This window comes from Salvia miltiorrhiza, chromosome 5 (genome assembly GCF_028751815.1).
Source record: "Salvia miltiorrhiza cultivar Shanhuang (shh) chromosome 5, IMPLAD_Smil_shh, whole genome shotgun sequence".
In the NCBI taxonomy this organism is placed as follows: domain Eukaryota; kingdom Viridiplantae; phylum Streptophyta; class Magnoliopsida; order Lamiales; family Lamiaceae; genus Salvia; species Salvia miltiorrhiza.
In genome coordinates this window covers 6,669,521-6,810,182 of record NC_080391.1, presented here as the reverse complement: position 1 = coordinate 6,810,182, position 140,662 = coordinate 6,669,521, and the positions used below count along the sequence as shown (strand labels likewise).

The following is a 140,662-nucleotide window of genomic DNA, read 5'->3' as shown; positions in this document are numbered from 1 at the left end:
TCCGGTTTTGACACCTTAGCCTCAGAACTTGTGCTAGGGGTATTTGAATCCCCTGCTACAGGTAATCCGGCCTGTACGGTAATGCCTGCTTCGATCATGGGAGCCATGATCCCGCGCAGGAGCGGCTTGTGGGTTGCATCATTAAGATTTAACATCTTTATGATACATTCTCGTATGCGGTTAGTTACTTTGGATTCATCATCCGTTTGTATCTTTCCCGCTTGTTTGGCATGTAGTAAACACTCTTGCCATTCTTGTTGTAGCATCTCCAGGTTGTCCAGGAGCTGCCTCTGGTTCTCCATGATAGAGTCAACCTCAGTTGGCTCCATCCCTTGTTAAGAAATCTGCAAGAACATTTTGATCAGATTTCAAAATGACAATATCATAATCATAATATTGGCATTCTGCTTGCCATCTAAGCAATCTAGCCTTTTCAGGTTTAGATTCAATCTTTTTTGTTAAGAAAGCTTTAACGTTAGTGTTATCTACTTTCAAAACGAATTTTTTAGCAAGTAGGAAAAGCGGCCATTTTTTAAACGCCTTCCGCACTGCAAAGAATTCTTTCTCGTTAATGTGCCATCGCATAGTTTCGTTGTCGGAGAAAAGACCGCTACAGTATCTGCAAGGTTCTTCTCCATAAGGGGTGATCTTTGTGAGCACAGCTGCCCACCAGAAATCACTCGCGTCAGATGACCAAGTCATCCTCGTCTTGTGGTATTGAAAGCTTCGGGAGATTTTTGCAAATCTCTTTCAACTTCTTCATACCCTCCCGATGCTCCTCTTTCCATATGAATGGAACATCTTTCTTCAGTAGTGGACTGAAGACCCTTCTGTATTCTGCAAGGTTTTTGATAAACATCCCTGCAAAATTGACGACTCCGAGAAAACTTTGGAGCTGTTTTTTCTCCTTGAGATCCTCCGAAAATCCCTGGACTTTTTCCACAATATGATCTTGTAGAATTATCCCAGATTCATCGATCTCAATCCCCAGAAACTCCATCTTCTGGGTGGCTATGACTGCCTTCTTTTCAGACAGTACTAGTCCTTCTTGTTGACAAACATCCGCAAAGATCTCCAGATGCCTGACATGTTCATGAATGTTTTTTGATGCAATGAGAATGTCATCAATATAAACAAACATAAACGAAGAATAATCTTTGAAGAGATTATCCATCTTCCTTTGGAATATCTGAGGCGCGTTGGCTAACCCCATTGGCATGACATTCCAGACATAATGTCCTTGTGGAGTTGAGAAGGCTGTGAACTTCTTACTTCTTTCCTTCATGCGAATCTGGTAAAAACCCGACTTGCAATCGAACTTTGAGAATACCCTTGCACTTCGGATGCAGTTAATGAGGTGTTCTCTACTTGGGATGAAGTATCCGTCAAACTCAAGAATGTCATTAATCCCCTTGTAATTAATGACCAATCTTGGCTTTCCTCGCTTGATCTCCCCATGATTTCTCACCAGAAATCCAGGACTGCTGTAAGGCGATTTCCCTGGTTCGATCAGCTTCAAATCAAGGTGTTCCTTGATTATACTCCTCATATCCTGTTGATCTTGAGTGTTCATCAGGATAGGTCTGAACCTTACAAACTCATGCTCCTTTCCAGTTTTAACTTTCAAGGTTGCTCTGAGCTGGTTCTTGTCCCACCATGCCAAAGGATCCTCGTGGTAACATTTCTGAATCCTCCTTTTGACGTCGGCAATGGACACCTGTTCTTCTTCCTTGATATCTTGGTGTGATATCAGGGAGACTTTGAGGATTTGAATTTCTTCCTCGGAGAGATCTGGGAATCCCTCAGTTCTGCATTTGAGCAAAACTTCTCCGAATCTCCTTTGATCCTTCATCTGGGGTCTCCGGAGTCTGCCATCATCACCACGCTTGCTGCGGAATTTGATTGGCATCGATCGATGAAAAGCTCCATTGAGCCTCTGTACAATGATCTTGTGATCACAGTTGGTTGTGAACACTAGCCTCCTGGCTTCATTGTCTTGTATATACCGCTTGAAGCTTTGCAGAAAATTATTTCCGAATAATATATCTGCTCCGGTATCATGGAAATAAATTGGTGGAGTTTTGACCTTGTACCAAGGTGTCTGTCCTGCTCCGCCGATCAATATTTCCGTTTGTTTTACTCCTTTTGATAGAAGCAAAATCTTTTTGGAGAAATCCCTTCCTGCAATTCGAGGTAGATCTTCTTCCACTTCTGCTGGAAAGACTCCTCGTTTTGCTGTACAGATTCCTGCTCCTGAATCCACATAAGCAGCAAAATATTCTGCTTTGTATTTATCGTATAACATCCCTACAGAGATGTATATCGAGAATGGACTTGTCATTGGATCATCACTCTTTGGCGTCCAATTATGATCTCCATTCCTCCTGATTTCCATGACCATGGTTTATATTTGTCAAGGAAATCTCGTCCTAAGATCAGGACGTCCGCTTCTTGTCCGGCTTGGCCTTCGGTCTGAATTTCAAAACCTCCAACCTCCAGAGTTCCGATGTATCGGTTATCCCCTGGATTTGCCAAATAATACAACGAACTACAAGGAAACTTGTTCTCCCTGTTTGTTGTATCGAATCTCGTGGAAACTTGTCTCCATCCTTCGGGACATTTGAGCTTGATTCTCATGTCCGAAACTGGTGTTTCCTGGATCGCCCTTCTCTCATACGAATGAGAGAAACTTCTTGTTATAGGCCCTGAAGTTAGCCTATTCCCTTGGAATGATAGCCTTGGTGCTCCTAGTCTGAGACTCTGGGTATGGCTAAGCACCGGCTTGTCTCCAATGTCGATGTCGATTTCTCTGATCTGAGGAATCTCCACTCGGTTTGGAGTGACTGCCTTGGCAACCTCCTTGAATATTTCTGGAATTTCAATAAATTCTTTTCCCATAAATAATTCCGTGTGATGAGAATTTGATAAGGCATACGAGACTTGATAAGTCAGTGAGTATGGCCTATTCCCATCCGTCATATATTCCTTCTTCTTGTAGTCCTGATAGAGAGTCAGGGCTCGGCTGAAGGATGAATCCTGCAGATTATAAGCGATTTGTGGATAGAATTCGGTTATAATCTTCTTGGCATAGAGATTGCCCGAAAAAGCTCCAAGAATTGATTCTCTGGCATCTCTGATCCTCTTGTCGCAAAGTGCAACGTCAATTGGTTGGTCTGTCCCTGGGAAGAGGGAGGATTTGATTACCAACTGAATTGCTCCAATATGAATCCATTTCATCGTACTTGCGACTTCTGGCTTCATTTTCTTGAGATCCTGCTTAATATCTTCGGCAGGAACCAGCTGGATTTCCACCTGATTACTTGTAATCTCAATTGGAAGCGCCATTTCTTGGCTTGTAACGCCAAAATAGACATGATGCTTCCTTTTGATTGGAATCAAGCTATGTAAAACTCGATTCAATCTCCCATTGGAAAACCCTTGGTATGCTTGTACCTCTTCGGTTTCCTTTTTGAGCTTTTTCACGAGCTTCTTCACCACTTCTTCCTGTGGAATCAGAAAATGGCTAGTGAATCCATTCTGATCCTCCTTCTGGATATGGTGGACCTCGTGTTCTTCTTTAGTCTGACTCGTCTCCGGTTGATCCATCGGTCATCTCCGAATCCTCAGAACTAAAGACTTCTTCTTGCTCATATATGCTCTCATCAGAGGATATATCTTCAAACTGATACACGGGTATCAGATTCTGGTAAAAGATAGCATCTTCGATATCCTGTGTGGATTCGAATCTTTTTATCCCTTTCTTCTCGTTGTCGGGGCAATTAGTAGAGATATGCCCCTTTGCACCGCACGACCAGCAGTTGCAATCCTTGAAACTTTCATTTGCTTTGGCCTGAGTACGCCTGAAAGTTTTTCTCGTCGGGATTCTCTTTTGATTTGAAAATCGGTTTCTTGATGGTCCGCTCCGTTGGCCTGATTTGTAGGAGCGCGCCTTCTGTCTGGTCCACATAGTTCTTGGCTTCCAAGAACTTCTTTTAGACCTTCTTTCATAGGGTTGGTACCTATGTTTCTTTCGGCTCTTCCTTTGATATAGCAGTTCAGCACCAATCTCTGTTGGAAGATCAATGTTATCGCACATCAATGGAGATTTCTTATTGAGTCTCCTCAATCTCTTGAGATTCCTCTGGTCCGCTGCCTTCTGGCACCATTCGGACAGCTTCTTGTGGACATAAGACATCCTCCTTGAAGCACTATCAAGTGGATATCCTCCTGGTGATACATACTCATTGATGAGCATTTCCCTCCATGGACTTGGAAATTTCGGAAAAAAGAGATCCATGGCCTTCTGATCATCAACAACCCCCATATGTACATATAGGGTGTACAGGCGCAGAAATTCATCGAGAGCTTTTGGCTCTAGCACCATCAATCTTAGATTGTAAAGTGCCTGTTGATATTTCTTGCGCTTCTCCTCTGCGGATCCTTCGAAAAAACCCATTCCCAAGAAATGGATTTTTATCTGTTTAGTAGTCTCCTTTATGATTTCATAAATTGACGTGCTACTAAACATTTCTTCCCTTGCTGAGACTTCGATTTTATCCCAGTATTGTTTTGCCATGCCCGCCAAGCTTGCTTCGAAGATTCTGGCAAATTCTTTTTTGTCGTAATCTATTGTGGCAATCACGACATTCAATGATGAAGCCCATTCGTCGATGAGACCCTCTCATTCTTTGAAACTGGCTTCGTCGAGGTTGAGAATCAATCCATATGGATGGATTGGTTCTAGCGTGACCTTTCCTACAGGAGTATCCTGCATCTGAGGCCTCCGCCTTTTGGTCCGTCGGAACTGGCTTGTATCTTCTTGAGCTGGTCCCTTCTTTGACGGTTCTCCTTCTTGAGGCTCGGTTTTGGGCACCTCATCCCCTTGGTTCATCTTTAGATCAACCATATTAAGGTTAGCAAAAGATTCTGCTAACTCCTGTAGATCTTCTAATCCGATTCTGTCAAGGCTATTCATGATATTTGCCTTTCATGATTCGGATTATGTCCTTCGGCTGCAACTCCTTGGGTGCTGCATCAAATAGTGGTAGATACGTTGGGTCCTTCGACCATTGATTCCGAATTTTTCCGGAACATGGTTTTCTCCTTTCGATCTCCTCCACTCTCTTCTGGATATCACGCAAGAGGGTTAGTATTTCCTCTTGTTTGAGTGATATTTTGCTCATCTCCATCGGTAGCTCATACAGCTTGTTGCCGTAATACTCCACCGTCTTTTGAATCTCCCGTAGGTTGACATTCTCGGAAGAGTCTGGCTCGATCTTGTGGTAGCTTGGATAAGCTACTCCCGCCTTGTTTTTTGGTTCCATCAATCGTGTGACTGATGGGCCTCGTCTCTGTTTCGTTCTATCGTCGTTCTGGTTGCGGCGAATCTCATGAGGTTCTCATGATAGAATTGAATACTCGCGATAATCTCGCGAATAAGCTCGATATCTCTTCCTCGTCGTAGGTTGGTAACGAGGGCTCGATTGTTCCATGTGAGATCGCCTATTAGGCGACTGGTTTCTTCCTCCAGATTTTGGAGAGAATTCCTGTATCGTACACATCTCGGACACTCGTCCGGATCCATAATTTCACAGTGGAGTCTCCTCCCACATAGGTTAATCATAAAATAAATTAAAATTACATAATTCCTCTATAAAAACCCGCTCTGATACCATTTTGAGAAGCGCGGGATCAAACTGTTTTAAACTGTTTTTTGCTTAAAAGTACGTGGCGTTGTCTCACAGTCCAGACCCAGATTACAAAGTAATCTATCGGGCACGAGGAAAGTTTCCAGCCGATATACCATTTAAGCCCAATCAAAAGTCTAAAGAGAGATTAAGTATAAGGGTAGGAATGGTATTTCACTATGAAGTGGGTATTTTTCATAGATGTTTTATATAGGTGGGTAGATTTGATAGATGTATTATAAAAGTGGGTATTAAAAACCATTTGCCCTAATTAAAATGTTATTAAATGAATACAAACTAGCAAAATATAATAAATTGATAATATTCGGCTGTGTGTGCTGTTGGGTGAGTGGGACCCAATAAAGGGTCTTAAATAAATGAGAGTGGGTATGAAGACAGACGTTTGACTCCGTCTTACCAACCAGGTTAAGTTTAATTTCATCAGTTGCCGTCAATTTAAATTCAATTCTACTCAAATATATTTACAAGAGATGCATTCCAGAATAGATTGCAAGGAGATTTCTGCACATTTTTCTTGAAAATATATTGACAGACAAAAGTGGTTCATGTTTCTATAGATTTAGAGATAAAAGTATATAACTATAATAAATTCCATATATATTTCCTCAAAAAATAAATTCCATATATAACTTCAACAGCTTTTATTCCTAAAAAAAACTAGTTAAATGGTGGTATGTAATGCAAATAGTTTAAAATATGAACAACGCATGTTAAATTTAGATTTTTAATATATATATATATATATGTATAAATTGATTATAGTGAAAATTTTAATTTAAAATGAGAACATTGTATTGGCGTATAAATTTATTGTATTCGATGTGCAATTAGCTGCACTTGAAAAAGATTAAGAAAAAAAATATCACTATCTCCAAGATTCGAATTAAGGTGGTGTATTTATCCATTAAAATGAATGTATTCATTATAGATTTTGATGATCCAAAAATTGAAAATGATTCTTCATTCTCATTTAAACACCTCCCTTCCTACATGAGATTTAATTTTTTGAAAGTAGAAAACGAAGCCATTTCAAATTTTAAATTTTTTTATGAAATTTGGTGCAAGTTCAAATTTATTGTTACTTTTATTACATACATTCTCTCGTTTATTTGTTAGGTGTTTTGAAGCCGTTGCACAGCTGTGATTTACTCTTCTTCGCCGCCAAATTGATTTCATATTTAATTTACTCATATACATTAAATATTGTAAAGTACATTATTTGGAAGTAAGCACTACATTAAAATGCTACATATCATGATATCAATATATCATGAATCGTCGAAAATAATTTTTAAATTTTAAATTATCGATTTTGTATTATTGTACCCGTACCTATTTTTCTCTCAAAAAATTAATATAACTCGTCAAATTACCACAATATATTTAAATTTATATTTTTTTTGAATTAATATGAATGTCATATCATTAAAATAATATTGAAAAAACTTATTATTTGCACCTGCGATTATGTTGGGCTAGGAATTAAGAGTACCCAAAACAATACTGGCCATTGTACGTTTGAGGCCCAAGGTGAGAGGAAATTCTATTCTTAAACCAATTTGTAATTAAAAATATATATGTAGAGTTACGGTTAATATATTTTGATTGATATTTATTTTAGGGTTAATAGTACTTTGTATTCTAATTTTCAGCATTTCTATAAAATATCTTAAATTTTATTTTTTCTTAAAAAACTTTCAATTTTTAGTACTTATGCTATATAAAATTCAGTGATTAAAGAATGATTCATCTCAGCGGAGTCTAACGTTGATTTTTTTTTTTTCATTCTTTCTTCCCGTATATGCATCAAAATGATGTCGATTTTATGTTTGAATGGGGAAAAAAATTATATATCTCGTTCATCTATATCTTCACAATCTCATCAATGTCAATAGAGGTGGTAAATGGGTCGATTTGAACCAACTCGACCAAATCCACCGGGCTTTCAAAGTTTGTCGGGTGGGATCGAGTCGGCCCAAAATGTGACCGAGCTGCAAATTAGCAAACTTAGCCCAAACCCTCTCAAGCCTCAAAGCTTATTAGCTCCCAATTGTTTCATTGATCTGAAAAGATGAGCTTTTAAGACAAGTTTTCACTTCGATCGCACGGGCCAAACTCGTCCAATAATTGAAGAACATTGAAAATACAAATAAATTAAGAGTTCGTGTATTTTTTGGCTATTAACCCCTGAAAATTAAGATTCTTGGATCAGCCAGCCTTCAGTCTTGATTGAATTCGAGAGAGAGATGGGGCAATTGAAAAGAGAGTTGAAAGTTATGTGTAATTTTTTATTGGGTAAATATCATCAAAACCCCTTAATTATATCCGCTTTATCAAAAATACTCTGAAAGTTTTGAAATATTATTTAAACCCTCAAACTATCAGGCTTTTTATCAAATATAACCTGCATCTATTTTTCGGTCATCAGAAACGTAATGTGGCTCGTCGGATGAAACAGTGTAATTTATATTATATTCTATTTTTTTTAAATGACATGGCAAAAACGACGTAGTTTCGAAGCATATCATTTTAAAAACAAAAATTCACTCTGGAATTTATATAAAAATCCTTCTATCGTGTTTGAAATTTACGCTAATAACTTAGAATTAAAAATAAACTCTTTCAATTCATTGTTGTATTATTAAATAACACAGTCGAAAAAGGCACCAGGAAGACCGAGGAAAGATGTGTCTATCTCAGGTTCTTCTTTACAACATGTTAATATACCCTGAAACTTTCGAAATGCTCTCTAAACCATCAAACTATCAAGTTTTTGAAAAGATGCCTTTTTGATTGAAATGGCGTCGTTTTGATTATCTCACCATTCTTAATTTTTTTTCATGGATACTCAATTTGGGGGATTATTTGCGTGTGAAAATTGAGAAAATTTAAAAATTTGTGCATTTAAAAGAAAAATTTAAGTCACGTGCAAAATCAGAAATAAGTCTAAATTAGTAAATTTAGATACTCTTGTAACAAATCCTATTATATATTCTAAAAAAAAAATCCTATTTTATATATATATAATATACGCATTCAATATATGGTTCATTAATATAATATATTGTAATTATGTATTAATATTATTAACATGATTAATGCAATCTGAATTATACAAATTATTTTAGCAGGAGTGATTTAAATAATTTTAACAAAATCTAAATTACATGGGATTTGTAATCAAAACTGAAAACTCAATTTCAAAATTATTTTTTGAAAGAAGGGTGGGTTTAAAATCCAAAATATTTTTATGCTATTAATTATATCTTGAAATATTAAAAATAAACAGAACGTGCAATTGATATAAAATCAATAATTCATGATTTCTTTTTTTATAATTCAAAATATAATTTATAATGAGCAAATCATTTAAGATTTAAAGAGATATTTACCCTTAATAAAATAATAACAATTTTATAATTAATCATGATAATCCAACTAATTTTCTATTTTTTAAATATTGGTAATCATGGTAACTTCATATAGCCAAAATCGCCTATATATGGAATTAATTTTATCATAATTAAATGAGACGCCGCCGCCTTGCAACTATAAATTTGGATGCAAACACAAAAACTCACCATTCTTCTTTCTTAGTGCGAGATGGCTTCTTTTAGCACTGTTCATTTCCTTCTCTTTTCTCTGTGCTTTGCTGCCCTCTTTGCGCCTTATCAATGTAAGAGTGCTAATTTTGAGAGTTCCTATTTTTATATTTAAAAAGATTAATTTTAAGAATTATAACTTTAGAAAGATTTTGAACAAAATAAATATTATTAAATGAATTGCATCTCTAATTTAAAACTTTAGAAAACCTTCATCTTTGTCTCTGTTTAGTAGGGTCTTTTGTGCAACATATATTATATTATAACACAAATACTGTTGTGCAACCATTTGCACCGTGCAACTGGTTGCTAGAATGACACTACTTCATTCGGAAAATGACACTTGAACATTTTTTAATAACATAATTTCAAGTGTCATTTATATGTTGAAATAGTGTCATTCAAAAGCTAATTACACGGTGTAACCGGTTGCACGGGAGAGTGCCTCGTATTATAATACTAAAACATTCATTTTGATAACAATCACTGTGTGAAAGCCATTTCATGTAAATAATATGGGGTCACTTGTCACAAATCACAAATGTATGTATTATGCGAGTGTACCTGTATGTTTATAAATAAAAATTAATTATTATTGTACCTACTTGTATGTTTCATTGTTTCTTAAAAGTTGGGTTAGATCAGATAATCTTGAAAATTTGTCGAATCGAAGAAAATAAAATCCCACCAAATTTGAACCACGCTTTATAATGCAAAAGTTTTGGGTAGGGCTGAGCTCATCAAGCTTTTGATCATTTTAAATGGGCTCACTCCATCTAAGCTTTCATATGGTTTAATGGCCCAACTCGACTCGGAATCATGATGGCTTGTGTTTGTGCTTACATCGTTTAAGTGTTTTTCTGTAAATAGATAACAAATTATTTATTTAACCCTCATTTCTATTTTGGTTATTGTAAATTTTGTTGTAGGTATTAGGCATGAAGTGAAAAGCAACAATATAGGAGTGAAGATAGGTGGGGGTGATTGCGGAACCAGCCCGTGTTCTAATGGTGGGCGTTGCACGTGTTGTTTATCTACCGGTACTTGTTATCGCTATGCAGAGGAATGCTTCGAAAATTGTCCCCCATAAATGTCTATCTTATCAATTTGTCATTAATAATGGGATATTTCAACTTGGGATTCTTCTAAACCAATACTAAGGCAGCTCGCTGGCTTATATTATTTTAGACTCATTTTATTTTTCCTTTAAAATTAAAATTATTAGTTATAATTTAATTATATTTTATGATTCGATGTTTGTATTGAGTTGCATAATAATTTTAATTTTCAACTATTAAATTGGTGGACAATTTTTGGTTTTTACTTCTTTATTTGGCTAAGTCGCACCATTAATACTAATTATAGAAATATTTTTATATAAACAATGAGGTAGAACTTAACCATTAGCCAATAACATTGAACTGGACCTTTTCTTTTGCAACGTAAAAAAATATAAAAAGAATCGGAAGTATAAAGTAGTATTATAAATATTACTTAACTTCCTCTTCAATTTTTCAAAAGAATCTGATTTAGAATCTTATAGCTTAGAAAATTTAAGCATATAAATCTAAAATTATACGAATAGCATACATATAAATTAGCATTCTACGTCGAAACTAAATTTTTAATTTTTATTGATACATACGTATGGGTATGAATTTTTCCATTTTAATTTGTTGACTTATCCATACATTCCACTAAATAAGCATATACTCAAATCTATATTTATAAAGTTTAAATATAAAGTTTTATTGTTGGAAAATATATAAGCATAAATAGATAATTTTATTTCATGAAAGCGGAAATTTATCTAATTACATGAAGAACGAGCTTAATATATTTAATTTGTATATTTATTTTATAAGAAGAAAAAAGAGTAATGTATTTATATATCTTTTTTAAGTATAAAAAAAGAGTAATATATTTATAGACACGAGGTATATATATTTTGGGTAGTAATTAAAATATAAACATTCAATCGTATATGAACCAAAAAAATTAATATAAATCTAATATAATGCATATCTACCTTTTTAGGTGAAGCTAAATTAGTTTAATACTTGACATAAGGGAAATACTAATTTTGGTATTAACTCGATTTTGTTCTGGAAAATCTTTAGATATAATATTAATAACATGATATTTTGCAGTTGTATCAGTGGTGGGTATTAGATTTATCGTATGAGCAAATATGTTGAATCCATACAATAATTAGTAAAAAATATAGATATATTGAAAATGAGGGCTCTAATTCCATTAATCGTCAATTAAAATAGTCAAGAATTTTGAATGATATAATAATTACAAATTACAATCTTTTGTAATATGATTTTCTTTGAATTTGCTTCACCTCTACAGACTTGTTATATTTTTCTTTCTATTTTTTGGTTGTCATCACGTCTTCATCTTCCATTTGTATACATGTGTATTATGTAGTACAATATATTTTCATTAATTAGTCTTCTTGCGTTTTGCTTTGTATAACAACCAACATTGGGCTATGCTAACTCAACTCGTGCCTTTCTTGATGTTTAGATTTACTGTGAAAAAAAAATAATGCAAAAATTTAAAATATATAAACAAAGCAATATAAAAATAAAAAATAAAATTTATTGTCATTGATTTTATAAATTATAATTAATTTAGTACGTATGTAGCAAGTAATTCCACATAGGATTGAGTATGTTCTGCTTTAGGTTAATTGTCTATAAATATATGACTTCGACTGTTGATCGGACTCCATACAATCAAGTTATTAACCAACAAATTTTTGGACTCATATTAAATTCCAAATAATTAAAAGTTCATATATTTTTTGACCAAAAGAAAAAATTGATTAAAATCAAAATTTGGGAATATCTCCAGTATTTGTAGACAATTAATCATCATTTGCTTTATATAATGAATAAATTAGTGTACAACTCGTCGAAATTCGACGACAATCACTTTATGTTACAATTTAAATCATTTTATTAATAATAATAATAATAATAATAATAATAATTATTATTATTATTATTATTATTATTATTATTATTATTATTATTATTATTATTATTATTATTATTATTATTATTATTATTGTTGTTGTTGTTGTTGTTGTTCTTGTTATTATGTACAGAAATTATATATATGTATATATATTATTTTTCATTAATTTAATTTGATATAATACAATTTAAATTATATTAATCTCAACCACTTAAGTCAATTAAATGTTAAGTTTTTGATGGGGTAATAATAGAAATGCCCTTTATATTTTCATTTGTTGAAATTTTATAAAAGATCAATGTGAGATTGAAGATTTTAGAAATGAGAAGAAAAAAAAATGCTCCCTCCATCCACGGAAAATTTATCGTAATTTTCTTATCGGTCTGTCCACAAAAATTTTTCTACTTTTATTTATAGTAATAGGTTTACACAATTACACTCACATTTAAAATGAGACATTTATTCCACTAACAACTCAACTCACACATTATTAAAATTCGTGTAGTTGACAATGTGTTAATTTTTTTTTTTGGATGGAGAAAATGTGTAAATTTGATGGAGGATATGATGAAGGGATTGATGTGCCACATTTATTGTTAATTATATATAAATAATATTTATTATTTTTATATAACGTTAACTTTTTTATACTAACGAATAAAAAATAATTTAGAGTTGATTAGAAAAGGCAAATGGTTAGGGGAAAATGATTTTCTACTTTTACAGTCTCATGTTGATTTTATGTTTTATATAGATATAAACAATATAATAGACATATTGCAATCTATCATTCATTTACATGATTTGAAATTATATATTTATATTTATATTTGTAAACACAAATTTTTTGTATTTCAATTTGATAAAATACAAAATGCGTTACAAAGATAATTTGATAGATTTGAAGATAGATTTATGCAGGTTGCAATATCTAGTTAATCCTCTGATTCTTCTCTTCCATTTGATTCTTGAACAAGCTCGAAGGTTATTGAAATACTTGATTTGATGACGCCAATCCAAGGGACTTAAGTCGTGATTTTGGATTGAACGTTGAACTTGATTTGATTTGAGAAGAACGTCCTTAGAAATTTGTAAGAACGCCTTGAAGCTTTGGGACTTGGTTGATTTGATTTGAGGAAGATCGTTCTTGGAATTTGTAAGAACGCCTTGATCACTTGAAGATTTGAAGGTTTGATCACTTGAAGATACTTGAAGAATACTTGAAGATTTGAATGCTCAAATACTTGAAGATTCGAAGAAGACTTGAACGCTTGAAGATTTCGAATGATACTTGAAGATTTGAATGCTCAAATACTTGAAGATTCGAAGAAGACTTGAACGCTAGATAGAATTCTTCAAGATACTTGAATACTTGGAAGAATACTTGAACTCTCCAATTCTTCGCCTCTTTCAACTTGCGATACTAGAGAGAATTCTTATGCTCTTCAATCTTCCGTTCCTTCACGTTCTCATTTATGAGCTCCCAACACCTCTATTTATAGATTTTAGAGATGGGCTTCATGGGCTTTATGGGCTTTGGGCTTCCATGTATGGGCTTTAGGGCCTTAGGTGTCCATAAGCCCATTAATTCATTTATGTTAAATATTAATTATATATCTATTTAATTTAGGAATAAAATCCCATTTAATAAAATAGAAAATATAATTGAATATTTAATTCATGAATTTACACGTGGCATGATTTAATTCGACGACAAATTTAATTGTCTACAAATTGCCCCATCGAGACTTGTTTATGGACGAAATGCCTTTGGTAATAGACGAGTCTCGAAATTTATTTTGATAGTTTAAACTCTTATCGAGGAGTTCTTGATTTGAATTTTGTAAATAGTTTATACTCGTATTTAGGAGTTCTTCATTTTCTTTGAATTTATAAATAGTTTATACTCGTATTTAGGAGTTCTTTATTTTGAATTTTGTAAATAGTTTATACTCGTATTTAGGAGTTCTTCATTTGATTTTGAAATTTTAAATAGTTTATACTCGTATTTAGGAGTTCTTGAATTTCTTTTGAATTTATAAATAGTTTATACTCGTATTTAGGAGTTCTTGAATTTCTTTTGAATTTATAAATAGTTTATACTCGTATTTAGGAGTTCTTGAATTTCTTTGGATTTATAAATAGTTTATACTCGTATTTAGGAGTTCTTCATTTGATTTTGAAATTTTAAATAGTTTATACTCGTATTTAGGAGTTCTTCATTTGATTTTGAAATTTTAAATAGTTTATACTCGTATTTAGGAGTTCTTCATTTGATTTTGAAATTTTAAATAGTTTATACTCGTATTTAGGAGTTTTTCATTTGATTTTGGAATTTTAAATAGTTTATACTCGTATTTAGGAGTTTTTCATTTTGCAAACTTGCTACAAATTTTTTTTTTTGAGTTTTGGGCTTTACCATTTGCTTCTTCAATTAAAGCATTTTTTTTTTTTTTTGAAGGCTAGGCCCAATATTTTATATTTGGCGACCCTTTCCAGCAACACAACTTCAATTCCAGCTAACTCCACTGTCCTTTTATCTTTTTCGCAGCAAGTTTTTTTTTTTTTTTTTTTTTTTGGCCCCATAACTGAAAAAAGGGAGTTTTATGCATAGAGAAGTATTATGGCATTAAATGTAGTCTGCAACAATGTTTTTTTTTTTTTTCTTGCTTGAGAGCTATTGCAGGTTGGAAAACAGCTGGAACTCCACTCTTCGGCGCTGGAAGAACAGCTAAGTTTAGAGATTTGGTGAGAAGTTTGCTTATAAATAGAGGTGCTGCGATCCTGGTATTGACAGCAGTAGCCTCTCCTTTACTTCATCTCTTTCTTTTATTTTTCTTATCTTTAAAATATACAGCTGCTTCACCGATGCAGCTGGGGAAAGTTTTGTTGGCTTGAGTCTTGCTATTTTTCTTCGAGTTGGCCGGGGAAATAGCCAGAAATCGATCTCTGTTTCTTGGTGATTTTAGGCTCCTCGGCATCTCCAGATGGCTGTGACCACTGCTGCAGTGCTGCTTCTCTTCGGCGAGCAACGGAGCCGCCTGTTCTCTCCTTTTATTCGTCCCCGTTTCTATCTACGCCTCTTATCATGCGCCGGCAGTCCTCTAACGTGCACCGCGCGTCGCCGATCGTCTTGAATACGCTGAAGAGCTCCTCCGCCGTGATCCTCCCGTCGCGGTCGGAGTCAAAGAAATCGAACGTGTGCCTCAGCTCCGAGCTGTCGGTCGACGGCGCGAACGCCGATCCGATCGCGTGGAACTCCTCCAGCGTGATGCAGCCGTCTCCGTCGCGGTCGACTTCGCTGAGCATCTGCCGCAGCTCCTCCTTGCTCGGAGGTTCGGCGCCGAGCCGGCTCAGGAGCGACTCGAGCTCCTCCTTGGTGATCTTCCCGTCGCCATCGCGGTCGATCATCTCGAACGCCTGCTTCAGCTCGAAGTAGACGGCGGCGGATATCTCTGTCCACTCCTCCGTTGCCATGCCGGCGGAGGTCGAGGGGAGGACGCTGGTCGGCGAGGTTTTAAGAGAGTGGAAGAGGGCTGGAAATCGACAGAAGGCAGCGGCGGGTTTGGGCAGAGGCGGACTCGTGCGTGGCTTTGAAGGAGAATTCGCAAATCAGCCCTTAATTGAATTGGTGTTGGGCCTTCTTTTTGGTGAAGTTTTGGGCTTCGTTGCTGGGCCTTTTTTTTGTAGAGAGGGGTCCAAACCCTTATTGGTCCCCAACCCTTTTTCATAGTTCAAATCATTTTTTTTTTTTTTTTTTTTTTTGCAAGTAAATTTCAAATATGAATTTTTTCTTGCAGTTGGCAATAGAGAAAGCTTGGTGATAGCGACCTTCAAGATTGGCGTAGTCTTATCAACCAAGTTCATGGTGGATTTTGCCCCAAACGAGATGTTTTGAGTATTTGCAAAGTTCGGAGTATTATGTACAAGATTGGCGAATTAACCAACTTCATGGAAGATTTTGCCCCAAACGAGATGCTTTGAGTATTTGCAAAGTTCGGAGTCTATTGTCATTATTTCTTTCAGTCTTGACATCTCCATCAGCCCGACTAAAGACTATCCTCAGAGAGTTCATCCAAAAAAAAAAATTGGCAGCAGCCCATCTAAGATCTTATTTGAGTGATGTTTACTTTGCACTTCAGGTGGCTCAATTGGCTTTTAATCAGATTTCGGGTGCGCTCGGATCTGGGCCATTGTGAGTCCAACCTTTGAAGATTGCTGGTTACATTTTCTCTTTGCGCGCATTCGAGCAGGCTAGATGACTCAATGGTGTTCTATTATGTTTGGCGAACATGTGTTTCAACTCCACGAACGAATTCAACTTTAGCTTGGAGAGAAGTGAAGTTGTCTATGCATAGCCGACCTCAATGCCACATGACTCAATTCTTTGACAGGTCTTGGGTGCGCTCAGGCCTGGGATTGTTTGAATCTGGTTAGAGTGAGGTTGTTGTTATGTTTGGCATCTCACGAAGTTGGGAGAATTCTGCACAACGGCTCGAGAAGATTGAGTATTTTCTTCTTGATGCTTAAGCCAAGGAGAATGAAGCCATCGTCCGAATTGCTTTGATCAAGGAAGTGCTTGCTATGATAGAGAGGTGGAAGACAGAGATGACGTTGTCCTTCAAGCAAGATAGTGCCTCTTTTCATATTGTCCGAGGTGCAATCCCAGAATTCAAAAGAGAGTTTGACAAACATAAAGTTGCACATGTTGATGAGGAAATGATGCGGAATTTTGAAGACTTCAGAGTCACTTTTGATCTCTGCTCAGAGAACTTTGGAGGATCAAGACCCATTTGCTTAGTATTGGTGCAAACCGCAGTTTCTATCATTTCTCTCTTGATGATTCTTATTTGGCTTGTGATGGATATTTTGACATCTTCTCCAAGTGCTTGTGCTTCTTTTGATGTTCTTTCCAATTTGAGACATATTCGGCTTCACATAATCAACTTAAATCATAACTTTGATGATATAAATTGAAAAGAGCCAAACACAATTCATGACTGAACCTAGAAATTATCTAAGCTGCCTACGTACCCTTTTGAAAGGGATCAAGTCAAAACGTAGTTCATAGGATCAACAAGTGTTTGAGATTGGGTGCCGTGCACAGTTTATACTCATGCGGGCCAGGAGTAACATGCAGTTTAGGCTCGTGCGTCAAGGAGCTGTCTTCATACACTCCATTTTGTTGCTTTTCTTCATCTGACTCATTTTTTGGCTTTTCTGCTTTTCTATTTTTTTTTGGCTTTTTATGCTTTCCATTTTTTTTGGCTTTTCTATTTTTTTTTTTTTTTTTTTGGAACTATATACATATGTACATGCTTCAACTTCTACCACCCTTCAAGGATAGTAGTACTTCAAGAACTTTCCGTTGAGAGTGATAACAATTGGCCTCCTTGCAGCGAGGGCCATGTCTCCAATTTGAAAAGAGGGCGCTCGCACTGCTTTGTTGAAGGATCTTGAAGGAAGAGCTTGATAGTATTCCAATTTTTGCTGGACTTCTAGTCTCTCTTCATCCAGAGTTTCCAGTTCTTCGGGGCTCAAGTGCGAATTCTCTTCTCCAACGACCATTTTCTCGCAGGAGGTGATATGGTTTGCTGTGACAATGTCTTCATCTTTTCGGCGATGATCTTTGCAATCAAAACACTTCTTTATGCTTTCATTTCTCTGGCGTATGAAGGCTATATTCTCTGCGACGCCTGTTGTGATAACGCCACTTCTAACGAGACTTGCAATTTCACGGCGCACTTGACTTTGAGTAGTATGAGGAAGAGGAACTGGATTACTAGCACTATTAGTAGTGTAGTAAGAGGAAGCCACACTTTCTCTATCTTCTTGATCTATGGCATCTCGTGTGAAGATGGTGGTCTTCATTTGAGCTTTCATTTCTTTTCCACATGACATAAGCAAAGTGGTGTATCTTTTCATTCGAGGAGGGATCAAACTTCTCCATTTCTCTGTTATGTGCAGTTCATCACTCCCTTTTGTCTTGCTTCGTTTCCATGATTTGCCTTTGCCAAGTCTTTTAAAGACAGATACTTGTTGAGCTTCTCTTCTACCCATCCTATTGAAAATAGAAACCCTTTGGGTTCTCCGATTGCTTGAAGATTCCAGGAGATGCTTGGTGCAAGCATAGTTAGCAGTGGCTCTCTTGATGGCAATTCGAATGGGGCTTTGCACTGTATATCCCAAACCTGCTTTGGAGTTTTGGCCTGCGTTATCAGTCTTTTCCAAATGAGACCTTGACATAGAGCTTTCTTGAGGATTGTATCCAGCATTCACGAGGAGTTTATATGCCTTCGGACCAAAGTGCTTTGAGAGTTCTTTGTTTGAAAGATCTTCATGCTCTGTGATGCTACTTTGCTTTGGTCGGACAAACCCTTCAAATGGTTGGAGAATTGGCTTCTTGGCATCAATCTTCGTTAAAGGCATGGTGAATCCTTCCATCTTTAGAAAAGATTCTTCCTTCTTTTTCTCCTGGCAAGATCTCAACTCGTCATGTGATGTATCATCTTTCACCATTGAGACTTTGGTTCTTTCCAAATAGAACTTAGCATCAGCAAAATGTGATTCTGCTTCCGTAAACGGCTTTTGATCACCAACCACTTTTCTTACGACGCCATTTTGATAGTACTTGAAGCATTGGTGCAATGTAGAAGGAACGACACCATTTTCATGAAGCCATGGTCGACCCAGAAGTATATTGTAGGACGTCTTGGCATCGATAACATGAAGCAACGCCGTCGAATCCATGTCCTGCATCAGCAATCGCAACCTTATAGTTCCAAGAGCTCTTTGCCCTTCATGATTGAAACCTTGGATCATCAATCGACTTTTTGACAGCTCATCTACTTGGATTCCCAATTGCTTCAAAGTCCTTAGTGGCAAAATATTGACCGCTGAGCCTCCATCGATGAGAATTCGATTGACTTTCTGCTCCTGTGTATAACAACTCACGAACAATGGCTTGTTATGAGGTTCAGATCCAAGCTGCAAGTCTTCATTGGAGAATGTGATTGCCAATGCATCATCATCTTCATCCAAATTTAGCTCAGGTTCTTCATCTACTTGATTGGATGTATCATACAGAGCTCCAATACCTTCTATTATGTCATTCAAGTCGGTGGAGACCATATTTACAGCAGTAGCGTCTTCTTCAAGAGATATTTTCCCTTCTCGAGCTAAACGCATGACCCTGTCTTTAAAGATGAAGCAATCATGTATGGGGTGCCCAACCAGACGATGGTATTTGCAGTAACTTGGATCATCTGTCCTCCCTGCTTCATTTGGTCGCTTCATTTCTGGCAACTCGATAAGCTTTTCTTTGAGCAGGTCATCAAAAATTCCTGAAACATCAGAGTCTAAGAAAGGGTATTGCTTTTGTTGCATTTCTTTCAAGGTAGATCTTCTTTGCCCCAAGTCCCGGGAAGAGTTCTGATTGTCTCGTAGAGTGTTCTGGTTGCCTTCTTGTCCAGCTTCTCTCTTTAAGAATTTCACCGAAGTTGCCTTAATCGCCATGGATTCCTTATTTGGTGCTTCATCAGATGATTTGCTTCCTTTCTTGAATTCTGGCTTGAATTTGCGAGGTTCTCGGATGGGTGGTCCTTCGATCCCGCTTGCCATCATGCTCAACTCCATGTCATGCGCTCTTGTAGCAAGTTCTTCGAATGTTCTAGGCTGGATTCCTCGCAAGATGTATTGCAAACCCCAATGCATCCCTTGAATACACATTTCGATGGCAGATGATTCAGACAATCGGTCCTTGCAGTTGAGACAAAGGTTTCTCCATCGGTTGATGTAATCAATGACTGGCTCTTCTTTGAATTGACGCGAACTTGTGAGCTCCACCATGCTGACAGTTCTTCTAGTACTGTAGAAACGGTTGAGGAATTCATATTCCAATTGCTCCCAACTGTCAATCGAGTTTGGCTCCAAGTCGGTGTACCAATCAAAGGCATTACCTTTCAATGAGCGAACAAACTGCTTAGCTAGGTGATCTCCATAAGTACCAGCGTTGTTGCATGTTTCAACGAAGTGAGCCACATGTTGTCTTGGATTTCCTTTGCCGTCAAATTGTTGAAATTTTGGTGGTTGATAACCAAGAGGCATCCTCATGCTGTCAATTCGCCGAGTATATGGCTTGGAGTAAGTTAACGATGACTTGGAGCTTCCACCGGAGTTATTCTTCATTGTTGCTTCGATGAACTCTTTGAGTTGGTCAATGGGAATGAGGCCACCAGATGAGAAGAGAGTGTCTTTTCCTGAAGGCCTTTTTCCATCACTCTTTGATTTGTCCTTGGAGGCTTCGTCATCGTTATTCTCTCCATCTTCTTCGCTTTCTTCGTCTTCCCTATCGTTGTTGGCGTGGCTTGAATCTCCTTTTTCTCTCTTTTCTCCTTTGAGCTTTGCAATCTGGGCATCTTGCTCTTGGATGTGCTTGGTTAGAGATTCAACCATCTTTGTCAAGTTCAAGAGTTGTTCCTCCATGGTGGAAGTGTTTGTCATCATGACACTTGCATGGAGTTGATAATTTTCAGTGGGGAATGTGAAGCTTCTCTCAAAGTTGTCATCTTCTTCATGGATAGATGGAAGATGAAAGATCGGCTTGGACACTCCTTGCAATGATTTCGATTTGCTTCGCGTGATCATACCAACGTTTGCCGAAGAAGCTTTGGATGAAGCTGGAGCAGCTGCATTTGATTGAGTAGACATAGTTCAAGATTTTTGGTGAAGAGTAGAGATGAGAGGTAGAGAGGTCCCACCGGGCGTGCCAAAATTTGTAAACACAAATTTTTTGTATTTCAATTTGATAAAATACAAAATGCGTTACAAAGATAATTTGATAGATTTGAAGATAGATTTATGCAGGTTGCAATATCTAGTTAATCCTCTGATTCTTCTCTTCCATTTGATTCTTGAACAAGCTCGAAGGTTATTGAAATACTTGATTTGATGACGCCAATCCAAGGGACTTAAGTCGTGATTTTGGATTGAACGTTGAACTTGATTTGATTTGAGAAGAACGTCCTTAGAAATTTGTAAGAACGCCTTGAAGCTTTGGGACTTGGTTGATTTGATTTGAGGAAGATCGTTCTTGGAATTTGTAAGAACGCCTTGATCACTTGAAGATTTGAAGGTTTGATCACTTGAAGATACTTGAAGAATACTTGAAGATTTGAATGCTCAAATACTTGAAGATTCGAAGAAGACTTGAACGCTAGATAGAATTCTTCAAGATACTTGAATACTTGGAAGAATACTTGAACTCTCCAATTCTTCGCCTCTTTCAACTTGCGATACTAGAGAGAATTCTTATGCTCTTCAATCTTCCGTTCCTTCACGTTCTCATTTATGAGCTCCCAACACCTCTATTTATAGATTTTAGAGATGGGCTTCATGGGCTTTATGGGCTTTGGGCTTCCATGTATGGGCTTTAGGGCCTTAGGTGTCCATAAGCCCATTAATTCATTTATGTTAAATATTAATTATATATCTATTTAATTTAGGAATAAAATCCCATTTAATAAAATAGAAAATATAATTGAATATTTAATTCATGAATTTACACGTGGCATGATTTAATTCGACGACAAATTTAATTGTCTACAATATTGTTAACATGATTAACATTGACAGAATTAGTATAATCTGAATACAATTTATGTTAATAAAAGCAATCTAAGTAATTTTATGCCCAACCTAAATCGCATACAATAGAATCTCAATAAATTAGTAATTTATTAATATATATATATATATATATATATATATATAATCAAATCAAATTAAATTATCAAGTTGAGAAGCAATTATGGCAACTTCCCAAAACCAAATTGCAAATATATGCAATTAATTTTATCATAATATTAAATGAGACACCACCGCCTTGCAACTATAAATTTGACTACAAACTCCTCGTTTTTCAAACATTAATTAAAATGCGATTTTATTGAAAAAAGGAAAAGAAAAACCTAAAAAAAACCCTTGAAAGCACAAGCAACGCAGACTAAGGGCCGAGCCTCGTTAAAACCTTTTCAAACATAAAAACTCACCATTCTTCTTTCTTAGTGCGACATGGCTTCTTTTAGCATTGTCCATTTCCTTCTCTTTTCTATGTGCTTTGCTGCCCTTTTCGCGTCCTATCAATGTAAGAGTTTTAATTTTGAAAGTTCATACCTTTATTTTTAGAAATATTAATTTTGAGAATTAAAGTTTTAGAATAAAATCAATATTAATAAATTAATTGCATCTCTAATTTAAAAATTTAGAAAACCCTTCATCTTTGTCTGGTCTTTTGTGTAACATACATTATAGTATTATAATATTAAAACATTCATTTTAATAACAATCATTGGGGAACCCCCAATGAGACATAAAAGCAATACGAACAATTATCTGTTAATAGTAAAGTTCAGGGTTCAAACCTAACCACCATTTCCAATGTATATGTTATGCGAGTGTACTTGTATGTTTATGAACATTAATTATTATTGTAACTAATTATACATTTCACTTAGGCTATGTTTATTAGCAACCACCCAACCATCCAACCATCTTCAATATTTAATTAATTTATCTATTTTTCGTATCACTAATATTCATCCCAACTCAGCCACCTCTATTTTTGTTTATTTATGGGAAAATTGCACCTAAATACACAAACTTTGCCAAAAATCCATATTTGACGCAAAGTTAGGATTTTACATTTTAATACACCAACTTTCGTTGTTGTCCAAATTTGACACGACTTAATTCTTAAAAATTCAAAAAACAACCCCTTTTTGTAAATAATTATACAAAGATCCACTTATGTTATAGTTTGAGACATTTAAACCAAAACAAGATATTTCCTTATGATATTTTATTTTAAACCATTTTAGGCGCGGATCAAAGATTAAAAGAAAACATCATAAGGAAATATCTTGTTTTGGTTTAAATGTCCCAAATAATGACATAAGTGTGTCTTTGTATAATTATTTACAAAAAGGGGTTGTTTTTTGAATTTTTAAGAATTAAGTCGTGTCAAATTTGGACAACAACAAAAGTTAGTGTATTAAAATATAAATTCCTAACTTCGCGTCAAATATGGATTTTTGGCAAAGTTTGTGTATTTTCACGCAATTATCCCTTTATTTATCAATGACCACCCCAACCACTCAACGACAACATTATATATAATTATTTTATTATTATTTTTAATCGTAATAATTTTAGTAATATTAAATATAAATTAAAATATTACAAAAAAAATTAAAAGGAAAAAAACAACTAATAAAAAATTAAATTACGACAAACTAAAAATATAAAATACAACAATCCAAACTCGAAATAGAAAAAAAAAATTATATATATATATATATATATAATAGATATTAAAAACAACTAATAAAAATTATATATATATATATATATATATATATATATATAATATTAAAATTTTATCTTAATATCTAAATTAAAAACATCCCACCAATAAAATAGTGACACATCATCAAAGCATTATTCAAAAAGCAAAGAGACATCAGGTCTCATTTCGGTCCACACATGCAGGGCCGGCCCTGGGCATAGGCGAGGGGTGCGACCGCCTAGGGCCCAGGGCAAAATGGGGCCCCAATTTTTTATTTTTATTTTTATTGCTATATGGAAATAATATTTTTTTAGTCACACATTGGGCCCCAATCAGTAAAAAATACATATAAGTTCAAAGGCTCCAATCCTATTTCATTTATAAAAAAAACGACTCATAAGTACACAATCATTTTTTTCCCATTTCGCCTAGGGCCCCTGAAATTTCCGGAACGGGCCTGCACACATGAGACCACGGTCGGTCACAAAATTTGATTCAAGAAGATTTTTTTTTTTTTTTAATTATACAAAATCCTATGTGTCTGGTCGACCTATAGGCAAAAGGTCACCGTTAATTCCAGTCTTATACATAAAGGTGGCAACAGACTAGTTCGACCCAAGCCATCAGACATTCAGACTTCTCTTAAAAGTTGGGTTAGATCGGATGGACTTTAAAATTTGTTAGACCGAAGAAGATGGAATCCCACTAATTTTGAACAACACTTTGAGGGTGTTTGATGAGCTTATAAACTCTTTAAAACAGATTATAAGTCATTTAAAAGTTTATAAACTCTCAAAAAATTATTTTTCTACTCTAATTTTCATTATCTTATAAGCAACATTTATGTTACAAAAATACTTCGATTATGATTTGTTATTTTCATCATATATCATTTTAATTTCATCTCTTTGCAATTTTTCTCTCTAATTATAATTTTCTTTTTCTACCTCACAGTTCATTCTCTAACTTATAAGATTAGATATTCAAACACTTTGACAACATATAAATTCTTAAGATATTACATATTATAAGTTTTTGAAATATCTTATAAGCACTTGAAATTTATAACTTTTAAAAAATAAGCTTGGTCAAACACCCAGTTTGTAGCCCAAAAATTTGGGTACGACTAGGCTCACCAAACTTTTATAATTTTAGATGGGCCCACTCCATCTAAGCATTCATCTGGCCCAATGGCCCAACTCGACCCGAAATCAGGCTGGGCTTGTGCTTACAAAGGTGTTTTTTTGTGAATAGATAACAAATTGCTTTTTAACCCTTCCTTTTATTTTGATTATTGTAAATTTTGATATAGGTATTAGGCATGAAGTAGAAGCCAACATTATTGGAGTGAAGGCTGAAGGGAGGTGGAGGTGATTGCGGAACCAACCCGTGTTCTGATGGTGGGTGTTGCACGTGTTGCTTATCTACCGGTGCTTGTTATCGCTATGCAGAAGACTGTTTCCAAAATTGTCCCCCATAAATGTTAATTTTATCAAATTGTCACCCATTAATAAATGGGATTGTGTCTTGGGATTCTTCTAAATCAAAATATTTGCAGCTTGTTGGGTTATATAATCTGAAAATAAATTTGTATATATTTTTAACAAAATTATTTATTGAAAGATATATAATTATAATCTATGGTTCGACTTTTAAATCAAGTACAAAAATGGTTTGATATTCAAAGAAAATCAGAACCTTTTCAAAAAGTTGCAAATATGACCTTGACAGACTCAAAATTTTGATGTGAAATATTCCATTTTTTCTATCAAAGCATCAAAACAACACTAAATCCAAGTTTTCCACATCAAAATTTCTGTTATAAACCATATTTACAACTTCTACAAAAATGTCTAAGTTTTTTTTTTTTTTTTTTTTTGCGATTTGTGATCAAACTATAAATTATAATTAATCCTTTAGTTAACAACAGAAATCCTAAAATTATGCTCCTATATTCCTCCCTAAAGCTTCCCTATTTAATTTTAGAATCTCAATTTTATAAATGCATACACCAGATCTCCTATTTTCTACAAAAAAATAATAATTATGTGTGGGCCCTACTAATTATAAGCTTAAAATAAATTTAGGGTGAGTGTAAATTTAAGATTGAATTTAGGTAGGTGTAAAAAATTTTGTGGGCCCCATCCAATTTAGGGGATCTGCTGGATGCATTTTTTTTATCTCATTTTCAATTGTTTTAGCCTAAATTTAGAGTTAGTGATGCATTTAGGTGATCTGTTGGGAGTGCTAGTGCAGAAAAACATTCTTATGCATTGCGTCAAGTTTAATCTGACCATACTTAAATTTAAATCTACAAACACATTTTGATCCAAACTCATATCAATTGGCTTCCACAAAGGCAATTCACAAAACATATCTCAATTTTAGACAATTTAAACATAATAATATTCACTTTCTTCCACGAAATCAATCTTTTACATTTGTTGTGTGATGTTGTTATAAATAACGTTTTTTCTTTTTCTAAATGACAATTTTTTGTACCATTTTTGTATTCTGGCTACAACTTTTGACATATTTAATTCCCCCCCCCCCCAATTTTCATGTTATTTATCTAAAAAAATAAATTAATAATTCTAAAACAACAAAATGATATTGCCATCAATAACATATAGTATTACATATCATTCAAAATATTCATACGTTATAATTTGAATATAATGAAAACGTCACATATGTTCTATTTAGCTATATGTTTTAATGTCTATGTCCGAGTTTAAAGCTTTAGATTAATTCCTTATTCAATTCCTACAAAAAAAAAAAACATATCTCAATTTTAATATGACAATACTTATATTTAAATCTACAAACATACTCATATCAATTGGCTTTCACACAGGCAATTCACAAAACATATCTCAATTTTAGACAATTTTAAGATAATAATATTCACTTTCTTCCACGAAATCAATCTTTTATATTTGTTGTGTGATGTTGTTATGGAAAAAGATCCCCTGCTGTGCACAGCAGGGTGATGTGCATTCAAGTGCATTCAAATTGTAAGTAAATAATTAAAATTTTAATAAAAATAAAAAATCCAAAAATACCAATTCCCCCTGTTTTTGTGCACAGCACCATGCTGTGCACAGTAGAGGATCCTTACCCATGTTGTTATACCGTTCTAAAAAAAATTATAAGAATGAATAGAAGTTGAAATGATAAAATCAAATATCGCCAACCATACCAGAAAAATAGGGTACAAAGCTTTACATTAACCAAACTGTAAGAAGGTAAGTTTAACATCAAATATAACATACTGCATATCATATGCAGCATAAGACACAAAAACATAATTATATCATGGTTCAAATTTAACAGTATTAATTAATGGTGTTATGGGGAAAGTTTTAATATATCTAGTTAAATTATTGTAAAGAATGAAAAATATCAAAACAAAATAATTTTCAAATTTGAATCATTTTAACGGAGAATTCAATATATTAATATAACTTGTTTATGTTCGTTTTTCTCTAAGAATGAGAATAACATAGAAATAAAAAAATCACAAATTAAGAAATATTCAAACTAAAAAATTTATGGAGGTTGGTAAATTTTAAATAAAAATATCCTTAAATTATTTTATCAAAAATCTCAATACACACTCCTCATAATAATTTATATATGAATTGGTTATTCTTAGAACTACGTTTTCTGTGAGGATTTGTGCTGAATTTATAAAGCCAATGTAGTCGAAAAAAAATTATTAGTATTAGATTATAAACTAGTACTTAATAAATTAATAATAAAATTAGTAACGAAAACGAAGTAAGTTCTGACTACAGCAAATAAAAAACTCATTTCTAGCTAATTTTCACAATTTTGAGTGAAATATGTGGAAAAATTGGAAAATTTTACCAATTCGAAAAACTCACTGAAATTCATCGCAGGAGAAAGAGAAAGGCGATGACCGGGAACGAATTCCGATTCTTCTTGTCGTGTGACATTAATCTGCCGGTGACTTTCAAAATCGAGAGATTGGAGGGCAAGTTATCTGCTCGGAAACCTCCCGATTCAGGTATTGGATATTTTTTTAAATGTTTTTTCAACAACTTTTTAGTGAAGGGTTGCTTGGAATTTTGTTGTTGATGTGGAATTTGAAGTGTTTGCAGCTTCTGTTTTTGATTTGAGGTGGAAATATGCTAATTTGATAGGCTTTAGATTGAGTTATTCAGTTTTGGAGTCTTAGTTTGGATTCTTCAGTGCATGGTGTAGGATTGATTTGGTTTAGGGCATCTCTGATTGTAGTGTTCCCAGTTGCAATTTAGTTGAGGTTTTGATTGAGATGACGATTATTGTTTAGCTGATGGTGATTGTACCATAGAGGACAAGAAACCCGAGTTGTACGTTGAAAGCTTGTTGTACATCGATGGCGCGCCTTTTGGGCTCCCTATGAGAACAAGGTTTTGATCTTTGGTATCAATTCTGTAGCCTCTGTATTCCGGTGTTGTTTTTTTGAAGATCTCTTGGTGATTTTGTGTGGTCAACAAGTGTAGGTTGGAATCAGGAGGTCCGTCGTATTGTTGGAATGAACTCATCACACTGAGTACTAAGTATCGTGATTTGACAGCAAATTCACAACTTGCTGTTACTGTAAGTATGAAATTGACTTTCCCTTTAACAGAAAAAAAAGAAGTTTAGAAAATGTTAATTGATAACTGTTGCATAGGTGTATGATGTATCATGCGGGAAAGATGAGGAAGTGGTCGGTGGGGCAACCATTCACCTGTTCAACATGAAAAAGCAGCTCAAGACTGGGAAACATAAGCTTAGACTTTGGGCGGGCAAAGAAGCAGATGGCTCTATTAATACAAGCACACCTGGAAAGGTAATAATGTGTATAGTTATTTGGTGTTCTTCCATCTAGAGTCAAGTTGACTTATGGTTTGGTAGATTGGTGTTTCGGATTATGATAGGTTCCTAAAGAGGAGAGAGGGGAACTAGAACGCCTTGAAAAACTAGTGAATAAGTATGAGAGAGGGCAAATTCAAAGAGTTGATTGGCTTGACCGGCTCGCATTCAAAGCCATGGAGAGGATTAAGGAACGGGAGAGCTTGAAAAATGGGAGTTCTCATTTGTACGTTGTCATTGATTTCTGCAGCTTTGAGCACCGTGTAGTTTTCCAGGTACTATTGATGTGCCTATCTATTGTCTTTCTTCATGTGAACCACTGGATTAGGAACTGCAATTTGACTAGTCATAGTTACGAACTTACAAATAAATAATTTAAAGATTTTTATTCAACAAGTACTATTAGTTTTTGTAACCATAAAATTCAAACTTAATAGCACTTTGGTGTGTAGGAGTCTGGTGCAAATTTCTTGATACCTTCCCCAATAGCCTCAACAAATGAGCTGGTTACAGTTTGGGATCCTGAAGTTGGAAAAATTAACCCCTCTGAGCACAAGCAACTAAAGCTAGCTAGAAGCTTAAATCGTGGCATCATCGATAGAGATCTTAAACCTAGCATTACAGAAAGGAAGTAAGTTTTATTAGTACCTAACCTTTCCCTTCTTTCTCAATGTTCTGCTGCTTTTATTTTATTATTTATCCTCACTGTCATGCCACTTCCTTTGCTGATTATCTTGCTTACTACGCCAGTTATCAGTGAACAATCATTTCAACTCTCCAAGAACAAACCACAGTATATTGTTATTATTTCATTATGCTGTTGAATTATTTCACCTTTTTGCTACTCAGCTAGACTCTGATATTCAACAGATCTATACAAAGAATATTAAGATATCCACCAACTAGAACCTTGACTGGAGAGGAAAAGCAGCTCCTCTGGAAATTTCGTTTTTCATTGATGTCTGAGAAAAGGGCCCTGACAAAATTCTTGCGCTGTGTCGAATGGAGTGATGTTCAGGTAAAGTTTTCATAAATTTAATGCTCTAATCTAATTCTACGGCTCTTATCAAAATAGAAGTATTGGAGAAGGCCACCTAAACTACTGTAATCAACACCTCATTAGTGGGGGAATATATCTGGAACACATTAACTTCATTTATTTATTTTCATTGTTGGGCATTTTTACTGCCCATTAAGTTACTCTTATATACAGGAAGCAAAGCAGGCATTAGAACTGATGGGCAAGTGGGTGACAATTGATGTATGTGATGCACTAGAGCTTCTATCTCCAGTTTTTGAGAGCGAAGAGGTTATCTTCCCATACTTCATCCCATTCCATTTTCTTTTTGAAAGGTCTAGATTTGTCTTTAGATTATAATTAAAATCTGATGCATATCCTGCTTGAATAATTTGCTACCTTATGAAAAACATAGCATCCACAAACTAAATCATTTAAAGCAGGGACTGTGTTCTTTGTTTTTGATAGAGGAAGTTGTAAACCACATATCTTTGAGGAATGAAAATCCCTCTACCTACTCTGTCCTATCTGTATTGTAAATGTCATTATGGTTAGAAATTAACTCATTTATTTTATAAATTTGATTTTCTCTTACAGGTACGTGCATATGCTGTGAGTGTTCTTGAAAGAGCTGATGATGAAGAGCTCCAGTGCTACCTGCTCCAGTTGGTTCAAGCACTTCGTTTCGAACGTTCAGACAAATCTCGCCTTAGTTATTTCCTTGTGGAACGGTGTAAGTTTGATGCAAAAGATTTTTTTTTTTCAAGGGATGGTTTAATGATTTTCTTGTTCTATTACACTCATCCAAATCCTGCACTCATTTTACAGCATTGTGCAATATTGACTTGGCTAGCTTTCTTCGGTGGTATGTCGCTGTGGAACTCCACGATCCTGTATATGCTAGACGTTTTTACAGCACCTATGAGCTGTTAGAAGAAAGTATGTTGAAGGTGTGGGATTTTCTTCCCTCGTATTTTCTGTCTCCCTTCTCTCTCTCTCTCTCTCTCTCTGTGTTTTTATGCTGCATCATTTCAGTACGCTCCTTATCATATGTATATATATATATACATATTACATTACATATATATATATGTTTATACCGATTATTCATAGCTGTAGGTTTCAAGATGATAATTTAAAATCCTGATCTTATCATAAATGGATAAGCTTGTAGACATGTCAACCGTTCTGTCAAAATCGAAGGTGCTTGTTGGTTGAGCTGCTATGATATGCTTAGCATTACTTGTTAAATTATTTTCCAGATATGTGAAGGACCTGACCTGAACAGTACGTTGAAATTAATGTATCCGCTAGTTTGTTTGCTAACTGTGATGCGTCGTTTCAGTTGGGACCAAGTACCAACGGCGATGAAGATGGTTTCAAGCTTTGGCAGAGTTTGGTGCGTCAGACGGAATTGACTGCACAATTGTGCTCTATAATGAGAGATGTGAGAAATGTGAGGGGTGGAACTCAAAAGAAGATCGAAAAGCTTAGGCAGCTCCTATCCGGGCTTCTTAGCGAGCTTACCTACTTTGACGAGGTAATTAGGAAATGGTAATTTATCGTGCATTGATCGTGGTTCTAGCACACCCTTTATGGTTCACCCATGATCTGTCGTGTGCTACTAACCAGTTCAACGTACAATTAGACGTAACTCGTATCTGTATCGCAAGATTCATGGAAATCTCATCTTTTCAGCCAATACGGTCGCCTCTGGCACCAAGGGTCCTTATAACAGGGATCATACCATCAGAATCATCGATCTTTAAAAGCGCGCTGCATCCTTTGCGGCTGGCATTTCGAACAGCAAGCGGAGGGAGCTGCAAGATCATATTTAAGAAGGGTGATGATCTTAGGCAAGACCAATTGGTAGGCGCCCGGTAGCTTATATTCTATTCATTTGAAAGTTTATTGATTTTCGATTTTCCAATTCAACAATTTTGAAACAGGTTATTCAAATGGTATCATTAATGGATCGACTGCTCAAGCTGGAGAACCTGGACTTGCATTTGACTCCTTACCGAGTGCTCGCAACTGGACACGACGAAGGCATGCTGGAATTCATTCCTTCAAAATCTTTAGCACAGGTTTTTTATCCTATAAATTATTGAGCTTATATAAGTGATGCTATCTCCTTATTTTTATTTACAAATTTGTTTGAATTATTGCACTTGCTTACATGTTTGAACATTCTTTTTTCATAATGATGCTAAATTGTTCCGTTGCCCTTTCAGATTCTGTCAGAACATCGTAGCATCACAAGCTACCTGCAGAAATTTTACCCAGACGAAGATGGGCCTTTCGGAATAACTGCAACGTGTCTCGAGACTTTCATAAAAAGCTGTGCTGGCTACTCAGTTATCACATATATACTGGGCATTGGAGACAGGTAATTCCATCACATTTTCTCAAAAATTTATGTTTTCTTGATTTTCAATTTTCACTGAATTAATTGATAATCATCTCAACTATTTATATGATTTTCTGATGGTTGTCATTCAAGCAATCTTGCTCTTGTTTAAATAGAAAAATCTGTCGGTCCACAGGCACCTTGACAATCTGCTGTTGCAAGACGATGGCCGCCTTTTCCACGTGGATTTCGGTTTCATACTCGGCCGAGATCCAAAACCCTTCCCGCCACCTATGAAACTCTGCAAGGAGATGGTGGAAGCCATGGGCGGAGCAGAGAGGTGCGTTCACTGCCCCCCCACCCCCACCCCGACCGACATCTGAGATAAACTGTCGATTGATCATCAAAACCGCATTTCTTACTTTGAATTCTTCCCCTTTCTCCACTTTGCAGCCAATACTACACCAGATTCAAATCCTACTGCTGCGAAGCATACAACATTCTTCGAAAATCGAGCAACCTGATACTAAATCTGTTTCACCTGATGGCCGGCTCCAACATTCCGGACATTGCCTCCGATCCCGAGAAGGGCATTCTCAAGGTAGAATTTCCACCAGCTTGAGAGCATTCGAGTATCTGGTTGGTTTTGATTCGTGTTTTGATTGCTGGTGCAGCTTCAAGAAAAGTTCCGTCTGGACTTGGATGATGAGGAGTCGATCCACTTCTTCCAGGATCTCATCAACGAGAGCGTCAGCGCGCTCTTCCCACAGATGGTCGAAACCATCCACCGTTGGGCTCAGTATTGGCGCTGATCCGATGGTGGGAGGCAAAGAATATCGCAACAGCTACATCAACGTTGGGCACGTGGTCAGGTTGGTGGTAGAGGTGTCAGGAATGGCCCGGCCCGATTTTAGGCCAGGCTTAAACAGGCCCAAAAGAGATACGGGCTGGCCCGATCATATCTTTCCATTCGGTTTATGGGCTTGGGTCCGGGCTTGGCTGATGTTTAGTTATTTAGACATTTATATCTCTCCATATTGTTGGAATTTGTCTTACACTATTCCGTTTTCTTTTTGCTGCAGAAAAACCAGTAATTTGGATGTGCACATGCAGAGAGAGAGAGAGAGAGGGGCATTTAAATTTGTATATTTGTAAGTTTTATTTTCAGTTCTAGAGATGGTACTATTTGATTGTACATAAAACTAAATCTAGATATGTTTACTTCTGAGTGGAGTTGAATTTACAATTCTCCCAAGACAATGTATATAGTGAGGGGCAAATTAGTGTGATTTGGTTTTTTTTTTTTTTTATTTAGGGTTATGGCTTTTAAATGCATGAACTTTGGACTTATTTTAATTTTTTTCACCAACTTTGAAAGTAATTATCAAAAAGTATGATAGTTGACGTGGTATTAATTTAATCAAAGCAACACCGTTTTACACATTAAAATATTAAAAATAAATAAAAAATGTTATTCCCTCGTTTCATTTCACTTGGCCTAGTTCTTTTCGGCACGGTTATTAAGGAAAGTAAGATTATAGTGTAAAGTATGTGAGTTTATATTTTTTATAGTAAAAGTTTATTACTAAAAAAAAATAGGTCAAGTCAAGTGGTACGCTTCGAAAATGAAAGTAGGCGAAGTGAAAGTGAGACAGAGGAAATATTTTTTTAATCCACCTCACCCCCTCCCGACTTTCTCTCAAATGCAAGCAAATAGTTGCCTCCTCGCGAAAAACAAGTGGCGCCGCTGCCACCAATCTGATCAACTCAAGGTATAGCTTTAAGCATTAGGTGAAAAAGGAGAAGAGATAATGGATAATAGTTGAAAAATATACAAAGTTTTTTATTTTCTAGTTTATTTTTATCATCTTTAATTTAATTAATAAATATATTAATTTATAAATTATTCACAATTATCCCCAACGATAAAGCCCTTCCCACTTTGCCTGATTTGAGGATGAATGTTTGGCATGTTTTAACATGTTAGTCATGTTGCTTTGCTCACATAGCCTTTTAGTTTTACGTTTTGTATGAACTTGGCACTTAGGGACGGTTTGAAACACTGAATTTTATTTATGAACCTAAAAAAAAATCACAAAAGATCTAAAAGTAGATACCCCTCCGTCCCACAAATCTTGACACGTTTGGTTTTGTCACATGAATTAAAGAGTTATAGAATAGTATTTTAAGTATGTAATTAATAAAGTATAAAAGTGATAAAGTAAGAGAGAAAGTAATAAAAGTGATGTAGGAGAGAGAATCTAATAAAATTGATAAAGTAGGAGAGAGAGAGGTTAATTATTACTCCGTACTATCTTATTTGGAAATGTGTCAAGATTCGTGGGACGGTTCAAAAAGGAAAACGTGTCAAGATTCGTGGGACGGGTGAAATATTTTTTATTTTTATTTTTTGATATACAAATACTGATCTTTATCTGCACTTTGGACTTTCAAGATGTGTTTACTTTTTAGAATTATCTTAAATAGATGCAAATAATATAAATTAAATCATTACTATTAATTAAGATGAATTGAAATTTTAGAAATTTTTTTTAAAAAAAGAGATAAGTTACTCTCTATTTTTGGTGGAATAGACAAAAATTTAAAGACCGTGTGATAACAAATTCAAATTCAAAAACCTTTGACTTGGGTCATTAACCGCTCCATCACTTACTCAATATACAAACATGTTACATAATCTACTTATTGAGTTGGTCTTCTATTCTCGAGTCTGCACCCTGCATATGGAGGCTATCGAGGCTATAAAAGTTAATGACACGTTTACCAACAAGTGTCTATCATTTTTATCAACAATAAATAATACTCCCTCCGTCCACGAAATGAGTACCCATTTGTGGACGGCACGGGTTTTAAGAAATGTATGGAGTGTAGTGTGAATAGTTTAAGAGTCCCACTTTTTTAGTGTATTAATTAAAGAGATGTGTGGGACACACTTGCCAAAAAGGGAAATGGGTACTCATTTCGTGGACGGACGAAAAAGGAAATATGGGTACTCATTTCGTGGACGGAGGGAGTACTTCTTTATTAATAACAAATGAAATCATACACGTAACATGATATACTCCCTCCGTCCGCCAAAATTATGTTACAATTACTATATCGGGCGTCCGTCAAGATTATGTCACTTTTATTTTATGGCAATGATCCCACCATCCTCTTTAATATTTTATCCTTACTAATACTCTTTATTTACAAAAGAATCACTCAAAATTCAATCTCAACCACTCATCTCATAAAGTGCTGGGACCCTTTCTCCACTACATCAAAATCATCACCAATTTTATTAAATTCTGTGCCCAAGCAAATTGCCATAATCTTGGCCGACGGAGGGAGTAAAATATTAACTATTTTTAATAACAATCGATACTTTTTTTAAATGATAGTCCATATGTTCCATTATTGTTGTCCCATTTATTATTTTGGGTTGTGTCATAATTCATTATTATTGTTTTATTTTCGTAAAAGATATATTTTTTTATAAAAATAAATAATAGTAGTATATATTACAAATAATAATTTTATTACACATAAAGTACACTTTTAATAATAGTAAATGATATTGTTAGAAGGCACGTACCGAATCAGATTAAATTGAATTGGCCGAACGACTCATGAACAAAAACATTCTAATTAGATAATGCGTCAAAATTCGCATGATACAGACTTCCTTACAGAAATTTTTGTGTTACTCGATTTACTTGACTCATATTTGAATTGAAATATTGAAACTGAAAAAAATGCTAGTAATAACAAAAAAGAATTATTTAATTATTTCCGTTAACAAAATGAGTATTTATTTGAAAGTGGTACAAATTTTAAGAAATTGATCAAACGTAGGAGTGAAATAAATGATTTATTTCTATTCTGAGAAAGTACTATTTTATCAATATAAAAGCCCTTTACAAGAAGATCAGTTGAGAATGAGGGGGTTGATCAAATGTCCAAGCAAATTCTTCTCCAAATCCCATTATGCAAACCCTAATTTACCAAAAGCCCATTTCCCGTTTTGCCGCCCGCATCTCACCCGCAAATTTCTTTTTTTCACGAATTCGTAAGAACAATGATTTTCTCAGGATTCGCTCCAAAATTGGTTTCAAGACGCTGACTACATGCTCCGCCACATCTCTTCAACCTCCGAGTTACGGTGGCTGGGACGATTTTCCACTCGCCTCCAACTCATTTGACTCGGGTGAGGTAAATCAGTTCCGTAATCTTCTTAGTTCCTCTGGAATTGGTGATAAGAAGTATGTATTTGTGTATCTGTTTGGATTTATTTGTGCACTGGCAATTTCTAGAGTCAAGGTTTCATGGATTATGGTGTTTCCAGCTTGTGCTATTGTATTTGCCGTTGGATTTTCAACTGGATTGGTTAAAGGGGGTCACTTGAACGGATTGAAATTGAATGGGAATAGGAAAAAGATAAGTGATGAATCTTTAAGACGTTGCATTGACGAGTTAAAGCGGAATGATGCAAGGGTTTTGGAGCTAAAGAATGGAATTAGAAGAAGCATTGAACACAATCAAGTTACTCTAAGTGATTTAGAAGGCTATATTGATGTTATAGAATCTGTCGATATATCGCTCCGAAACACAATAAGTTTTCTAGAAAATTGTGTGCAGAGTATATTGGGTGGTAAACAAGATAAGGAGGGAGGTTTTGATTGTGAGTCCAGTAGGAAAAGAAAGAAATCAGGTGAAAACTGGTTGAATTTCTCTCGGTATTTTAATGGCGTGTTTGGAGCTAAGCTAGATGATCCAAAGTCCAGTAAAATCAGAGGCTTTAATAAGATGGACTTTATGGATGCAGCGATGAACGATGAAAAACTAGAAAACATCTTAGCTTCTCCTGCCAAAGAAAGAAATCCAACTTTTGCATTTGGTGGAAGTTTGGAAAATATGAGTGCTAGTATGTTTGATAACCATTTTGATAGCTCCAGTAGAGCTCAAGAAAGTGTTGGAAATTATGTTGATGAGACTGGGATGGAGTATATGACTTTTGAAAATGAGAAAAAAAAGAATTTCATTCAGACAAATAATACTGCTAAAGCAGTTTTTGACCAGACAATCTACACTTACCAGAATAAGACATCAAGATTCGTGAGCAATCAGCAAATTCACTTGAAAGATTATGAGAATGAGATTGAGACAATGTCATCACACAATAGGTTGTACGATTCTGTGGATGTTAGCATTAACATGAACCATCTAAAAACTTCAGCTACTTCTGGTTGCCATCAGAAAAGCAATACCACAGCTAGAAATTATTTGCACCCTGAACACACAGAAGAGGACCTACTAGATTCCCGGAGATATCCTTTTGAGAATGTGGCTTTTGAGCCTGAGAAGGTACCGCACTTTGCCGATCAAGAGTCTTCATATGAGAACTCCTTTGATCCTTCTCCATCTTCATCACGTGGTGATGATTTGAAATTCAATAGTTATCTTGTGGAAGCTAATGATCTTTTGAAAGAAGCAAAAAGGTGCTTGACACAGCAAGTTGATGAGGATAGAGCCGAGCAAGCACTGCACAAATCTGCAATACTACTCTCAGAAGCAATAGAAATGAGGCCGATGAGTTTATTGGCCGTGGGCCAGTTGGGGAACACATATCTCCTTCATGGAGAACTAAAACTGAGAATGAGCCGGTACTTGAGATCCCTACTTGTGAAACCTGATCCCTTGTCAGATGAGGAGTGGGGGAAAGCGGGTGACAAACGTGATCGACTTGCTAACAAAGACAAGATAAGGTCTTCTCTAGTGGGTGCTTGTGAAGAATGTGAAGAGCTCCTGATTAAGGCAGGAAGGAAATACAGACTGGCCATGTCAATTGATGGGAATGATATGAGAGCCTTGTATAATTGGGGCCTTGCACTTTCCTTTCGTGCCCAGTTGATTGCAGATATTGGACCGGTGAGCATTGTTCTCTAATACAAATATCTCTTCTTTTTCAGATTTAGGTTAATTAGTTACAGCTTAGTACCTGCTTAGCTCTTTAAACGAATGGGCAAAAGATTCAACTTTTTATTGAATGTAGCCTTTTGGTCTTATCACTCATTCAACCATTTTTTGATACTACTACAGAGTGCTGCTCGTGATGCCGACAAGGTTTTCTTGGCCGCCATAGACAAGTTTGATGCCATGATGTCCAAAAGCAATGTTTATGCCCCTGATGGTACTATACACTTGCCTTAAACCAAATTTGCATTAATTTGAAGGGTCTGATATGTCCCTCTTGATTTGAATTGGCTTTATATTATAGTAATTTCTATGGCACATACTATTTCTAGTAAGGTTTGAGAAGCATTCTTCAGATATCCTACACATGTCGCTATTTTAAAATTAGCAACCTACTTCATCAACTAGGAAAAACTTGCACAATTATAACATCTTCCTTTAAAATTTCCTCTGCACATCATCTCAACATTCTAGTTCACTCATTATTATTGTAAAACAGATGCTTATTTTATCAAGAAATTTGTGCATTGCAGCTCTTTTCAGATGGGGTGCTGCATTGCAGCACAGGGCTCAGCTAAGGCCAAGCCGCAGTAGAGAAAAGGTGAAGTTACTGCAGCAAGCGAGACAATTGTACAAAGATGCTCTTCAGATGGATTCAAGAAATCCTCGACTACGACAAGCCCTCTCATCTTGCACGTCTGAGTTGGACTATTGGTATACTTGAACATGAAGGTATGATATATCACGACAATTAATATGTTCTGTTAATCACATTTTCGCGCAAATTCCGTGCTCTTCTTTCTGTTATGGGTTGCTTTCCACCTTTTCATTTTTATCATAGAATAATGAATACCAACAAATTAAAATTTAGTGGACCACAGTATGTAATTCAGATTTCTTTTTCGAATCATATTTTTACCCTAGTCCACATATAGAATAAGAGGACCCTGTTTGGAGTTTTCTGATAAGCCATTATTGTTCACATTTTGGTGAATAGTGTGATTCTGAATAAATGTTGTACCATTTTCTCACAGGACATGTCTGTATATGTTTCCTAAGGAATCTTTTTCTCTTTTGTATTATGCACAGCACAATATTAAAATGATGTTCGTTTTTATTCTGTTTTCACTATATCAAAAAATCATTCGTTCCAAACATATTCGCGGTCTCAAACGTAAGTCGATATAACCTTTAAATGTTTCTGGAAATACCGAAATCTTAAAATATAACCAAACAAGCCCATTGTGTCAATTTTAATTATAACGACACCAATGAAGAGTTGGCTGCCAACAAGTTCAGCTAATTACTGATGAAATGGGCGAAAATATATATTGAATGCCCATCAAGATAAAATGTAAATTTAGAACAGGCTGAAAAGTTAAAAGTTACTCCATATGATTGCTAGCTTAAATGGATGATCCATCTATGATTTACTATGCATATCATCTGCAACGCTGAGGAAAACACTCAGAATTCCGGCAAACGTGACGGTCCCAATCAAGGTATGATCTTCTTCAACAACCCAAATACAACTAACACGACATGCGAGCGCCTGCATCATCACAGCCAACAAGGAACTTCTTGGGCTGCAGACGAGCGGCTCACATCTCCCAGCTGCATAGTGTCGACCAGAGCCTCTACTCCGACCAGACATGGAGTCATCGTCTGAGGAACAGCTTGAAGAGGAGGAAGACGGCAATGTGGAGTGAATCAACTCATCCATCATATCGACCATTCCACCTAAATCTCTCTCCTCCAGCCTTGTCTTCACCAGCTGCACCAGGTCCCCCGGTGGGCTGCCACAGTCAATATAAGTCATGAGATCCATGGCCGTGAGGACCATGATTGCGGATGCGGCTGTTTCATTGCAGTAGGCTAGAGTCAAGGGCGAGATTTCCCCTATCAACCGGTTCTCCTCATCAATGACTGCAACAGATTTCTGCTCAGTGATAGCGCGATGGAGATAGCCCAATGCTGAGGATGCAGGCTTGTTGTAGGTGACGGTCATGGTGTCGCGATCAACGACGTTTAGTGACTCAATGTCGTAAGTGGGGACTGGAAAGAAGGCCCCTACGGAGTTTAGAATGAAGCGTAGCACGTCTTCTTGCGTAAGCCAACAACATTCGTGTTGCTCGTAGCGGCTGCAAGAGGCTTGTTGCCTGTTGACGAACCTCTTTCTAGCATTGTTGTTCCGCTGGTTTTGAATTGGAACCACCAGATTTTGGGTGCCCTCTAGTATGCAATCTATGGCTTCCAGCACGCTGCAAAATAGATAGCAAAGCTCAAACAGTCAAGAAACGAGATTGAGGCAAAACAGAGTGGATTTAGTGCTTCAACTCTGTGTAGTAACAGCAAATAAGGTTCATTGATAGCGTGAAGAATCTTAGTGTTGCTAGCCTAGCATACAAGGTTAGTGAGATTATGCGCGGCGACAAAAGTCATTGCAAAGCTGTCTACATTCTAAACTACAAGAAAAAATATAAAAGGAAGTTTTCAGTCAACAAGAATTGCAAAAGAGAAAACGTGTTTTTCTTCTGGCAAAAATTTGTGTACTTCCTCTCAATAAGGATTCATCGTTTCCGTTTATTAATACTTTATTATAATTTATTAATCTCTAATTAGAACATGTTAAATTGTTAATCACATTTAGAATTTACTTAGAGCGGATCATCTGAACGTTCTTTAACAAGCGTAGCTGTCGCAAAGGATTCCCCACAAAAAGTATTACTATTATTTAACAATATGACTTTTACATAGAGCAATTTTAAAGCCGTTGAGATCTGAAAAATTTCAATCATACACAGATGCTGAATTGAGCCACACAATTCTCCCAATTGAACAAGATAAGAAATACACAATCCTCCCTCCTCCACATACAAACGTTCAAACCTGCAACTCAATTCAATTATAAACCGACCACACCACCCAGAAAAGGTAAATTTGCTCAAAAAATTTAAAACCACGAATACTGCAAAGTAAAACAAGTCATCGGGGGAAAAAAAAACACAGTGAAACGAACCTTGAATTAGGTGTGAGGTGCCTGACGATGGGGGTTCCTTTAGGCAAAATGTCATAAACAGGAGTTTCAAGAGCTTTGACAGGATCCGCCAGATTCTCCTCCCTGCAGAGAAAGAGAATCACATCCGCAGCGCTAAATTTTCCGACGCACACGCACGAAGCTCCGGCGCTGTCCCCACTACATACCCAAACGCTAATGTAAGTCTCTCCGGATGCCTTGAGCGTCGTCAATGCTTCTGCGATAGACGCGGTCGCCGCGATCCACTTGAGCTCCGGCTTCCCTATGCACAAGTCCGACACCTCTCCGCTCAAAGATCTCAATGCCATACAATGATCGGATCTACAGAAGTGAGAGAAGGAGAGACGAGAGAGAATAGAGTTGGCGAAGATTGACTGTACGGGAAGTCTGGTAGTAGAGAGGGGGTAGATGGAAGATCACAATGGAATCTTCTATATATAGACAGCTTACAAAGCTGTTTACGAGAGGAGTAGGAGACTATTTTTTCGGTATCAAAATAATTCAACTTTTCCCGTGGGACCACGCTAGTCAAATTATATTTCAACTTATTTAAAATGTCTAAATTTTATTTAAGGGGTGTTTGACTAATTTATAAGTTTTTAAATAACTTAAAAATTACAAAAATAAGTTTTAGTGGCTTAGAGCATATCGACTTTTTGTGATCTTTTTAATCGAATTTTTTTTATAATCTTATTTTATAACAATATTTTTACTGTAATTTATTATTTCTATCTTATTTTATAAAAATATTTTTACTATAATTTTGTGCATCTTGCTATACTAGGACTTACTCCTAATATAGCGAGATCACGAAATTATAAAATATTTGTGACGTTTATACAGTGTAATATGATACATGAATAAAATAAATAAGGGGATATTTGAAGGATTAGATTTTTTTTAATCGAGGCTTAGATGATTAAATAAGTTTAAATGATGGATTTTTTTAATCTATTAATATGATACTCCCTTCGATTCACGATAAGTGTGATGTGGATGGTGTAGTGGGTAAAATTTGTATAAGTTTAATTAACGATAATTATACGGATCAATGGGTTTACTCAGTGCAACGACCCATACCTCACTCATGGAAAAATGCTCAGAGCTAAACTCACATATGGAAGATACGTAAGTCCGTCAAATAAAACTTTAAACACGACAGTTTACTTGGCAACTGAGTCATGCGAGATCGTTTTCTTATAAAAATTTTGAATTATAAATTTTCAACTCTAACCCTCTCGAATTATCGATTTATTTAAGTCAATCCACATATTTCTAGATAGCTTTGTCGATTTATTTAAGTTAATCCACAAATTTTGAGATATATTGGCATCCTTAGTGATTTGTGTGTGTGTATTGCTTCGGATTGTAGAGAAGGTTATATACAAGGGATAAAAATGATAGAAGTTTTATAGGTGTGTGTTATTTACTTAAAGTCTTAAATTGGAAAAACATCTGTATCTTGACAAGAGCTAATTTTTTTAAAAAAAAAGTAGGAGTTGAGTAGTAAAAGTTACTCCAAATATTTTCAAAATAAGTATATATTCAAAGAAGTCAAATTTAGTAAGATCATTTTATGTAAAATGACTGAGTTAAGTAGTAAAAGTTGCTCCAAATTGTTTCAAAATAAGTATATATTCAAAGAAGTCAAAATTAGTAAGATCGTTTTATGTAAAATGACTCGAAGACCATAATTCAGTACTGGTATTTCTTGAATTTATTTTCGTCTCTAGGACATACCAAAGCTCCATTATCCCGAAAAAATAAAACCAATTAAACTATTACTTTGAATTACAAATAACGTGCTTCTCATGCAATAAACATCAGCATAAATTAATTAAATACCCACGGTGAATAGATGAATGGATCCGATACGAAGCTATATCTCTTTTATCAATGGTGGTGGATAAATAAATTGAACATGATCATGAAATGGTATTTTGTATTGAATTTAACAACTACCAAATAAGAAAGAGAAAAAATCAAAATAGAAATCATCAGTCCAACGAACACAAAAAAGATTCGGTATGTATAATTATAATTACCACCTTGTTTTTCGTAAAGACATTGAGACTCTTATTTTTCAATGAATAATTAAGACATATATATTGATGAACAAGACAGTATATATTGATGAATAACGAAATTTAAAATATTTCGCTCCCTCTAAGATTCGAACCGTGAGAAAATAATTCGCCCACTAGGTACAATATCAGTCATATGGTTGATTAAATAAACGCACGAGATCGTGTCTAAGATCTCACTAAAAATACCGAGTGATCATTGGAGCGCTCGGTATTTTTAGTGAGATCTTAGACACGATCTCGTGCGTTTATTTAATCAATCCTATGACTTATTTTAATTATTTTCTAGAGATAATAAGAAAAACCATGAATCACAAACATGAAACTTTAAGTGTGGGAATGTTGATGAGGATGGAATTAGGGATTTCTTTTTTATAAGAAAAGTTCAAATAAGATATAGTAAGCTCATTTAAAGTTTAAATATATAAGTTCATGCGTGACTGTAAATAATATATTATATTCGTATAATTTTTTATATTGTTGCAAGTCTAAAACCACGCTTATCTAAAGAGACTACAAATCTAGGTTCTGCAAAGTTGATCAGTAATATAATTTGGCAGAGCTGCGACGAGTATGAAGAAAGAAAGAAGTCAAACCCGAAGCCAAAAACACAAGAATACCGAGCAAACTCGAAGATTGATCTGATCTGAACACCATTGTCAGTTCTGAAAGATAAAAAATATAATCTTAAAAAAGTCAAACCTGAAGGCAACAACGAATACTCACATTACTTGAGTATCATTCATCAGTAACTCTAGGAGAAATAAGGATATACATATTTTTCTAAATAATTACTCCTTCCGTCCCATAAGAGTGTATCACATAAAGGATGGTGCGGGTTTTAAGAAAAAAGTTGATAGATAAAGTGTTGAGTGGAAATGATTGGTTGTGGTTGAATTGGTTGTGGGGTTATGTAGAAATGAGTGGTTGTGATTAAAAAGATAAAGTGGGGTCATGTCCCAAAATGAAAGTGATACACTCTTATGGGACAGGCGAAAATGGAAAATGTGATACACTCTTACGGAACGGAGGGAGTATTATTTTTTAATTTTTACATTTAAATATTTTATTTTAAAGGTTAAAATAAATACATAGAGAATGAAATGGTAAGTATAATTAACTTTCGAATATTGAATTAAAAAATATTTTACAAACATCTGAATATAAAATCTTATTTTTACTCACTTTTAAATGTTTAGAAATGAATTTTGAAAATTAAACAATGATTTTTTTTTTCCAATTGAGTTTGTCAATTCACTCATTTTCGGATCAATCCTATTGGGCTCGAATTATTATCAGGCTAACCCTATCAAATTATTTGAATTGTAATTATTTTAAATTAAAAAATTTCAATCCCAATTCTATCAAATTATCTATCTATTCAAACAACACACAAATTTCGAGGTAAATTGGCATCGCTACTAAACATATAAAAGAGAACTTATTTAGATTAGTATATTACTCCCTCCGTCCACGATTTAATGCCCCCTTTGGTGTGGTCACAGAGACTAATAAAGCTGAAAAAGGTGATGTGGATGAAATATAAGGGTACTTGACTAAAGTGATAAAGATAGTTGACTAAAGTGATAAAGGTATTGTGAGTGGGTCCACTAGTGATAAAGTGTAGTACATATAAAATATAAAAATGATAAATGTGTTTTAAGGTGGGTCCATTAGTGGCAAAGGGTAATAAATATAAGAAGAGAAGAAGAGTAAAAGGATACAAAAAGAAGAATATAACATTAAACTATGGACAGATTTTTAAAGGTAAGTAGGGCATTAAATTGTGGACGGAGAGAGTATATAAAATAATATAATATGATGAATCTTCTGTAACAATAATAACTAGAAGCATGTGTTGAAGGGGTGGAGGTGGAGCCCTCGAGAGATCCCGAGATTTTTTATGGGGCCCACGTAACATATTGGTAAAGCTTGTGAATTAAATTAACAAAATACCCAACAACGTGACATATGGTTTTATGGAGCAAGATTTGCAATGCAAAATTTAATTTCGTGGACTAAGGGTCGTGCCATATATTTAATTCTATAAATTTATTGGGAATTCTTTTTCTCTAAACTCGTTTGTCTTATTTAATTAGTAATAAATACATCCTAGAAAGATAGCTATTGCTAGTATTGATTATACTATATTTACCAGTCGTATTAGATATTAGGTAATAGAAGTCAGACTCGATTCGTACTAGATCTAAAAAAGAATGGCGTTTAACCAATTTTATTAAGTCTTGAATGAGATTTGAAACTAATTAATGGATGAATTTGAGTGCAAGTAGCTAACTTTGCTTTAAATGACCAGTTTAATGCATGTATTAACGTTTAGCTATTGTTCCTAGCTCGAAATTTTTGACATCAATGACTTACGTTTTTTCTAGAAATGTAATTGTTCATGAATATAGTATAACAATACCTATTGTATTTATCTCAATCCTCTTGATTTTTTTTTATTACTAAACTAAGTTACACTTCGCTCTTTTCTCATGGATAGTTGACACGTGTTTTAAGACTAAACGAATACTTGACAAATGTCTATTTATTTATGATTCGATCATATTTCTCTTTCAACCAACCCAGATAATCTATAAAGACGATGCTATCAGAGGCAACATGAAGTAGGCACCGATAGTTTTAACTTTGCAGCCTGATTTGTCGAATGTTGTGAACTTGATCGCCATTTTTTTATAAGTTCTTTTAAGATAAGCTCCCTAGAAATAAATTCTTCCCCAATTTATTTTATTAAATTATTAGTATTAGTAGTAATAATCATACATGGTTTGTTATTTCAATTACGTACCATTTCAACTTTCATTTATCTTCATATTTCTCTCTCTAATTAATTAGGATTTTCTCTTTTTATTTCACAATTCACTTTTTAATTTATAAGCTCAATTATTCAAACACTCTTACATCTTATAAACTCTTAAAATTTTATATTTTATAAGCTCTTTAAAATAAGTTTAACCAAATACCCCAAAGTTAAACCATTTTTGCCCAAAATCGTGCTTGAATAATCAAAATGGGACGGACAAGATTAATTGATGGTCGGAAACTCGTAACCAAATTTTTGAAAATTTCCAAAATTCTAATATTGTTAAAAAAAAAATTGAACTTAGCCAAAGTTTGTGTCTTTTAAATCAACTTTTCAATATGATGTGGAATCCACACATTGTCGAAGCTCTGCAATCCAATCACCTCTGATTTTTCGAATTACCAATTAACGTGTTGATTACCTGAAAAGTTCGTGAACAATTGTGGAAACTAACATTTGTTAAAATAATGCAAATTGATTCGAATTTTACGCATCTCTTTTTGCAATCAATCCAAAATAGTATTTCCATAGTAATGATGATAATCTACTGCCGATCCTGCTAATAACTTAAGATTGAAATTTAATTAAGTTTAAAATTAAATGTTTTATTCCAGCAGATAACAAACTTTCTGAAAAGTACTAGAAATTTTTAAAATCAAAAGAAAAAGAAAACATTGACCGACAATTTTGTACGTTAAACTGTTAAAGGTCACTCACCGAAGTTCAAGATCAGCCTATATTCGGTGGGGACACAATTCAAATGAATTTTTATTTGAGTATCATTCAATTAATACTTTCGTTGATTAATGGGTCCAAAAAAAATTACATTCGTTGATTAATGGGTCCAAAAAAAATTACATTCGTTAATTAATCTCAACAGTTGTGAAAAGAATATAAGATGGATTTTTCGAATATGCTAAACCGTACGACAATCCACCCATTTCAGAGCCATTATCCATCGCTGCTGTCACATTTGTGTCTCACTATTTTATTTTATTTTATTTATTTTATTTTTAGTTTTCACTTCAATTTTGTTTTCTTATGATTAGTTAAGGTTTATTATATCTAATCAGAACCGATTATTGCATAGATTCTTTTTGAAACTTCAAATTTTTATAACAAATTTTGATTATTATATTATAGGACCTTGCTATTTGGATCAATTTGATCCGGATCAAATCCAAAAATTAATTAATGTTCAACATAAAAAGACATATTTACCCTTTATGTATTTATCATTTTATAATTTTAATATATTAATTAAATATGTATATATATTATTGGAACATTATTTTCAATAAATACTTTTGTATTTTCAATGAGAAGTTTGACTAATTTATAATATATTTTGTAAACAAACATGAATCTATTTAATTACTCGATCATGCATAAATCTTGACAATTTTTTTTTGTTGTTAACATGCTTTTCTATACTTTTATTTTCCATAAGTGTTTCTTTACTTTTATTTTCGTTATGTATGCTTTTCTTTTATGTAAACACACCCTTTATTTAAATAAAAAAATATTACAAAAAAAAATATATCAAACAAAACATAAAAACATAGATATCAAAGTAAGTATACTAAAGTTGTAAAGTGATTTAAATATAATATGTAAAGTGATTTAAATATACTCATTCGTAAATTAAATTGTATTAAATATAATTAATTTATAAATTTAGGATGGAAAAATGTAAAGACTCAATTCAATGAATACATTTTAAGCTAAAGTTTTTCGTTGGCATTTGATTGATAAAGATAAACAATTTCATAATTGTATTTTTTTTTATTATCTTGATTTGTCGAAAATAAATTATATTGTATTAAATATAATTAATTTCTAAATTTTTATATTTATTAACTAAAAATAAAGAGTCGAAAATTTTATTAAATAAAAATAAATACATGTAAATCAAATTGTCACCTCTTGTCCAATTGCTACAATTGAAGTATATATTTTTCTTGCTCACTAATATATATGAATAACAACTTAGCTTTAGTGATCGCCAACATAATTTAAAAATGTACTGTGTATTTTTGATGCTTTTTTGTGGATATCTTAATGCATTAAAAAGTTATTTCTTAATATATACGAAAAAATGACTTAACTACATTGATTGTATTACTTTGGTAGTTTTCAGTATCGTAACTTCATGAAAATAAACTATACTTTATTAAATATAATTAATTCATAATTTTTAATATTTATTAACCATAAACAAAGAGTTCAATATTTTATCAAGGGTAGAGGGTTTACGATTTCGTACATCGTCCTTGCATATATACATTTTTTTAAATTTCAAAAACATATGCACACATGAGTCAATCCACTGACTTTAAGATTGTTTGAGAAGCGTCTTATCAATTGAACTGCGTTTCATTATCATTTATATACAATTTTTTTAAAGAACAAATATATATAGTGATTGTCTTAGTTTTATATTTTTTTATTAATACAATTTGTCGAAAATATAATATACTTTATTTAATAATTAATTTCTAAATTTTTTAATTTTTTAAAAATCAAATCAAGTGTCAATTGAAGTAAGATAGGAACCTATGATGCACGGATTCTTCAAAAATCAGCATGTACGGCGAATCGGATTCTTTTAGGGTGCGATTCTCTCGGATTCGCACCCGATTCGCCACGTGGCGTATCTTTTAAAACAATTTATAAAAATAAACCGGATTCACAAATTCCATAGGCGAAATTCACGTATCTTGTGCACGAAAGGCCTATACAAGGTTATTTTGATAATTTTATTTTCAGTTATAACTTATATATTCGACTAATAATATTTGAATCGTTATATTGTTGCTCAATTAACTTATACTATAATTGAAAATGCTTAGCTTTTGGGTAAAATAAAATATAAATTACATAGAATTAATTTAAGAAAATTTAAATTGTATATAGTTTATAAGCATTATATATCATAAAATTTTAATAATTAAATGTATCCTTGCCGAATCGCACCCTATAATTTTTAAAAATCCGTATCCCCGTACTCGTATCGTATCGCCCCTGCATCCGCACCCCCGTACCTATGCAACATAGATAGGAACCATATTATTCGATCATGAATTGAAGTAAGATAGGAACCATTTTATCAGTTGAATTGCGTTTTCTTATCATACGAGTTTTGCTCCCGTGCGATGCACGAGAGACAATATTCTTTTAACAATAAATATTATTTTAAAGTATTTTTATATTTAAATTATTTATTAATATTATATAGATGATAAAATTTTATGTTATACAAGAAACGGGTAGGAACAATTATTGCTCGTTCTATCAAAATAAAAATGATCGCAGATGTTGTTAGAATAGGACGGGTAAATGTTTGAAATGATGTCTATTATTGAAACTTTAGATGCATTAAGCAATGCCAATGTGTAGGGGTGAGCAGTCGGTCCGGACCGAACCGACGAAATCGAGGACCGAATTTTCAATATTTTTTGTACCGAACCGGACCAACTGAAATCCTAGGACCGAACCAAAATCGGACCGAAACCGCCATCGGTTCTCGGTCCAGTTCAGTCCAAAATCGACAATTTTTAAAATATTAAAAATTAATAAAAATATTAATAAAAACATTAGAAATTAATAAAAATATTAAAAATTAATAAAAAATATTATATTAATAAAAATATTAGAAATTAATAAAAATATTAATAATATTAATAAAAATATTAAATATATATTAAAAATATATATATTCGGTTCGGTCCGATTTTCGTCAGTTTTAGCCTCCCCAGGACCGGGACCGAACCGAAATATTTTCGGTCCAAGAAAATAGGATCGGACCGGACCAATACATGGACCAAAACTGACCCGGACCGAAAAAACTGATCGATTCGGTCCGGTCCGTCGGTTTTGGTCCGATTTTGCTCACCCCTACCAATGTGCACTAAAGGAGATCAATAGATGCATAACAATCATTATCACCACCATTTGTTAAATCTCTAATACATATACTTACTAAATATTTTATTTACATTTACTGAACATGTGTGATCATTTAATATAAAAATATGTTATTATTTCATTTAAAGTCTATTTTAATCATATATATTACCAATATAAATTTTCATAATATTATAAACTTAGGCAATATGTTACTATTTATGTAAGTGGTTGAGTTTTCATATATATATATATGATATGATTTATTTACAAGAATATATATATATATATATATATATATATATATATATATATATCTGTGTGTGTGTGTGTGTATGTAGGGGATGACTGAAATAAGTACATTTCTTAAGATATAAAATAAGAATAATTTTCAGCCCTTAGATCATCAAGATCTACGGTTGATTCATCATCCTGTTGGATGAATTCATGGTCCTGAGTTCGAATCCCAAAAAAAGTAACAAAAATTTATTTTTCACAATTCATACCTTTATACAGCGAATTCATACGAGTTCTACATAAAATTCATACATTTTTTCTAGTTGTTATTTTTTATTTTAAGAGGTGCTCGTAGTATATATATATATATGGGTGGACTAAAATAAAAATACCTTTTAGAATATAAAATAGAAACTATTTTCACCCGTTAGATCATCAAGATCTACGATAGGCTCAATCTCACACACATTAAAATTAGTAAACTCAAATTCTTCGTAATTATTCATGATTTCATTGGAGATTACAATAGGCTCAACCGCACACAAATTTTTTGTCATATTAAAAAAAAATTACTTGTAGAAAATATTCAAATTTTATTAAGTACGTGATATACATATACATATATGCAATCCTAAATTATAATATAAATTATATTACATTTTATGACTTTTTATATTGTTGGTTGTGTTTCGAATAATTATGATCTCATGGAAAATAATAAAATCAAGATGATGTTGAAAAGTACACAATACTTGATAAATACATAACTCATTAATGATTTATGTAAAGAATTTTAATTTAGATATATTATCCGATATCATCATAATAATAATAATATATAAATATTTAAAATTTTAAATTGAAATACGTTTTATAGTGATTAGGGGTGTTTAAATAAAAAAATGTTACAAAAACAAAAATGTCAAATAAAACATAAAAAGATATTAAAAACAAGTTATTTATACGTACCAAACTAATTATTTTCTTAAATAAAAAATGCTACAAATTATGTATGGCTTCAATGAAATGAAATGTTTAATTTCTTATATAAAAAAAATGAAATGTTCATTTTTTACATAGCAACGCATTATGTATCCTATATATGTTCAATGAATTCATTTAAGTGCATAGATTTAAGGAGATTAAACATTTAATTTTATGTTCATGAATTTAATTTATGGCCTAGAAAAATGAAAAGACATTCACTTTATATTCACAATATATTAAATTTAGTATTCTAAAATAATAAACTTTTATAAGGGACATTTAAGGTAAAACACATTTTCAGTAATTTTTTTTTGACTTTTTTACCCCTATTGATCCGGATCAATTTGATCCGTATAGATTTATCCTATATTATATTATGTTAATTTTGTAATTTTAATATGAATTTTATATCATGACAAAAAATTTAAGGCAAATGATTCGAACACGATCTCGTATACGAACTTCTATGGTGGCTGCGTCTCAATCGTACCAATTTGGAAATAGCAAAGATAAGCACGGCATTGTGATACGACTTTCTACCTTCCAGGTCGGTGCACTCCAATCCTGCCAACATAATAAATCCTCTTTGGATAATTAAATTCTCAGATTTTGTCTTGACTACTAAATACAAAAAATAAGGATAAATCTATTTGGATCAAATTGATCCGAATCAATAACGATAAAGCAGTCACGATATTAAGAAGAAAAATGTGTTCTACTTTAAATACCCCTAGTAAAAGTTTACCAATTTTCATATATTAAAATATACAAAGGCTAAAAATATCTTTTTATGTTGAAAATTATTTATTGTATTTGATACGGATCAACATTGATCCAAATAGCATCACCCCAAACAATAAATGGTTTAGACGTTTCCGCATTTTAATTAACTGTAGCTCGCTGTTCTTACTATTATGAAAGTTTTTAAATTTTCTATTATATGTAAAAGTAATATTATAATATATAAATAATATAATTATAAAAACATTGTTGTATATAAAAAATGTTGTCATAAAAAAAAGTACTATTGTAGCATGGTTGATGTGTAAGAGTTTCAACCGCTCCCAGCAGCCATGTAAATCAGATATGAAATTTACAGTGTAACAAAAAATCTAAAGATATTAATTTAAGTTGCAATACATTTGGGTTCGATTTATTAGTATTATTTATTCTCTATATTCTTTAACCTAAAGAATACACGGTGATTCTGATTCAGTTGTTTTGACTTGTTTCAACTTTCAAGTAGTGGTCGCAAATTAGGTCTTACGAAATTGTATGACTAAACGCGAGAGTACTAGTATTTTGCAAAGAAATATGACTATTACAAAACAATATTTTTTTTATTTGATTTTTTTTTGTAAATAAAATACAATTAGAATAATATTATCGAGCTAGTAATATTCTTATATATGGCTCACGAATATGCCTGAAAATAGACAAGTCAATTATAAATTAGTGCTATTCAATAATGAGTGATCGGTATTTTTTCAGGAAAATAGGAAATGAATTTAAATTTAGCACAGTCATAGAGGGAAAAATAATTGACTGATCATATACCAAGTAGCACTGTATTTATTCGCTAAGTAAAAAAAGTTTTAAACTATATTTGGCATTAAATTATTTACAATACTCAACATCTAGTGCATAAATTGAATTAGACAAGCGAATGATACAAAGCAGTAAAAGAAAATGAGGTAACTGCATATAAATTAATGAATTTTCAATAAATTCTTATTTTGCAGATGAACTTTAAAATATTTATTAAAATTATTTAACTAGTATTATTTTTTTTTGCATAATTATCCATTATTCAACTATTTATTTTTTCTTATTCAAATGACCTAAAACGACGTCGTTTTCATCAAATTATACAATACGACGCCAGTTCTATTTTTTTTCACACGATCATATATATGTTACGCTGCTACGCAAAGATATTCATGCCAAACGATCATATCTATGACATGTCATCATGATGGAAAATGAGTAAATATGTGAAATGAAAAAAAATTAATAGTTGAGTAATACTCCCTCCGTCCACGAAAGAACTTCCTATCTTTCATTTTTGGGACGTCCACAAAAGAACTTCTTACTTATTTTTGGACTATACCCCACCACTAATAATCCTCTTACTTTTCACTTTTCACAACTCCCAATATTAATTATAACACATTTCCACCACTCCCAATTAATACACTCAACTACCTTTTATTCACTCTCAATACACTCAATAATATTTTTTCTTAAAACCCGTGACACTCCCTCCTAGAAAGTTCTTTCATGGACGGATGGAGTATATTTTAATAAAGATTTTTGTTTGCAAAATGATAATTTATTAAAAATTCAGTAATGTACATACAATCAAACTGAAGAAATACTTGCCAATATCAAACATCTGATAAAACTGAAAAAACTCATAATCTAAATATATTTTCAGTCGAATTATTTAACCTGAACGTAATTTTAAGAAAGATTCTAGGAATTTTGGAAAGTGTTCCACATAAAAGAACAATTTTGTCTTTCTATATTTGTGATATCATGTTTTAGATAAAAAAAAAATACTACAATAAATGCCAATTAAGTTAGCTAAGAGCCTAGGACCATCTCTGGAATCATCCCAAGAATTCAATGTTACACCAAATAAATTAATGTTGGCAAGATATTTTGCCGAGTGCCCCACAAGTAAAAATGATTTTTATTTTTGAGAAAGCAGGTAAAATATGCAGTATTTATTTTTAGATCAAGTAAAATAATATGCCGAGTGCCCCACAAGTATTTATTAGTCATGAAATGCGGCAATCCTTTTATATACATAATAGTACATGTATATAAAGTGCATTTTTTTTTAAGTTTTTTGGGTGATGATAAATGGACACCTGGTGTCCTGAACACCTACATAAAATCGGTTTTTTTGCATTTAACCCAAATGGGCCGATTTAGAGGAATTTTTGTATTTACTAATTAACCCCTCATATTATTTAATGTTTTTTGTTGTTTTTTTTTTGTTTCCTTTTTTTCGGTTATTTTTGTTTCCTTTTTTTACGTTCTTTTTTGTTTCCTTTTTTTTCTCTTTTTTTTTTGGTTTTTCTTTTACTTATTTTTCAGTTATTTAGTTATGAAAATTATGTAAATCATATATTTGAGGTTTATATGATTATTTATTCCGAAAATTGTTTAACTTATTATTTAAAATTTTATTATTGATTTGTTACCAATAATTCATGGTTTTTTGTTAAAAAAATCCTAGATTTGTTTGTAGCTATTGTTTTTTTTTAATTAATATTTTTTTAAGATTATTTATTTATTTCTTTAGAAAATTTTGTTATTATGTTTTTTATATTTGAAAATTATGTTAGTTTTTATTTGATTTTTTTTTAATTTGGAAATTATGTTATCTTTATTTGTTTCAAATAATTTGGTGATTCTTCTAAAACTAATCATAGATTTGTTTCCACTAATTTAGATATTCTCATTCTCCACAAAATTATCCTATATTTGAATCCACTATTTTAGAGATTCTCATAAAATATTTAAAGATTTTTTCCGAAATTTTTATTATTTATATTTTTGGAAATTATGTTTTTATTTTTTTGAAAATTATGATTTTTTTTCCCATTAATAAGTAAGTAATATTAATACTTGAATCCACTATTTGAATGTTTGTTAAAAAGTGTGATCGAATTTCGTATAACATTCTGAATGATTTTTATCATCCTTAAAATTTGATATTCACCACTTTTATATTTATGATTTATTTTTCATGAATAAAATCTAAAATCAAAAATCAAAAATCAAATCTTCACAAAAGAATGAAAAATCCATATATATATATATATATATATATATATATATATATATATGTGTGTGTGTGTGTGTGTGTGTGTGTGTGTGTATTTTTATATTATATTCAATAATTTAATTTAAATTAATTAACTAACTGCATTTTAATTTTATAACGAATAATTATATTGACTTCGTTAAGTATACTATAGCAGTTCATCGTATTAAGGGCATATATCGTGTTTAATACTTACTATATAAACTTGTTTCTCATTCAAGTATATGTTAAATAGTGCGCGAGCGAAATCCAATCGTATGAATCATTTAACTTTATTTTATTTATTTATATATTATATTCACTAATTTAACTTAAAATAATTAATAACTCATAATTTTATAACGAATAGTTATATCGACTTCGTTACATACACCATAGCAGTTCATTGTCTTATTGACATATCACGTTTAATTATTTACAATAATACATTGTTTTTCATTCAAGTATATGTTATATAGTTTTTCGAGTGATATCCCTGCATATGATTCATTTTATTTTATTTATTTTTCTCAATTTCACCAATTTACTTCAATTAATTAATTCAACTCTATTTAATGGAGTATACTTTTTATTTCAACTTCACTAATTCATTATGATATTATACTAACGCTTATATTAATCTAAATTTTTCCCAATTTCACAATTTTAATATTGTACCTCCATAATAAGTTGTCACATAATTTCATTTTGTAATATATTTATTCATTTATAATGTATTCTAGGCATTTTTTTTTGTGCTTGTACAACTTCAATGGTTTCCCCAACATAAATATTCATGCATTATATATATCTTATAAAATTCATTTTTTATTACAACTTCACTAATTAATTAAACTTTATTTCATAGTTTTACAATAACTAAGGCCACATCGTTAGTCACACAATAATGGTTCATTTTGTTAACATCATATCAATTATAATACTTTATTATAATATATTCCAATAAAGTATATGTAATATAGTTTTTCGAGCAAAATCTCATCGCATGATTCACTTAAAAAATTTATTTTTCATTACTCACCCTATAGTAGTTCATTTTGTTATTATTATATCGCTTTTAATAAAGTGTATGTTATATAGTTTTCCGAGCAAAATCACTGCGTACGATTGACTATACTTTATTTTTGCTTCCAACTTAACTTATATTTCAATTATATAAAATGAATATCTTTATGATATATAGCAAACATATATTCACATATATATATATATATATATATATATATATATATATATATTTTTGGATCGAGGGTTTTTGGTAGATTGTGAGGAAGACGACGACAATTTGGTGAGGAGTAGAATGGGATTGGGTGAGGCGTGTTTTGGGGTTTGGGTTTATTGAAGAGGCTCAATTAATTTCTGATATGGGAAGTAGGTGAGGTGCGATTTGGACCGAAAATAAGAGACAAATGGGCTGCTATTTTTTCAGTTCAGTCAGCCAAAATATGCATATATATTATATTCAATTTTCTTTGTATTTTAATTTATTGTTATCCACATAATATTACAATATTTTTTTTTACAAATTCAGTAATTAATTTCAAATAATTAATTCTACTTTACTTCATTGACTATAATTATTTTTGACTTCGTTACTCATACAATACTATATTCATTTTGTTATAATTATATTACATTTAATACTTTATTATAATACATTCAAACAAAGTATTCCTTAAATAGTTTTGCGACCGAATCCAATCATATGATTCATGGTTTTTTAGTAATTTTTTTTCAAATTCACAAATTATTTTCAATAAATTGCAAAATATCATCGTATAATACATTGTTTCTCATCCAAATATATGTTAAATAGTTTTGCGAGCGATTTCCAATCGTACGAAAATATTATTTTCAAATTTTAAACATTCATATTGCCCACATATATATTCCTTCATTTATAATATATTTATAATATATATGATTCTCCGAGCAAAATACCATCGTATGATTCATTTTTTAATATTATTTTTCCAACTTCACTAAGTTATTCCAATTCATTAATTCAACTTTATTTCATTGAGTTTAATCATTCTTATTATTATTATTATTGAGTTTATTTCAATTCACTAATACAACTTCAAACTATATTAGTTCATTTTCTTATCATTGTATCGCTTTTAATAAACTATATGTTATAATTTTACAAGCAAAATCTCATGCTTACGATTCATTTTATTTTATTTTTTCTCATTACTCACACTATATTATTTCATTCTCTTAATGGAAACAAATCTAGGATTATTTTTAGAAGAATATCCAAATTAGTGGAAAGAAATAAAATAACATAATTTCCGATAAACCAAAATAATAAATCTTCGGAAAAGAAAAAAACAAAATTTTAGAATATAAAAATACAAAATTAAAGAAAAAAAATATATTTTCGAAACAATAGAAAAATAATATGTAGGAACAAAAATAGGATTACTTTTAGGATCTTCATAAAATTAGAGTAAACAAATAAATAAAACATAATTTTCGAATAAAAATAAATAAGGAGTATTAATTTTGGAAAGAAAAAACTGGAAACAAATATAAGATTATTTTATCAAGAAACAAATAATCAAAAGAATTCCAGAAATAAAATTCAAATTTGATTTATATAATTTTCGAATTATATAATTAAGAAAAGCTTCTGAAATAAAAACATAAAAATAAGAAAACAAAATAAACGAAAAAAAGGAAACAAAATGAAAGAAAAAGAAGGAAACAAACTAAACGGAAAAAGAATCAAACTAAACGAAAACAAACTAAGTTCGGATTTAGATTAACAATAAAATAGTAGTACTTAATAAGGATAAATCAGTAAATAACTAATTCACTAAAAAACAGACCCACTTTGGCTAAGTGCAAAAACTCCGGTTTTGACCGAGTGTCATGAACACTCGGTGTCCATTTAGCTTTTCCGTTTTTTTAATTGCGTCACCTTTTTGTTCTTCTTAATTACGCGTTGAGATGTTTTATTGACCAATAGCAAGCCGTTCCGTTTCTGTGGTCAAAGGCAAGAGGTTATACAAAATTATTAAGGAAAAATTGGCACGCTGGTTGAAATTTTGGATATTTAGTGCGAATCGTATTTGAAGATTTGTGATTACTTGCATGCTATTCTAGAAGAATCTAAAGCGTGCTTTTGAAGATAATAAATTAAGGAGTAATATTTTATTTGACTATTAAGAAAAAAAATTAGCCGCGTCCAAAACAAAGAAATAAATTAGCAGGTTTGGTCATTAACGGGAGAGTTGTCAACTGGCTGGCCCGCCCAAACCGAGGTCTGGGCCTGGGCCGGGCTTTTCACATATATTAAATTGGGCCTAGGGAGGATTTGAGGTAGATTCCTTTGATTATATTGTTTTTTTTTCTTTTCTTTTTTAGAGAAAATGGGAACAATGTGGATTAAACTCTACTTCAGAAAATGAACAATATTATACATTTATATTCTTTTTGTCTCACTTATTGTTGTGACGAAAAAGATTAAAAAGCACAACCAAATAAAAAACGTAAAGAAGACACAGGTTTACGTGATTCACCAATTTGACAAAGAGGAGAACATATTTTATTATTTGACAAAGAGGAGAACATATTTTATTATGCTGTTAGGGTTACAGATTACAGATCCCAAGTATATATAGTACTGAGATAAAACACTCAAATTGGCATAAAGACATAACAACACTTATAATGGCATAATTTTCTTTTTTAATTTGTCCTATATATAATACTAACACTTTTTAAAAATAAAAATAATTAGAGCTACTAACTCTTCTTAATTTTCGTGTTCAATCTACTTTACACTCAGAAACAAGTGATCATCACTTACTTTATATTATAAACTTACTTTACAATTCATCCTTACAAATGGTCCTCGTTAATTTTAAACTCTAAATCCAAAACGTCTTTTGGTTGTAAATTAATACACACATTATTGATTTGTTTAGAATTTCTCATGAAATTAAAATTCTCCCTGGAATCCGATGTGGCAAAATCAAATTTGATGTGATAATGAAAACAACGTTATTTTAATTATATGTAAATTCATAAATGTATAAAATAATATCATAAAACACCTACTCATGTCACTTTTTTTTATTTAATTTCACACATTTAATTAACATCAACGAAAATGTAAAGAAAAATAGAGTATAAAAACTTGCAGAATATAATACTGCAAAGTAAAGCGTTGGTTTGGAGATGGCCAAATTAGTAATTAGCATCTTTAGCACCTCTTCATCCCTGGCAATAAATTAAGCTCCCACTATTTTCCTTGCTTAACAACTCCTAATTCATCATTTCCACCACAGTTTTATTTCATGGATTTAAACACCAAAAGATTTCCCATTTTGTCGTTTTGGATAACATGGCCACCAACTTTTCCGCTTCTACTAACGTCTATAAAAACTCAAATTCCTCATATCCATTCATGCATTTGCCATCGCCCTCTGCATTCATTCATTCATCTGCTTTTATTTATACCCATTTCACATTTTCCGCCTAGATTAAATTAGTAAAAATGTTGAGTATATTCAGGAACGGCGTGATTGATCCACCGCGAGAGCTACACAGCCCAGCCCCATCGACGGCTTCCGTGAGATCCAAGACTCCAGATGATACTCTCAAGGATTTCTTAGATTCGAACCCCAAAAATGGCTTCTCCGTCCAGTTCGTAGACAAGGCCGTCCTGGCCCATGCCTCCCCTCAGCTTACCCCCCATCGAAGGTAAATTTACGCAAAAGCAATTGCAAATGAATGATTGTCCATTTGAATTACAACGTGATGATTGCAGTTTGTTCTCGGGGGTGGATGATGTGTACTGCATTTTCATGGGGGATCTGAAGAACCTGTGCCTGCTGAACAAGCAGTACGGGCTGACAAAGTGTGGAAATGAGGCGCTGTTTGTGATCGAGGCGTACCGGACTCTCCGCGACCGCAGCCCCATGCCGGCGCATCAGGTCCTCAAAGAGCTCGAAGGCAGCTTCGCCTTTGTCATCTACGATCACAAATATGACACTGTCTTCGCCGCCCTCGTAAGCATTCTCGATTGTCGTGTTGTTTAATTGATGATTTTAGGAATTGGTGAATGGTGTGTTGTTTTTTAGGGTGCTGATAAAGCGTTGAATCTGTTCTGGGGCGTGTCGGCTGATGGATCGGTCATGATCTCGGACAATGTTGCCCTCATCAAAGCAAGCTGCAGAAAATCGTACGCTCCATTTCCACCTGGTATGTGTGTTAATCTAGCCTAGCTTTAATTCGGTTGCAGAAATCCAAAATGTGATGGAAACCAAAATATGCAGGATGCATGTATCATAGCGATAGAGGATTGATAAGCTTCGAGCACCCGATGCATAAGATGAAGGCGATGCCGAGAATCGACAGCGAAGGGGCAATGTGCGGATCGTATTTCGCAGTGGATGCCTATTCTAAGGTTAACAGCATGCCCCGTGTTGGGAGTTCTGCTAACTGGTCAACCTGGGGCTGATTCTTTTTACGTTGCACCCATCAAATCATTAATCTTTTTTCTTTTTTTCCTACTTTTTAAATAATTTGGTGTTGATTGTATCCATGTTATGTTGTTTATAAATCGTCTGTCCCCCTTATGTAAATTTGGTTTTGTTTGTGGAGAAATTAACTGTTATTTTTATTGCTTTTAAGAATGAGAAGCAAATTTCGAGGTCTTTTTTTTGGTTGCATGGCGAAACGAATGTTAACTATCATCACCAATTCTAAACTTCAAACTAATGCTGAATTGAGTTTCAAAATTCGATCTGAAAACAGATTGTTTTGTAATTTATACACTCACAAACTATTCTAACAGAGAGTTGATATTGTGGTGAATGCGGTATGTTTCCTATTATACGGTTGTGTTATATACAGAAATGGAGCAGAGGGGTAGGTGTTAATCTACACAACCCGAACCCATGTTCCGCCGCACATTGGGCACCCATACGACCAGCGGCTGATCCACCATGTTTCTTTCTCGTTCTGATTGGAGGGAGTAGCAGAACCAGGTGAAGCAAAAGCACACGTTTGCCGCAAGCATCTTATGCACTGCATCAAAATTGAATATGTACATATTATGGAGCACATAAATAAAATATTTTACAAGTATGATACATGTTTATCTTAAATTAATCATAGGAAATAATGGAACTTTCATCAAGACAGCTTCTTGCATTTCAAAGGGAAAACAAAAGTCGCAGCTTCTTTGTAGTAACTGCAAATGAAGATATTAACACAAGAGGTTGAATTTAATGCTAAATGAGAAGAGCCTACCTTGTACCAAGTTCCTTCAAGCCCTGTTTTCCAGACGGCTGTTACAACATCTCTTCGGGATCCCATGATACCGTAGTAGGCGCCCAGGCCCACGGAGGTATTCAATCCAAAAGCTGCATCTCGTTCGGACATCCTACGCTTTCTTGGCCACAGGGTGTGAGTTCCATTGTAAGCATCAACATTATCAGATGAACTTGGGTCAGCCAAATTCACTGAGCTCTTATATTTAGTACCCTCATCTGATAGACTCGTACCAACTCGGTCTGACCAGGGTCCTCCAAACATATTCCTCTTGTGCCATTCTTCAGCCGGAGGATGGAGTTCCAACTCACGAAGAAGAAGACCTGCAGCATCTGCACCTCTAGGCCGGGGCATATTCTGCAGAAGAACATAAGTGGAAGGAATGAGATCATAATGTGCTCAGACTCCAACACCGCAGACAAAAAAATCCTATGAGAAGTTATCAACTCTACTACCCCAAACCTTTTTAATTTATTTATTTATAATTTTCTTACAATATATTAAAAATGTTATACTTAAATTAATATTAAAGAAATGAAATGAATGAATATTTTTGGTAGCATCTCCTATTCGCAAGGGATGGGGGCGTTACATCAACCAAGTATATAACTTCATCTACCATTATTGTACCTGCATATGAGGGCCAAGTGATGCTTCAACAACCTCTGGTAAAACTGTATAGTTTCCATCAATGTAGTGAAGGCGGACCTGGATGTTGCTGCTCCCAACCTGTGAAAGAGGCAGTTGATGTTGCAACCCTGATGTCCTTCGACAGAGATCCATAAGAATAAGAAAAAGGACTTTTACCTGCACGGAAATCATATAAACCAAAGATATAAGCAAAACAACTGAGGGTATCCAAAATGATGACAACAACATTGTCAATTTCCAAGTGCAATAGTAAATCGGTATTTTATAAAACAATATTACTTGCTTAGTTCTGGTAACGAACGTCCTTTTCCAAATGGTTGTTTTATTTTATCAAATAATGGAAATATTAAATACAAGAAGCAAGTAAAGGTTTAGAATAACAATTTCATGCTACTTGTATATTACATTAAGAAGTATATTCAAAAGATAATTGATCGTGTTAGTTGAAGCACACAAGAGAACCTAAGATTAGATTCGTAGTCTAAACAGGCTCAGGTGCATAAACATGATGAAACATAAGAACCTATATAAGTGTCATGTAAGGTATCAATGTTGAAATTAAGTAATTTTTTCTTTTTCCCTTCTTACAATACAGAAAAACAGCTCAAATAAGCATAAAACGAGTTTCTAATTCGTCTCGCTGTCTTGAATATGACCACTTTACCTCCTCAAATGTATATCCTTGACCAGCATTACCGGAACCTAATCTTGACCGGCTAGTCGGACCTTCTTCAGGTGCCTTCGCACCATTTCCTACCTGTCCAGTTCTTGGCTGTGTTTCTTCCGATCTGATAGCAGCTGATGCAGGTTTTGCAGTTATTGAGTTGGTTTCTTCTGATTTGCTCAACATACCAATCTGAGGCTTTTGGACCGATGAATCGTTATTTCTTTGCGCAGCTCCAATAAAGCGGGGAAGTTGTGTTCGTCGAAAGAAAAAACAAAATAGCAGAAGTTGGCATAATCGGTGAAGGAAATGGCAGTCTCCAATGAGCCTGACAGCTGGAGTTCCTGGAAATGTTCCCGTATTGATACTTATCGGCATAAAGGTTGAAGGGCCAGTTATGGGGTTTGGAGCTGCGCTTGGAACAGTATCATTCGTACTACTGATCTTTGCAATAGCGCCTTGTACCCAGGCTTGCATCTGAGTACTACCTGTGGAGCTTGTGGTTCCACCTTGTGGAGCTGAAGATGAAGTCCGCAAGGTTTTGCAAAGGTCAGGATAACATAAAAAAGGAGAAAGCCCACTTAATAAGCTTGAGCTGAGGGCAGTAAAATTCTTTTATCCAGACCAGAATCTTGTAACCATATCTGGGACTAACATTGTATACTCACCCTGAGTTGTTGCAGGAGCAGAAGTACTTTGGGTAGGGCTTGTCACCAAATTACGACTTCCTCCTGTACCTGAGGTAGCAGCATGACTTGCCAGTGTACGACAGAAGCTTGCGTAACGTCGCAAACGTGTAATGAAGTGTGAAGCCAGATCAAGGACCGCATCAACATAAGCCTGAATCATCACGCAGTAACTAAGGTTGGCACTATAAATGGAACTCCAAAGCATATAAATGTCGGTGCACATGCACAAAATGTTCTCTAAGAAGAAAGGTTTTATAAATGCAAAAGATATCAAAATATCAGGAAATAAGGCAACCCGAAAGAGACAAACCTGAATACTGAGAACAAGTGCTGGATCAACAGCCATTGCGTCAGCATCAATACTAGATAATGTCTCACCAGATGCTTGCCAAGGTTCTTGCACTAAAGCTGAAGGATTTATTAAAGCTGATTCAATTCCTTTACCGAGCATGTCCAGCAACAACCTTGCTTGCATGTCAAGGACCATGGCTCTAACCTCTTGAGCACTCGTACCTTCAAGCAGCCTACACTTTATTCTGTCCAAACTCTGCATTTTCCAGATAAATGTTATGAAAGTTCTGAAATCATGTCTCCAGATGTACGCTATGCCAAAAAGATTCTATCATACATTGCAAACTAGAAAATGAAAATGAGCATCAACTAACATACAGGTCCATACTGCTGCCTGTGTTGAGTTGAAGGAAGGGAGTGGAAATCAGCATCCAGTACAGCAATGACACTGTTCAGCGATACTGGAACATTAAGTTTACACCAATCAGCAAGAAGCAAAACCATAGTTGAACATAAAGTATCCGACACATATGCACTTCTTGTTTATTCACTCCAATTATTATTGTCCTATCCATATTAGTAGGAGAGTGAACAGCTATCAGCATCAATCTTTTTAGTAAATGAGGCCATAAGAGAACGCGAAGGGGGTGTTTACTTTAAGTGATAGCTTGATATATACAAAATAATAGAGGCTAATCATCACAAACTTTTAACGAATTGAACAACTTTGAGCTTGTTAGATCATGTAATCCTTTAAATACTCAATCCTATTTATTGTAAATCTAAGCTATCATCCAAAAGTAAAAGCCCCCTAAGAGGATGTTTGATTCAAATCCTTTAATGACAATGAAAATAGGTCTGATTGGTGGGACAAACACAATGGGAATCAATCTGATATTTCTTTCTCCTTTTTGTTTTGGTTTTTTGGAGATGAGTGCAGAATGACTTGTTTCAATTCCAGACCCATACACTAATAAGTTATCGAGCATGCCAACATTTGCAGCATCCTGCCACTGAGACATAATTACATGAGAATGGTTTTGTTCCCCTGTCAAGACTAATGTGCTACCGTATACCTGGACAGTATAACTTTACAACCTAAATAGAGGAATTAAGCCCTCTTACCAATGCCATCCTCTGCAGCACTTTGTGTACAGCCAACTGCATCCCACCAATCAACTCCGACCAAAAGACTCCACCAAAACCTACACGGAACTAAAAAGCTTCAGAGGCATTACATGCAGAATAACTAAACCAATTCACACTCAATATAATATAGGCAGACTCGAATTAAATCAGCATATGTAAGATTATGCTCAACGGAACAACCTTTGAACTATCTACTCAACGTACCTCTCAGCAATAGCTCGCTCCCACATTGCAGAGTTTGCTTTTGCTTGACTACTAGGAACAGGAGGAAGGACCCGTATAATTTTCAATATAGTACAATCCTTGCTACCATCATGCCAAACAGATGCTGAACAGCAACTGGTAGAAGAGAATGCAGGAGCAGCAATGGCAGAGCCAACATTAATCTGGTAGCTATCAACAACTGCGAAGTTTGCACCAGAGAAAACATGAACCCCACCTTGAAGAAAAGAAACAGCAATCTCACCGCCATGAGCAGAGTACACTATCCGAGCAAGTGTTCTTATATCACTAGGCAGATCAAAAGGATCAAAACTGACTCTTTTCTCAACACCAGATTCAAGAGTTCCACCACGGATTGGTGGTATGGCCACTCCTCCGGGACATTTAAATTCACTAGGTGCTGGAATGCATTTATTCACTTTACTCACCCAAACTGTTTGCTTAGGTGCCTGGCCACCAAAATTGGAGCTAGGATTCCCAAATATCTGATGGATCACAACATTCTCAACAGATGATTCCCAACGTTGAACTCTCCAGCCAGTGACTGAAGGACCTTCATCAGGGTCGTAGGGGGACATGTACTGTCCTGCACAGAGAGTCAAAGTCATTACATTTGGATAAACACACGTCCTGAAGGAATGTGTTCTCTTTCTATTGTGTTGCCAATGTTGAGGTGAGCCAGAGCACAGATCTTCCCATCCCCCAAAAAGGTCTTTATTGAAAGAATGAATGCATATGAATGAAGCTAATGAACAGATGTTACTGAAAGTTTGTGCGGATGTAACGAGCATAAAGCAGTCTAAATGTGGGCACACCAGCTGATGAAAATTTAAGCAAACATGTAAAGGTGAATAAAAAGATCAATGTGAGTCAATATAAAAGTAAATACCTTCAACTATCACAACAGAGATTACGGAACCACCACGTGTTGGATCAAAGGCAACAGCAGTGACACCAGAACCCCAAGTTGTTGTAGCTGCCGATTGAGCAGCAGCCTCAGGACTTACATATGCTGAGAAGTTGGAAACGGGAGAACAATGAAGTATTACCATATCACTGTAATCCTGTTCTGTCTTTTTCACGCCTTGTTTTGCTTCTAATAACAAATATTCCTGCCAGCTAAACAGATATGCAGCCAGTGGTGCAAAACCATCCCAAGAAGGAGGATTAAGTGAGGGGGGGACTTCATTGTTCACGCTTGTTTTTGGGATGACTTGGAAACCATTTCCAGGGCCGGGTGTAACTTCCCATACAACAACAGTTGACGGGTTTACTATGGGAACACCAGCCACATGCAATGCTCCAGAGTCTGTAACAATAGCATCAGCAGCCATGATTCCACTAGGTCCAGCTCCCAAAAGCCCTTTACTGGTGCAAAACCACTTGGAAGGAGCACCACTCTGATTGGGTGGCCATTGGGACCAATGTAGCTGAACAGAGCCCGAAGAGAAAACAGAGCAAACACAAAGAAAATTTGGCCAACCAGCTGTCACCAGATGCAAGGAAAATTGCTCAGATGTATTTCTAGAAACAAGACTGGTCAAGGAAGATATCTTATTCTTAACTACACTTGGATAATGGATTATAATAGACAGTACAAATCATGATGAGTATTCTCCAATTGCTGTTTTTTCTAACAAGAGTTCATTTTTCTGAAGCAATGGATATTGTCAGCAGAACAACTGGCACTAACTATCATTCTACCTGCTTAAGATTGCATTGCTTATATAAAATAGGGGAAACTTAATCTACATCAGGTTCTGAATATCCTCCATCATTTTCCTTACTGCTTGAAGCAGACCAAAGATTAAAGATTGAGAATAACTCATAAAGGAGCCCTTTTAGATAAGAATGCATAGGTTGTCTGAAAATTGTTACGAATATAATATCATCAGCTACTTTCAGTTAACTATAGAGTAAATTATGAACAAGCAAAGAAGAAGTATCTGAATATAAACATTTAACTATCTATATCCTGCAAAAAAGCCAAGATGAGAAAATGATGAACGAAAAAAAAAATTACAGAGCCATAAAACCCAAAGAAAACAACTTATTACGTAGAAGAAAGCATGCAAGAAAAGATGAACCTGGAGCATGTGGTTGCTGCGAAAGGAATTTCTCCTCAAATGTAGACTTTGTGGAACCACTGGATCTAGCTGAGAGCCTCCTATACTAATTTTGCAACAAACAAAGGTTAGCATGACAGTCATAATATATTTCCCTCATTTGCTCTCCACATGCAAGATGATCAAAGATCTACATACAGGAGAAGCTCCTGAGAGCCACTTCGTAACAACTGCAATATCCTGGCGCCACTCATATTCCAGCTGCCAGCAACTAGCTTCTTTTACAAGATTTGCAGGTCCCTGAAATCCAAACCAAAAGGATTGCAATGCAAATGAGGAGTCAGAAAATATATTCTTTCTCAGGAATCAGGATCTACGGGAGATGATAACTGCTCCAAGAAAAATGCATGGTCAGTCACAATCAAGTTCTACAACTGAGACAAAGGCCACTAATTTTCAAGCAGACTCAAGATCAGTATACCTGGGAAGGCTGAGTCCAAATGGTTATCCGGCCATGGAAATTAGCTATGAGCAGTGCACGGGGACATGAAGTAGGCGACCACTCAATGAATTGAACAGAGTCCCGAGGCGAATCTGTCAACCAAAAAGGATCAACCAACAATCTAGTTGGAATACAATGTAATAGCATCCGTTTCAAATAAGCAGTAGGATACCAATTTGTCTCAATAACAGCAATGTCTAAGTCATCTTGAAACTCTCACTATTATAAAGATGAATAATACCCAGAAACTATATATATATATATATATATATGGAGAAGATCAGATGAGAATGGGCAAATGTGGTGAGAATGGAGAATGATTGCATAAGCCAGCATATATGTTGCATAAAATGCTTGTAATTTGCATAAGCTGCTTGAAATGACTGTATAACGAAATTCTATTAATTAGATAAAATTTTCGCTCCCTCCAGGATTCGAACCAGGGTAAAAAATTTATGCAGTATTATACTGCAGCTTATGCAACACTATATACTAGCTTATGCAATCATTCTCATTTCTCACGAAAGATAGCATTCTCAGTATAACTCATCCCTATATATATGTATATATAAAAGAATGAAATATCATATTGATGCAAAATGAAGATGATTTTCTTCACTATATATCAAAATTATAATGAAAATGCCAAGTCGGAGACAATACCTGCAATGACATTAAAAACTGTACATTCAGTAGGTCGCTCTGGTATGACTATATGTATAGGGATCCAAAATGGAGGATTGGCAGTTGAACTACAACGAAAAATATAATGAATAATTGGTCAGCACAAAGCATACACAGTTCCAACCATCAGCAGTTACAAACTCATCAACATTGTGGGTCATATTATATAGTCTAGAAGTATATATAGAACAGAGAACAGACATTTGCACAAAATTGAGAGAGGAAGCACATACTTAATGCGTTACTAGGAAAATGAGCAACACATTCTGGATAGACAATATTGTTCAGTAGATGTTTACACTAGCCATAAAAAGTGCAAGATCAATATAATACTGACTATACAAAATGATTGCGACCAACTACAATAATACTGAATAAGATCTGGAACACATAGAGAGAAGCATTTGCTAACAAACAAACATAAAAAAAGGGTGGATGGCTCCTAATTTTCTGGAACTTGAATCATCACTGGTAAAACTGCCAAAGAGCGGGGGGGCACCACTCCACAAAGCTCCATATTGTCAATTTTAGTAGATACACAGAAAACAAAATAAAGTAAGATCCAAGTGTCTTTTCTATACATGGCATGCTCAATTATATCAATCCAGAATATAGAAAATATAAAACAACTGACAATTCGATTAACTGGTGGGTGAAGAACTTCAAGAAAGTACTGCATTGAATACTTATGTGATGCAACTGAGATGCACAAAAAGGCAGTGCAAAAATAACAATTTATGCTATAACCTCGGAATTCTTGCACAGGTTTCTGATGCACAGGCAATGCAATTCAACTTCCCACACCAAGCAACAGCACTGCAAGATAACCAACACAAATATCAAATAAGACAGAGAACCTGCAAAGTATAAGATTTAGCACAAAAGAAGAAAATACATTACTAAGATACAAAAAGTTTTAGGAAAAGGAAAAAAAGGAGGAAGGAAAAAATATGAATAGCTGACATAAGATAGTTCACATAGCGTAATATATGTATTGTGTAAATTTAAAGACATAAAAACTGTAATCCAGTCAGGGTAAACTTCCAGCCAACACAGACAATGAACTGCTGCTCAGTTGGTAAGACGCTTCCCCTATAACCATTAGGCAGGGGGTTCGAATCATGAAGGGGGGGAAAATGGGGAACCATTATCTATCCTCTTTTGAGAGAGAGAGAGAAGCTTCCAGCCAACACAAGCAAACAAATACCAAACACGCTTTAATTCATATACAAGGCAACTGAGCAAAAATCAATCCACTCGTTAAAACTCAATAACACCTGAAGTTGTATGGAAGTAATTGATATATTTCTCCCTTTCAATATTTTCCAATGGTTGAAATTTGTTGAGCACATGAATTTGACATATGAAGATTATACAATCCACAAAAAATGACTCGATCAAATGCCAACAATAACTAGGAACGCATGTCAACCAGATATTTCTTAAGCAGAGTGCTGCAATTGTAAAACCATAGAATGCATAGTAGAACACTATGGTTGTAAACCATAAAAGTTGCATGATTAACACTTAACTTAATTAGATAAAACATCTGACAATTTAAAATCAGTTGAGCAATAATAGTGCAATTGTATGTATCATACTAGCTAATGAAGGTCCATGAACATCTTTGGTCTTTGTTATAACTATCCATAACTTCAGTTTCTACACATTACCAACCAAACTAGTTGCAAACTTTTGTGTAATAAAAGTAACCTCAACCATACGGTCCATACCAGTCCATCCAGACGAAAAATGCTTGCAAAATCCCCAAAAGCCCAACAAGGCTAACTAACACTGACTGAGAAAAGTAACAACCTCAATCTTCCTATCTCCCCACGGTAATTTTCCAAAATCAATCTCGAAAACACACCTAAATGTTCGGCAGAGCTCGGGAACGCTCATCTTATGCAGCAAATTCGACTTGGGTTGCTTAAGCTTGATGTGAAAAACGGTGGCTGGGGTGCCGGAATCCTCATCCATGGAATCTTCAGTCGAGTTCGCAGCCGCAGCTGCAGCAGAATCCTTGTCCGTCATCACCACGTCCTCCTCCCCAGCAGCGGCGTCGTCTGCTTTATCGGAAGAAGCAGATCCAGGAGAAGACGGTTCGAGCTCGGATTCCTTAGCGGCAGTGGGTGCTGATGGTGGAAGTGGGTCCGGTGGGGGTTGCTTCGAATTGGTGGTGTTGGTGATGTTATTCATTTAGAAAGAACAGCAATTGACCAAAAACCCTAATATATATATAATTGAAATATGTGGAGAGAGAGAGAGAGAGTGTGGAGAGGTGAGAAAGTCGCAATTGAAGGCGACAGGAATGACTGTAGTGAGTGAGAGGGAAAGGAGCGGAAGGGATGATTGGATTTGGGGGTTAGGGTTGTTTTTTGAAGACAAGTGAGCAGACTCCAGGTGTGTGTGTTTCTTGCTGTTTGCGCTCTTTCTCTTTCGCTTTTTGCTTTGCTGCTTCTTCCGTTAAGTCTGTTGTCCACTTCTGCCTTACGCTTCTTCTTAATATCTTTAAATATAAACGATTATAATAGAATTCATGTCGTTATTTTTATGTTGCCAAAAAAAAAAAAAATAATAATTGTATATGTCATGATTGCATAAGATCAAATATTTATATTCTCAAAAAAAAGATCAAATATTTACAATACATATATTATAAAATTTTGATAAAGTATTACTCCATTCATCCCAACAATGTATTATAGAATTCATGGCGTTATTTTTATGTTGCCAAAAAAAAGAAATTGTATATGTCATGATTGCATAAGATCAAATATTTATATTCTCAAAAAAATATCAAATATTTACAATACATATATTATAAAATTTTGATAAAGTATTACTCCATTCATCCCAACAACGTTGAATCGTATTCTTTTTTGGGTCGTCCGTCTAAATGAAGCTGAGTCGTTTTTCTTTTTAACAAAAATTTAAAGCTTTAATTAATAAAACTAATGACATCCCTTATTTTTGTTAACTAACCCAATTAATAAATGATTTTTTTTCAAATAATTAAATAAATTATTTTCATAATTAATAACTACTAAGTTATAAATAAGTAATTAATTTCAAAATTTCAAAGAAATTAATTATAAATAATAAATAAACAAATAATCTTAAAAATAAAAATAAATTTCAAATTAATTAATTTAACTTTTTGATTTAATAAAATTTAAAAAGCACTACTATTAATTATATAGATAATCACTTAACCACAAATCTAGAAACACGCTTAAACAACTAAATACCATCTTCTTAATTATCGTGTCTAAAAGAGACGCCTCAACTTCGCCGGGATGGAGGGAGTAGTAGTATTATCCAAGGGACGCCCTATAAATGAATGTTTCTCAACCAATTTATATTCCTTCTGCTCATGGACGGATTCGTGAGTTTGAATTTTGAAAATAAAAGTTCGTCTAGCAACAAATTTTTTTATTTAAATGAAATTACGAATTTATAACACGTGGAGTATATTTTATAGTATTTCACTAAGTGTGTATAATTTTTTTTTTGATAAATTTATCATGAGAAACTAAGGCATAATAAAATATTTTCTTTTTAAATCTTCTCTTTCTTTTATTTTTTTTTTCACTTTAAAGAATAATAATATTATCATACAAAAATTTGAATGAATAATATTATCAGAAACAAAAACACGCAAGTTTGTACATGAGACAGCAAAAAGTGTCTCGTTCTATTGTACAATATTTTTATTTTCTCTAATAACACAAACAAACAATTTCAACTCGTGTGTGGTCCGTGTGGATGCTTTGAAAATGGCTAAAATAACAAAATGGACGAGACACGATTATGAAGTCTATATAAGAGTTAGACTATATTTACATAACACAAAATTGTCATATAAAAATCGTTTCCAAAATAAGAAGACCTTTATAATTTTGAAGTGTTACACTATAATCGAAATTCAGGCGAATTAGCTAGTTGCTAGTTTGCTACACGGGATTTTGTAAGATGGGAAGGAAACACTAGCATTGTTATAATGTCTATTTTTTTTTTAAAAAAAAAAGTAGTAATAGTTAAATTTAAACATTGTGTTACAATGGACTCAAATTTTAGGCATTTAACGGCTTGTATTGATCACTCTAGCACTAGTTCAACATGCGCACACTTTAATGAGTATTTATTTTTTTCTCATTAGTTGATGTTTTAAGAAGATATTTTATGCGAAAGACTATTATGGATTAATCTTTTGACAATTAGCATTATTTCTGCAGTTAGCTAATATTAGGCTGATCAAGTCCATATTGTAGAGGTTTCTGAAGCTGGCATTTAGATGGACCCATCTCATCGCTAACATGGGCCTGTTCCATAAAATCCATCATAGTCCATTGTTCTTTTTTGTGATAATAGTATTTTACAAATGAAACTTTTTTACAAATCAAAAAGGGGAATAGGGAATTGTAAAAGTCAAAGCACGTTTCCGCCAGCGCGACATTACTTTGGAAATGGACCTCAGAATAATTTCCACTTATTTAATTAGGATAAGTGTTATATTAAATTCCAAATTATACTAGTTTTATCAAAAATATTTTGAATTATAAGAAATATTTTTAGAAAACTCAAATTGTTAGATTTGTATTAAAAATGTCCCGCCTTCATTTTCCAATCTTAATAATCATGACGTGGCTCGTCGAGTGCCACCGTATAATTTACTTATTTAAATAACTGACAACAAAACGACGTCGATTTGTGCCATAACATTGAAAAAACAACGTCGTTTGTAACACGTTAGGTGATTTAAATCGCGTTGAATGTCAATTTATCCAATGCCGACTTAATTTTTTAAATAATATGGCATAGAATAACGTAGTTTTGTGTCATATCATTTACAAAAATAAAATACGTCATGATTCTGGGAACCATAATGGACGCGAGACATATATAATACAAACCTACTAGTAGTTTGAGATTTTTCAAAATATTTCTTATAGTTCAAGACATTTTTTATAAAAATGGGTAGAATTTGGGGTTATTTACCCTATTAATTATGAACAACTTTATCTTCAAGTGGGCTAATTGAATTAGTATTTGTTAGAGCATCCACATCCATAAAGCCCCTCTGAGGGCTCTAAAACAATGGACCCCGCTTAATAGCTCCTCCTCCACATTTGGAGCTCTAAAATTGGCTCAAAATTTTCATTTATCGTTTCTCAAATTTAAATGCATTTCACAGTCATTTCTCAAAGTTAATTCCATTTTGAAATTCAAATATTACAATAATTAAAAAGAAACTACAATAACTAAATCTAAATTTAAATTAAAAAAAAAAAAATAGTTCCATCGTCAATGTTTTTTAACTCCTCAATGAGTCTCTTGTGCAAGGTCAATTCCTCTGTATCCATCTTTGATTTGTCCGCTTCAAGAATTTGGAGGTCGGCAAGTTCGTGTTGAATCTAACTGAAATCTTCGATGGAGTTTGCAATTCTATACACTGTCGCGTAATATTTTCCCTTTTCTCCTTGTGTCGAGGACTCCACATTTTTGTCTTTCCTCTTATCTTGGCCCATCGGAGAAGAAGTTGGGAAATGAATTTGGTTGTTGCTCTATCAATTATTGAAGTCACGTTCTTTTTTTTTTTTTGAAGAAAATAGGTGAAGAAGGTGTAAAGTAATGAAGAATGAGAAGAAATTAAGAGGAAATGTATGAATTGTGATGTAAAATTTGACAATATAAGAGTGGTGTATATGGGCAAATAAAAGAAATAAAAAAGGAAAAAAAAAAAAGTAGAGAAAGAAAAAGAGAGTCATTACAGCAACGGTTGCTTAAGTAGAAAAAAATAAAAAAAAATTGACAAAATAGTTGTTAAACATTTGATTTCGACTTTTTTTTTTATATATATAGGCATATGTATAGCATGCGCCATTTAATAATCGATAAGAGCTCGGCGTGGTGGAGAGAGTCAATGATCGAGCCATGGGGTGCGGCATCCCCGCACGGCGCCAAGGAGCTCGAGTCGAGGCGGATGTAAGCTACGATTGCTCTTAGCTACGATCAAATATTTATAATTAAATGATATTTTAACCATATAAACATTGGCACTTGAATTTACATTAAATATATTTACCGAGAAAATGTCTCTTACATTATATAAATACTACTTTATTCTTTAAATCTAACGTACAACTATATTTTTGGTGTATATATCGACACTCATTAATTCGAAACTTTGATTTGAGATAGAAATGGCATTCTTAGAACGTTGAAATACTACTTCCAAAAAAAAAATACTAGTAAAACGTAAAAATACCTGGGGAGTTCATTCTCATTATTTAATTAATATTCTCCTGAAATTAATAAGAAAGAGCAGTGTTTTTCCGCCTAGAAGAAAGATAAAAGTCAGCGGTGAAAAATGAAAATCGACGATTTTTGATTTCCAATAAAGATATGATATTCAGCAACAATAGTGGGCGGCGGCGGAGTTTAATTCGAAAAGGTTGTGAGTCAACCTATGACAGACAGACACGAGACAACTAACATTTATTACAACTTCAATTAACTATTAAGCTAATATCCATATGATATGAGAATGAGACGATATAAATTTTTTAATTTCGAATTAATATGCTAGTAACATGTCATGCTAAGTTGGTGGGTGATTCATCAGGAAACAAAATAATTAAGTGATATGTTTCATTGTTTTTTAATAAGTTAATAATATTCAGTTCTCAATCATCTACTTCCCATTTTTTCTAAATAAAAATGAATGAATATAACAAAATTGTAATGAAATTCAATTCACCAATTCAAATTGTCTGGTCTAAGCTGCACTTGCAAACTCATGGTAAATTGTGTTTTGTCTCCCCTTTTTTCAAAGAAACTAGTATTTAGTCCTAAAAATTACATATAATTAATTAAATTCAAGGAGATGGCTATATTTTGAAAAACTAGTATTAATAAGTTTTTCATCCACAAGAAGATGGTTATATTTCGAGAGCTAAAAAACTCAACTATTTATAGAGTTAAAGTTTGCCTCATAATTAATTATGGACAAAAAGATAATTACATTATTAAATTAGAAAAATGATTCCGACCAATAATTAAATAATGCAAAAATTCAAACTTAAATTTTAGATTAATTTAAACAAATATGAAAATATTATATGGAACAATAAATAAAGGTAAACTTGAATAATTATATATAATTTTTATTTTTCAAATAGTATTAATTATATATTTTTTTAATATGTATGAAAAAAGCAAAGTGCACTTCTACAGTTCTACTAAAGTGAAATGGATGGAATATTATTTATGCACGAGAAGTACTATAAATAAGTAATTTTTTTTCTGTTTTAATTCAAAAAAAATGAAATAAAACAAAACCATCTGAGATATGTGTTCCGCGCGTACAAATCAAACGGTCGAGTTAGGTATATCGAACGAGTTATACCCGAGTTAGGTATATCGAATGCCTGAAAACATTGACTTTTATTTGGTATATCGAATGCCTGAAAACATTAACTTTTATTTTGTTTTCTGTAAATTAAAAATCAACAAAACTATAATTATTCAGTTATTGATGTTCAAGAAAAACTAAAATATTCAGTTTTAAATTGAACAGACCAACATAAAATTGAATGAGATCTGTACTGTTATTTTGAAACATGAATTTGGAACCTCGGAAATTTCACTACTCCGATCCTTTTTGTCTTTTAAACTTTAGAGGATGTTTAGCTTATTAGCTTGTGAGATGTTTCAAAAATGTATAAGATATAGTATTATTTTTTTTAAGAGCTTATAAGTATGAGTGAACAAAATCCGATTAAATTCAAAAAGTCGAATCGAACTTAACCGAAATACTAATTCGATTCGGCTAATTTGATTTTGAATTTTGAAATTTTTTATTTTTCAGTTTGGTTATGATTTTTAGCAAAAAATATTTGGTTAATCAAAAATCGAATCGAAATAATAATTAATTTAATAATTTATACTGTAGTATTTTAAAAATTAAAATGAGTATTATTATATTCAACAAAATAATCAATAAATATTCTGAATTTATACTCTTAAGATGTTTTGAAATTTTGGATTATTATTTTTTGCTTATTTCGAATCTTGAATATTGAATGTTAATTAGTTATTTAAAATTTAGAAAATATATTGTGTATTTGTTTCGGTTATTTGGTTTTAACCGAAACCGAACCGGAATATTTCGGTTCGATTTTGTTCGATTTTAGGCATGTGCGGTTAGGATTTGGTTATTAATTATATAATTCGATTTTTGCTATTCAGTTCGGTTCGATGACCGAACAACTGAATGCTCATCCCTATTTATAAGTTGTCAAAGTGTTTGAACAATTGAGATTATAAGCTAGGGATATAATTTTTTTTTGTTAGAGAGAGAAAATATTTATTAGAGGGAGAAAATTGAAAAAAATGAACTTGAAATGATATATGATGAAAATAACAAATTATAATTGGATAATATTTGTAAATGATTGTTGCATATAAGATTATGAAAAAAAAAGGTCGGGATAGACGAACTTATTTTTTGGGGAGCTAATAAGAGCATCCACATTGGTTGAATCGATCCTTAACTTATCCATGCTTCGGGACCACTTATGAGTCAAGGCCTGCATTGACTTGACTCTATAGAATTAGTTTGGATTTGTGGCTTTTTCATTTAATTTACATGACGCCAATTTAAATGTCAAATTTAAATAACACAATTCTTAAAAAGATAAAAATTGAAAGACACAATTCTTAAAATGAAAACTTCATTAATTTGAAAATGTGAAAGTTAAAATTACATAAAATTAAAATTGCATAAATTAAAATTCCTACATTAATTTTCGCCCATCTGTCTCGCTAGAATCGCGGCCACCCTGTTGTTGATGGAATTCTAGTCGCTCGGGTGTCATCCTTGACGTATCTATGAACATAATACGATCGTCATGAATTTCTCGGTTGAGGCGATTCTTCATCTCGTATCCCTCGGTGATTCTTTCGAGACCCTATGCGTCTCAGCCATGAACTCCACATACTTGGGAGAAGGGAGTGAGCCTTCCGACGCCTTGCCCTTCGCCTTCATCTTCACCTTCACCGCTTTGTTACCTATTGGTTGGGAAGACATTAATATTTCTTCGCCCGAGGCCGAGGTAGCAAAATCACCACTCTTTGACGTCTTTGTCCTCTTGGAGGAAAGAATGTCTCCTTCGAGGTACAATGACTTGAACTTCCGGTTCGTCCGAAGAATCCTCCACGCGTTCCACCACTTGAATGGAACCCACTTGTTGCACAATGTGTATAGGCTTATAGTGTTTGCGCCTTTTCCTAGATCATGTTGCCAGAGTTGTAACACCCCGATAATTTAGATTTATTTTATAAGTTTAATTAATAGTATTTTCTTGTATAGCTTTTTTTTTTTTTGATAATTACATGATACATATAGGTATGCACCATTAATTTTATCTAGACTATTATTATTATTATTATTATTATTATTATTATTATTATTATTATTATTATTATTATTATTTCCTATTAGAACTAGAACTCTTTAAAAACTAGTATAAATAGAGGTACAATTATTAGGTTAAGGGAGACATTCACACAATTCTATACGCAGTCAAATATTTTCCTATTGATTCCTCGGTTTCGAATTTTTTTAAGGCTTAAGCTATCATCCACTTCTTTCTTTCAGGGCCGGTCCTGACAAAACTGAGGCCCTGGGCGAAATTAAAAAATGGGGCCCTAATATAATATCATACTACCACTACAAAAAAATGTATAATTTGCGACCAAAATTATCGGCGGCCCACCGACGATGGAGGGGACGACCGTGTTTTTCAAAATAGCGGCGAAAATACCAGTGGCAAGGATGCCTCCGGTGATCACCGACAGCGCTGCCGCCGATATTGTTAATATTAATTAATTTATATACTTAAATATATTACCGGCGGTGAGGTGCAACTAGCATTTGCATTTTAAATTGAACTTTAACTTTTAAATGCAACTAGCATTTGCATCTCGTGCAATGCACTGAAAATATTTTTTGTTTTTACTATTTGTATAAAATTAATACTAATTTAATTATTATACTTATAAATATAATAAAAAATTAAATTTAATTGAATATATTTGAATTGAATCTTAAAAAAATAAAAAAGAATTCACAATTATAAAATTTGATATTAAAAACAAAAATAAAAAAATAAGTTAAAAAATTTAAAAATAAAATACTCGTAATTTAAAAGAAATAAAAATATATTTATTTAAAAAGATGAGAGAGGAGAGAGAAATTTATAAAACTTTAATATTTAAACATGCATAAATTTTACATTTTAAATCAAATATTTTCATAAAATATAGTATCATATTAAAGCTCTTATCATGATCTTTAATTTGATATGCATATTAAATATTTTATAATTAATTGAATTTCACAATTTTGGAAAGAAATGTAACAACAAATAAGAAGTTAAAGAAAATAAAAAATGAAAATAAAAAGAAATATATATAGTTTAAACATAAACCTTCAATTTTATTATAACTACAAAATTGTCACTCAATTTTGAAATTAATTTGAAATTGATTTCAAATTGAAAACTCTCTTTTTAATATAGTATAGATATAAATTTGACAATAAATTATGTTGGGCCCAAAATCATTTTGTTAGTATACATAAGATCTATAATTAATAGGATATATTAAAAATTTTGGGCCCTCAAATTTTTGGGGCCCTGGGCCGTCGCCCATGCCCGCCCACCCTCAGGACCGGCCCTGCTTTCTTTTCAAGTAAATTATTTCTAAGGTATGTTTCTAATTGGTTGAATCTATTTTACATCATATTTTTATCCGAATTTGTTTTCCTACTGAAATCGTGGTTTTCGAAATTTGGTGATGGTTTCTAGTGAATAATTCAACTAACCAGATTCCTAAAGTCAACAAACTAGTTGGATTCAATTTATGGAAATTGATTACATCATCCTATTTTAGTTTAAGGGAATTGTTTTGCTAGAGGTTAATTTATTTTATAAAATAGAATTAGTTCGACTGCAAAAATTTATCATAGTTAAATTGATGTTGAATAATATATATTTGATAATAGAAGACATGGTGATCAGTAGTGAGATTTTATTAATTGGTGTCCTTTTATTTTCGATGGGTTTATATATATAAGGGTTTAAATGAAGCTTCAATGTATATTAATTATAAATTCAAGTGCTTAGCACTGCAGATCTTATAATTTAGACTTTATAGTTATGCTAAACCTTTTCCTTTCAATTTTTTTTTCAATGAAGCTGCATCTTCTAGTTAACTGCTTTTGAATTAAATATATTATTATTAAGTGAGTATTAATGATTTCAAAAATATCGTCTTAAAAACAATGATGTAATACTTATCTAAATTTTCTTTTATTAAAGAACTTATATGTGCTTGCTTTAGATTTTAATTAGAGTAATAAATCATGATAAAAGCCCCATTAGTCTTTCGATGTCTATAATGTTATATAAATTTATATACACGATTAATTTGTTATAGTGATTATGTAGGATTTTAGTTTAAGTTTTTGAAGCATTAAATTTATGTGATTAGGTGCAGCGCATTTAAGTTTCCCTTTTCGGATTTGAATTATAAGCTTCGACTTTAAGGTGAGGGATTATATGCCTGTGGTTATATTCATATATGTTTTTTATATGTTTTTTTTTTCATGTTTGATTATACTTGCTCAGCCATGTAGAAATACATGTTCAGAATATCATGTTCAAGTACATGATCAGAAACGCAGAATATCATGTTCAAGTACATGATCAGAAACTCAGAAAATCATGTTCAAGTACATGATCAGATATTAAGAAACATTCAGAATTCAGTATGCGTGTATGACAATGTGAATTATTTGCATGTTTGAGCGTATGTGAATATGTGCATGGTTTCTCACTGAGTATATTTTCAATATGCTCACCCCTTATCTTTTCAGTTTTGTAGTTCTGGAGTCGAGGTGGCCATGGAAGTCGAGAATGACTAGGGACAAGAATTTTATATTGAACATTTTAGTGGAATTTGTTAAGTTTTAGTTTATCGTTTTATATTTTTTTATTTTATGTTACTACTTTAGTTTTGGCAAGTAAATTTTAAATTGGTTTAAACTTTTATAATTTAAGAAATTTTATTTTAACTATTAGTTCTTCAAAGTTTTTAGATTGAAAAGTTTATAAAAATTGGGGTGTTACAAGAGTGACTGGATAGCCACTTGGCGTTGGCTTCGAAGAACCACGTAGCCTCCTAATTAAAGCTTTAACTAGAAACTAACCCAATGCGATTTGATTTGGCGGATGGTAAACGACTCACCCACTATGGCGTTTATGCGATCCACGACTCGCCCCCAATAGGCTTCGCCTCTTTAGTCGACACCACGAATGACATCGTTGATCTCCTCAATCCACACACGAGCGATGATATCAGTCTTATCGAGAGTGTAAATGTGGCGACCTTTCTTCTCGCCTCTGCTAGCCGATGTTTTCTCTTTGAAGGCCTTCGCCTCCCTCGGGTGCTGTGGTTGTGGCTCTGCCGCGCTTTCTCTCTTGCCTTGAGGCTAGTCGCCCAATTTTTGTTGTTGTTGTTAATTAAGGCACCAGTAAACACGCGCCTGATTTTTTCATCGATGAGCTGAGCTCATGCTATCACGCCAACACCCAAATCAGCGAAGCTTGCATTGCTCGACTCGTTCCATCAGGTGACTCGAGTCAATAGAACGAGTTGATTGAAGTGAATGTTCTAACCTCTTAAAATTTATTTTTAGAACTTATAAATTGTTTACAAATTTATTTTATCAAATATTTTAAAGGAGCCGTCAAATACCCTCTTAACTTAAGCCAAAAATATATAATAATAAATTGCCCCAAATAAATAGGTAAAAGATTAAAAGAAGAATAATGGAAAACTAGAAACATAAGAAAATTTGAGATTTGAGAGTGGGTGGGAAAATTGAAACCTTCGACCAAGTGCGGGCGGCGGACCCCACACTCCAAGACGCATCAAATAATGAAATACAATTAAAAAAGGGAAATAATAGTTGCTATCAACAATAAAAGTTCCACGCAGTATTGCCCGAGTCTCCGAGAGGTGAGAAGTGAGAACGCGAGACGAATCTATAGCGCGAGCTATGACTTCGGACTCTTCTTCGCTTGTTTTCTCATCCACCACGAATCAACACTTCAAGGACAAGTCGCCAATCCCTCTCCAGCTGATAAGTACCAACGCTCTCTGCGTCAGCTGAATGCGCCGACTAATTTGTGAGTTGCAGTTGTGCTTCATCTGGTGAACTCGGTTTCTGGATTTGTTGCTTATCGTTTTTTTTTTTTTCGTTTTTTTTCGTTTTTTTTTTGCTGATGGATCGGAATTTACTTTGTTGCTCGCTGAATTTTGTGTTAACTTTTGTACGGTTGGTATTTGGTAATCAGAGCTTATTTGGAATCTACTTTTTGTGTTCGGCTGGTGAATGGTGATGTTTGATAGAACATGTATTTACTTTAGTTGAAATTATTATACGGATTTACCTACGTGTCATGTTCGATTGTAGCGGTATAAACTTTCTTGTGCTGAATGAGGATTGCGTATGTTCGCGAATCATATATTTGAAGCTACTGTATGTTTTTTGGGCGTGTGTGTGTGTGGTATAGAATCAGTATGCAGATTTTAAAATGTGGCTACTGGTGTAAATCTTTACGTTATAGGTATAGAACTCAAATGGTTAATCAATCATCATAACTTCTAACAAAACAACTAAATTTCCTGATACATGGCACGTGCTATCAGTTTCAGGGATTCACATCTCTCACTTATAATCATATCATCCGCTTGTTGAACGACTTAATATGCATTGATTTCACATCATCCGAGTGTTTACCCATGGCAATACGTGTTCCCGTCTGCAGAAACAGACAATTTTTAACTTTGTTTGTGGAGTATATAAGTGGAGGCTTTGCACTGTGGTGAGAATTTCTTGTTATTGTGACTTTCAAATCTGTGCAGGATTAAGAAAAGCTGGTTTTGGAAGCAATGAAGGTGCGAACTTGATGGCTAATGGATATGTCTTGGTCATTTGTTGTCCAGATTGAAAGTCACTTGATTTGGATTAGGAGATTATTGCTGCAGGCTGTAGTAGGACATGAGTTGTAGCTGCTTTGGGACTTCATCCGTGCTACAGAAGAGGCGTGACAAGCATGCTAATGAGTCCATACAAGCTGAAGAAGGTAAACACTTGACCTGTTGCATAGGAAAAATATTAAGGTTTGCTGTGCTCAGATAATTGAAGATTTAGAAGTTGCACTGGCAATGCTTCACTTGGCATCCTATCCATGCCTTTGTGATCAACATAAGTGATAGGTTCTGCTGTAACAACTAAAGTGCCTCACTAGGTTTCCAGTTCAAGTAGACTTGCATTGTTTTGGCTATTTCCACTGAATAATAAAAGCTGGTTGACTGACTCTAGCTTAAATGGAAGGGGTTTTAGATACTGTTTTTGGTATTCATATTTATCTATATGTAATTTAAAATCAAGTTCTGCAACTTAGAGATGGCTGGTGGTGTCTACACTTGATCATGAGAGGTTTCAAAAGGTGTAGTCTGCACTCATACTATTTATTTATTTATCTTTCTACACCTTGGAAAACTTATGGACTTTTAAAACCCAACTAGACATCACTTAAATGATTCCCCTAATTGGATCAGCATTGGTAAGGGATCATTTGAATATGGCATGTCTAGTATTAATGGTAAACTTAAAGAAGAGCTTGTTGCTTGGGATGATGACTAGATAATCAATAAATGGTTCAACTATTGTAGCATGACTATGGGGATCCCTCTGGCTAATCATAGATGAGTGGGATGTCTAACCTGTGGTCAAGCTAAATAGTGTTGGATATCTTTGATCGGTTCTGTGAGCTGAGCTGTATTTATTGTAACATAGTAACATCGCTTTCAATACTATTACTGAACTAATTTTTGTACAAACTAGGGTTGAAGTTGATCTTGGACCATCAGTATAGGAGTAACATTGCAATTCTGCAAGTTTAGACATTTAAAGTAAGGAAATATATACTCACCAAAGTGTGTTCAGTCTTCACTAAAGCAAATCCTGTGGCGCTGGTAGTGTTATCAACTTATCACTGGTATCATGTTGCACGAGGGTGTGTGAGTGCATATACACAAGCCCAGCGGAGTGCATTTTCTGTCTTGTTAGGAAACATAAGCTTTTGGGCATTACGTGATTACAATCGAACATTTGAACCTTGATTAGATAACTATGGTTGGTTGGGCACCTTGCTTTCTTTTCTGTCATTTTTCTTACGTATTCCAGATGCACGTCATGGTCCTCTTGTTTCTGTCATATTTGTTTGTGCCTTCCTGTGCAGGGGTCCCAATTGCGAAGACAAAAAATTTCACCTACAATGTACTGGTAGGAGCAACGAACAACTTTCATCGAAGTAACAAGATAGGAAGAGGAGGCTTTGGTACAGTTTACAAGGTATCACTCAATGCAAAAAATTATATCCTCCCACGTCTACATTGAAGCTGCTATTCCTGTTAAGCTCATTCCCAGAGTGTTAGCAGGCTGAACTATGCTTTATTGTTTTATTAAAATGTTCTATTCTCAGTATTACAATTGAGGAGCAGTTAACCTTTCAAGCTGCAAATGGCTTAACCTGAGATATAATCACATAAGGTTGAATTCAATTTAAATTTTAGCACTTTGGGAGCCTAAACCCTAAACCCTAAACCCTAAAACCCTAAAAAAACATCCAGAAATTGATGGCATCACTTAAAAGTATCCATCTCTTAGAAGGCTTAATTGGGTTGAATGACGGAGCAAGTTGATTGTTTTTCACTGGAATTTCTATGTGTGCATCTCCTTTACAGTGTAATTTTCTTATGTCCCAGTTTTGAGAAACCTTATTTTTTTTAATTAAATCCATTGATATTGCACAGGGGATTCTCAAAAATGGAAGAGAAGTTGCTGTGAAGGTGCTTTCAGCTGAGTCAAAGCAAGGAGAACGGGAGTTTATGACTGAGATAGACACCATATCTGATGTCAAGCATCCAAACCTTGTTGAGTTACTTGGTTGCTGTGTTTATGGTCATAACCGGATTTTGGTGTATGAATATTTAAAAAACAGTAGCATCGATCGTGCACTATTGGGTAAGCTACTAATTAGTAGCTTGAAGCAAGTTAAAGATTTTCGGCTGCCCATTTGTCGCTCAGCATATTCATTGTGTATCTACAGGTTTTCAGAAGTCCATAAAATTGGACTGGGAGAAAAGGTCTGCCATTTGCATGGGGACTGCAAGAGGGCTTGCATATCTTCATGAAGAACTTGTGCCTCACATTGTGCATAGAGACATCAAAGCTAGTAACATTCTTCTGGACGAGAACTTCCAACCAAAAATTGGAGATTTTGGATTAGCTAAGCTTTTTCCTGATAATATTACTCATATCAGCACAAGAATTGCAGGAACAACGTACGTTTAATTTATTTTTTCTGATTTCCAAAAGTTTCATACTTCAAACTTTTTTATTTTTTTGTGATTCTCATCAATCTTAATGTTGGCTATATTTTTTAGTAATATTTTCTAATGTCTATCGGGTTTGTTCCTAACAGGGGTTACCTGGCGCCAGAGTATGTCTTAGGTGGTCAGTTAACTTTGAAGGCTGATGTTTACAGCTTTGGAGTTCTGACACTTGAAGTTGTAAGCGGAAGAAGCAGCGGAAATACTAATTATGGAGGTGGCCAGAAATTGCTAATGGAATGGGTGGGTATCATTTTCTAATTACTTTGATATCCTGGGTATCAATATATTCAGATCATTGATTCCTGACTAATTTATTTATGCGAACTGTAATACACTGTATTTACACTTGTCACCGCCAATTCCCATGGCCCCCATATGTTGCTGGCTGCTGCAATAGCTTAGCTTTTGGCAGTGGTCTACTGGTCTTGCTAGTAAATGTTGACTCAACTTTGGAATAATGATATTCAAAAGTTTATGTGGTTCGATTTCTACTTATTTGAGCTATTTTGTGTCTTTGTTTGGTAATCTTAGACCTCCTTTTGCTGATGTGTAATGGTTGCTTCCTAGGCCTGGGAGCTCTATGAAGGCGGGAAATTGTTGGATCTTGTCGATGCAGAACTTGAGGAGTTTCCAAAGGATGAGGCGCTGAGGTATATAAAAGTGGCCCTATTCTGCACTCAAGCGAATGCAAGCAGGAGGCCTTTGATGAGCCAGGTCATGGAAATGCTCTCTCGAAATGTAAAGCTAAATGAAGATCAACTCACGCCTCCTGGTTTCTTCGAAGATTCAGGTCGACAAAGTCGTAAAACGTCAAAGAACAAGTCAAGTGACACCTCAACCAGCCGCCAGATGAGTTCTTTTCCCATCACAATCACTGAGGTAGCCCCGAGATGAAGTTGAATCATTTCCCCTGTTGTTATTCAGTTATTTGCATGAGGCGTCTCTGGGCTTTAGGTGGTTTGTGGTATAGCACATATGTAGAGTCATGGATCTCACGGATTATACAGATTTTCATATTTGACGCATATCCTTCCATGTTCCAAATAGTAGAGGTGACAACCTGTCACGTTGTTTCTCAATAATTGATATTCTTTCCTATGTATAAGACACAAATCATATTGTCAAAATAGTTTTCCCCTTCCTTAATTAATATTGACAATTAGCAGTTCCAGAATTGCATTCCACTTTGCCCACAGAGGTGGCGGGAATGTCAATGTTATCCGAACCTTGTAAAAAATCTTAGCGGAAAAGAAGATGACCAACCATACATTGGGACAACGAATGAAACACCAGAAACTAGTTCTTTCAATAATAAAAAAAAAGGGCTTACAGCAACAACATAACGAATTTTTGAACTCAACAAAGAATTGCTGGATATAGATGGTAAAATTCCACATCCCTGCATCATCGAAAATGCAAAACAGCAGACGCAGAAAGGACAAAGGAGAAAAAATGACTCTTGATGAGAAAATCGGAATTTCGAAAATCAAAACTTTGTCTTACTTAGCTGGCTGATCATTGGCTGCAGCAGCATGTTCTTCCCCCGTTTGTGGAGCACCATCTGATACAACAGAGCCTTTGGCGGGGGCGACTGTCAACTCTTTGGCAGTATTAGGAGCGGCAGCATTTTTGGCGTTTTTCTCATCCTTGTTTTCCTTCCCGTCCTTGGCAGGAGCAGGTAGGGGCGGTAACATATGGGGCGGGGGATTGTGCTTGAGCTTCACCAATATTCCGCGCATCCTCGAAAGATCAGTAGGTTTACCAGGTTTGGGCCCTTGAATGACTGCGATTGATGGCTTCTTATCTTGATCCTTCTTCTTTCCTCTCTTCTCAATATTGGCCACCTCGTTGGGAACGAGCTCTGCAATGGCTTTCCAGTACTGTTTGTCAGCCTCTTTGTGGAATTTTTCTTGACCGGCCAAGGATAACTGTTCATTTGAGAAACGTGTGAGAAACAACTTTTTCACTTGCTTCGATCATCCAGGTAACAGAAAGAAGAACAAGACTCAGTATGTCCATAATGAACCTTTTCTCTCTCTCGGTTGGTTGTTTTGTTAGTCTCTACATTAAGCTTTCTTTTCTCATAGAAAGCTTGTTTATATTCTTCAGCTTCTTCTATGATTTGGTTCCGCATTTCTTTTTCCCTCTTTTCCTTCTCCTCCAGCTGAATTGCATTTTGTCTGCATCCAAACCCATGTAAGATTAGAGAACGTTTTGGATCAACATATCACAGATTCATATAACCATATATGGAGTACTGGTGGATCGGTAACAGCTATTCGTCAAAGATTCCAACACGGTCCTTATCCTAATATGGTCAAGATTTATACATAATTGTTCAACTGGTCATTCATGTAAAGGAACTTTTAAATGAATCCTCAAATTGAGGAGGGATGCCAGCACTCTTGCAAGTAGGTAGGCATGGCAGGCTTGATAATTGCAATAGTTAAGAGTTGCAGAATTAAGTTTCAGACAAAAACAATGATCCTAACAGATTTATCAACTAGTAGAGAGATAATCAAAATGGATATCACATATATTGACTAATATGAATTAGACACAAGGACGTCCAACACGTTTAAACCTCTTTCATCACAATAAAACAGAAGCAGTGGAAATACCTTGGAAACTGTGTATTTCAGCTTCTCTCAATATTAATTAGAAGAGAGATACATGTTACGCTACAGTCTCAAGGATGCCAACAAAAAAGAAAAAAGGAAGTACAAACAATATGTTCCAATATTTGTCGATATAATATAGATTCGTTCTTAGATGGGCAATATAAGATAATCTAAACGCTTTGCATCAAGTTTCTTAAGATATCTGTTAGTGAAATGTTACTTCTAGTCTTAGTTTGAGTTCACTCTTGATCACAATCTTTTGCAACTTTTACCACATTGAGTTGTGTGGTTTCACCAAATCTAAAATAAACTCTTCACTCATATCTATTTTGGAATCACCCACGTGAATTCTAATTTCTTACTTTCCTAGATCAATGAACTTTAAAGTTCTAAAATGGTAGCGATCATCTCTAGTGGTAGTCAAGTTCACCATGAATATACCTACTCTTTTTCCATCAACATTTAAGCTTCAGTTTTACAAAGATAACCATCTACAATAGTCAACAAACAAGTATGTAATTGGTGTTTCATGGACCACATGGTGATTTTACCAGTGAAATAATAACCAATCCAATTGGAAGAGTCATTAGGAAACAATGTTCTTTCTTTGAACATATATTTATAGAGATTCAATCAAGATCCTCAAAACAATAAAAAAATAATTTTAAAATAATCACTGATCAATGAAAACAATTTCGATCATGAAAGATCATCCTCTATATAAGATCCACCACCAAGAATCAGGTCCTTCAATTCAATCACCTCACACAGTCACACTAAACCAGTTTAGTCTAAGAGTCCAAAGCAGAGTTCAATTCACACTCAAATCGAGCAACAGTTTTAAGGCAGATGAAACTATACATATGAGCAATCAACAGAAAAACAAATAAGGAATAGTAAAAAAAAAATATCTAACCTCCGCCATTCCCGAAGAGCAAATCCTTGTTCCTGCATCTCACTAGGAGGAGGAAGGATCGGTCCGTCCGAGCTGAAAATCCCCTCCGAATCTTCCCCAATGTCAAAAGGCGAGCTTCCGTTACCATTAGCGATAGGAATCGTGCCGGACGATACGACTGGTTGATCATTAGACCCGAATCCAAACGGATCGTCGCCGTTCGCGTGATCCACCGTCGCTTCCTCAGTGTCGCCGTACTGCGGGGCGTAGGCGGGAGCGGAGTAAGGCGGCGCATCGGCTGAGGAAAATGCGGCGTAGGAATCATCAAAGGTAGTGTACCCACCGTCGTCAAATGAACGCGCCGACGCCATTTCTCTCCTCTCTCTCTCTCTCTAGAATAAAGAATGAGTATTAGTTGGTGCTGGAATTGATGTGTCTATATAACCGTCCAAACAGAACACAGATTTTGTTTTTAAAATTAAACCTTCTTTAATTAGTTCGATTTGTTTAACAACTTTACTTCACAATTACTACTAATTCATCGGTGGAAGTCCAGCTTATATTGATACTAAACTAACATTTGATTTAACACATACCTTATCGACCACCCCTCATATTTAACTTATGTTATCGTATATATATATTTTTATTTTAATTTTAATATCTCATATATTGTTATTGAAATTATTAATTTTATAATTTAATAGAGGTGTGGTTTTTTAGATATATTTAATTTTTTTGGATGTTTATATTTATAGTTTACTGATATCAACTTCAATGTTAGGCAGTTGTGTATTACCAAAGCAATCGACAAATCGTTAAAAATAAGTAAGTTGCAGAAAATGTAGGGGCTATATATTTTAATTTTAAAATATAGCATTACATAAGATGTAACAGTGGAAGGCTCATCTGTTATCTTATCTCTATCAGTATCATGATATAAAAATTTACAACGTCGAGCATACTAAGGCTTGAATATTTGATATTGTATTATGTATATATTATTATTCTATTTCCTAATTATAGTCTAAATTTGAGATTGAGACTCTGAGCACTCACACTTCGCCTCTAAAGATTATTTTTATCATACTATATCAAACCTTCGTACGCGTTCGTATTATACAATTCATAATATTTGTCTCGAACAAATCCTTAAAATTGTACTCATATTTGATTTTTTTATATACATAAATTACATAATTAAATAATTTTTTTTTTAAATTGTGCGACGGAAGATTCAAACCCAGAGCCTTACTTCTTGGACATTAACCTTCTACCACTAGGCCAATACACAGGTAGAAGGCCAACACACACACACCGTATTTGATCTTATTTGTGTCTATTTGTGCCAATGTTAACAACACAACATACAAATTGCCGGCCATAACATATTGACTCTAGGTTTACCAATTAAGGAGCCCCAAAAAAAATGCAAAACAAAAACTCATTTATCAAGGTTATAGTATACATTTTTAAAGACAAAAACTGCTATATTAGGTGGGGGAAAAAATGATTGAATAAACAATTTCATAAACCTAGAGCTGAGACGAGCAGATACAGTCAAACTAAATAATGCATTGCTGTGCTGCCATATTTACCTCATAAACTTAAATCAGAGATGGGATTCCATTAAAGTTAGTGCATATCTTCCCTTGGCTTCAACGACCACCTTTCCCTTTTACCTCTCCTTGACTTATATCACAACATCATTTCTTCTTCCGACCTTCTTCGTCGTCGACTTCTTCTTCTTCATCATCTTCTTACCTTTCTAGGCTGAATTCAGATTCAGATACAACAACAGATGAAGATCCCATGTAGACTTGGAATGAGAGAAGCGTCCGTCTCCTCAGGTTTCCAACGGTTACTGGCGAGGGTGGTGCTAAGGACGCAGTTCTGCTTCAGCAAATTCTTACTGGAAGCTAACTGCAGCCGCAGCCCAACAACCTCTGTCGCCCCCACTTTACAGGTTTCATCATGTAAGTCACACAAGAGTGGGCTAATGCTATACATACAAGCACGAAAAATCAATGCATAGGTTTCATGGTACAGGTGATCCGTTCCTCGGGTATCTGCCAGAGGATGCCATTCGCTGAGGAACTCGGGAGAACTCTTGTTTCATCCTCTTGCTCGACATGCCCTGCATTGATCTGAACAAAAAATATTTAATCAGATACTGAAGTGCAAAGCCATAAATTTAAATCAGATGGTTAAACATTATCATTAGAAGGATTATATCATATACATTAGTTTCTCTCTCGAAGCTTTCATTAATTTCAAACAGTAATGAAACATCACCAAGAAGAAAAATAATTCACCTCGGGGACCCGTGATGCCTGTAAGGAAACTGACCCGTCATGGATTTCAAGGCTCCGAGAGCTTTCTCAGCAGCCTAAGGAGATATATTTTGAGTTAGAATTTAGAAACTAATGAACAAGTAAAAATCTATTATTACCAGAAGAATTCTGTGTAGACAATAATTATAAAGGGAAGAAACAAGAAATATAGGAGAATATAGTACCTCTGATTTAGCTTCATCCCAGGTTAGGCCAATTCCCTTACCCAATACTTCTCCATTTATTTCAACCTATACACCAGAAAAGACGAGTCACTACTCATCACAAAGGAAACACGAAACCTCAATTTAAAAACAATTGAAGATGACAATTATTAATATTAAAGACCACCTTTTCAACAAAATTTTATTATACATAACGTTTCAAGTAATAGTTCATTTCAGAAAGGTAGAATAAGTGGGTGATTCTAATCACTGAACTACTGAATATCAGAAAACTGCAACTTTATGTACATGCTTATGACATGAAAAGATTGATTTGCAACATGTATTAGCATAAAACGGGGACAATATTTCTCGACCTGGGCATACACTTCATTCTTCTGTCCTGGATTAGCTGAAAACTGAGGTTGATGAGTTTGGAATGCTACACCAAGGCCCTCCACCATGCACTGATTGATGATGGACAAATGTATGTGAACTTCCCAAAATGTCAAAATAACTTGTCACAACAGTGGACAAAACTATTATGATACTCACTAACTCTTTAAGTGCAGCAATGGAACCTATTGGCTTCTTGGAGGGCTCAAGTCTTGGATCTAGAATTCTTGGCGATGCTGCTGCTGTTGAAAAGGGAGCACCCTCCTCCTTAGGCAGTGACTGATATCCCGAAGTGTTAGGATCACCGACAAACCCATTTTCTTTCTGATTAGCAATAAACCTACTGCCATTGCCTGGCATATAACTGTCAGGTCTACGCTGCGACAAATATTTATCTGCAGATGAACAGCTTGTTGTCAGAATTAGCTTAAGAAGGAAGTCATGATCCAGGATATTCGTGTCTAAGCATTATTAGCGACAAGAAATAATCATGCAGACACTTTTGCCGAATTAAGAGTATTCCCAGGTGTAACGTTAGTCTTACAATCCTAATATCAAATCAACCCACAGGCTGAAAATAGCAAGTATTGTAACATGTTCATTACCCACTTCCCGAACAATGTAGCAATGCACTGATGGAAAGTGAGAATGACAGAGAATTGACACTGAGATTCAACCACGAGCTAAAAAGGGTGAGCACTGCCAAAGACATTCTATATTTCTACAAAACGTTTGCGTAAAGCCACTGATCCTTTCTAAACAGTTTGTCTTGGCAATGGCAATCAAACTAGAATTAACAACTCTCTCTATTTGTCCTTAAATTACAGGAAAGAACAAGTCTAGCAAGAAAATGCCAGATTTCCCATAAAGGCAACCTCCTTGTATAGAAGTAAGACCCCTTTCAACCTGGGATACACTGAACCCAAGAAAATCTCTCTTGCAGCTGCATGAACTCCTGGCGAATGAAAGCATTTTACTTAAAACTTAACATGATTTATCGAAGCTTTAAATCGAATAGGAGCACCAACAATTGATCGGCTTAAACCTTGATCTTAATCATTCACCCCTGGGACGATTCTAGTAAGGGGGCATCCCGGAAATGAAACCATCACAGGTGTCTTCTTCAATTTTAAACTTAGTAGTTAGTACCCACTCATATGTATGTAAAAGAATCGATTGGATAATTCACACATATACTATGTCCTCTGGCTACTTACTCAATTATCCATGAAAAAGGCCAGCTACGTTAATAGTCACCATAGAGACTTATATCAAGGCCATCAGTGTTGCGTTGTACCAATAAATTATTTTCTTCAGTAGGAATGTGTAATCTTACTAATAAAAATTCCATCTTATAACAGCTAAGATAAGATGGGAACTGCAAAGACACATACCACCACCAATTGCCTTTTCCATTAACATTAACTTCTTTTTTTGGGTGGGAGTGTAGTAATTCAGGAAGTAGATTAACCTTACTGAAATACATCGGTAAATAGATGTGTTTATCAAAGTTGAATTGTAAAACATCTTATTCATTTCAACATCAGGAAGCCAACATTTGTATGTTACCGGCCAGATATACAAGAGATTCTTCAGCAGCCTGACGTTGTGCTTCCCTTCTTGTTCTACCAATCCATTGACCAATTCTGTCCCCTGCAAACAAGACCTACAAAAGACGAATATAATACAATTGGTCACAATATGATCTGAAAATTACTCCAGAAGTTAAAAGGGATACAAGGAAATTTTGAAGTGGCAAATCAAGGGGGTATGTAGAGACTGAGAGATAGCAAGAAAGGTAGAACATAAGTTCTTTACTGCAATCTACAATTTACTTCTTCCGCGGTAAAAAGTGGAGTATAAGACAAGTGTAACTGGACTATGGAATCACCTCTACTATGAACTGAAGTTCTGTGCTAAATACCAGGGCTTGCTTGAACTCCACCTGCAGAGGTAGCCATAACATTAAGTAAAAGAAGTGATCCCAAGAAGAACAAAAGAAAAGAATAACACATGAACTGCTTTTCATACCTTTGTTCTACACTTAAATGCAATTTCCTGTAATGCTCCAGTACATGTCTCAGTATATGGATCTATTTGTCCAGCTTCAAGATCAATATCCTTACTTGCTAGAGATGGCTGGGCCACCGGACTTTCTTGACCTTCAAAAATAACAATGCATAAAAGTAAAAACCTACTTCTACTTAATGAAGTTAATATAGAAGAAATCATAGGCTTCAACCAAAAACGATCTTCTGTTGGAACAGAACCAAGTGGCATCAAAACTATCAATAGATTACATGTCTTTAATTGGAAGTGGAATCTTCAGATCCAGAAGAATAAACCTCCTAATAACCAGATGTCATATGTCCTTTTGCCTCAAAAAATAAAAATAAAAAAAATGTCCTATATTCACATATTTCATAAAGAACCGCATTATTTCTACTTTAAGTTTCTAAGTTTTTTCTTGTACAAGTCTTCTTTGGCCCCTTTGAGTGGGGTAAGAAGAAAGAGATATTCATCACAAATTGGGCCAGTTTCAAAAGGATGTCATGTTGTACATGCAATCTGGAAACCACAGTAAATTATGTCCAAATAAGTTGTTAATAAAGGCAATTGGCTGAATCAGTAAGGGCCAAGGCTTACCAGAAAAAGAAGGAAAATTGGACACTGCTTGATTCAACCTTAATTGATCTTCTCTTGAAAATGACTGTAAAACCAAATAGTAAACTTGGCAGCCATCAAAAGTAACTTCGACTTCTGCACTAACCAAAGTGTGTAATGAAGGACCATAGAGTAGTCAACTAACCTCCTTTGGTAATCTTTCATGCAGCACTCTACCAGGCGGGACGGAAGGCTCGACTTTGTGAAGAAAGGGTGGATGAGGAGACCGATTCTTGTCAATAGGAATAGACTCTGCATTCAAAATGACCTTGGGTGGTGCCACTCGGTCCAGTTGTCCCGGGCTCATCTCTTCTTCAACAGAAAACCAGCCACGGGTTTGACCTCTTGGTAGGGATACTTGCATTGTCGGCCTAGCAGGAAATGTAGGTTCACTTGGAGGGTGTTCTCTCATGTCTTGACCGTGTTGCAAAATTAACAGTCTCCTTCTTGTATCAGGATCTAGTTCTGATTCAGGTACCTCACCTTCTTCCCTTGCAGGAGAGCTTTGCACACTTATTTCTGCTTGGCTAAGTTGAGCCAAAGGCTGTTTAAGCGTGGCCACTTGAGGTAATTGCTGACTAGTGAAAGACATAGATGGTCCTGGTATTGCTGGGGGAGGAACTGTAAAAGAAGAGGATGATACAGCATACTGGAGTGCTGGGGCGAGTCTTGGATCTAAATTAGCAATTGGCAGAGAAGCAGCTGAAGAAGCATACGACGTCTCCTGAAAGATTACACACACAGAAGTTATAGTACCACTACCTTCAGCTTACAATTTATGAATGTACTTTGAAGCATAAACAACCAAGAGCGAAGAAGAACAAATTTCAGCATAAAAAACAGGAATGAAAAAAAAGTGCATATCCAAAGGCACCACAGAGAATCTCCATATGTAAAGCAACAAAACAAAGATACATTTAGCAAGACAACACACCTTCAGTCTCCTTTCCACCTCCGAATCTGCCATTCCATCAAAACCAAGTGAATCTTTATTCCCATTCGAAGTTGATGGATCATCCTGCAATAAAGAAAGGCATTGCTTACATGTAATTGTATCGAGAACAACAGTTTTTATCATACAAATGATAACAGAAAAATGAAAGATGCCATTTATTCACAATTTTAATAATTAGCAAATACGGCTGCCTACACGACTTACAAATAAGGGTGAATGAGAAGGAGATGTTGAATAGACTTACCTCTGAAATTAAGTAATTGCTCACATCAGGTGAAGAAGGCACATTCCTAATATCGTCTTCATATGCAACCTCGGTTATTCGTTGCAGAAGACAATCATCAAAATCTCTGTGTTGAATATGCCAGGTCAAATCTAATAGAAGGTACACCAGATATGTACAGTCAAATAATTGCAGACAGAGTAACACTAACTTACTTGAAAAAACCGCCTCGGACATTGCAAGCTACATTTCTCGCAACACAGAGCACAGGGACAGTGTTGTTGGCCTACAGAAATAAAGTCAATATAAGTTAGGAAAATACTGAGTTATCCTTGCAGACAGAGAGGTTGGAAGTGAATTGCAATTACCTCAGCTTGAGGCGCATAATATGGAGCAAATGCAGGAACGACGTGGACTCGTGGTTGATCTTTCTCATCCCATACTTTTAAGCGGTCATCAATTACCAATGCCATTTTAGGATGGCAGTTTCCATCTTGGAAAACATTAAAGAGCGATTTCCTAGAGCCTGTTTAAAAATAAATGGTAATCCACCAGCATCGCAGATGGATGGTATTGACAATTGAAGTTTGAACCCAAGGCTACAGTTCCAAGAATCTTACCAGACTTGACGCACACAATGCGATTTAAAAGCTCCCTCGAGTTTATCAAGTTTGATCCTGGATCCAGAAGTCTCCACATTTCTAAAGCATAATCCCTTTCAGCCATCGTGCAAACAAAAACTTCAAAGCGCTTCCGCCCTTTAGCAGTCAAGTAAGTTCTAAGATCCTCCCAAGCAGGTCTCAGTCTCACAAGAACGCTCGTATCACGTATCTGCATTGGTACAAAGGAACCTTCCTTAACCTTAAGAGTTATGAATTAGCATCAATAGTAAAAAAGTTTAAGTTTTCATGACTTGTTCCTGATTCATTAAGTTTCCACAAGGAGCTAAAGGCTTTGTACTAATACGCCTCTCAAAAATGGGTAATTCTATTCATAGCCCCCTTTTATTCTAACCATAACCTCTTATTTAAAATAATCCTTCTTATTCTAATATTCTTGTCGGCACTAACAAACCCTTAAACAATTCAACAAATTCATCTCGCCTCAAAAAGTTCTGCAAATTTACCTATTACTCTAGAAAGTAGAAATTATAGGCACACATAACTACAATGAAAATCAAACCTTCACAAACAAAATCAACTATGAATATCACCAAATTTTTAATGGAACACACAGATCATAGACATTATTTGTTTTAAAAAGAGGCTATGGTGAGAAAAATGGGGGCTATGTATAGAATTACCCCATAAAAACTCCTGAACTGCTTGTAGTAATTTCCGCTAATTGACAAAATTAGTCTAAGCTGATAAATCTCCTCTTACAATGTATGCTCATATAGTAGTTGGCCCATATTACCAGAACACTCACAATTGAACAAGACTAAGAAGGGTACAGGAAATCCCTGCAGACTTACCAGTGGATTAATGCGAGTAAGAATAATATTTCTATCTTGAAGACGTATAAGAGGGCGAACAATAGGTTGATGAGTTTCTGACAAAGCAGGAACCACCTCAGACTGTGATTTGATAATTTTCCCATTGTCAATCACCTGATCACTTTCTGCATATTGCTTCAAAATAATTTTATCATCATGATACCGTTTAATCTCTGCCAGAATCCCCGAAACACGCTGTGGATCAGACTCTGAATTTATTTTTCGCTGCAATGCCTCTATTCTATCCTCAAACGAGCGCATTGTATTAGCTACCACGAGAGTTTCATCAAGATCAAACACAATGCCAAGACACCTGAGATTCAGCATAACAAGGCAAGAATTGTAAATACTTGACGCGATATTGAATCCCCAAAAGCAAGGACCTTGTCCTTCATCCTTTCTCGAATGCATAGCAACTAAATGAATTTCCCCTCCTACGATGGATGCTACAGCAGTCTGAAAATATGATAATATCAAAATCCATAACAAATAAGAAAAATATAGATGTATTCAAGGATTGCTAATAACAACATTGGACATTACTCTATGCATGACCATGAGAGAAATGTGTTGGAACCTATGAAGTAGACCATATTTGAATAAGAGAAGAATATGAAAAACTGTTGAAGATGCATACATACTAACCTTCCATATAAATGCAAGCAAATAGTAAACCAATTAACTAGTCAGAATACTTTAAAGTGGCAAAAACATCACACATCACTCAAACACATCCACAATAAATCCAGACAATAAGAACTCAAGGCAGCCATGAACTGTCCGTTCCCATCATCAGTACAGAAAAAACACCATAGAATGCAAACAAACAAAAGCATCCCTTAGACTAGGGTTTGTCAACTTACTTAGTTCCCTTTAGGTGTAATTACAGCTGAACATACATTCCAGATTCCTAATATCCCGTTTAACAACATAAAAACCTTCACATAATATGTAACAAAACAACGCATTTAGCATGCCAATATTTTTGTAGAAAGTAATATTAAGATCTAAAAAAATTATGAGGACATCCAATGTAATCTTCAAGTTAATGCTTGGAAAGTGAAAACTCGATGTTCTTGAGCCTACACTTTTCCATGTTCGAGCAGATAGAAAACAATTAAATCAACAAATTCCCAGGAATAATGCATCTTTGTCCTCATTCCTTGTCCAAACAAATGTTTCTTCTGTACTTCAAAATAATTAGGGTTTCTTCAAATACTCAATTACAATGTGAATTACAATGTGATAGGAATAAGAGTTGCAGAATCAACTGATACTTTTTCTGAATTAGTTCTGTGGTTTCTGTTTTTGGTGGGCAATACCTTGTTATCTCTGAGACAGCTAGCGTGCAAAATAGAAAGCGGCGAGTCTTGATTCTTCACATTGACAGTAGATTTCAGTTTGAAGCATAGTCCGGCGGAGTTTATCGTGAGAAGCACGGCGAGTGGCGGGCACCTCTCACTGGGCGCAGTGTACTGAGAAATTCGAATTTCCTTAAGCTTCTGCACCCACACAATGCCCTCCTGCGGCTGCAACTCAGCCTCTCCCAACAACCTCACACCTTCATACATCAGCACCATTTTCGGATACATTTACGAAAATTTGTAGTTTCAATACCAATTTCACTACTTCAAATGTGGTTTTGTAAATTTGCGCTGCATCAATAATTCAGTAAATCAATCGACCAACCGGCCGAGTAGTTCTTTGAAATTCATCCGTCCGAATTTTCAAGATTTATAAATCGATTGCTGATGAAATCCGGGGGAACACGAAAAAAGAAGAAGTTGGATTTAAAATCAAGATTGCGGCAATTTCGTTGTCGTCGACGGTGGTTGAATTCTCGAGATTCTTTTGTTGAAGTATCCAAAATTAAATTTAGAGCTAGGGTTAATAAATCTGGCGAGATTTTGTAATAACAGTATTGGTGCGAGTACGTGAGTCGTGACGACGATTCAAGAGAAAACCCTAGATCCAGAAAATAAAATAAAATAAAAATAGGTCAACCTATAATTTGATAATTCTCTCCCTATTCCGTCAGTTTCCAAGTCTATTTGGACCGGCAATTTAGTTAGGGTTAAGTATCAATTTAGCCCCTAACGTAGAGGCCCTTGTAGCCAATACAACCTTATGCGCAGGGGTGTCTCAACTAAACCCCTAAGGTCCATGTTTTGCGTCAAGTAGACCCCTTCGTCTAACGGAGAGTTAACTCCGTCCGAATTTTAATTTTTTTTATTTTTTTTATAGCGTGGGGCCCTCACCACCAGCTGCCACCACCACCTTCTTCTCGCCGTTGATACGGCCACCACGACCACTCCCTCTTCTCGCTCTTCCTTTTTCCCTTCAAAAACACGAAAACCCCCAAAATTCCCTAGCTTCTCTTTCTCCTCTTCGATTTCCGGCGACCTAGCCGCCGGAGCCACCGCCTCCCTCCTTCAGCTGACAGCTACGGTCACCTGGACCGTACCCATCGCCGCCTCCCTCGTCTGACTCTCCAACTCATCGCCTCCACCTCTCTCCTTGACAGACGAACAGCAGCAGCCATTGGCTACCACCGCCGTCGATCTCACCATCTCTGGACCACCGGTCGACCTCAAAGGCCGAGGCCGCCGTCGCTCCCTCCGCCGAACAGCCCCGCCGTCCAGCCGCCTCCCCTTTCTCTCTATTTCTGGCAGACTGCTAGTAGGGGCCCCAGGCCGCCACTGCCGTCGCCGGATCCTACCCTTCCTCTTTATGCCGCCTTCGGCCCTCCAGATCCAGTCGGCCGGTCTCCCTCCAGATCCAGCCGCTCTTCCAGATCCAGTCTCCCTATCGGCCGGTCTTCCAGATCCAGTCGGTCTTTCTCGCCGCTTCTTGTTGGAGTTTGAAGCGAAGTCAGGCTGGTGGCGGTGAGGGACGCAGGGTCCGGCGGCAGCGCACGGCACGGCGGAGGGCGTGGGGCCTAATCGCCGCTGTGTGCTGGTTTGACCGGAGGCGGCGGCCATCCCTCATAATATTTTTCTTCAGAAAATCTTGATTTGGAATGGTGTCAACCACTTTGGTGAGATAGGCGGCCGCGGCTTGTCGCTGCTGCGACGCCTGAGTTTCGGGGAAGGGGTGGATTCCGGCGTGTTTCCGGCGAGCTTGGTGAAGAAGATGGTGTGGGTCCCACCACCAATAAAAGAAAAAAAATTAAAAAATTAAAAAATTAAAATAGTTAACGGTGTTAACCGTCCGTTAAGTAGGAGGGGTCTACTTGGCGCAAAACATGGACCTTAGGGGTTTAGTTGAGACACCCCTGCGCATAGGGTTGTATTGGCTACAGAGGCCTCTACGTTAGGGGCCAAATTGATACTTAACCCATTTAGTTATATCAGTCTCAAAACAAATGTTGCTACCTAATTTAAGAGTTAAAGATAAAGTTAATGTTGATCCCACGTTAATTAATAGTATTAATTAATTAGGTATATGAGGAGTATTATACTCCCTCCGTCCCTGAAATAAGTTCCTCTTTTTCCTTTTTGGGACGTCCCTAAAATAAGTTGGACAACTACCCCACCACTAATAATACTATATTTATTCTTACTTTTCACTTTTTCACCACTCCCAATACTAATTATAATATTTTTTCACATTTTCACCAATCTCAATACTAATTATAATATATTTTTTCCACTATCAATACACTTTACCACTTTTCCTTAAAACTCGTGCCGTCCCCAAAGAGGAACTTATTTTGGGGACGGAAGGAGTATATCAGTATATATAGTAGTAATAATTATGTGCATAAGTGACCGATTGTAAAGTTAACACACACTGCCGACGCAACCCGCCCCCAACCTCAATCCCGTGCCGAGCCCGTGCCATGCTTGGCCATGGTCTTGTGCCTCGTGCTTCCTACACTCACGTCCGCGAACCTGGACTTGAATCTTTGCAATTAATTTTTGGGTGGGATATTAGACTTTATTGGATTGGATATGTTGGACCACCAATTTCTCACCCCAAAAGATTGAGACTCAACTCGTAACTCGTTGGGCTTGTGCGTGGACATGGGGACTTGTTTACGTAGTTGGTTTGGATAGCTAACCTGTTGGTCTCCCGTAACTGTTGCATCATGAGTTGTTCCACAACAACCGTAAACCTCCCATCATAATAGGACGGGTGGGGGGTTACAGTTGGATTATGATGAGATAAACCTCCTAGCATGTTTGAATCTCCAGAGAATCAAATACTACAGTCCCCATGTGTCATGTGTGGATTGTGCCTATAAATAAGACAATCACCTATGTATTTCATACACCAAAAATCCGCATACAGGCATTTAGACTCTCTCTGCATACATAATGTATGTGATGAGTGTAGAATTAATCCGAACAGTAGAAGATAAATAAAACAAAAAATAACACAAGAATGTACGTGGTTCGATCATAATGATCTACGTCCACGGAGGTTGCCTGGGTTTTCACTGTATTTTGGGTGTGATTACATTTACATAAAAAAAAATGAAAGATTAAAAGAGTTTAGCTAAACCTATAAAAAAAAGAGTCTAGTCAAAAAAATACTTATAAGAGCTCTATTTATAAGCTATAAAGCAAACTTGACCCCTAAAGTCCATTAATTAGTACTTGGGCCCATTAACTCAAGCAATTAGGCCCAAGCCTTGTTACACTAATCTGCGTCTTGAAATTGAGCTGACGCGTGACATAGCTGGAAGGCACAGTTGAGCTTTACCAAGGCGAGAACTAGGTTAAGCTGCCACGATAACTCCCAATTGATAAAGTCAACATTGCACCAAATAATAATAATAATAATAATAATAAAGAGAAATATTCAAGCTCTGTTATTAACAACGTTGGTGCATATTTTACTCCTCATCAGTATGAGTTATGTTATCGCCTCGTTTCAATTCGTCGAAACTCATTGATCTACATGTTGATACCCATAAGACGAAGCTATTTTATCTTTTGGGGTGATACGCCAATCCGTGAGCACTATCGGGGCGTATGTCATCTTGCGAACAGATGATTCTCATCGGCTCGATTGTTATTCTTGAGTTTGTTTAAGTTGTAATCTTCAATTATGTTTTATTCCTTTATAATATGATCGTCCATAATTTTGTTTCGTTGTAATGCACCCGCAAGCACTATATATTCAACACTTATCTCTTTAGTCTTGTGGGCACAAGTTTGGGTGCTCCCTATATTATATCCATCAAATTTGGGGGAAAGGATCGGTTTGATATGGGTGGTTTTGTGCGGCTCATCAAAGACAAATGTAATTGTTAGTTGGGGATCTCGTCACAACAGACTCGACTAACATTATAAACAAGTGTATTATATGTGAATATGTGAGATGACAAATTTACCCATGGAGCGCGCTAAGTGGTCCCTTAACTCAGATTTTGTCTATAAATACTCGTTTATTCTCTATTACTCCATCCGTCCCGTTCCAAATGCCTTATTTCTCTTGGATACGGAGATTAAGAAATGTGTATAAAGTAGATAAAATGAGTATAAAGTAGATAAAGTGAGTTGATGGAAATTGTTTAAATATTAAGTATAGAGAGATAGTATATTGCCAAAAAAGGAAATGAGACATTTGGAGTGGGACAACCCAAAATAGAAAATGAGATATTTGGAATGAGACGAAGGGAGTATATTCATGTTTTTCACACATACTCATGAGTCATGACATTGTAAACTCTCTCTAGTTATATAAAGCTTTTTTTGAGTTTCCTTCCTATTTATTATTTTCAATACTTTCGTCATTACAATAATCTTGTTCTTAACTACGATCATCGCCTTCGATTATATTGTCGAAATTCAATCATTCTTCCAATCACAAAGTTTGGACGTCGAAGTTTCTTTGACTAAATTTTAGTTATACACCCGGTCTTGGCCCCTTTTCCTTTTAGTTTAGAGTTTCGATTTTAGTTTATATTTACAAATGAAAATGAGTTTGAATAATTAAAATCACTTCTTAATTTAAGTGAGTAATTAAATTGTACTAACTTCGTCATTCCACCACAATCAGGAGTATATCATATTACTGAACTCTATTTAAATATACACTTATTTTTAAAAAAATTAATTATACATTACTATCTAAAATAATTTTCCTTGAAAATTCGAAAGAGTTAGAAACTAGTTATAAAATCATTGGAATTTCCATTTGAAAGATTAGAAAAGGAGAGAAGTAAAAAAAGAAGAGCTCGTTAATAGGGATGTGACGATACGGTATACCTTAATAAATTATACATACCTTATACCTTACTTTTATTTTCGGTATGGAAAAATTTCATACCTTTACTTACGATATACCTTAAATTACGGTATGAAAAAATCTCATACATTTACCGTACCTTTGTTTCGGCATACCGTACCGTATTTCGATATATCGCGGTTTCGGTATACCGTATCATGTTTCGGTATACCGCACTTACATGGTATATTAAAATTGATAAATTTTGGTACGGTAATATCGATAATTTTGTTTTAAACTTGCTTACCTGATAAACAACATCAAACAAATATAATGTCAATAATAAAACTCAAACGCAATAAAATAAATAAAGTAGTACAAAATTTATTCCCGTCTCAACAATTTCACAAGTCTACAATATAACAACATTAACAATACTATAATTTAAATAAGATGAATATTATATTATAACTATGCTATAATCCTATAATATCAATATAAACAATACTATAATTCAATTCAATTCAATTGTATAACCTATATATTATACTATGTTCATTTTTGTATCGATGATATTTATATTCTCATACTTGTATATATATTCGTGTAAATAAAAATATTATAAGTTAGATGTAATTTATTGTAGAACAATAATCTTAATTATATACTATAAAATATAACTATATAACTCACATAAGGTGAATATTATATCATAACTATGAAATAAATTCATGTATTATATATATATATATATATATATTTATCATTTGATGATATTTATAAGGTGAATATTATATACTATATGAACTATATTTTGTTTATTTTTGTATCATTTGATGATATTTATAAATTCATGTACTTGTATATATATTCATATAATATAGATTATATACATTATTTTATAAAATTTATCAATATTTTTAAAACTATAGTTTTTAATATAGTATATACTACGATTTTCGATACACGGGTATATACCGACAATTGCGGTATATCAGAATAAGGTATTATACCTTAATATTGATATACCGGTATACCGTTAATAAGATATCATACATTATTCCGATATATACTTTAATACGGTATTTATTGATTTTTTCAGTATATATCTCGGTATCGGTATATGCCCCTATAACTTAAGTTCGATATTGTAAGGTATTTTCCGATACGGTATGACCGATATACCGAGTTTTCGATATATTTTCCAAGCCCTACTCGTTAATCAACGGCTAGAAACAGAAAAGACGGACCTAAAAGAATGACGACGCTGCGATTTCATCAATCGTTCAAGATATATTGGGTTACTGAAAATACCCCTAGCATCAATTTTTTTTATTTGGATCTTTCCAAATCAGTAAGTATTTCCCTTTTATTTTTAGTCTGAAAATTCTGTTACTCATCCTTCAAATTTCCAAATTCCAATTTCCCGTTGTTGAGTAGCATCGTCGAAGCGGAGGAGTGCTGAGGGGCGTTTCCTGTTTTGCCCCTCCCATCGGAAATTATTTCCGACCAAAACCAATTTTCAAATCTCGTATGTGGAAAGGGTTGAGTTCCGTTTGGAGGTAAAAAGAAAAATTATGATAGTTAGGACATACGGCCGGCGGAGTAGAGGACTGACAAGGAACTACTCCGACGTCGTTTCGGAGTCGCCTTCCCAGGAATGCCCCCAAGATGTTTACAATTTTACATTTTCGTCCCAGGACTCCGCTCACTGTCACTGGTCCAATCCCTACAGTTTCGATTCTTCGCAGGAGCCGAGGCAATTGACGATTTTGCCCTCAAGAAGGGCTGCTGGTTGCGGGGATAATGGTGGACGGAAGAAAGTGAAGCTGATCGGCGTTGATTCGGAGCCATACGGTTTGAGTTCATCTCAGGAATCGAAGGATTATCCGGTGGTGGAGATTTCCGATGGAGAATCGGAGGAGCCGAGATTTGTCAAGAAAGTCAATTATGATCCTTTCGAGTATGATTCTTCGCAGGAGTTGGAAGAATGTTCGGTTTTACCACGAAAGCGGAGCGTGGAGAATGGCGTTTTTGGGTTTTCTGAAAATGCGGGTTCTTGGAAACCCAAGTTGAAGGATGTTGATTCCGATACATACGGCTTGAATTCATCGCTGGGGTTGCGTGAATTGGAGATTTCAGAGCGCAGAGTGTGCCGGGGTAGCAGGGATTCTTGGGACATTGATGGGGTTTCCCGAAATCATAAGAAGAACTGTAAGGAAGAGATCGGGGTGTTGGATAAGAAGAAGACGAAGAAAAATAAGAAGAAGATGAAGACGGAGGAGGTAGGACTAGGTGATTTAGTTCTTACATCCACATTGATGGAAACTCAGGAGTTTGGGGAAATGATGGAGCACGTGGATGAGGTGAATTTTGCACTGGATGGGTTGAAGAAGGGGCAGCAGGTGAAGATTCGGCGGGGGAGTCTTCTATCTTTATTATCGATTTGTGGAACAGCTCAACAGCGGCGACTTTTAAGGGTTCATGGGTATGAATCACTTCTAGTTTTGGACGAGCATACTTAATATTACCTATATCAAGAATATGCGTTTATCATATCTCTTGCTGTCTTGAATGCTATTATGGGGATATAAGTCCGTTAAATTATGGGGTAATGTTGTAAGTTTGCTAAAATGTCAATGGAGTACACATATCTGGCATATGGTGTTTATAGATATTTGGTTGGCAATCACATCATGACACTCAGCAGCATCTGATTATTGTATATTTGACTTGAAAAATATCTAGATATTCTTTGAACTGTCTAAGACTTGTAATGCTTTATGTTGATTTCGTTCATTAAGTTTTGCTAAGTTGAGCTACTCTGCACCTATTGTTTCTCAGCTTTGTCCAGCTAGTGAGTAGCCTGTGTTTCCTTTTGATCCTTGGTTCATTACAGATGATCTTAGTGGCTTAGGTATTTTTCACGACTCATGAAGGATGTATGTGGTGGCTAGTTGTCTGTTTGTCACTGACGTGATGTTATTGGAAATGGTACTCTTGCCTTACTGGAATGTGGAGGATGTTGGTTAAGATAGATCAATGGGATTGAACACCTTAGTGTCTTGCTGCTGCTGGGTATTGATTAAACATAGACCAGTTAGACTGAACATCTTCTGCAGATTAATTAGTGTCTTGCTGCTTCTGCGATAGTTCCCAAGTTAGCTACTGACCTTTGATTTTGCAAATCATGTTCTGTTGTTTCCCTTTTTCTTATGCCACTGCTTGCAGTGGGAGTTCATTATACCCTTTCTTTCAAAAAACTTGAAAGGAAAAGGGGCATGCCTTAAACTTTTGTTCAATGAAGAGAGTTAAAATTCTTGACAGACAGTGATCTGTAAACACACGTTTTACAGATCAATGAGATTTAATTAGATATACTAGTCAATGAGATTTCTGATGAACTCACTGAAGTTGGACTTGGTTTGAGCTCATCTTATTTCCAGTATCTGCTGTTATCTTTTGTAGGTTGACCAAAACTATTATTGATGCTGTTTTGGGACTCAATTTTGATGACCCAGCGAGCAACCTTGCTGCAGCTGCTTTAGTTTATCTACTGACAGCTGATGTGAGTGATTTTAACCATATAAATTGCTGAACATGTTGGTGCTTTTTCATTTTTATTTGAGCCTATACAGTGCTTGATGTTTATGTACTTTCTTGATTTCATTTGTTTCAGGGTCAAGGAGACCGTCTTCTGGAGTCACCAAGTTGCATATGCTTTCTGATAAAGATGTTAAAACCACATGCATCGAGTGGCGCCAAAGAGAAAGCACCAACCATTGGTAGCAAACTTCTTGGAGTCTGCAGGAATGCTGGTTTCTTACAAGACTCAGCCAAGGGGACTGATTCCAGCTTTACTGCAATCATGCTAAAGGTTCAGGATATCCTTGTCAGTTGCAAGGAAATGAAGCCAAGAGATGATGCTGATCATAGGATGGAAGAACCCAAGTTGAATCCTAAATGGGTCAGTCTGCTTACAATGGAGAAAGCTTCCTTATCTGCCATCTCTATTGAAGGTTAGAACTCTTTCTGATGTACTCTAATTTGTTTCTAATGAACTCCTGTTGCTTCCTAACATTTACTCCCTCCGTCCCATTACAAATGTCCTACTATTACTTTTGGGCACGGAGATTAAGGGATGTGTAATTAGTAGATAAAGTGAGTTGGTGGAGAGAGAGAAATAAATTAGATTTGTAAAAGTAGGTATAGAGAGAGAGAGTAGGTGGTGGGCCCATTAGTTAATTAGTCTTTTAATTATTTGCCAAAAAAGGAATGGGACATCCCATTATGAAAACTGAGATATTTGTAGTGGGACGGAGGGAGTATCTTTTTTCTTTCTTTCCTTTTTTGTTTTTGTTTTTGATCAATTAGCCCTGATTAGGAAAGTAACACTATTTTCCTTGAAGCTCTTAATTATCTATTTGTATCTCTTGGTGGCAATTGATTGCACATGTTTTCACCTTAAAGAACCTGTTGTTGGTACTCATTAAAAACTTAGAATGTTTGTGTTTCATAGAGATAGATATTGTATCAACTCGCAGTTTCCCATTCAGTTATCAAATCTCAGGGACATAATCTATTTGTGTTTGTTCTAATTTATGTTCGGATGTATTCTCATTTTACTCCATTTTTCTTTTTTCTCTGCTCTGAATCATCAGATACCTCTGGCATTGTAAGGAGAATGGGGGGTAACTTCAAGGAAAAATTGAGAGAGTTTGGAGGACTTGATGCGGTGTTTGAAGTGGCGAGGAATTGCCATTCCACAATGAAGGTGCGAACACTGGATGTTGTTCTAATTAATGATTTTATGATATATGTCTTCACTGAAGTGTGATTCAAACTGTTGACAAAAGATAAGGTTTATAACTGCAGCTATCAGTGTTCTGATTAAGAATGCCGTAACGATACGTTACTCTAACCTTCACATATTAGCATCACAAAGTGAAAGCAGAGTGAACTGATTTATAGAGATAGTTGAATAGTGACTGGTTTTGGTCTTTTGAGTTAAGGTTGGAGTACTATTTGTACTTCCGAACCCTTTCCATGAGAAAGATGCAGAGAGAAACTGGTCTTACTGCTCCGTACCATGTTTTTGTTAGGCTGACGATTCAAGGTTTTTTTTTTTTTTTCTTGTAATTTACAACTTTTACTACAAGAAGAAGGTTCTCATATCTTGTCTCATATAATGGATGTATATTCTCTTTTTTGGAAGGAGCTGATTAAATGTTATTCCATCATCTTTCTGGTAAATGATTACAATAAGATCACACCAACTACCAAAGCATTCAGTGCAGAAATGTATATGTCTGTGAGATTTGTAACTTATGAAATAACTGAGGCTTTGTGACACCTTTTTGCTAATGTAGGAGTCTTGTTATCCTTTTAACATTTCCATAGCCTCTAATGACTATTCTTTATGTTGTGCTTATAATGTGTGGTCAGATATGTTCTGGTAGAATGTTCATACTTATCATGTTTACACTTTTTATTGTTTTAGCTTTTATTAAGGTTATATTTTCTGTAACTCATTCTTTTATGCAGGAATGGCTGGAGAAGAGTCCGATTTTTGCTACAGATTCGAAGGCTAATTTGGGGCTAGATAGTCTAGTAGTGCTTTTGAAATGTCTCAAAATTATGGAAAATACTACTTTCCTTAGCAAGGATAACCAGGTAGAAGATGTTTGTGGCTCCTAAAGTATGCCTACTTAGTTCTTATATTCTTGTGTCCAACCACATGCATTTCTTTCTGAGTTCCCATAAATGTGATACTGAAATGCAGTGCCATTTGCTTGGAATGAAAGGAAAATTTGATGGTCAACAAGCTCCACGTTCCTTCACGGAACTCATTCTGAGTGTCATTAAGATTCTATCAGGTATCACCATAGTTTACATGTGGAATATATATCCTTCATTCATTTGATTGTTCTTTTACTGATCATGTTAAAAAATGACCTTGCATGGAACTGATCTTAAAAGTTCTTCAGAATGATTTTGTTTTTGTTGCCTGACAGTAAGTGTTGTTGATGTATAGGTGTTACCTTACTGCGAAGATCCTCGAGCAAATTCCGGGATGAAAAGATGGGTGGTACCTCTGAAGAGGATATTCACTCTGGTGGGTTCTGTAACATGGCTGTTTCTCAGAAAAGCTCAAGTGCATCTCCATGCAATCAATGCCTAATACCTCTGCAGCCAGGATCACGGTCTAGTCAAGAATCTAGTCAGGCATCTGTGGATCCTCTATTGCTAAAGATGAGAGTTGAGTCTTCTTCAGCAGTATCATGTAGTGGATCATATGTGAATTCAAATGGTGTTGTACAGATAAGTGGTAACGGCTCAGAGTTGGATGTTGGTTTTACAAAGAAACTACTAGCACATTCCAATCTTGGAGTGGAGGACGGCCAGGACCCTTTTGCATTTGATGAGGGTGATGTCGAGCCATCAAAATGGGAGTTGCTATCTGGGACTGGAAGAGTGCAGAGATCTCTGGCTCAAGATAATGGGGGAATCATAAGGGAAAATGAAGACTTTCATCACTCTGCCTTGATATTCAGCCAACAAGAGTCGAGCAACATGGAGATTCGTCATTCAGAGGATGCGTCATGTTCTTCTGCTGGTGATGAAGAAATATCTGACCTTCTAGCAGATTGTCTTCTCACGGCAGTCAAGGTACTTGTGAAAAAATGAATTCTTTTTTTTTTTTTTTTTTTTTTTTTTTTTTTTATTTATGAAATTACATTATAAATAATACAAACCACACACACACCCCACCTAGTGGTTATTGTGGCCGAGAGTATTCGAACCTGTGACCTCTTAGACAACAGGCAACCACCCCAACCACTAGGCCATCCCAAAGGGACGAAAAAATGAATTCTTGTTCCTCTATTACATTGTAGCTATAGTGTCACTGTACTTAACTTTTAGTCAGAAACACTGTTATGGAGCCCTTCTCCCAACGTCTTCCAGTGAGTACATTCTTTTTGTGTAGATTTACTTTTAGATATTTAATGACACTTAGCTGATTTGCATGTGTTTCTTCATCAACCTTCAAAAATATATTGAATATGTCATTGATTTTCAGGTTCTTATGAACTTGGCCAATGACAACCCAGAGGGCTGTCACCAAATTGCAAAACTTGGGGGCTTGGAAATCTTATCTTTTCTGATTGCTGGTCATTTTCCATCATTTAGCTTATCTATGCCACACTCTCATAATGTTAGAGAGAGTAGTTTGTCGTCTAAGTCAAGTCCCAGGATTGACCTACAGAGCAATACACCTCTAACTGATCAGGAGCTTGACTTTCTTGTTGCCATTCTGGGTTTGCTTGTGAATATGGTAGAGAAGGATGGACGTAACAGGTAAATTATATTTGTTGTACCCCCTTGTGTGTTGTGTGAGTAGGACCACTGCTATTTCATTGACTTTCAAGAGTATTTGCCAGATATGGTCTGTAAATTGATTGGTTACTCAAAACTTGTACCCTTCATCTCTTTTGTGTTACTCCAACATTTCATTTTTCTATTTCTGGGTTGTGTTTGGCTGTTTTTGCAGTAGTTTGGAATATGAGTATATTTAACTTTTAAGAGGGTGTTCGGATAATGCTTATTTTAGAGAGCTTATAAGCTCCAACAACTTACAAAATATTTCAAGAGCTTATAAGATGTAATATCTTGAGAGCTTATAAGTTGTCAAAGTGTTTGGATAATTGAACTTATAAACTAGAGAAAGAATTGTGTTCGAGAGAGAAAATTGTTGGGAGATGAAATTGGAAAGGTATATTTTGGAAATAAAAAACCATAGTAGGGTTATTTTTTTGAATAAGAGTGTTTGCTTTGAGGAACTTATTTTTTGGGAAGTTTATAAGTTATTGAAGCTTATTTTTACAGCTTATAAGCTATTTAAGAGCTTATTTTACCAAACACATCTCAAGAACTTATAAGTTCCTAAACAACTTATAAGCTCAGCCAAACACCCCTCTAACTGATGCCTAACATCATAATCTTTCTGTAAACTGGGAACTGAGACTATTATTTTCTTTTATGAATCAGTGTGTTTCTGCTAGTTTCTTGGTTGTTGCCCCCTGATTCTGTTGCATGCAACATTGTTTTTGAAGTGATGAACTTCTGGAAACATCTTTGTAGATTAAACAATACAGTCAATCCTATTTCATTGCAGATCTCGGCTTGCGTCAGTTACTGTTTCATTACCCAGCATCAGTGGTCTAGACATGGAAGAGGAAAGGGATGTGATTTCTCTTCTGTGCTCAGTTTTCTTGGCTAATCATGGAGCTGGTGAGGTTGCTGGAGAGGATAAATGTTTCTCATTGGTGAGGAACTGTCTTGTGTTATTTCTGGGAATTGTGGTTCTCCCCTAATCTTCTGACTCAAAGCATATGCTAAATTTTGTTGTTTATTTGTGGTAATGTTGATGCTTAGTAGCTTTTTTATATGCTAATAAAATTGTTCTTTTTCCTCATCAAAAGAAGAACAACTAACAAACAAATAGTTCTCTATATTAATCAATTTTTCTTCCCTTCAAATTGTCTATCTATATTCTTAGATAAGATGAGCCTCCTTGCACATAACATAAGGTTGTCTCAAAAACTCTTATTACCCATTAAAGTTGAATAATTATGGATGATGATATTGTTGCCTCAGTCATTCAAAACGGCTGAAGATTTAAACTTCACCATTTACTAATTTATGCTATTTTCAAAGGCTCTACCGAATTAAGATAGATCATGATAAATTATAAATTCTTCTATATTTGGTCTGTAGAAAGAGATGGTACCAAATTATTTTGTTTATTTATTAGAAATGGATAAGTACATTATGCAGTAAGAAACTGATGTAAAATCTTGTTCTATAGGAGGATGAAGAATCGATGTTACAGGGAGCAAAAGAAGCCGAGAAAATGATTGTAGAAGCTTATTCAGCTCTTCTTCTCGCATTTCTTTCCACGGAAAGGTCAGTGTGGGGCCATAAACCTCCATAATTTGTTTATTAATTAATTTATATTTATTACGTTCTCTCATAAATTACTTTCTCTACTTGGCTTCAGTAAGAGCATACGTTGTGCCATTGCTGAGCGTCTTCCCAACCAGAAGTTGGCACTAGTTGTTCCCGTGCTGGAGAGATTTGTGGTATGTATTTTACAGCTGGTGACTAAAGTTGATGTTTGACATACTTACTAAATCCTAGTTTCTGTATATTTTTGGGTAGACAAAAACTGGGATATATTCAATTAATGGCGGTTGAAGGCTGCAATTATAAGAAATAAGCGCGAAACAGGATAGGGTGTTTGGAAACTTGCCCCTTTTATTAAATCAACAATAACTCGTTTATTATTTCAAAAGTTGCCCTTTGGCAGTTTGGCTATTCGGACAAAAACAGGCTTCATAAGAAACTTGCGGGATGGCCTAATCTCTCGTGCCTGATACATGTATCTAATTGTATAATCATTGAGTTTTTTTGTGCCATTGAGATTTTCAGACATGCTTAATTGTTTCACTCGAGTTATAAATGCTTCCACCTTTGTTCTTATGTAGGTATTTCATATGACAATGAACATGATCTCACCGGAGACGCATACCACTGTTCTTGAAGTAATTGAATCGTGTAGGATTCCATGAGAGCGAGCTGTTAAGCCGCTTGTGGAATTAGAGCAGATTTTGTACAGTCATAACTCTCCTCTTTCTCTCTCTCTGCAGGGGATGATTTCACCTGGCATTGGGATTCTTTTTTTCTTTTTCTTTTTTTTTAGAATTTACTCTTTTTGGTATATTTGATTCATTATATCTTACACATATTGTGAGGACCTCAGTTGCCTTGCTAACTTGGAGGATTATACGATTGTATACGTGCAATTACAAAATTCTGTCCATTTGTCTTGATAGTGGTAGCTTTTGTATGACATTCTTTTTTTGTTTAAGAGATTCTTATATCTTGTTTATTCAGTACATTTTTATCGATTTCTTCGGCCTATTTATACATCCAATTGGATTCAAGGGTTTGCTTGTTCTCTGAAAGAGATTCGCTGTGTTAATAGTTGAATTTTGTGATACCATTTCATTATCATCAATATTAAACATAATGGAACACTGTATAAATGTGTTTGAAATAAAAATATACTAGTATTTGATTATTTTAATATTTAGGGTGTGTTTGCTTTGAGTTACAAGAAATGGATAAATTCTATTTATAACTTTATACGATTTCTTTGTTTTGATGTAATAAAAAATTAGGACATTTTATTTTAACCCTTTATACTTTATTTGCTTTGGCCTAAAAATTTAGGCATATCGCATAAAATTTCGGTTAGCACATTTTTTATTGGGTAAGGTATAATTTTATATTTAATAGAGATAAATATATTATTATTCAAAATAAATAAAATCTACTATAGAATATGTCCTCATTTTAAATGATAATAGAGGGATAAAAAAGTAGATAGTAAAACCTGTTTTCTATACATGGTAAACATAACTAGATAAATATTTAACTGATAAGTTATAGACTTATAGCAGTAATGATATATGATTATTTTATTTGGAGGGAATAATGATGATATTGATTGTAATTCAAAATAAATAAAATATACTATAAAATATGTCCTCATTTTAAATGATAATAGAGGGATAAAAAAGTAAATAATAAAACCTGTTTTCTGTACATGGTAAGCATAACTAGATAAATATTTAAGTGATAAGTTATAGACTTATAGCAGTAATGATATATGATTATTTTATTTGGAGGGAATAATGATGATATTGATTGTAATTCACTAATTTTGAGTAATAGATGATGTAGGATAAAACACTAAATAATTTCCTTCAGAAAAAAGAAAAAGGAAAAAGATAAAACAATGGAATTTGAGGAAAAATAAAATAAATGTAACATTTAAACAGTGCAAACTTCACTATGTAAATAATGGTTCAAATATCGCCGTTCCCTTTTCTCCCAAGTTTGTAAATAAATTGAATTAGAAGGTTCAATTTATAATTTACAAATTGCTAATGTAATGCCTAATATTTTAAGAGAAAAATCTTTCAACGGATATAATAAACTTTTCTAAATTTGTAAAATATGACTAATTAAAAAATATTTAATATATATATAAAAAATATTCTTATATATTAACACTAAAGTTAAAGATTACGATAAAATATTTAAATATATTTCATGTAGATATTTAATTTAAAATATAAAAATTATATTTATTCAAAAATTAAAATTTTAAAAAAATATATCTTTCTTCTCTTATTTTTTCTGAATTTTTTTTTTTTTTTTTTTTTTTTTGTATTTTGTAACTTTTAAATATAGGAGAAAAAGATTAAATGAATTAAAAAAAATGTAAGTAGACTTAATTTTTCGTGAAGAGTACCATTTAACGGGTGCAAATGTCACTGAGTTGTAAAAGGATTGCGAAATCATTGTATACTCGTCTTAAACCCTAAGCCATCCGCTACCTCGTGGTGCTCAGCTCAGCCGTTGTTCCCCTGTCACCGCCGAGCTCCGTCTTCATAGCTTCCTTGCAGAGTCCAGCCGAAGCTGTACTGTTTCTTTTTGTAAAAAATTTATCAGGAATTATCGCGAGATTATCGAATCCTATTTGTTCGCATTCTTCTTTGAATGGCATTTGTTGCTAGAGCCTCGTTAAATACCAGCTACACAACTTGGAGAGAACACATTAATCTGCTAAATCCGTGCTCTGAGTTGAGAATTGAGAAAACGTTTGGTAATCGATTAAGTAGCAGAACTCCCATTCCGCGAAAATCTCTTGTTGCAGTGGCGAGCAACTCAGTGCAATCTGTCGCGCTGGTGCCTCCGGTTCAGCCGAGTCATGTTGGAACATCGATAATGGTAATTTACAGTGTTTGTTGGTTTCGCCAGTTGTATTCGATTTTGTTCGGGATTTTGGTTGTATATTTCGGTCAGAAATGCATGTTTGTTGTATATCCAATTAAAAACTTAAGAAATGGTAAGTGAGTACTTGACTTCTTCTTTATTTCCTAATCGTTGTTGAAATTATTATGTTTGCTATAGGTGAATGGTTGTACAGGGAAAATGGGGCGGGCTGTGCTCGAAGCCGCCATGGCTGCTGGGCTTAACCCGGTTCCTGTAGCGTTAGGCGGTCCTGAAGATGTTGGGAAAATATTGGATTTCAGTGGGACACAGATTGAAATTCACGGTCCCTCTGACAGAGAATCTATCTTATCTTCGACGTATAAGGATTACCCGGACTTGATTGTAGTGGACTACACAGTGCCAGCTGCTGTGAATGGTAAGCATATGCTCATGTTGTTGTAGAATCCAGATGTAAATTGAGGTATTAGTGAGTAGTTACTGTTTTTTTTTTTTTTGAATTAGTGTGTGGTTACTGATTTAACAAGTCCTAAAACACATTTGAAGCTTGAACTAGTTTTCATAGAACTGTGTCAAGATTGTGATAATGGTACGTAACTTGTTCTACGTTTCGTGCTGTTGTTTGTGTGATTGGATTATTGCAGTTGTTCCATCATGCTATTTGTTAGTGTTGATGTAAAACATGTATTCTGATAAATATATAGCATGGAGTTGAAGCAAAAAATGAAACTGTGAATGACGCTACTAAAATCTAATTCTCTTATTCTGTTAGCGTTTAAATTATTTTGATGTATAATTTAATGTCCTGTGCTTAACAGTTAACATACAATTTTTTACCCTTATTTTCCTTGTGTTCTAACTTCTAAGACTTGGAAAAAAGATAGAGTAAGGTATCTAAATCATCGCGAATTTTGCATCAATTTGTTTAGGTGTGCTTGACTAAAAACATTCCAAGCTCATTGCTATGGGGTTTAGGCTTTCCTAGATATTTGAAACCTCTGAATACTGGTGCCAGACCTTTTACTCAACATATTTTCTTTTCTGGTGTTCTCGACAAATTTAATGGTTGTAATAATCTTTTTAGAATCAGGAATTTGTTCTGTCAGGCCTTATCTGAAAATTTTGTTATTCTTGTTTTGCACTAAGCATGGTGTTTAAAGTTGTTGATATGTATCACGTTTCTTCTTATGGTATACAGATAATGCTGCCCTTTATTGCAAAGTCGGGGTACCCTTTGTAATGGGAACTACTGGAGGAGACAGGGAGCTTTTGTATAAAACTGTGGGCGACTCGAAAGTTTATGCTGTGATATCTCCCCAAATGGGTAAACAGGTGCTCAAATCTTAAGCAACAGATCTTTTGTTCACTGTCGTAAATACTTTTGTACTTTACATGAATAAAATTTTTGAAGGTGGTAGCATTTCTCGCAGCCATGGAAATTATGGCAGAACAATTTCCTGGTGCCTTTTCTGGGTATGATCTACAGGTAAATTCTATCCACTCATGTATTCAATCAATGTGATCTAGCGGCCTTGCTTGATGGCATCTTTTGACATAAAAAGGTCTTTTTATTCTACAAGTAGCACCTATCTGGCTTGACATTTTACATTTGTCTTATTTTACTGAGCTTTTAAGGTCAGCCTCTAATATGCATTTTCCTCTCTCTACTGTTGAACATTTGTGTAGGTAATGGAGTCTCATCAAGCTAGCAAGTTGGATGTTTCTGGAACTGCTAAGGCTGTCATCTCATGTTTCCAGAAACTGGGGGCCGAATTTGAGGAAGAGCAGGTACACTTTCTACAAACAAATAACTTTGTTCTTTTCACGAACCACTAGGCAGAAAGTATCATAGTTAAATACCATGTGCTGATGTATCCAAAAGTGGTTTCAGATATGTCTTGGTTGGGAACATTTTAATAGTGGCTCATACTGATCTTCAGTTATTTTAATGCAATGACTTGCTAACGATGCCCATCATTATGGGAATTGGGGATATCTCAAGTGGGGAATTCTGTAGGTTTTCTCAAAATTAAGAGCCATGGTGTTGGTGTTGTAATGCAATGAAAAGTCAATTTACATTTAGCAAAGACTCCTCATTTTGTGTGTGTCATTGATTCGTGTTTATGGCCTATCACACTGTGTTTGGAAGCATTTTACTCAGATGGGGGTTAAATGGTTTCTAATTCTGTATTTATCGAATCCTTTTCTCAATCAGGTGCAACTAATAAGGGACCCTAAGTTACAAGTTCAGATGGTGGGTGTCCCTGAAGAATACTTGGCTGGTCATGCATTCCACATGTATCACCTAACATCACCTGATGGAACGTAAGTATCTGCCTGCTTTCTGATTATGGATTCGTTTAAATAGTTAATTGCATATTTCTGATGATTTATGTCCACTGGAACAGTGTCTCCTTTGAGTTTCAGCACAACGTATGTGGTAGATCAATCTATGCAGAGGGTACTGTTGATGCTATTCTATTCCTAGCCAAGAAGGTAATTTGGTTTCTTCAGCTGTCTGATGCCTTTGCCATCTACTAGTAATATTCAATGGACAAACTGTTACATCCTAACGTTCGATTTTGAGAAATAAGTGAATGTTAACATATCATTAACAAGAGACATCTCTTTTTGCATAATGCAGGTGAGATCAAAAGCTGACAAACGGATTTATGATATGATTGATGTTCTCCGTGAGGGTAATATGAGATAAAATAGTTCGTCAGGTTTTTGTAGTTTCTTTCTCATGAAATAGTATGACAATGGAGCTTTTGTTGAAGGAATTATTTGTCGGCTTTCACCCTTTGTTGAAATTCTCTCACGTGAACTTCTCAAACTAGTAGTTGCAATATGGGACAAGGATCCAGTTTCCTCTCTTATTTTGCGAGAAAGAAGAAGAAAAACAGCGGATTCTTTACATAACACACAACTATGATGTAATAACAAGATACTAATAATGGTCAGTCTTTGAGCCTCTTAAGAGGCTTCCGCAACTCCTCACAAGATCCCTCGGCTGCAGACAGGTCCTCGTCTCACCGTGTTTGCCCCGAAGTCGTATCATTCTCGCTCACTTATGGCGACTGAGGAAGTTAAGGATGAGGCTATTGACCTCATGAGGTGATTGCTCTTGAACAAAATGGCTTCCTTGAGGCATGAAAGTGACCTCCAAGTTAGGCACATATGACTTAGCTGTTCCACTCCTAATGTAGTCCTCGATTCCTGGAAATTTCAGCACATAGTCTTTCTCCCCCATTATCAGCAGCGCTGGAACCTCGACTTTAGGATCTGGTATATCCAACTGTGTGCCCATCGACCTAGAATATGATGTACCAGAAATCATCATTTCAAATTTAGGATGAGCTGATACAAGTGTTTTATATTTAATTTCATGATACCTATAAGGAACCTGCAAGGCAGTCCTGAAACCTGATTTCTCATACAAGGCCCTGTAGGTAGCAAGGTCGTCTTCGGTGAACCATGAGGGGAGAGGCGTGGACGGCTCCACCAAGTCCATGATCTCTTGGTTCTCGTTTGCTATCGGTATTTCACTCCGGGAGAACAAGATGTACACGTTTCTGACTACCGTCTTGGCATCAAGGCGGGCGAAATCAGCTTCAGCGCGGCCAGGCTCCTGCAGCGAAAATTGTCAACAAGGTGAAGGGAAGTGGCAGTGAAAAATGTAAGGTAGTAACCTTCCATCTTGTAATGTAGAAGCCCTCGGGGAGATCGTTATGGTGCGAGGGGGGCCGAGGAGGCATGAAAGGGACGCCTATTGTCACGAAGCTCAGAACCCTGTCCTGGTGAAGGAGGGTAAATAAGGATGCTACCATGGCTCCAAAATCTTTACCTATGAGGATAACCTGCATAAATCAAAGACATGATCTAATCAGAGTGGATGATAAACTATTGAAAGCTTCTTCTTCTTGTAAAACTATGCTCCTAGTTCTAGGAGAGAATGATATGAATTTTAATAAAAGTAGGTAAGTGTATTGTGCGTGGAGAAAGGATCCTACTTTATGGTTAGTGGTTTAGTGAATAATGAGGATAACATTTTGTGAACGTTACGACTATTTTTATTGATGGAGTATATATTATTAACAGCCGGCTTGCAATCATAACTCTTTTCAATGGAGACCAAATTGCCACTATATATGTATATATATATGGAGGATTTCCAATTCACATTTTAATTCAGGTTTAGTGGTCGTTTGGTTCTAGTAGAGGAATGGAAAGAGAATATAATCAAATAAAGGAGTGGAATGGTAACAATAAACATTACTTTTATTAAGTGTTTGGTTTAATAATGGAAATGAATCATTAGTAAGAGATTCCCTTTCTTTTGTTTCCCTTCTATTTTGAGGGGTAATAAATTGAGTGATTGGATTACCCCTAAATAAGAGTAATAGTTACCTTATTATTCAAACCAAACAATGAGTAATGGATTCAATTAATTGATTCCCTTTCCAATCTTCAAAAATACCCAATCAAACATGGGCTTACTGAATAATGAGGATAAAAATGATTTCACTATGTGATTAGTGATTTAAGTGAATAATGAGGATAAAAGCGGCGGGCTAGAATACTATGGGATTAAGTTAGGGGGGGGGGGGGGGGGGGGTGAATTTAAGTGATTATAATGGAGGATAGCGGCGGGCTAAAAAATCGAAAAAAATGGTGCAATTCTATGGAGTGATTCAGTTCTGGAAGCGCGATATTGGATTTATAACCATAATTTCGGAATCGGCGACGACAACAAATGATATAACAATCGAATCCATAAATCCACATAAAAACTGAATACCAATTTCGGTCGAAGATTCGAACGACGTGGTTCTTTACCGTTCCAGTTGCTGCTTTGGATTTGTTTTGATTTTTGCTTCAGAATCGCAATGAAGGAGAAAGAAATGAGGAAGAAAGAGGGTTATGTCTTTTTTTGAATGAGCTTCAAATTTCGTGCGAAGGGTAGAAAAGATAAATAATTTCTCTGGCATGTGGATTATGGAATAATCGGAGGGTGGAGGCAGTATTAGTAATCTTGAGTAATCCGTCAAATTTCGTCCGGGCCTTGACATTGCGCCGGGCCGTCCGCGGTGCTCGCAGAGGAAACCAAACATAAGACTAACCTGGAATAAATTAGTTAATATGGTGTTATAACCAAAACCAAACGCACCCTAAGTGAATAATTTGATATATTGAGAGTGATATTATGGAGTAATAAGAGGAATGTTAGGGCGTTGGTGCGTACTTTGGAGAGAGAAAGAGCATCGAGGAGGGCGAGGAGGTCATCGACGAGGTCCAAGAAGATGGCTTTGTCGGGTTGGGGCGGCGGGTCGGATAGCCCGTACCCTCTGTAATCGGGCGCGATGGCTCTGAAGCCAGCTTCCGCAACGGCGATCATCTGGTGGCGCCACGAGTACCATATTTCCGGGAATCCGTGTAGGAACACCACCGCCGGCGATGAATCGCCGCCGATCTCGGCCACGTGGTGCTTCAGACCGTTGATTTCCACGTATTTGTGCTCTATCTTGTCCATTTCTCGACGCAAATTACTTTTCTACTTGTTTTCGTTGATGCGGATATTTGAGGTGCCTATGTTGCACTCCAATTTTCTGTATCTTAGCTTTTTCCACTGAGATTGTACGTTGTAAGTAATTTGATATATATAGAATGAGAATGAAAATGTAGGGGCTGAAGCTTAGTGACAGCAATATCAACGATTTTAGTGATTAAAACAAGATCTGGGTAGGGATGGCAATCGGGTACGACGGGTACGGATAGTGACTATCCATACCCATACCCACGAACTAAATGGATAGTGGTTGCTACCCACGAAACTATCCATGGATATCAAATGGTATCCAAACCCGCTACCCGCGGATACCCGCTACCCGTCGGGTATCCGCGAAACCCGCTATTCGACGGGTATCCGTCACCCACTATTCGACGGATACCCGCTATCCGCCGGACACCCACGAAATAGAATTTAAATATAAATTTACAACAAATTTAATAGAAAAAAAAATCAACACAAATAGCATAGTTCAAATCCACAAAGAACAATGTTTAAATTCAAATTCACAAAGAACAATGTTTAAATTCATCAACTAAAATATAAAATCCAACAAAGAACAATATCTATAATTGCTCGACAGTAGAAATAGAACACTCTTCATTGAACTCTTCATCTTCATCTTCAAGACAAGTCCAAAAGCTTCCATTCTTTCCTTGACCTATGAAATAAGCAATTATTTACATTAGATATATGAAATAAAAGATTAATTATAATTATAAATTTACATACCTTCAAGTTGATTTCGTAGCCAATTTTGAGTACACGTTAATGCTTCTAATAGCTTTGGTTTGAGACGACTGCGGTGCTCAATATTAGACTTTGGGCCTTATTGTTTGGGCCTATTTTAAAATATAAAATACTAGCCCATAATCTCAAAATATGTATTTAAAGCCCATATTTTATAGAATTTTTTGTAGATATTTGACGGGTAATTAACGGGTAATTGGCGGGTATTTTTCGCGGGTAAACGGGTTTCGCGGGTATGGATAGTAAGTATCCAAACCCATACCCACGAATTAAATGGATAGTGAATTGTACCCACGAAACTATCCGTGGATATCAAATGGTATCCAAACCCACCCTAATGGGTTCGGGTTTTCGTGGATATCCACTACCCGCGGGTAGATTGCCATCCCTAGATCTGGGTGGATGCGTTAAGCCTCCTGTCGGCCCTTACGTGGCCACCGCTGATTTGAGAAATACCCCCCATTGAGAATGAATAAAAGATAAATTAACAATAAATCTATGCAGCCACATTGTGGCCACCCACACACTAGTATAATAAAAAAAATCTTGATTTATTTAATTTATTTTTTAAAATAAAAATAAGATTTCGTTATTTTATTATATTCTCTATATCAGAACCGATCACCTACCCACCGTGGGCAAGAATAACGTGCCCACCACTGATGTGGCAATTGTAATTAGAGTAAGATAATTTTAATTAGAGTAAGATTTATTGATTCTCCTTCCTAATTAACATTGCCACATCAGTGGTGGGCACATTATTCTTGCCCACGGTGGGTAGGTGATCGGTTCTGTTCTCCATATTGTACATTTTTTTTAATTTTTTTTAAATTTATTTTTTAATAAAAATAAAAAAAGTTACCAAAAAATTACAAAAAAATAATTACAAAGTAGAGAATATGATAAAATAACTAAATTTTATTTTTATTTCAAAAAATAAATTAAATTATTTTTTATTTAGGTAAATTATGGGTGGCCACAATGTGGCTGTTTAGCATTACTCATAAATTAATGAGAAATTTAGATTTCAAAAAACTCTTACTATCAAACAAATGGTATCGTGAATAGAATTTTCAAAATACCCCCATAATAATAATAATTGATGGTGATCGTGAATAGAATTCTCTACTGATCGTGAAATAATCAACCGATCGTAAATAGAATTTTCGAATGGAATCGAGTTATTAGAATAAAATTAAGGTTGAGGCAATATTTCTTGAAGCGAATTCTTTCCTCCTTTTCCACTTGTTTAATGTCCACAAAATAGATAAACTCTGCACGAATTCTTCCCAACATAGTCAATGCAGTTTATGTTCATAGTTAGATCAAATTGAATTTCTTGTACACTACATAAATACTCCTACTTTCTGCTGGAACTTGAATTTCCAATCTACATCTCAAATCCTTTCCCAAATCTTAAAACGCAAATGCATTAGAGTGTTAAATTAACATAGATAGAAAAGCCAAGTTTTATTTCCTCACAACATAGTCACATACAAATTTTATTTCAGTCATAGATGAACAGACAGTGAGATTATGAGTAATTGGCATCGATCATACATTAACATTATTGTTGTTGAGAAAGTTGAGGATGAGGTGATTGACATGTTGAGGGAACTGCTCCTGCACAAAGTGACTCCCTTCCGGCACATACACCGTCTCCGCCTTGGGGACGAACGCCTTCATCTGGTCGCTCTTTATGTAGTCCTCCATGCCAGGGAACTTGAGGAAATAATCCTTCTCACCCATGATAAACAATGCTGGAACCTCCACTTTATCATTTCTTATGTCGAAAGTTTCAGACATAGACCTATATATATATATATGTTCATCATACTTAGCCAACAAACTCACATGACTTGAATATGTACAAGTATAAAGAAACAAGTGTTAACTAATTACCTGTATGGGAGTTTGAGAGCAGTTTGGAAGCCAGAGTTATCGTAGAGAGATGCATAGTTTGCAAGATCTTCTTGGGAGAACCAAGGCGGTAAAGGAGTGTCGGAATCAACAATGTCCATTATCTCCTGCTTTTCATGCGCGATTGGTATCTCACTGCGCGAGAACAGAATGTAGATGTTGCGCACTACTGTTTTGTTATCAAGGCGCCCGAAATCAGCCTCAGCTCTCCCAGGTTTCTAGCCCAAAATCAAAGTCAGAAATTAATTAATTAAGTAAAGACTAGTGGTAGTGATGAAGAATTAATAGGCAGACCTGCCATCTTGCGATGTAGAAACCTTCAGGAAGATGGTCGGTGAAGGAGACGGGAGTGGGAGGCAGATAAGGTATACCGATTGTAATCACCCCACATACTCTCTCGGGGTGAAGGAGTGCAAATAAGTAAGCAACTCTCGCCCCAAAATCCTTGCCTATAAGAAAAGCCTGATCCAACACAGCTTAATTAATGGAGTATTCCAGTTGGTTAATTTCTGAAAAAAAGGGTAAAATTAAAGAGATTAACCTTTTGGACGGCGAGAGCGTCGAGAAGGGAGAGAAGATCGGCCAACAAGTCCTTGTAGGAGGCTTTGTCGGGTTGGGGCGGCGGGTCGGAGAGGCCGTAGCCTCTGTAGTCGGGAGCAATTGCTCTGAACCCGGCCTCCGTCACGGCGATCATCTGGTGCCGCCACGAGTACCATATTTCCGGGAAACCGTGCAGGAACACCACTGCCGGAGACGACTCTCCGCCGATCTCCGCCGCGTGGATCTTCAGACCGTTGACTTGTACGAACTTATGCTGGATTTGATCCATTTTGAGGGAAATGGGATTTACCAAAAACTAATTTATAACCCAATGCACTTGCCGAGACCGGGAATCTTGTGTAATGTTTTGTCGTACATAGAAATGACCCCGATGGGATCCTCTGTCCCAGGATATAGTGTGTACCACGTGTATCACTCTTCATTTTTCGTTTTATAAATTATTTTTTATAAAAATAAAAATTATTATTATATTATAAACTCTAATAGTATTATTTATCATTGAAAAATTAAAATTTAAAAAATTATAGTATATCCTAATTTTGAATTAATAAACCCAAATAATCTATTATTAATTCAAATAAATATAAAAAAATAATTATAAACCCTAAATGGATGAGTGAACCCTTGTTAATTATCTTTATATTATATAAAAGCATAATAAATTAAAATTGTATAAAAAATAATAAAAAATTATAACATAATAAGAGTGGTACACGGTGGTATACACTATATTTTGGGACAGAGGATCTCATTTGGAAATGACCCACTACTATTCACTTTTATTAGCTCCACTGTCTAATCTTATCATGAAAAAATTATAACATGAGTTTTACTCCCTTCCTCTTCTTTCCATTAAAATAAACTTATTTTTCATTTTAAGATATTCCATGAGCTCATTTTCCATTCCATTAAAATAAACTTATTTTTCATTTTAAGATATTCCATGAGCTCATTTTCCATTTTGGAGATTAATAATATATTTTAAATGTTTAATTCATGTGTAACACATCACATTTTTTCTTCAAAAATAAATTTATTAATCTTCGTGCCCAAAAAATTAAGCATATTCTAATGGGACGGAGGGAGTAATGCTTAGTTGATAATGTTGTAAATGAAATAAGGATTTCATTATACATTTAATTAATTATAAATTGTGTGGTTATAAAGTGAAGTAAAGATTTATTAATGATAAGTTTTTTAAATAATGGAGAATTAAAGATTAAAAACACAATAAATTGTATGGAATGTACGTGACAAATATTTCGTGAACGGATCAAAAAGAAAATTATGATAATTTTTTAGTGGACGAAGGGATTACTATTTTCGTTCTTCAATGAACATTATAATGATATAATCCTTCCCTTTTAAGAAATTACTTTATATTTTAAACTTCATTATATTTATAAATTATTTAATACAAAAATTTGGTGAGTATCCTTCTATACTCAACTTTAATAAACTCATTTTTTTCATTCTATACTTATTTTTCAACTATTTTTAAAATGCATTCTCCTAATTCACTCACTAATTTGTGTGAACGGTGTAAGAGACTAAGAGGTAAAGTTTGAGGACACAAAGCGAACTACAAACTATAGTACTTTATTCGTCTCATTAAAATTAACTCGTTTTTTTTTTTTTTTTTTTTTTTTGAAATGTCACATTAAAATTGACTCATTTACATATTAATATTTATATCTTCAAAAGTTATAGATTCATACAATTTTTATTTAATTTATACTTTTCTTTTAATTTCGTGTACACAAAAATTGTGCCAATTTTAATTTTCCAGTGATGCTGAAGTCGTGATAACTATAGGACATACTGACAGTCAATTATTTAATTAATTAAATTTAATACCGTAACACGCTATTAGACGAGGGCCTTGAATGTTAAACATGAATAGTTACAAGGCTGACATGATAGGGTACTACTTCCATTCTATTTCCTAACTCTATACATGAAAATATTAAAATGACATTTATTTTAGAGTGAAAATTAAACTTCATTTTCTTTAAGTTGTATATGAAAAAAAGTTCTTTTTTATAAACACAAGCATCTTATGTTCAATACTTAAATACACTCTGATGCTGATAACTTTTACTTGATTTTTTTTGTGAAAGTTTTACATATTTGACCGATTTGATAATTATCAGTCATAAATGTGTAATAAAAATTTTAGAAGTAAAATAATTTGACAACTATCGATGAAGAGTTTATCTAGCCTGGTAAAAATTGATAGATCATCTTGTCGGTGGGCGGCTAGGACGGCCAGATCATCTGATCGGGCAGCCAAATAATCTGACCGGATGGCTAGATCATCCAGTCATCTGATCAAATAAATAAAAAAGAAAAAGTGTGGCAACCTTGAAAACAATTTCAGCTGCACCTCAAAATCAACTGTGATTGCAAAGAAATTTGAGTATTAGGTGACTAACTTGGTGAGGGAATTGCTCCTGCATAAAATGGGAACCCTCCGGCAAGAATGCTGTTTCATACTTGGGCACATAAGTCTTCGCCACTCCACTCTTTATGTATTCCGCAATCCCAGGAAAATTCAGCGAGTAGTCCTTACCACCCATGATCACCAATGCAGGAACTTCAACTTTCACATTTGCAATGTCGAACTCTTCCTTCAACGATCTACAAAAAATAATTCCAATGAATACAGAGAACTAGATAGCGTGTACAATTCTATAAAATCGCACCCACCTATATGGAACTTGCAATGCAGTTTGGAATCCAGATTTCTCATACAGAGAAGCGTATATGTCGAGGTCTTGCTCAGTGAACCAGGGCGGTAAAGGAGTGGACGAGTCCACGATATCCATAACCTCCTGGTTCTCAAGAGCTGTCGGCACTTGACTTCGCGAGAAAAGAATGTAGATATTTCTTACCACTGTTCTAGTGTCAAACCGGCTGAAATCAGCCTCAGCTCGTCCTCGTTCCTGCAAGTTAAGGTTATCACAAACTGGGAAAATTCCAGCTATTTGATTCTTGAAACAAGGACAAGAATGAAGTGCACCTGCCATCTAGAGATATAGGAACCTTCGCAATGGAGCTTCACAACTGAGGGACGATTTGGAGGAATAAAAGGTACGCCTAATGTGATAAATCCAGCTACTCTTAGAGGATGAAGCAGTGAGAATAAGTAAACAATCCGTGATCCAAAATCTTTACCAACTAGAATAACCTGTGTGCAATGGAAAAACCATACATATAGTCGAATCGATTTTGCTCACGAGATAAGTGGAAGTCACAAAAGTGTTCTGATTTGCAAGTGATCATTTCAAGCATCTCTCCTGCATTGCATACTTAATGTTTATATTGAACACAACAGGCCATCTCAACATACTTTCTACATTAAAATGTCGTATTGATCAAAAGAATATGAGTTACTTACCAGAAACCAAAGTTAGACCAGCATAATTTTTTGGAGAAATTTATCCCATGAAGTCTCAAAAATACAAATCTACTATAGATGTAGCATTTTAGTAACTAATAAGCTCGTTTTACCGCTATATTCAACGTTTCTAACTACTATAACAAACTACCGAGCTACAGTGTATAATCGATAGCAGTAAGATTTTGGTATATTCTTTTCCAATATCATATAAAGTAAACTACATATAGATATCCACACTACAGAATACAGATGCAGCAGATTTGATTCTCTCTGGTCATGAATCGTCTACTAGAAATAACTGCGATGAAATTAGAAAACCGCAAACTTAAAAATCTGGAAATTACGGAGAATTGCGTGAGTTCCAGAAAATTGGAGGGGTTATGCAACTTACCTTGGAGAGGTTAAGAGAATCAATGAGAGCAAGGAGATCAGCTATGAGATCCGAGAATGTGGTTTCGTCGGGTCGGGGCGGCGGGTCGGATAGCCCGTATCCTCTGTAATCGGGTGCGATGGCTCTGAAACCGCCCTTGGCGACGGCGATCATCTGGTGTCGCCAGGAGTACCATATTTCCGGAAATCCGTGTAGGAAAACCACCGCCGGCGAAGAGACGCTTCCGATTTCCGCCGTGTGAAGTTTCAGCCCGTTGACTTCGGTGTACTTGTGTTCTATCTCTTCCATTTTCGCTGCTTTAGAGGAACTTGCTCGCTATATTTTGGGGCAATTAGCATTTGAGAATTTCAAACTTTGGGTTATTACGATTCTAGTGATTTGATTAGAGTGAACAACCAACTAACTCGAATTTACATAAAAATGAACAGTATTATTAGTGTTAAGTAGTGTCATCTATAAATAATTCAAATTACTAAATTTTACTCTAATTTGTCATATGTTAATTTGTTAAGAAGGAATGACCGAAAAATATTATTTACGTATTTGATAATGACACATATTTTAACAAAATGTTTGAGTGTGTGGTGAGTTGAACAGAGTTTCCACCTTTAGGGGAGTGTTAAAATGATTAAAATAAATTAAGAGGTCTGTATTTTAAATTGTGGGACAAATTAAAATAATAAAATGAATATTAACTTGTAAGACTGAGTGAGCATTTGAATAATCAAAGATGTCGTTTAGAAGAGATGATCCATACTATTTATATTACTCAGATTTATTCTACGTATCAATTTTTTAACTATAAGTATGACATTAGTTTGTCACGAATGAAACATTTAGAATTGATTGACTCAGCACAAGCTTGTCGATGTGGAATACAAGGTGGCATAATTAAATCTTACTAGTATTTCAAGAATTTTTTAGAAAAAAGTTCGTCTGCATGAAAAGGAAAGAAACTATATCTATTTATACTAACGAGAATTGCATTTTTGAAATCTTCGAGTTAACAGATTCCTTCACCATCAACGTTGCTTTGTTCAAGGCTATTGGCCCTATCGCCAGCGACGGATCCATAAATTTTTTATTATGGGGCACAAAATATAAGCATGCTATAAATATAAAATACGTTAAAAAAATTATACTACTATATAATAATTTAAGTCTATTAAAATAAAAAATACGAGTTTCATTGCCTGAAATATTTGCATGATCAACCATCAATTTTTTTTTCTCAATATATATATATATATAATCAAACTATCAATTATCAATTTATCTCTCATCTGATTGCGTAGACGATTCTTTATGATATTCATTGTAGAAAATACCCTTTCAAACTAAGTATATATTTATTGGGGATTGAAGATTTAAAACTTTACTTCTTTATTATATATTTTAATCATATATATATATATATATATATATATATATAATATATATTAAAATTAACTAAAAACATTGTGGGGGCACGTGCCGGGAAACGTAGATCCGTCTCTGCCTACCGCAAACCTAACGTAACTCAGGCCTGTACTCGGCCTTAGTCTTTCAATTATCCTTTTATCTTTTCATCTTTCGTGCTGATCATCTTATCTATTTCAATCAAAATTAATTATTGAACATTAATCTTGTATTCGTGTTGGTCGCCTATCACTTAACTTCATCGTTAGTTCTTCTTTAACCAGATCAAAGTTGATTTTATATTTCGGACTATTTAGCCTTGATCATCTTCCGTATGTCCGCTTAAGCGGGAATGACTTCTTTGATCAGCTTTACAACTCAAATAAATATTTTTCTCCTTATATATAATCGTTCATAGATAAGTTAGTGGAATCTCTTTTCATTTAAGTTTTTGGACTTTCTTATATTGAGCTTGACTTACTGGACATAATATCATCCACATCAACTTATATCTCAAAATATGAGTTTTCTAACATTTCTCTACCTTCGTCCTACTTGAAATATCTTGTTTCTTTTGGGCACGAGAATTAAAATGTAGGTGATTTAGGTATAAAATTAAATGTTTATAATATAGCAAGAGATAACATAGAGAGTAATATTTTTGTGATATATTGTATACGAGTTATATTGAATATGTTTATTATTTGTTGAGTGTCCCAAATGGAACATGATATTTCAATTGGAATCATCCAAATAGGAATGTAAGCCGTTTTCACGTGAGACAGATGAAGTATATAATAACGACTACGATTTTCTAAAAAGGTAATTTTTGTTTTCTTATTTCACAACGATGGAATTAAGAATCTTTTTTTATAAGAAAATTCTAGAATAAGATACTCCCTCCGTCCACTAATTCAAGGCCTTCTTTCCTTTTTGGGACGTCCACCAACTCAAGACCTATCCATTTTTAGTAAGTTTTTATCTATATTTAATTGGTGGGTCCCAAAACAATACACTTTTTCTCCACTCAACTAATAAACAATATATTAATTGTGGGTCCCTTTCTCCACTCAACTAATAAAAATACATTTTTTCTTAAAACCCGTGTTTTGCTACTTAGGTCATGAATTAGTGGACGGAGGGAGTATATGAAACTCCCCAAGTGTACAAGCCTAATTTGTTATATTTATATTCTTTTAATATTCTTGCATTTCTAAAACCATGCTAGTCATATTTGATGAAATTGTAATGCAAATCCCGCTCATCGAATTTGACCCAAAAAAAAAAATTTGAACTCGCTAAAAGAATTAGAGATCAGATCTGAACAAAGAAGTCAAATTTAAAGAAGATACATACATCAAACAAATTGAAAAGGCTAATCAATTATGGACATCATTGTTAGATCTAAAAGACAAAAACTTGTATGATTGAAATTGTATGTATCTTATGGGCGTAATGGGTCTTAGCCCATGGACCCCAATTAGGGGTGTGCAGCGGGACGGACCGACCCGTCGGATTTGCAGACCCGAAAATTTCAGAAAAGAGGACCGACCCGGACCGAAACATTCGTGTGGGCCAACCCGGGACCGCATCGAACCCAAGCAACGGGTCCGGTTCGGTCCGGGCCAGACCCGCCAATAATCTTTTTTTTTTACACTTATTCTTCCAATTACACAAACTGATTCAACAATACATATCAATTACCAAATTGATTATAAAGGAACATTGTGTTTCCAATTACACAAATTGTTTGAAAAGAAAGTCCAGAAGGCTGCTCAATAATTATAACTAGTCTACTCAACAAATTGGGTCAAGTTATTTAGCTGTTTCGAACAGCAGTTTCCTTTCATAATTCCAAGCTCATTGAAAAATATTTCTACAACGATACATATCAATTCCTCCCTCAAAAATAAAATAAAAAGATACATATAAATTCAGAAAATAAAAGTAATTGGAACTCGGTCTGAATTCATTTAGCAACTCGGCGTCAATTGCAAGTTGTATACTAAAAAATCAACGAAAATACTCCAAATGACTTTGTCATGGGAGTATAAATTTTATTAAAATTATTTTAAATATTAAATATATAAAAATATAATTAATTTATAAATATATGGGTCGGGCCGGGTTCGACGGGTTCGACCGGGTTTCGACCCGACAAAATTTCGGTCCAAGCAAACTGACCCGAACCAGACCGTACATAGATCTTGAGTCGATCCGGTCTGGACCGAACCCGTCGGTCCGGACGGGTTCGGTTTGGGTCTGCGCACCCCTAACCCCAATATTAGGCTTAGATATAGACGAGGTGTCTCCTTTTGGAAAAGAAGTAGTACTAACAAACTTGGAAATTGAAAAAAATCAAAGACCACGCCTTATGAAAATAAACGAGTTCTCGCACTCTAGAAGACTAGAACTCATGGACGGCTCCGATCCATTATTCCTATCCAATGGCTCATCTTCTTTGTGTCTTTGACTTCCCTCTTTGCTTCTAACCTAGACACCCATCCGTCTCAAAAAACAAACCTCGACACCCATCATATTCTTTTATACTTCTTGAGCCCTAATTCCCCTTCTGCCTCGTCTGCATCTTCAATTCCAGAGTTTGGGGACACAGCAGCAGATTCAAGAAAAGGTATTTATGGAAGATGATTTCACCTTACATTTCTTTTTTATGGTGAAGATATTGAATGAATTTTGCTGGTGTGATTACTGAAATCCATGTTTATGCGTAAAATAGCTGAAATCACATCTGAATTCTGAAATTGTTGCCGAAATCACGTTTTAAATATGCCTGCATCTCCCGATTCCTACATTCTCGCATCGCCTCAGCTCCTCTACCCGTCGAGGCGGCCGCCTTTCGTCGACGAGGCGCGCATACACAAAAACCTTACAGAGGCGCACATATTGGTGCGCTTCAGCGTCGCCTTGCCTTGAGGCGCGCCTCAAGGCGTCCTCCTCCAGCGATTTTCACAACATTGGCTTAGGGTGCAACTTTAACAGCTATGCTTGGGTCTGATATTTTTTTGATAAGTTCTGGTAATACTTCCCAGCTAGTAGGTCAAGGAAATGCTTTTTTTGTGCAGATATGTTTTAGATTCATATGCTTCAGTGTTGACACTTCTATGGTTTACTTTTGCTGTTGCGTGATTGGGTTTATCTATAATTGTGATAAGGTTTCAATGGCGGACTTGGAGAAACTGCTCCTTGAGGCAGCAGGAAGGACAAGTACTCCTGGAAGGAACAGGCATTCATCTCCGCCATCGAGGCGGAGGCGAAAAGGTTCATATTCTGACGACGGAAGTGACTCAAAAAATGATGATTCAGATGGTGATCGTGGTTATTCGAATAGAAAGCCATCAGGTTCGCAGGTGCCTCTAAAGAAGAGGTTGGACCCTGCAGATAGAGATGATGACCGTAGTAGTCAAGAAGGTGATGAGGAAGATGATGATCGTGATCATGACAGTGACAATGATTCTGTTGGGAGTGATTTATACAAAAATGAAGATGATAGGGAAAAACTATCACAGCTTACAGAGCTCGAACGAGAAATGATACTAGAAGCTCGTGCAACCAAGAGAAGTGACCGAGATTTGACTGAAAAGCTGAAAAAAAGGAAAGGCCAAGACAGAAAAGGAAGTCCCCCTAAAGCGGCTACACGCAGCATGCGCTCAAAAGCTCAAAGGGCAGGTGCATTGGATGAATTGGTAAAACGAAGAAGAGAATCAGCCAAAGGATCCGGCAGCCGATACTCACCTGTGAAGAGAAGATCGTTCACTGCTGCAACCTTGAGTAGCCCTAGCAGGAGTGAGAGTGGATCTCGCAGTGATGAGGGAGATTCGACAGGTGATGGTGGATTGGCCGATAGTGATGATGACAAGATTTCATCAGAGTCCAAGGTGCCAACATTTGAAGACATCAAGGAAATCACAATTCGCAGGTCAAAACTGGCAAAGTGGTTCATGGAGCCCTTCTTTGATGAACTGATTGTTGGCTGCTTTGTGCGAGTTGGAATTGGAAAGTCAAGGACTGGTCCTATCTACAGGCTTTGTATGGTTCGGAATGTTGATGCTACAGACCCTGATCGACAGTATAAGTTTGACAATAAGACCACGTACAAGTACCTGAATGTGGTTTGGGGCAACGAGAGCTCTGCTGCTAGGTGGCAGATGGCTATGATTTCCGATTCTCCTCCCCTAAGAGAGGAGTTTGATCAGTGGGTTAGGGAAGTTGAGCGCAGTGGTGGTCACATGCCTACCAAACAGGACGTTTTGGATAAGAAAGATGCCATCCAGAAAACAAATTCATTTGTCTACTCTGCAGCCACTGTAAAACAGATGTTGCAGGAGAAGAAATCAGCCACGTGGAGGCCACTAAATGTTGCAGCGGAGAAAGATCGCCTGAGGAGGGCTTTGGAAGTAGCCAAGGAGAACGATGATGATACAGAGGTGGATAGGATACAGGCGAGGCTACAAGAACTAGAGGCAAGCCGCCAGGTCCAGGTGAAAGATTCCAAGGCAATTAAGCTGGCAGAAATGAACAGGAAGAACAGGGTCGAGAATTTTAAAAATGCATCAGAGCTGAAGCCAATTAACACTGGCTTGAGAGCTGGAGAGGCTGGATACGATCCTTTTTCGAGAAGATGGACTAGATCGAGGAATTATTATGTGGCGAACAGCAATGGAGGAGAAGCTGCTGGTGTGCCGAATGGTGATGCAGTTGCTGCTACGCGTAGTGATATTGGAGTAGGAGTAGGAGGAGGTCCAGCGTTTGCTGAGGTGGGAATGGCAGCTACAGCTGCGGCCCTCGAAGCAGCAGCCGATGCTGGCAAGTTAGTGGATACAAGGGCTCCAGTTGATCAAGGGACTGAATCATACATGCTACATAATTTTGAATTGCCCATATCGCTAGCCGTGCTTCAGAAATTTGGCGGCCCTCAGGGAGCCCAAGCTGGATATATGGCTAGAAAACAGATGATCGAAGCTACTCTTGGGGTAAGAGTGCCTGATAATGATGGGAGGAGACACGCACTCACCTTGACCGTCAGCGACTATAAGAGACGGAGGGGTCTGCTCTGAGTCCGCGCTTTAGCTCTCTCGGTCTCTGCCCGTGCTCGCCTTTGAACGTCCTACATTTGGGTACAAATGAAACCTTTAAACTTTGTTTCACTAATTTAAGACGCTCAAAGCTTGTGAATTTGGTGCTTGTACTAGTTCAGTTGTTGTGCTTGGTACCCTAAGCTAGCTAGGTGAATTCTTAGTCTCTTGTTATCTCTTCTGTTATTCATTTCTTGGATGGGCTATTGATATGTGCTTAGCGGCTTTCTATTCCATGTTAGCTGACATGCTAAACCAAATTTTGAACATGATATCAGTTATCAGGTTAGACTGAATTTTCACCATTGTATATATACATGGAATATTTTTGAAGCCGAAACAGAATTGTATAATTATTTAAGGCAAAACACATTAAAAGTTCTTTATATTTTTATCTTTTTATTTTGATACATCCTTCTACATATTTTTTTTGTATCCTATTAGGTCCTTTTAGTTTTATAATTCATATCATTGGATCCTTTTTTAACAAATTTATCAATTCCATTAATTTTCCGTTAAACTATATTGCTCATAATCAATTATTAAATTTCAAATCATATTATAATTATAATTGGAGGAGAGTTGGACGTTGAACAATTGATTCTTGCCGATGACTCAACACGTTAATCCTTCCATTGTCTATTACCTCTCTCTCTCTCTCTCTCTCGTCTAATTTTTCAAGATCTACTGATTACTCTCGAGGAGTTACATAGACACGAATTCCCACCTTCTTCTTTCCATTCCTTTCTGGAATTTCTCTCAAATTCTTGCAGCATATCTTTTTCGACCACTTTTTTAAGGATGTTGTTCTCTTTAAGGGTAATAGCTGAAAATACACAAGTTTTTTTTTTTTTCATTTTTTGGTTTATATTATCACCTTTTAATTTATAGTATGACGTGGAATTCTTTTTATACTTGTAAGTTGTAACACAATGTGGAGTAATTGATTATGTAGTAAATGGAAACATTAACGGTCCATGAACTCAATAATATGAATTATAGAACTAAAAAAACTAAATAAAATAAATAAAAATTATAGACAAAAATTACCGAAGCAAAAAAAAAAAAAAAACGAGAACCTTTAAATGTGTTTTGCCATTATTTAACGAAAACTTGATATATTTTTTTTTGCAATGATCCACATTCAAGCAAGTAATGCGAACATGTCATCTGGAACCAACAAAATTAACCATTTATTATATGTCATTCTTACACAAATAAAAATTTAGCAACGAAGCAGTCTCATACAAAAATAAAAATAATTCTCGAATCATGATCTGTGATAAGATAATAGTTTCCTGCAGTGGTTACTACTAAAAGACAAATTAATATGTTAATATCAGATGCGTTTTAGTATGATAATTATTCCAATGTTTTAGCGGTGGAGTAGGTGGCAATTGGCATTGCGTTTTCTTGATTTATTTACTTTATGAAAACGGAGTTTGGCGCCACAACGGCGGGCTTCCTCGTTATCAAAAAACAAAACCACTTGATTTTATGTACAGTAGTATTTATTGCATGAAGGTCGTTGCACTAAAATAACTGAAATTAGGCACCGCGTCTACTCAATCCAAGATTCTCTCTATTAGTCTATTATTACAATAATATTTTCACTATGCCTTCCTATATTATTATATTTCAATATTAATAACGATGCATTTAAGAAATTGTATGATTCTCGCACGTGTAGACAATTAAATTTGTCGTCGAATTAAATCATGCCACGTGTAAATTCATGAATTAAATATTCAATTATATTTTCTATTTTATTAAATGGGATTTTATTCCTAAATTAAATAGATATATAATTAATATTTAACATAAATAAATTAATGGGCTTATGGACACCTAAAGCCCTAAGGCCCATGCATGAAGGCCCAAAGCCCATAAAGCCCACGAAGCCCATCTCTAAAATCTATAAATAGAGGTGTTGGGGTGCTCATTAGGAACGACGTGAAGGAGTGGAAGATCGAAGAGCACAAAGAATTCTCTCTAGTATCACAAGTAGAAGAGGCGGAGAATTGGAGAGTTCAAGTATTCTTTCAAGTATTCAAGTATCTTGAAGAATTCTATCTAACGTTCAAGTCTCCTTCAAATCTTCAATCGTTTGAGTATTCAAATCTTCAAGTATCCTTCAAAATCTTCAAGTATTCAAGGATCTTCAAATCTTCGAGTATTTCTTCAAATGTTCAAGTATTCCTGCGAATCTTTGAAGTGATCTTCAAGTATCCAAAGAAATCAAGTTCAAAAGCTTCAAGGCATTCTTACAAATTCTAAGAATGTTCTCAAATCAAATCAAGTTCAATGTTCAATCCAAAATCATGACTTAAGTCCTTTGGATTGGCGTCATCAAAACAAGTATTTCAAGAACCTTCGAGCTTGTTCAAGAATCAAATGGAAGAGAAGAATCAGAGGATTAACTAGAGATTGCAACTCGCATAAATCTATCTTCAAATCTATCAAATTATTTTTGTAACGCATTTTGTATTTTATCAAATTGAAATACAAAAAATTTGTGTTTACAAATTTTGGCACGCCCGGTGGGACATCTCTACCTCTCATCTCTACTCTTCACCAAAAATCTTGAACAATGTCAATTCAACCAAATACAACTACTCCAACTTCATCTAAAGGTTCTTCGGAAGGCATCGGTATGATCACGCGAAGCAAAGCAAAATTGATGCAAGAGGTGTCCAAGTCGACCTCCCGTCTTCCATCTATCCATGAAGAAGATGACAACTTTGAGAGAAGCTTCACATTCCCCACTGAAAATTATCAACTCCATGCAAGTGTCATGATGACAAACACTTCCACCATGGAGGAACAACTCTTGAACTTGACAAAGATGGTTGAATCTCTAACCAAGCACATCCAAGAGCAAGATACCCAGATTGCAAAGCTTAAAGGAGAAAAAGGAGATTCAAGCCACGCCAACAACGATAGGGAAGGCGAAGAAAGCGAAGAAGATGGAGAGAATAACGATGAAGAAATCTCCAAAGACAAATCAAAGAGTGATGGAAAAAGGCCTTCAGGAAAAGACATTCTCTTCTCGTCTGGTGGCCTCATTCCCATTGACCAACTCAAAGAGTTCATCGAAGCAACAATGAAGAATAACTCCGATGGAAGCTCCAAGTCATCGTTAACTTACTCCAAGCCATATACTCGGCGAATTGACAGTATGAGGATGCCTCTTGGCTATCAACCACCAAAATTTCAACAGTTTGATGGCAAAGGAAATCCAAGACAACATGTGGCTCATTTCATTGAAACATGCAACAACGCTGGTACTTATGGAGATCATTTGGTCAAACAGTTTGTTCGCTCATTGAAAGGTAATGCCTTTGATTGGTACACCGACTTAGAATCAAACTCAATTGATAGTTGGGAACAACTGGAGCATGAGTTCCTCAACCGTTTCTATAGCACTAGAAGAACTGTCAGCATGGTGGAGCTCACAAGTTCACGTCAATTCAAAGAAGAGCCAGTCATTGACTACATCAACCGATGGAGAAACCTTTGTCTCAACTGCAAAGATCGATTGTCTGAATCATCTGCCATCGAAATGTGTATTCAAGGGATGCATTGGGGCTTGCAATATATTCTGCGAGGAATCCAGCCAAGAACATTCGAGGAACTAGCCACTAGAGCTCATGATATGGAGTTGAGCATGATGGCAAGAGGGATCGAAGGACCACCAATCCAGGAGTCTAGCAAATTCAAGCCAGAATTCAAGAAAGGAGGAAAACCATATGACAAAGCACCAAAGAAGGAATCTATGGCAGTGAAAGCAACTTCTGTGAAATTTCTAAAGAAAGAAGTTAATCAGGAAGACAACCAGAATGCTCCACGAGACAATCAGAACTCTTCCCGAGACATGGGGCAAAGAAGACTTACCTTGAAAGAAATGCAACAAAAGCAATACCCTTTCTTAGACTCTGATGTTTCAGGAATTTTTGATGACCTGCTCAAAGAAAAGCTTATCGAGTTGCCAGAAATGAAGCGACCAAATGAAGCAGGGAGGACAGACGATCCAAATTATTGCAAATACCATCGTCTGGTTGGGCACCCCATACATGATTGCTTCATCTTCAAAGACAGGGTCATGCGGTTAGCTCGAGAAGGGAAAATATCTCTTGAAGAAGACGCTAATATTGTAAATATGGTCTCCACCGACTTGAATGACATAATAGAAGGTATTGGAACCCTGTATGATACATCCAACCAAGTAGATGAAGAACCTGAAATAAACATGGAAGAAGGCGATGATGCATTGGCAATCACATTCTCCAATGAAGACTTGCAACTTGGATTCGAACCTCATAACAGGCCATTGTTCGTGAGTTGTTATACACAGGAGCAAAAGGTCAATCGAATTCTCATCGATGGAGGCTCGGCAGTCAATATCTTGCCACTAAGGACTTTGAAGCAATTGGGAATCCAAGCAGAAGAGCTGTCAAACAGTCGATTGATGATTCAAGGTTTCAACCATGAAGGGCAAAGAGCTCTTGGAACTATAAGGCTGCGATTGCAGATGCATGACATGGAGTCCACAGCGTTGCTTCATGTGATTGATGCAAGGACATCCTACAACATGCTTCTGGGTCGACCATGGCTTCACGAAAATGGTGTCATTCCTTCTACATTGCATCAATGCTTCAAATACTATCAAAATGGCACCGTAAGAAAAGTGGTTGGTGATCACAAACCTTTCACAGAAGCAGAGTCACATTTCGCCGATGCTCAATTCTATTTGGGAAGAACTAAAGCAACAATGGTGGAAAGGGATGTACCACAGGAGGAGTCAGGATCCCGCCAAGAGAAAGAATCTCGCCCAAAGATGGAAGGTTTCACCATCCCTTTGACTAAGATTGATGCCAAAAAGCCCATTCCTCAGTCACTCAAAGATTTTGTCCAACCAAAGCAAAGTGGCGCCACAGAACATGGAGATCTCTCAGACAAAGAACTCTCAAAACACTTTGGTCCGAAGGCATACAAACTCCTTGTGAATGCTGGATACAATCCCCAAGAAAGCTCCACGTCAAAGTCTTATGTGAGAAAAACTGCTAATACAAGCCAAAATCCCAAGGCAGGCTTGGGATACATGGTGCAAAGCCCCATTCGTATTGCCATCAAGAGAGCCACTGCTAACTATGCTAGCACCAAGCAAATCCCGAAATCTTCAAGCAATCCGATAACCCAAAGGGTTTCTGTTTTCAAAAGATTGGATGAAAGAAAAGCTCAACGAATATCTGTCTTTAAAAGGCTTGGCAAAGGCAAGTCATGGAAAAAGGACGTGACAAAAAGGGCCAATGAATTGGACATAACAGAAAAGCTAAGGAGCTCGATTCCTTCTCGTATGAAGAGGTGTACCACTTTGCTCATATCATGTGGAAAAGAATTGAAGGCCAAAATGAAAACAATCATCTTTACACGGGATGCCGAAGACGATGAAGATAGAGAGAGTGTGGCTTCATCTTACTACATTACTAATGGTGCTAACAATCTAATTTCTCATACTACTCAAGGTCAAGTGCGTTGCGAAGATATTGTTACATCAAACCATATCACCTCATGTGAAGAAGTGGTTGTCGAAGAAGAAGACGCTGAAATAGCTCCTCAACAGTTTGAAGAAGGAGTTAAGGCTACTGTTGATGAATTGAGAGAAATTAATTTGGGCACTATTGAAGATCCACGACCCACTTACATCAGCGCGTTGTTGACTGTTGATGAGGAATACTCATATATCGAATTGCTCAAAGAATTTAAAGACATCTTTGCATGGTCTTATAAGGAAATGCCGGGGTTGAGCTCCAAGATAGCTGTTTATCATTTAGCCGTTAGAAAGGATGCACGACCAGTCAAGCAGGCCCAGCGCCGATTCCGACCAGAATTAGTTCCTCTAATTGAGGCTGAAGTGAACAAACTCATTAATGTGGGGTTTATTAGAGAAGTCAAATACCCAACATGGATTTCAAGCATTGTTCCAGTGAGAAAGAAAAATGGGCAAATTCGTGTATGTGTTGACTTCAGGGACTTGAATGAAGCATGCCCCAAGGATGACTTTCCATTGCCAATTGCCGAATTGATGATCGATGCCACAACTGGGCATGAAGCATTAACCTTCATGGATGGATCTTCCGGTTACAATCAAATTCGCATGTCACCAAATGAGGAAGAGTTAACAGCATTTCGAACCCCGAAAGAAATCTATTGCTACAAAGTGATGCCATTTGGGTTGAAGAACGCTGGTGCCACTTACCAAAGAGCCATGCAGAAGATATTTGATGATATACTTCATAAAAATGTTGAGTGTTACGTGGATGATTTGGTGGTTAAGTCCAAAAAATGAAACAATCACCTGCAAGATCTACGAATGATTTTTGAGCGACTGAGAAAGCATCAGTTGAAAATGAATCCATTAAAATGCGCATTTGGCGTCAAATCCGGCAAGTTTCTTGGGTTCATTGTTCGCCATCAGGGGATAGAAATTGAACAAGCAAAGATTGATGCCATACTAAAAATACCCGAACCTCGAAATATTCATGACCTGAAAAGTTTGCAAGGGAAGTTGGCATACTTACGAAGGTTTATTTCAAATTTAGCTGGAAGGTGTCAACCATTTAGCCGAATTATGAAGAAGAGTATACCATTCGAGTGGGATGAGTCATGTAGAAATGCTTTCAAGAACATCAAATCTTACTTGATGCAGCCTCCTGTATTAGCAGCACCTGTGCCAGGACGCCCCTTGATTTTATATATTGCTGCTCAAGAACGATCCATGGGAGCTTTGCTTGCGCAAGAGAATGAAGGTGGAAAAGAGAATGCATTATACTACTTGAGCAGGACAATGACACCAAATGAGTTGAAATATGCTCCAATTGAGAAGCTGTGTTTGGCATTGATTTTCTCTATCCAGAAGCTTAAGCATTATTTTCAAGTTCACACTGTCCGCCTCGTATCTAAGGCAAACCCTTTAAAGTTTGTGATGTCCAGACCTGTTCTATCTGACAGACTTGCACGTTGGTACCTCCAACTGCAACAATTTGAGATTGTGTATGTTCCTCAAAAGGCTGTGAAGGGACAAGTGTTGGCAGACTTCTTAGCAGACCACCCAATTCCGGCTGAATGGGAGCTAAGTGATGACCTCCCGGATGAAGATGCACTTGTAATCGATGTCGCCCTACCATGGTGGATGTTTTTCGATGGAGCATCTCATAAAGAAGGTGCTGGTGCCGGGATCGTGTTCGTGACACCAGAACGTCAAGTGCTGCCATTTTCC

General features: G+C 35.2%; 15 protein-coding genes across 30 annotated transcripts; 7 read left to right on the top strand and 8 right to left on the bottom strand.

Annotated features, from left to right (window-relative positions):
* Window positions 1–15,355: 15,355 nt before the first annotated feature.
* Window positions 15,356–15,954, bottom strand: LOC131025463 (probable calcium-binding protein CML36). The gene has a single exon (XM_057955257.1). The coding sequence runs from the start codon at window positions 15,776–15,778 to the stop codon at window positions 15,356–15,358; it is 423 nt and encodes a 140-aa protein (XP_057811240.1). The 5' UTR covers window positions 15,779–15,954.
* An 11,510-nt stretch (window positions 15,955–27,464) lies between these two features.
* On the top strand, window positions 27,465–33,185 carry LOC130985568 (phosphatidylinositol 3-kinase, root isoform). 4 transcript variants are annotated; one of them, XR_009088997.1, is made up of 18 exons: window positions 27,465–27,678; window positions 27,985–28,063; window positions 28,157–28,253; window positions 28,330–28,488; window positions 28,577–28,786; window positions 28,964–29,142; window positions 29,382–29,529; window positions 29,725–29,820; window positions 30,127–30,262; window positions 30,358–30,479; window positions 30,875–31,069; window positions 31,228–31,398; window positions 31,479–31,616; window positions 31,764–31,918; window positions 32,076–32,219; window positions 32,333–32,480; window positions 32,554–32,751; window positions 32,962–33,185. XR_009088997.1 is itself a non-coding variant. In XM_057908608.1 (17 exons), the coding sequence occupies exons 1-17, from the start codon at window positions 27,567–27,569 to the stop codon at window positions 32,689–32,691; spliced, it is 2,448 nt and encodes an 815-aa protein (XP_057764591.1). In that variant the 5' UTR covers window positions 27,465–27,566; the 3' UTR covers window positions 32,692–33,185. The 4 variants fall into 4 exon arrangements, 1 of the variants encoding a protein (XP_057764591.1); XR_009088996.1 differs by having other exon boundaries at window positions 27,964–28,063; XM_057908608.1 differs by having other exon boundaries at window positions 27,964–28,063; window positions 32,554–33,185.
* Window positions 33,186–35,730: 2,545 nt separating this feature from the next.
* Window positions 35,731–38,888, top strand: LOC130985569 (uncharacterized). Of its 2 annotated transcripts, XM_057908610.1 has the most exons (4): window positions 35,810–36,094; window positions 36,196–37,810; window positions 37,982–38,072; window positions 38,389–38,888. In XM_057908610.1, exons 2-4 carry the CDS (start codon window positions 36,215–36,217, stop codon window positions 38,577–38,579), a joined length of 1,878 nt encoding a protein of 625 aa, XP_057764593.1. In that variant the 5' UTR covers window positions 35,810–36,094; window positions 36,196–36,214; the 3' UTR covers window positions 38,580–38,888. The 2 variants fall into 2 exon arrangements, with proteins under 2 accessions (XP_057764592.1, XP_057764593.1); XM_057908609.1 differs by having other exon boundaries at window positions 35,731–37,810.
* A 185-nt stretch (window positions 38,889–39,073) lies between these two features.
* On the bottom strand, window positions 39,074–41,354 carry LOC130985572 (CBS domain-containing protein CBSX5-like). Its single transcript, XM_057908615.1, has 2 exons — window positions 40,875–41,354; window positions 39,074–40,116 (listed from the first exon to the last, which is right to left on the bottom strand). The coding sequence occupies exons 1-2, from the start codon at window positions 41,198–41,200 to the stop codon at window positions 39,279–39,281; spliced, it is 1,164 nt and encodes a 387-aa protein (XP_057764598.1). The 5' UTR covers window positions 41,201–41,354; the 3' UTR covers window positions 39,074–39,278.
* A 17,736-nt stretch (window positions 41,355–59,090) lies between these two features.
* On the top strand, window positions 59,091–60,437 carry LOC130985567 (stem-specific protein TSJT1-like). Its single transcript, XM_057908607.1, has 4 exons — window positions 59,091–59,481; window positions 59,549–59,789; window positions 59,862–59,982; window positions 60,057–60,437. The coding sequence occupies exons 1-4, from the start codon at window positions 59,276–59,278 to the stop codon at window positions 60,239–60,241; spliced, it is 753 nt and encodes a 250-aa protein (XP_057764590.1). The 5' UTR covers window positions 59,091–59,275; the 3' UTR covers window positions 60,242–60,437.
* A 49-nt stretch (window positions 60,438–60,486) lies between these two features.
* Window positions 60,487–70,455, bottom strand: LOC130985566 (mediator of RNA polymerase II transcription subunit 16). 3 transcript variants are annotated; one of them, XM_057908603.1, is made up of 16 exons: window positions 69,845–70,455; window positions 68,722–68,790; window positions 67,954–68,042; window positions 67,270–67,382; window positions 66,987–67,088; window positions 66,810–66,894; window positions 65,612–66,208; window positions 64,705–65,308; window positions 64,477–64,556; window positions 63,730–63,812; window positions 63,371–63,607; window positions 63,040–63,211; window positions 62,372–62,889; window positions 61,687–61,863; window positions 61,036–61,413; window positions 60,487–60,810 (listed from the first exon to the last, which is right to left on the bottom strand). In XM_057908603.1, exons 1-16 carry the CDS (start codon window positions 70,171–70,173, stop codon window positions 60,664–60,666), a joined length of 3,780 nt encoding a protein of 1,259 aa, XP_057764586.1. In that variant the 5' UTR covers window positions 70,174–70,455; the 3' UTR covers window positions 60,487–60,663. The 3 variants fall into 3 exon arrangements, with proteins under 3 accessions (XP_057764586.1, XP_057764587.1, XP_057764588.1); XM_057908604.1 differs by having other exon boundaries at window positions 69,708–70,415; XM_057908605.1 differs by lacking the exons at window positions 67,954–68,042; window positions 68,722–68,790; window positions 69,845–70,455 and having other exon boundaries at window positions 66,810–66,889.
* Window positions 70,456–81,006: 10,551 nt separating this feature from the next.
* Window positions 81,007–85,656, top strand: LOC130985564 (cold-responsive protein kinase 1-like). Of its 7 annotated transcripts, none has more exons than XM_057908599.1 (8): window positions 81,017–81,233; window positions 81,876–81,932; window positions 82,054–82,193; window positions 83,355–83,467; window positions 83,929–84,139; window positions 84,225–84,459; window positions 84,600–84,750; window positions 85,078–85,656. In XM_057908599.1, exons 3-8 carry the CDS (start codon window positions 82,109–82,111, stop codon window positions 85,402–85,404), a joined length of 1,122 nt encoding a protein of 373 aa, XP_057764582.1. In that variant the 5' UTR covers window positions 81,017–81,233; window positions 81,876–81,932; window positions 82,054–82,108; the 3' UTR covers window positions 85,405–85,656. The 7 variants fall into 7 exon arrangements, with proteins under 7 accessions (XP_057764578.1, XP_057764582.1, XP_057764581.1 ...); XM_057908598.1 differs by having other exon boundaries at window positions 81,757–81,932; XM_057908600.1 differs by having other exon boundaries at window positions 81,017–81,258; window positions 81,757–81,932.
* Window positions 85,657–85,792: 136 nt separating this feature from the next.
* On the bottom strand, window positions 85,793–88,588 carry LOC130985565 (clathrin light chain 2-like). Its single transcript, XM_057908602.1, has 3 exons — window positions 88,048–88,588; window positions 86,537–86,690; window positions 85,793–86,438 (listed from the first exon to the last, which is right to left on the bottom strand). The coding sequence occupies exons 1-3, from the start codon at window positions 88,395–88,397 to the stop codon at window positions 86,010–86,012; spliced, it is 933 nt and encodes a 310-aa protein (XP_057764585.1). The 5' UTR covers window positions 88,398–88,588; the 3' UTR covers window positions 85,793–86,009.
* Window positions 88,589–89,447: 859 nt separating this feature from the next.
* On the bottom strand, window positions 89,448–98,294 carry LOC130985563 (RNA polymerase II C-terminal domain phosphatase-like 1). 2 transcript variants are annotated; one of them, XM_057908592.1, is made up of 17 exons: window positions 97,579–98,294; window positions 96,236–96,712; window positions 95,382–95,592; window positions 95,130–95,287; window positions 94,977–95,047; window positions 94,783–94,888; window positions 94,518–94,601; window positions 93,729–94,307; window positions 93,566–93,629; window positions 92,951–93,081; window positions 92,811–92,864; window positions 92,489–92,585; window positions 91,079–91,314; window positions 90,901–90,990; window positions 90,545–90,610; window positions 90,342–90,415; window positions 89,448–90,173 (listed from the first exon to the last, which is right to left on the bottom strand). In XM_057908592.1, the coding sequence occupies exons 1-17, from the start codon at window positions 97,846–97,848 to the stop codon at window positions 90,065–90,067; spliced, it is 2,877 nt and encodes a 958-aa protein (XP_057764575.1). In that variant the 5' UTR covers window positions 97,849–98,294; the 3' UTR covers window positions 89,448–90,064. The 2 variants fall into 2 exon arrangements, with proteins under 2 accessions (XP_057764575.1, XP_057764576.1); XM_057908593.1 differs by lacking the exons at window positions 89,448–90,173; window positions 90,342–90,415; window positions 90,545–90,610; window positions 90,901–90,990 and having other exon boundaries at window positions 91,177–91,314; window positions 92,476–92,585.
* A 5,370-nt stretch (window positions 98,295–103,664) lies between these two features.
* LOC130985561 (wings apart-like protein 2) lies at window positions 103,665–112,404 on the top strand. Of its 2 annotated transcripts, none has more exons than XM_057908590.1 (12): window positions 103,665–104,921; window positions 105,902–106,001; window positions 106,113–106,452; window positions 107,095–107,207; window positions 107,978–108,106; window positions 108,216–108,309; window positions 108,468–109,102; window positions 109,515–109,792; window positions 110,610–110,760; window positions 111,303–111,400; window positions 111,495–111,576; window positions 111,982–112,404. In XM_057908590.1, the coding sequence occupies exons 1-12, from the start codon at window positions 104,011–104,013 to the stop codon at window positions 112,063–112,065; spliced, it is 3,015 nt and encodes a 1,004-aa protein (XP_057764573.1). In that variant the 5' UTR covers window positions 103,665–104,010; the 3' UTR covers window positions 112,066–112,404. The 2 variants fall into 2 exon arrangements, with proteins under 2 accessions (XP_057764573.1, XP_057764574.1); XM_057908591.1 differs by having other exon boundaries at window positions 103,678–104,921; window positions 112,144–112,404.
* A 1,383-nt stretch (window positions 112,405–113,787) lies between these two features.
* LOC130985559 (4-hydroxy-tetrahydrodipicolinate reductase 1, chloroplastic-like) lies at window positions 113,788–117,098 on the top strand. Its single transcript, XM_057908587.1, has 8 exons — window positions 113,788–114,295; window positions 114,479–114,716; window positions 115,497–115,630; window positions 115,710–115,784; window positions 115,985–116,086; window positions 116,514–116,623; window positions 116,707–116,794; window positions 116,943–117,098. Exons 1-8 carry the CDS (start codon window positions 114,065–114,067, stop codon window positions 117,009–117,011), a joined length of 1,047 nt encoding a protein of 348 aa, XP_057764570.1. The 5' UTR covers window positions 113,788–114,064; the 3' UTR covers window positions 117,012–117,098.
* Window positions 117,099–117,149: 51 nt separating this feature from the next.
* LOC130985560 (uncharacterized) lies at window positions 117,150–120,049 on the bottom strand. Of its 2 annotated transcripts, XM_057908589.1 has the most exons (4): window positions 119,544–120,049; window positions 117,991–118,158; window positions 117,694–117,929; window positions 117,150–117,612 (listed from the first exon to the last, which is right to left on the bottom strand). In XM_057908589.1, exons 1-4 carry the CDS (start codon window positions 119,829–119,831, stop codon window positions 117,366–117,368), a joined length of 939 nt encoding a protein of 312 aa, XP_057764572.1. In that variant the 5' UTR covers window positions 119,832–120,049; the 3' UTR covers window positions 117,150–117,365. The 2 variants fall into 2 exon arrangements, with proteins under 2 accessions (XP_057764572.1, XP_057764571.1); XM_057908588.1 differs by having other exon boundaries at window positions 117,150–117,929.
* A 2,021-nt stretch (window positions 120,050–122,070) lies between these two features.
* Window positions 122,071–123,473, bottom strand: LOC130985557 (uncharacterized). The gene is made up of 4 exons (XM_057908585.1): window positions 123,079–123,473; window positions 122,832–122,999; window positions 122,520–122,755; window positions 122,071–122,427 (listed from the first exon to the last, which is right to left on the bottom strand). The coding sequence occupies exons 1-4, from the start codon at window positions 123,364–123,366 to the stop codon at window positions 122,172–122,174; spliced, it is 948 nt and encodes a 315-aa protein (XP_057764568.1). The 5' UTR covers window positions 123,367–123,473; the 3' UTR covers window positions 122,071–122,171.
* Window positions 123,474–125,183: 1,710 nt separating this feature from the next.
* LOC130985558 (uncharacterized) lies at window positions 125,184–127,358 on the bottom strand. The gene is made up of 4 exons (XM_057908586.1): window positions 126,893–127,358; window positions 126,121–126,288; window positions 125,808–126,043; window positions 125,184–125,738 (listed from the first exon to the last, which is right to left on the bottom strand). Exons 1-4 carry the CDS (start codon window positions 127,178–127,180, stop codon window positions 125,492–125,494), a joined length of 939 nt encoding a protein of 312 aa, XP_057764569.1. The 5' UTR covers window positions 127,181–127,358; the 3' UTR covers window positions 125,184–125,491.
* A 3,284-nt stretch (window positions 127,359–130,642) lies between these two features.
* LOC130985556 (protein RTF1 homolog) lies at window positions 130,643–133,769 on the top strand. Its single transcript, XM_057908584.1, has 2 exons — window positions 130,643–130,922; window positions 131,464–133,769. Exon 2 carries the CDS (start codon window positions 131,470–131,472, stop codon window positions 133,363–133,365), a length of 1,896 nt encoding a protein of 631 aa, XP_057764567.1. The 5' UTR covers window positions 130,643–130,922; window positions 131,464–131,469; the 3' UTR covers window positions 133,366–133,769.
* Window positions 133,770–140,662: the final 6,893 nt, after the last annotated feature.

Bases quoted from the DNA above. Each gene is read 5' to 3' on its own strand.
- LOC131025463 (XM_057955257.1), bottom strand. From the start codon at position 15,778: ATGGCAACGGAGGAGTGGACAGAGATATCCGCCGCCGTCTACTTCGAG.
- LOC130985568 (XM_057908608.1), top strand. From the start codon at position 27,567: ATGACCGGGAACGAATTCCGATTCTTCTTGTCGTGTGACATTAATCTG. The intron at 29,530-29,724 runs GTAAAGTTTTCA...TCTTATATACAG, and splicing joins TCGAATGGAGTGATGTTCAG to GAAGCAAAGCAGGCATTAGA. The intron at 30,480-30,874 runs GTGTGGGATTTT...GCGTCGTTTCAG, and splicing joins TAGAAGAAAGTATGTTGAAG to TTGGGACCAAGTACCAACGG.
- LOC130985569 (XM_057908609.1), top strand. From the start codon at position 35,870: ATGCAAACCCTAATTTACCAAAAGCCCATTTCCCGTTTTGCCGCCCGC. The intron at 37,811-37,981 runs GTGAGCATTGTT...ATACTACTACAG, and splicing joins TGATTGCAGATATTGGACCG to AGTGCTGCTCGTGATGCCGA. The intron at 38,073-38,388 runs GTACTATACACT...TGTGCATTGCAG, and splicing joins CAATGTTTATGCCCCTGATG to CTCTTTTCAGATGGGGTGCT.
- LOC130985572 (XM_057908615.1), bottom strand. From the start codon at position 41,200: ATGGCATTGAGATCTTTGAGCGGAGAGGTGTCGGACTTGTGCATAGGG. The intron at 40,117-40,874 runs GTTCGTTTCACT...TCTATTTTGCAG, and splicing joins CACCTCACACCTAATTCAAG to CGTGCTGGAAGCCATAGATT.
- LOC130985567 (XM_057908607.1), top strand. From the start codon at position 59,276: ATGTTGAGTATATTCAGGAACGGCGTGATTGATCCACCGCGAGAGCTA. The intron at 59,482-59,548 runs GTAAATTTACGC...TGATGATTGCAG, and splicing joins CAGCTTACCCCCCATCGAAG to TTTGTTCTCGGGGGTGGATG. The intron at 59,983-60,056 runs GTATGTGTGTTA...CAAAATATGCAG, and splicing joins GTACGCTCCATTTCCACCTG to GATGCATGTATCATAGCGAT.
- LOC130985566 (XM_057908603.1), bottom strand. From the start codon at position 70,173: ATGAATAACATCACCAACACCACCAATTCGAAGCAACCCCCACCGGAC. The intron at 68,791-69,844 runs GTGTGTTTTCGA...GTTATCTTGCAG, and splicing joins GAGCTCTGCCGAACATTTAG to TGCTGTTGCTTGGTGTGGGA. The intron at 63,813-64,476 runs GTAAGAGGGCTT...TTAATGTTCCAG, and splicing joins TGCTGCAGAGGATGGCATTG to TATCGCTGAACAGTGTCATT.
- LOC130985564 (XM_057908594.1), top strand. From the start codon at position 83,246: ATGGTTGGTTGGGCACCTTGCTTTCTTTTCTGTCATTTTTCTTACGTA. The intron at 84,140-84,224 runs GTAAGCTACTAA...GTGTATCTACAG, and splicing joins CATCGATCGTGCACTATTGG to GTTTTCAGAAGTCCATAAAA. The intron at 84,751-85,077 runs GTGGGTATCATT...GTTGCTTCCTAG, and splicing joins AGAAATTGCTAATGGAATGG to GCCTGGGAGCTCTATGAAGG.
- LOC130985565 (XM_057908602.1), bottom strand. From the start codon at position 88,397: ATGGCGTCGGCGCGTTCATTTGACGACGGTGGGTACACTACCTTTGAT. The intron at 86,691-88,047 runs GTTAGATATTTT...GTTTGGATGCAG, and splicing joins GCTCTTCGGGAATGGCGGAG to ACAAAATGCAATTCAGCTGG. The intron at 86,439-86,536 runs GTTCATTATGGA...TCAAATGAACAG, and splicing joins CCAACCGAGAGAGAGAAAAG to TTATCCTTGGCCGGTCAAGA.
- LOC130985563 (XM_057908592.1), bottom strand. From the start codon at position 97,848: ATGTATCCGAAAATGGTGCTGATGTATGAAGGTGTGAGGTTGTTGGGA. The intron at 94,308-94,517 runs GTGTGTTGTCTT...GTAATCTTTCAG, and splicing joins AGGTGGAAAGGAGACTGAAG to GAGACGTCGTATGCTTCTTC. The intron at 93,082-93,565 runs GTAAGCCTTGGC...TTATTTTTGAAG, and splicing joins CAATTTTCCTTCTTTTTCTG to GTCAAGAAAGTCCGGTGGCC.
- LOC130985561 (XM_057908590.1), top strand. From the start codon at position 104,011: ATGATAGTTAGGACATACGGCCGGCGGAGTAGAGGACTGACAAGGAAC. The intron at 106,002-106,112 runs GTGAGTGATTTT...CATTTGTTTCAG, and splicing joins TTTATCTACTGACAGCTGAT to GGTCAAGGAGACCGTCTTCT. The intron at 109,103-109,514 runs GTACTTGTGAAA...ATTGATTTTCAG, and splicing joins GTCTTCTCACGGCAGTCAAG to GTTCTTATGAACTTGGCCAA.
- LOC130985559 (XM_057908587.1), top strand. From the start codon at position 114,065: ATGGCATTTGTTGCTAGAGCCTCGTTAAATACCAGCTACACAACTTGG. The intron at 115,785-115,984 runs GTAAATTCTATC...ACATTTGTGTAG, and splicing joins TTTCTGGGTATGATCTACAG to GTAATGGAGTCTCATCAAGC. The intron at 116,795-116,942 runs GTAATTTGGTTT...TGCATAATGCAG, and splicing joins TTCTATTCCTAGCCAAGAAG to GTGAGATCAAAAGCTGACAA.
- LOC130985560 (XM_057908588.1), bottom strand. From the start codon at position 119,831: ATGGACAAGATAGAGCACAAATACGTGGAAATCAACGGTCTGAAGCAC. The intron at 118,159-119,543 runs GTACGCACCAAC...TGATTTATGCAG, and splicing joins ATGCTCTTTCTCTCTCCAAA to GTTATCCTCATAGGTAAAGA. The intron at 117,930-117,990 runs GTTACTACCTTA...TTTTCGCTGCAG, and splicing joins TCTACATTACAAGATGGAAG to GAGCCTGGCCGCGCTGAAGC.
- LOC130985557 (XM_057908585.1), bottom strand. From the start codon at position 123,366: ATGGATCAAATCCAGCATAAGTTCGTACAAGTCAACGGTCTGAAGATC. The intron at 122,756-122,831 runs GTCTGCCTATTA...ATTTTGGGCTAG, and splicing joins TCTACATCGCAAGATGGCAG to AAACCTGGGAGAGCTGAGGC. The intron at 122,428-122,519 runs GTAATTAGTTAA...ATATATATATAG, and splicing joins GCTCTCAAACTCCCATACAG to GTCTATGTCTGAAACTTTCG.
- LOC130985558 (XM_057908586.1), bottom strand. From the start codon at position 127,180: ATGGAAGAGATAGAACACAAGTACACCGAAGTCAACGGGCTGAAACTT. The intron at 126,289-126,892 runs GTAAGTTGCATA...CATTGCACACAG, and splicing joins ATTCTCTTAACCTCTCCAAG to GTTATTCTAGTTGGTAAAGA. The intron at 126,044-126,120 runs GTGCACTTCATT...CTTAACTTGCAG, and splicing joins CCTATATCTCTAGATGGCAG to GAACGAGGACGAGCTGAGGC.
- LOC130985556 (XM_057908584.1), top strand. From the start codon at position 131,470: ATGGCGGACTTGGAGAAACTGCTCCTTGAGGCAGCAGGAAGGACAAGT.